The sequence below is a fragment of the Lynx canadensis genome, chromosome A1, assembly GCF_007474595.2.
Source record: "Lynx canadensis isolate LIC74 chromosome A1, mLynCan4.pri.v2, whole genome shotgun sequence".
In the NCBI taxonomy this organism is placed as follows: domain Eukaryota; kingdom Metazoa; phylum Chordata; class Mammalia; order Carnivora; family Felidae; genus Lynx; species Lynx canadensis.
This window is the reverse complement of record NC_044303.2, coordinates 239,737,091-239,861,524: the sequence shown is the minus strand read 5'-3', so window position 1 is coordinate 239,861,524 and position 124,434 is coordinate 239,737,091. Positions and strand designations below refer to the sequence as shown.

General features: G+C 52.9%; 2 protein-coding genes and 1 long non-coding RNA gene across 7 annotated transcripts; 2 read left to right on the top strand and 1 right to left on the bottom strand.

Annotated features, from left to right (window-relative positions):
- The first annotated feature begins 8,387 nt into the window (after nucleotides 1–8,387).
- AHRR (aryl-hydrocarbon receptor repressor) lies at nucleotides 8,388–93,151 on the top strand. The gene is made up of 11 exons (XM_030333368.1): nucleotides 8,388–8,489; nucleotides 18,076–18,148; nucleotides 24,417–24,598; nucleotides 43,054–43,157; nucleotides 70,665–70,754; nucleotides 77,920–78,049; nucleotides 79,994–80,109; nucleotides 84,436–84,635; nucleotides 88,091–88,152; nucleotides 88,331–88,469; nucleotides 89,340–93,151. The coding sequence occupies exons 2-11, from the start codon at nucleotides 18,084–18,086 to the stop codon at nucleotides 90,391–90,393; spliced, it is 2,142 nt and encodes a 713-aa protein (XP_030189228.1). The 5' UTR covers nucleotides 8,388–8,489; nucleotides 18,076–18,083; the 3' UTR covers nucleotides 90,394–93,151.
- A 1,126-nt stretch (nucleotides 93,152–94,277) lies between these two features.
- On the bottom strand, nucleotides 94,278–97,069 carry LOC115508418. Its single transcript, XR_003966994.1, has 3 exons — nucleotides 96,686–97,069; nucleotides 95,445–95,494; nucleotides 94,278–94,596 (listed from the first exon to the last, which is right to left on the bottom strand). It is a non-coding gene; the product is annotated as an uncharacterized LOC115508418 (long non-coding RNA).
- A 159-nt stretch (nucleotides 97,070–97,228) lies between these two features.
- Nucleotides 97,229–121,993, top strand: EXOC3 (exocyst complex component 3). 5 transcript variants are annotated; one of them, XM_030333332.2, is made up of 14 exons: nucleotides 97,229–97,284; nucleotides 98,071–98,127; nucleotides 98,770–98,960; nucleotides 99,838–100,057; nucleotides 108,095–108,776; nucleotides 110,774–110,891; nucleotides 111,731–111,856; nucleotides 112,888–112,988; nucleotides 114,688–114,798; nucleotides 114,891–115,041; nucleotides 116,302–116,424; nucleotides 117,759–117,920; nucleotides 118,340–118,467; nucleotides 119,234–121,993. In XM_030333332.2, exons 3-14 carry the CDS (start codon nucleotides 98,817–98,819, stop codon nucleotides 119,403–119,405), a joined length of 2,238 nt encoding a protein of 745 aa, XP_030189192.1. In that variant the 5' UTR covers nucleotides 97,229–97,284; nucleotides 98,071–98,127; nucleotides 98,770–98,816; the 3' UTR covers nucleotides 119,406–121,993. The 5 variants fall into 5 exon arrangements, with proteins under 5 accessions (XP_030189192.1, XP_030189199.1, XP_030189206.1 ...); XM_030333325.1 differs by lacking the exon at nucleotides 97,229–97,284 and adding an exon at nucleotides 97,310–97,338; XM_030333339.2 differs by lacking the exon at nucleotides 98,071–98,127 and having other exon boundaries at nucleotides 97,232–97,284.
- Nucleotides 121,994–124,434: the final 2,441 nt, after the last annotated feature.

The window sequence follows — 124,434 nt, the reverse complement described above, 5'->3', positions numbered from 1 at the left end:
AAGCAGGTGGGGGTCTGGGGACAGAGGAGGGCCTCCACAGGGTGGGTGAGGATTGAGGCCCCTCCTGGGGAGGGGAGGGGCTGCAGGCGAGCAAATGCGCCCTCCCTCCTGTGTCGCTGAGCAGTCCCCATGGATCCTCCTGTCACCTGAACCCCTCAGGTCCCCCAGGCAGGGGGGCTGTCCTGCTGGGCAGCGTGGGCCCCCCTCATCCCTCACCTTCACATCACCCGACAGGTGGGCCCAGGAGTAACCTGGGGTTCACAGCTTCTCCATAGCATTACTCACGGTTGCACATGTGAGTAGGTGTGTGTAAGTGCGTGTATGTGATTGGCCAGTGTCTGACGCCCACTAGAGTAGAGGCTCCAGGTGTCTGGCCCGTGTCTGCCTCTAAAGCTGGACCATACGTACCTGGTGGGTAAATGGGTAAAGCTGGGGATTCTTCCCTCTTGTGTGTATATGTGTTAAAATATATATAGCAACAAAACTTACATTTTTACAGTTTTAAGAGTACAGTTCAGTGGCATTAAGGACATTCACAGTGCTGTGCAGCCCTCACTCCCATCCGTCTCCAGAACTTCTCTTTCCAAACTGAAACTTTGTCCCCATTAAACCCTAACTCCCAGCCCTGGCACCCACCATGTTACTCCACATCTATGGATTTGACTCCTCTTGGGACCTCATCTCAGTGGCAGTATTTGTCTTTTTGTGCTTGGCTTGTTTAACTGAGCATCATAACTCCGAGGGTCATCCACATCATAGGTGTCAGAATTCCCTTTCTAGGCAGAATAATATTCTAGTGTTATTATGGAAATGGAATGGAAACCCCACATTTTGCGCACCCGTTCATGTGTTGATGGACAGGTTTGTTTCCACGTTTTGGTGGTTGAATTATGAACATTGGTACACAACTCTCTCTTAAGGTCACTGCTTTCAGTTCTTCGTCAGACGTCTGGTTATGTACCCAGAATGGTAGATTACATGGTAATTCTGTGTGGACTTGTCTGAGGAACTTCCATACCATTTTTTATAGCAGCTACCCGTTTCACATTCTTCCCAGTAGTGCACAAGGTTCTCATTTCTCCACGTCCTCGCCAAGAGTTGTTAACTTTTGCTAATAGTCCCCCTAATGGGTGTGAGGTGACATCCCCTCTTGGTTTCCACTTGCATTTCCCTAACGATCAGTGATGTGGAGCATCTTTTCATGTGCTATTGGCTGTTCATTTGTCTTTGGAGAAATGTCAGTGTCATGAGGCTTTTCTCCTGTTTTCTTCTAAATGGTTTCTCGCTTATTTCAAATCTTAGATTGATTTTGAAATAGATGTATGGAGTTAGGTAAGGGTCTAACTTTTTTTTTTTTTTTTTGCATGTGCCTATCCATTTTCCTTACCACCATTTGCTGGCAAGACTGTCCTTCCCCATTTAATGGTCTTTGCACCCTTGTCAAACCTCATTGACCATGTATATGAGGGTTAATTTCTCTGTACTCTATTCTTCCATTTGTCTATACTTATCTCTTCATTGATAAAAATTGGAGACAGAGGGGGCCCATAATTTGGCCAAGGTCACATGATAAGTGGTGGTTAGGCTTCAGTTTGGACAGAGGGCACCCTAGACCATGCTCTTTCATGCATGGACATGGGGAGTGCGGAGGGCACATCTGACCCTGTCCATCCTTCCCACCAGATGACACTACAGGCCAGCCAGACTGGGCTTCACCTTGTTTAAAAAAGGATCATTTCTGCTCACAATTCAGAGGGTTTTAAGATAGCAAAGTTCCTCTTGAAATTGCCTTCAAACAATACAAAGAACCAGAGAGGGAAACAAAGCTTCAGGGTCTGATGGTGCGGGAGACTCCTGGCCCCAAGTTCCAGGGAGAAGCTCCTCGTTCCTACAGAGTGCAGGATGGTACAGGAGGGCAGTGCCAGTGAAGGGGAGTGGGGCGTAGGCAGGGGGACAAGGGAAGGCTTCCTGCAGGGCAAGCCCCTCTGTCCCAGGGCAGGAAGTCAGAGAAACTCACCACTTGAGAACATGTCTAATTAGGGCAGAGCCTCACTCTTGTAGGAAGCAAAGAAAGTTCACTTGACATTTGTAAAAGAAGCAACTCAGGAACCAGAAGAAACATCTTAGAACCCAATTTACAGCCAGTATCTGAGAGATGACCAAAGATACTGCATCCATTTAAAAAAGAACTATAAGCTTGGTTTGCAAACATAATTCGTTCTGGAAACATGCTTGTAATCCAAAACACTTGTATATCAAAGCAAATTTCCTCGTGAGAAATAATGGAAACTCAGATGATTCGTTCCACAACCCCAAAGCATTCATATAAAAATGATCACAATACTGTAATATACAAAATAATAAAGAAAATACAAAACAGAAAAGTAAACTAACACTTTTGAAAATCTTCGTGGCTGGTGTGAGGGAAACGAGAGAGGAGGGTTATTGGGAGGACTACTTCCACTCTCACTAATGGAATCCCTATCTGTTGGCTCAGTGGAATCCTTTTCTTTTTGTGCACCTTTAACAAGGAACCTATCCAATGACACTTGCTTCTGCCTCCTTTTGAGGATTTCGTGGAAATGTGACATTGCATTGTTAAACAGATTCATTGCTCGCACTGCTACAGCCTTGTTCGCGTGGTGCTTTTCCACAAAATTTTGCACCGTTTCCCGCATTTTACACATCTCCTTGATCTCATTTGAAGCGGGGGATTCCTCGGCCTTTTTCTCCTCCTCCCCTGCAGACGAGATCTCCCCCATAACCTCTAGCTCTTGCTCGCGATGCAGATTCTTCAGCTCGTTGGTGGTCGACTCCTGGCCATGCTCCTCCGCCCGTTCCTGAATGTCGTCCTCATTCACCTCCAGTCCCCTGGTCTTCCCCAAGGACACAGTTTCATCGACAACTGGCGGCTGCTATTCATGAGCAAGCCCCTCTAAGTCAGGTCCAAGAACGCACCCAGGCCACGGGTTTCTCCAAGCAGAACTGAGGGTTCTCTCAGTGCCCCCATCCAGGCTTTATCGATGATCTTGAGGCAGTTCACAGTGTGGAAATGATTTTTCCAAAACTCTCGGACGGTGAGGTTTGTTCCTTCGGTCACATGAAGCGTCGCTGAATAGTGCTTTGGTGTAAAGCCTTTTAAAGTTCGAAACGACTTGCTGATCCATGGGCTGGACGACTGGAGTGGTGTTGGGAGGAAGGAACTTGACCTTAATGAACTCGAATTCCTCCAGTAAGTCGTCCTCAAAGCCTGGAGGCTAAGCTGCGGCATTACCCATAACCAGCAAGGCTTTGGGTGGTAGATTCTCTTTTTTTTTTAATTTTATTTTTTATTTTTTAAAATTTACATCCAAATTAGTTAGCATATAGTGCAACAATGACTTCAGGAGTAGATTCCTTAGTGCCCCTTACCCATTTATACCATCCCCCCCACGACCCCTCCAGTAACCCTGTTTGTTCTCCATATTTAGAGTCTCTTATGTTTTGTCCCCCTCCCTGTTTTTATATTATTTTTGTTTCCCTTCTCTTCTGTTCATCTGTTTTTTCTCTTAAAGTCCTCATATGAGGGAAGTCATATGATTTTTGTCTTTCTCTGATTAATTTCACTTAGCCTAATACCCTCCAGTTCCATCCACGTGGTTGCAAATGGCAAGATTTCATTCTTTTTTTTTTAATTTTTTAGTGTTTATTTATTTTTGAAAGAGAGCAAGAGAGAGTGGGGGAGGGGTAGTGAGAGAGGGAGGCACAGAACCTGAAGCAGGCTCCAGGCTCTGAGCTGTCAGCACAGAGCCCAATGCAGGGCTCGAATTCACGAACTGCAAGGTCATGACCTGAGCCAAAGTCGGACGCTCAACCGACTGAGCCACCCAGGCGCCCCAAGATTTCATTCTTTTTGATTGCCAAGCAGTACTCCACTGTGTATATATGCCACATCTTCTTTATCTGTTCATCCATCGATGGACATTTGGGCTCTTTCCATACTTTGGCTATTGTCGATAGTGCTGCTATAAACATGGGGGTGCATGTGTCCCTTCAAAACAGCACACCTGTATCCCGTGGATAAATGCCTAGTAGTGCCATTGCTGGGTCATAGGGTAGTTCTATTTTTAGTTTTTTGAGGGACCTCCATACTTACTGTTTTCCAGAGTGGCTGTACCAGCTTGCATTCCCAGGTAGATTCTTTTCTAAAAGGTATTTCTTCACTGCCGGACCAAAGACCTCGTTGATCCACTCAATGAGCAAGATACGTGTGTCCCAAGCCTTGCTGTTGGACCCACACATGACATTTAACTGGCTCTTCTGCACCTTGCATTTCCTGAAGGCTCGTAGATTCTCGGAATGATACACGAGCGGGGCTTGACTTTGAAATCCCCACTTGCACTAGCACAAAACAAGAGGGTGAGACGGTCTTTCACGGGCCTGTGACCGGGCACTGCATTGTCTTCTTCTGTAATGTACATCCTCTTTGGTATCTCTTTCCAAAACAGCCCCGTCGCATCACAGTTAAAAACTTGCTCCGGCAGGTAACACTCAGAAGCCATGAGCTTCTGGAACTCGGTAGCAAACACCTCCGCTGCCTTAGCATCTGAACTCGTAGCCTCTCTGTGCCCCACAACACTATGGATGCCACTTCTCTTAAAGTTATCAAACCATCCCCTGCTTGCTTTGAAGCCGCCTTCGTTTTCTGTTGACGTACCTGGCAGTTTACTTACGAGGTCGGTGTACAAGGCCTCTGCCTTCTCGCAGATAAAGTTCTCGTTCAGTGTCACCTGCTGGTCGCTTCTCATTTACCCAAACCAGAAGCAACTTTTCTACATCTTCCAGAACATGTGGCCGTGGCTTTGATGTTCTCGTAACTCCTTTTGCTGCATTTGGCTCCCTTATTTGTTCTTTCTTCTTTAGTATCGTGCAAATAGTCAATGTAGACTTCTTACAAAATCTTGCAGTTTCAGCCAATCACATACCTCGTTCATATGTCTCGATTTCCTTCTTCCACTGTAATCATCTCCCACCACCTTTCTTTTCAGCCTTTCCCTGCTTGGGGCCATTGTGTATGTTCACACAGATGTTGACTACAGCATTAATAACCTCCTGTCATAGACTGCATGTAATGGAACTGGCAATGAGGCAGCAGAGGAGAGGGTCCATGTCTGCAGGCGGCCTGACCTAGAATGAAGCAAAGCATTCTTAGGCTCACTCTTGTCTGGAAAAGCAAAGGACTGTCCATGGGTGCTTTGGAGTGACAAAAATACACCAGTGTCGGTTGTGGGCACCTTCCAATGTTCTGAAAAATCACTGATTTCTGCCGAACACTGTGGCCTGAGACTGCACTTGGGAGACAGGCATCCACAATCCCGTTGAGAAAGAGAGGGAACAGTTGGCTCGGCTGTGACGTGATGTGACGTTCGGTGTCACGTACTACTCGTATCTGAAGACTTGTTCGTTTATCAAGTTAAAACTTACTAGATGTTTGTTCTTCTTGCAGAACACTTACAGAATAAGTTACTTGCAATCCAAGGTTTTACTGAAATTCTATAAGAAAGAAAACAAAATGAGAAATCTTAGAGGTTAAAAATAGACTATCTGGAAGGGAAAAGGCTGAAGAACAGGAAAAAAAAAAAAAAACTAGGGAAGAAAATTTCAAAACAAAAATGGGGCCATTTTCCAGAACTAAAGGAGGTAGGGCTACTTTGGAAGGACACTCCAGATGGACAAGGCCATGCTTAAGAGCATCAGAGCCCAGGGACAAGGAGACCCTTACTGTCTCAGAGGAGGACAGGTGACCCTGAGACTTGAAGGGACTGGCCGCGCGGCAGGGACAGCACAAGGGAAGGTTGTGTCCACTTTGAATTCTGCTACTTGCTGTAAAGACAAAGTTTTCAAGACCTTTTCCTCCCGCGTTCCTTTAACTAGGACACTCCTAGAAGACACGTTCCAGGAAGCTGAGTGAACAGACCAAGAGGAAGGGCTGGAATTTGGGAAATAACTGGCATGAGGACAAGTCGAAGGGAGCCAGGATGAGGGGTGATGGCAGAGCTGCCCACGTGGAGTGTGATCCGACTCGCGGACTCTGCGGAAGGCGCATTTTCAGAGCTGCTGAAGGATGTGGAGGACAGTTGCTTCAAAGAAAACCAAGCAAATGAGTCATGTTCAGTTAGGGCTGGGGGGGTTGGGAGTGGGGAGAGGCTGTACAAGAAAGGAAATAAATTACAGTAAATATGTCAGGAAATAAACTGTGGTAAATTGGCCCTCTTCTCCCCTCCCCCGTCCTCTTTTCTGTCCCCATAGTGGGTGGTTCTCAGCTCTGGGGCTGCAGCCAGGTACAAGGTGGATGAGAGTTCCTGCACCTTCCCCCAAATCCCAATGCCAGGTGGTGAGGGACACAGGGGTGGCTTCTGCCTCTAGAGGTAACTTGGCACTGAGGGAAGTGAGGCCAGGCCAGGACGAGCTGGGAAGAGCCTCGCAGCAGAGGGAATAGCACCTGTGAAGGCCGATGGGGGGAGGCCGATGATGGAGGCAAGGTGATGGGCAGAGCCTGGATGGTCTTTGCTGTGGGCTCTTCACAAGTGTGGACTGCTTGGGAGTGGGTGGCTTATGCCCACCAAGGGCAGTCTCCGGGGAGGAGGGGGAGCTGGACACTGGTTTTCCTCTGCACCGGGGGCTGTGCAGCATCACCAGTGCTGGTCCCGTCCTGGGAAGTGGCAGTGAGGTGTTCCTCATGGTGTGGGAACAGCGAGGCTAAAAGGGATCCCCGGGGGTGTGGAGCTGCTGTCTTCCCAGGTGGGGGAGTGCCAGCTCTTACTACAAAGGTCCAAACTGGGAGAGGGTCCCGCAATTGTCCTGGACCCACCTGACTTCTGCCAAGATGTGCCCTCCCCCTCCCCGGAAATCATACACATGTGTGCTTATTGAACAACAACCAAAAAAAAAAAAAAAAAAAAAGTACTACATGCTTCCTGCAAAAATGTTCAGGAATTGTAGAAATTAAAAGAAAATTACAGTTCACCTGTAACCTCAGTTTTTCTCTGTGCACAATGCACGTTACAAATGTTGGATCAAAGTGCAACTACTGCGTTTAGCTACTTAGAAATACGATATATGGCAATAGAGCTGCAAGTTTACCTGTCACCCGCGGTAATTTCAGGTGTGCACCAGGAAAGGAGCAGGGAGAGCAGACGGACAGTGGTGGCCTTGGTATGGAGTGGGTCTTCTGAGGGCACAGGACCAGGCTGCTCCCCTGCGGGTATCTGGAGAAGAGCATTTCTGCGAGGGGACAGCGAAGGCACGGGTTCTGAGGCTCACATTCAGAGCACAGCAGTGAGTCTACGAAGGGAAGGACTTTGGGAGCGTGTGGGGAGTTGGGATTTTGCTCAGAGCCTGGTGGGGCCTAGAGAAATACCTTTGGCTGCAGCTGTGGGGCTGGACGGGGAGCCTCTACTGGACTAGATGTGGCGAAGCCCGGTGGGGCTGGGGTGAGGGGTGGGTCCTGGAGACCACCCAGGGACTAGACTTGGGATGGGGGTGGGGCGATCCCACGGCGGGCCAGGTGAGGACAGTGGCGTCGGAGCGCGCTGGGGTCTCTGGTGTCCCCTCAGACGCTGGGCAGAGACCACAGGATGTGAGGCCGGGCTCCTGGGGGGGTGTGGGGGTGGTGCAAAGTCAGGACGCCTGGTGGAGCAGGGGAGGGGGCCACAGACCTTCAGGGTGGAAGAGAAGGAGCCGCCCGCCGTGGCCCAGGGAGGAGGGGGAGGGGGAGATACGCGCCTGCAGAGTGCGGGTGAGCTGAGCAGGGCCCCAGCCTGGTGGGTTCTGGACTGGGACATCCGCAAACGACCTGGCCGTTCGTTCCTGGAAAGTTCAGGGCGAACGTATTATGTTAATATTTTATAGTTTGTAAAACTTAAAAACAAATGTTTATTGATTTTAAGAGCGAGAGAGAGAGGGAGAGAATCCAATCAGCGTGGAGTCCATGACCGGCTCAAACGCCCCAGCTTTGGGATGGTGACCTGAGCTGAAATCCGGAGTCCCACACTTGCCCCACCGAGCCGCCCAGGCGCCCCTACAGTTCATAAAACTTTTTAGTCCTTTTGATTCTTCGCCATTACCGCAGGACCGAGGCCGCAGGAGGGGGGGGGGGAGGGGAGGGGAGCCTGGGCCCCCCTTCTCTGCAGCGCAGGTGCCGGCTCTGCCTCCGAGGGAGCAGGTGGGTGGGGACGCGTGACTGGGGGCGGTGAGTAGAGTCTGCGGCTCCCGAGGGGAGCACAGGGGCCTCGAAGGGCACAGGGCACCCCTGAGCGGCCGGAGTCCTGGACAGACCTCGGGGACGCGATGCGCGCGCGCGCCCCCTGCCGCCTCCCGGGTCCGCTGGGCCGCGGGGCGGGGCGGGGCGGCTCGCGTGCCGGGGTGGGGCCGTCCTTCCGCAGCCGCGGCCGCTGCGGGTCCCCGAGATGCGAGCGCCGGCAGCCGCGCCACCAGAGCTCCCGGCCCGGGTAAGTGCGCAGGGGCGCGCCCCGCTGGCCCCGCTGGCCCCGCTCTGCCCTCCTGCCGCCCCATCCTCGCCGCCGTGGGCCGTGGGGTCCGACCGGCCACTTCTTAACTGAAAATGGAAACGGGACGTTTGAGGGAAGCCGACCCTCTGCCCCTGCTCGTGGCCCCTGCTCGTGGCCTCTCGGTCCCCCCGCCCCCGCAAGCAGTGGATCGAAGCTCCTGCCTGTGACCCACCGCCTTGGGGCCGGGTGGGGGGCTAATTGCCCTTTGCTCTCGGTCCAGTTTCTTTCAGTAGCTCTTTTGGGCAGATGCTGGCAGGGGGCTTCGCCCTGCCCCCCCCCCCCCAGCCCTCCCCAGGGCGGCGAGTGGAGGAGGCCGGAGGTGGGGGTCCTTGGAGCTGGGGCGGCGCAGCTTGACGCCCTCCTTCCGGGCGGGAGCACCAGCGTTGGTGCTCACACTTGGGAAGAGCGGAAGGGCCCGTGTTCCAGGAATTCGCTCGGTTTCGGTTAGCGGCACCAAGAAAGGTTTTTTCCCCAAAAGTCTTAATTCGAGTGGTCAAAAATCCCAGACTGTGGGCCCAGCACAGACCATCAGGGACCTCCCGACCCTGTTGTTCCCACTGTGACTCCAGTTGGGCAAGGGGCCACCCTCAGGGGCAGGTGACGGGTCAGGGTCGGAGGTCAGAGGCCTTGGGCAGCTCTGTTCTTGGGTCCTCCCTCCTCTGTGTCCAGGGGCTGGGGCTGGAGGCATCTTCCCCCTTTGGAATTGCCCAGTGGGCCTTCAGCTTTGGCTGTCCCAGGTATCTCATGGGGGGTGGGGGGAAGCCCCTACTTACGCGTGGCCTCTGCTTGACCAGCCGTAGCTAGTCCTTGAGGGGCTTGACGCAAAAGGGGGTGCTTAAGTGTGTGCCTGGGACATCTGTCCCCAAGCTCTGGATCCTTGACCGTTGTGTACCCGGCCTTTTCTTGGCCTGGTCAGCAGCCTGACTCACTGAGGGCAGTCTTCAGACAGCCTCTGGTAGAGGCCGGCCCCTAAGCCTGGACAGCCTCCACCCAACATCCGCCATTAGGGATCATGTCTGGCTTCTGCAGGCTCCCGGATGGGAGCCCTGTCATGGTGGCGCTCTTAGCACCCACCATTAAGAGGAGACCCTGTGCTGATGTGCAGGCTGTCTCCACTCCTGGTGGGAGGCTAGCAGGCAGAGCAGCCCGGCATGGGAGGCTGTGTCGTCAGCAGCGGCCCTGCAGCGGCCTGTGGCTGGCACTCACCTCCTTTATGATGAGGACTTTGCTGGTAACTGCTGGAGTTTGGACTCAGACCTCCTGGTGCAGTTCAGCAGCACTGTGTGCCTGTGGAAAGATGGCTGGGGACACACACCCAGACAGGGGTGATGGGGCACCACTGCATGGGGAGGGGTTTTAATTTGGGGACAGCCATTGCTTTTACCATAAGAGAAGAATTCTCATAAAAGCTCAGGTTTCTCCAAAGAAACCCACAGTCAGCTCAGAGCTTAGCAGCGATGGAAGGTCCACAAACCACCGTGTTGGGCCCAGCTCCCACCCGCGGGTTCCCCTGTGGTGCCCAGGCTTCTGGCCACCTCCCACCCCAGCAATGACCATGGTTGCAGAAAAGACCCTGGTCCAGGCCAACCGCAGGCCACAAGGAGCCCAGTGTGGAGGGTCTCCTGCCTTCCCCCTCCCCTGCTGACTGACAAGGCGTCTGTCACCTGCATCTGAGGCAGAGAGACCTGTGTCTTGCCTCAGAGGGGCATTTCTTCAAGGAGTTTGGTCCTATCCCAAGCAGGCTTCATCTTTTTGAGGAGAGGGCACGTATTTAGTAAAATGGAGCAACCTACGGCCATACTATCCACTTCCTATATGTTGGGTTCCTAGGGCAGAAACCTCAGCACAGATGGAACCCCAAACTGTGGTTTTTCCAGCGAGTTCTGTGGGGGGTGGTGTCAATGGGCCGACTCCTTTAATTTCTTCCACACAGACCCCAATGGGGGTGGTGCCTGGAGACTTTTATCTGCCCTTGGTTGTTGCTTTTTGCCGTAACCTGTGTTTTGGGGGTCATTCTGAATGCTGAGATGGAGACATGGAGGGAGAATGTGGCTTTGTGGGGCGGGCAGGCAGTGTGCAAGACGGGGCCTGGATCCTGTCCCAGCTTCTGCTTTGGGGAAGAGGGCTGTGGGTGAAGGATAACTAGGGGGTCAGTGCCACCCCCCATAGGAGTGTCCCTGGCCCCCTCCTCATCTTCTCTGTCATCTCCTCCACCCCCCACACCATCCCTGCTCCTGGCTTGGGGCTCATTTGCGGAATGGTGATGCTGGGGATGGGGTCTCCTTCACCTTTTTAAAAAAAATGTTTTTAATGTTTTTATTTATTTTTTTGAGACAGAGGGAGACAGAGCATGAGCAGGGGAGGGGCAGAGAGAGAGGGAGACACAGAATCGGAAGCAGGCTCCAGGCTCCGAGCCGTCAGCACAGAGCCCGACGCGGGGCTCAAACTCACGGAGTGTGAGATCATGACCTGAGCTGAAGTCGGACACTCAACCGACTGAGCCACCCAGGCGCCCCGGTTCGCCTTCACCTTTGGCTTCACGGGTGGCTGTGTGGGCTGTCGAGTGCTTGGCCCCTCTCCGGGTGCAAGGAAACATCCCTGGCCTTTTGTCCCCCTAAGCTGGGGCCAGGCCTGGGATGATGACCTTGCCCTCTGGCCTCCAGCCACTGAAGGCCCGACCTGGCTTCCCAGAGAAGTGCACGCATGGTGGCCGTGGCACAGGGTGAGGCTGAGAAGGCCAAAGCACCCGTCCATCCGTTTGTATTGAAGCCTGCAGCCGCCAGGCCACATCCCTGCACACGCTCCAGAGCGCTCCTGTACCTGCCCACTTCATCCCTGGCAGCCCAGAAAAGTACATCCGTCCCCCAGGGCCCTGCAGCTCCCACCCATTGTCCGCTCCCTCTGTGCAGAACACCCTCAGACATTTTCAGTGTGCTCTATCCACTTCTCCACTCTGAAAACTCCACCTGTGTTTGCATATAGATTTGTGTTGTGCTTTTCGTTGAGTTAACACTCGCATAACCTAAAAGTAACCATTTAAAAATGTATTGTTCAGTGCATTTATTTAGCATATCACCAAAGTTGGGCACCTACCACCTCTGTCTGCTTCCAAAACATTTTCTTCGCCCCAAGTTAAACTCTGCACCCATTAAACAGTCATTCCCCATTCCTTCCTCCCAGCCCTGGCAACCACTGCCCTACTTTCTGTCTATGGGTTTGCCTGGTGTGGACATTCCTTACACGTGGAACCGATACATGACCCTTTGTGTCTGTCTTCTCTCGTGTATCTTCGTGGCTCATTTGTGTGGCGGTGCGCATCAGAACCCCATTCCTTTATGTGGCTGTGTGCGTAGACCACGCTTCGTTTATCTGTTCATCAGTTGGTGGGCTTTGGGTGGTTTACACTTTTTGGCTATTTGTGAATAATGAAGCTATGAGCGTTTGTGTGCCAGATTTTGTTTAAATGTGTGTTTTCAATTCTCTTGAACTTATACCTAGGAGTGGAGCTTGCTGGGGTGTGTGGTAACTCTGACCCTTCGGGGAACTGCGCGCTAGTTCCCACAGCAGCTGTACCATTTTCCATTGGCAGAAGCAGCCACAGTGTCCCAGTCGCTCCGCGTCCTCACCAACACTTGCCATTTTCCCTTTGTTTTGTTGGTAGCCATCCTAGTGGGGAGTGAAATGCTGTCTCCTTGTGGCTTTGATGACATTTCCCTAGTGACTAATGATGTGGAGCATCTTTTCATGTGTTTGTTGCCATTTGTATATTTTCTTTGGATGTCTGTTCAAGTCCTTTGCCCAATTTTAATTGTACTGTTTGTCTTTTTGTTGTTGTTGAGTTGTAAGAATTCTTTATATGTCCTGAATAGTAGACTTATCAGATGCATAATTTGCAAACGCTTTCTCCCATTCTGTGGGTTGTCTTTTCACTGTGTCCTCTGAAGCACAGGTTTTTAATTTTGATGGAGTCCCATGTATTTTTTTTAACTTTTTTATCTGTGCCTTTGGTGACATATCTAAGAATCTGTTGCCAAATTTAAAGTCATGAAGCTAGAGCCCCATGTTATCCTTGAGGATTTTATAATTTGTGCTCTTACACTTAGCTCTTTAATTTTGCTGGTTTTTCATATGGTGTCAGGCAGGAAGCAACTTCATCCTCTTGCATGTGGGCACTCGGTTTACCCCTTTGCTGAAGACACTCTTCTCTCCCCGTTGAACGGCCTTGGCACCGCAGATTGTCTGCTCCTGTGCCACATTTTGCTTCTTTTTAATGCTTTTTAAAAACCTTTTCTTATGGAGAATTTCAAATCTTTGACGAAAAGGGAGGGAATTTTATGATGAGCCCAACTTATTCATCAACCAGCACAGATGGGCAGCTATCAACGTCGAATCATCCAGTCTCACTTGGACTCCCTGATTACATAGGAACAAATCCCTGACAAGTCATGTTTTTAGTATGTAACTTTTAAAAATCAGCTTTTTGTATTTTTAACTTAACTTCTTGTTTGAACTGAGAGACTTTGAGGAAGAAATGTCTACAACGGTGGAGTGGCTGTAAGGGTGACAAGACGACTCTGAGGGTACTCCAGGGCTGGCAGAGAGAGCATGCTGAAAGCATGCCCTCGGACATGGTCCCTCGGGCCTGGAGAGGGTATAGTTCAGCCCCGTGGATGGTGGAGAAGGTCACTGAGTTTCTCCACCTCTGGTGGTGGTGAACCGGAGCAAAGGAAAATCTAAAACCCTGGGACCAGAAGCCCCTTATTCCTGCAAAGTCCCTCCGGGGCCTCTGCTGGCAGGGGCCATACCGTGCTATATAAAGAAGAAATGCTTGAAGGGTCTGCCATGCGTGCAGAACGAGCAAGGAGGGGTGGATTTGGAGCCTGGAGGCAATAAATGGATACCTGCACAACTTTTGAGGACGAGTGTACCTCCTAGGGAACAACAGCATAGGAGCCTGCCCCAGGGTCCTTCAATCTTCCCCTCCTGGCCCAGGCGCTATAGTTGCTACAGTTGCCCTGACAGCTACATATGTTATAAACCCCACGATACCTTGTTATCATTGCTGTTTAAACAGTTATCTTTTGAAGACATTTAAATAGTAAGAACAAACCTTGGTTTTGTACCCAGCAGTTCCTGTTTTCTGTGCCTCCTGTTCCATTTTGTAGACCCATGTTACCATCTGGTATCATTTTCCTTTGGCCTGAAGACACCCTTTCACATTTCTTATAGTGTGGGTCAGCTGGCAGTGAATTCTTTCAGCTTTTGTATGTCTGAAAAAGTCTCTAGCCTTCAGTTTTGAAAGCTATGTTCAAACGGTGTGGAATTCTAAGTTTCAGGGTTTTTCTCTCCGTGCTTTAAAGACGTAGTCTCTACGCTTTTCTGATGAAGCACCCACTTTCGTTCTTACCTTTGTTTCTCTGTACCTGATGGCCATCTTCTCTGGTGGCTTTTAACATTGTTCTATATATCACTGGTTATGAGCAATTTGATTATGACTGGCCTTGCTGTAATTTTTTTAAATGTTTTTGTGCTTGGAACTTACTGACCTTCTTAAATCCGTAAGTTTATATTATGTTTGGACAAATTGTTACTATTTATTAAATTTCTTTCTGTCGCCTTCTATAACCTCCTACTCTTTAGAGCCCAGTTATACACATAGTGAACTTCTTGAAATACCTAAGTATTTCATTTTTATTTTGGTGCTATTATAAATGGTACTGCTGTTTAAAAATCTGTGTTCTGATTGTTCATTGCTACTCTACAGAAACACACTTGACTTTTGTATCTTGTCCTTTTACCCTTTGACCTTGCTGAACTCAATTATTACAAGACATTTACCTTAGTAAACTTTTTGGAATTTTCTGTATGTATAGTTGTGTTGTCTGGGAATAGAGTTCTGTCTCTCCCTTTCCCAATGTTCTGGCATTGCTTTTTCTCACCTTATTGCCCTGACTAGGACACACATGTGGCACAGGGTAGGAAGGGAAATGAAGGGCTGTGCCTGTGAACTCAGAGGACAAGCTCAGTTTCCCGCTGTGGGTTGTAACGCTGGTGTAGGCATTTCTGTAGATGCCCTTTATTAGAGTAATTAAGTTTTCTTCTATTCCTAGCTTGATGAGAGTTTTTCATTGTTATGAATGGGTTTGGATTTTGTTAAATACCTTTTTTGCATGTGTAAGATGGTCATATGTATTTTTTCTTTAGTTTATTAATGTAGTGAATTACAGTGATCAATTTTTGGATGTTGAAGCAGCCTTGAATTCTTGGATAACCCTCACTTGTGGTGATGTTTTGCCCTGTTTGTTTTGCTGGATTCCATTTGCTAATATCTGATTGAGGATTTTTGTGTCTGTGTTCATGGGAGATATCAGTCTGTAGTTTTCTTGAAATGTCTTTGGTTTTTGTATCAGAGTAATGTTGAACTTATAAATGAGTTTTCAATTTTCAATTTTAATTTCAATATTCTTCCAAAGTTTGCAGAGAATTGGTATTATTACTCTTTTCTTTAACTGGTAGAATTTACGAGTGAAACCATCTGGGCCTAGGTGTTTTTTGGTTGTTATTGTTGTTTGTTTGTTTGTTTGTTTGTTTGTTTGTTTGTTGTTGGAATAGATGTAGGACCAGAGCAAACAGTTTTTTTCTTGAGTGAGTTTTGGTAGATTGTGTTTTTCAAGGAGCTGGTCTGTTTTCTCTAAATTGTTGGATTTGTGGAGATAGTGTTTGTCTTAGTCTGCTTGGGCTGCCATAACAAAATACATAGATTGGGTGACTTAAACCACAGACATTTATTCCTCATAGTTCTGGATGCTGGGAGTCCAAGATCCAGGTGCCTGCTTGGTGGTTTTGCAAACTCCTCGGGAACTTCCTAGGTGTATTCTGAAACTAGCCCCTGTTTATGGAGGGCAAGGAGAGACCAAGAAAGAGGCAGCCACTCCCAGGTCGGTAGGTGGCAGTTTTAATAAGCAAAGAGAACTTACATATGAAAGCTTGTCTCAGATGGCAGAAAGATGAGTAGATCCCATACTCACTGGCTATATCTTAAAAGCTTATAAAGAGGTCGTAACTGGGCTCAGCCATGTATACTTTGCATGTGTTCTCAACAGAACATCCCCGACTCAAGGCTGTGTCCTTGGACCGGCCTCTGGGCGCGGGAAAGTTGAGTGGAACCCACATCCAAGGACAGAGGAGGGGATGAGTACCTTCCTAGTACCTGGGTCCAGCTCACAGTTCAGCTGGCAGTCACGTCTTCTCCATGACCTTCCCAAAGCTTCAGATTTGGTTTCCAGTGAGAGCTCTCTTCTTGGTTTGCAATGACTCTGTACAGATAGTGAAGAGAGACCCCTGGTGTCTCTTCCTCTTCTTATAAGGGCAACAGTTCTAACAGGTCAGGTCTCCACTTTTACGACCTCATTTAACCTTAATCACTTCCTTAAAGGCACCCCTTCCAATGCAGGATTAAGGCTCCAACATATGGAATTGGGGGGATACAAGTAAGTTCCTTGTCATATACTCTAATTTTCTTTCTAATGCCTGTGGGATCTGTAGTGATGACCCCTCTTTCATCCTGATTTTGGTCATTTGTGTCTTCTCTATTTCTTGACCAGTCTGGCTAGAGGTGTATCAATGTTGTTGATCTTTTCAAGGAACCAACTTTTGATTTCATCAATTTTTCTCTTATTCTATTTAAGTTTCATTGATTTTTCTTCTTTATTATTTCTGTCCTTCTGCTTGATTTGGGTTTATTTGCTCTTTTTCTAGTTACTAAATTGGAAGCTCAAAATATTTGAGATCTTTTATTTTTTTCTAATATAAATACTTAATACTGTCAGTTTCCATTAAAGTATTGCTCAGCCGTGTCCCACAAAATCTGGTATGTTGTGTTTTCATTTTAATTAAGTTCAAAATACTTTAAATTTCTTTGACACCTTCTCTTTGACCCACAGTTATTTAGAAGCATGTTGCTTTCAAAATATCTAGGAATTTTCCATATATCTTTCTAGTTTAATCTCATTATTATCACAGAACATACTTTGTATGATTTCTATACTTTTAAATTTGTTCAGGATTGTTCTAAGTCCTGGAATTTGGTCTATGTTGATGAATGCTCCATGTACACAGAATACACACTCTGCTGTCGTTGGGTGGAGAGTTCTGCAGTTCAAGTCTGTTACTGTTTGGGTATTCTAAATCCTTCCCGATTTTCGGTTTACTTATTGTATTGATTACTGAGACAAGAGTGTTGACGTCTCTGACGAATTATCTGTTCAGTTTTATTCATTTTTGCTCCACATATTTTATAGATGCATACACATGTAGGATTGCTATGTCTTCATGCGATATCCGTCCTTGTCCCTGGTTACATCTTGTCTTACTCACATAACTATCCCAGATTCTTCTGATTCCTGTTTGCGTGGCATATCTTTTCCTCTCCACTTACTTTGCCTGCCTATATCTTTATATTCAAAGTGTGTTTCTTATATTTAAAGCACATTTGTTACACATTTCCAATGTTCTCATGGCACTTCACACACAGGGTGAACATTGTGTGTTGGGCCTACCTCTTCTTGAGGCCAGGCAAGGGCTCTTAACCCACTCTCCGACTCTGTTCGCCCAGTGCCTAGCAATGAGTGGTCACTGCACAGGATGTTTATGAGGGTTCAGATAGCCCACTGCATGGAAGAATCAAGATTTTGATGCCCTTCTTGAGGTGATGGGTGAACTGACCAGCCTTGGGACACAGGTCTTGGGCTACTCCTTAAGGACCTACTCTCAGATACAGGCGCCATGTCCAGCACTGCTGGTGGAGGCTGGTGGGTGTGTTCAGCTGGGCTGCAGCCGTGAGTTAGTGGCTGAAGTGGAGTCCAGGGCTATGGAGCTGAGTGCGAGACTTTACATACAAAAGAGGAAGGCTGTTGGCTCAGAAGTGCAAGGCCACAAAGGGGAGGGATGGAAAGAGGAAGAAGACCCACCACAAACTCCACCAAGAGAGGGTGCATTGCGGCTCCTGCCAGGGAAACAGCCCCATGAGAGCCCTGACACAGCAAACTGTTCCTTAGGACCCTGGCTGTGTCTCCTGCTCCTGGATGCCTGTGGAACAGCTTCTGTTTTCTGAGGACAGGCTCAGGATATTTAACTTTCTGAGCCAGGTGCAAGAGTGGAGGGCTATTCTCTGTGTGAGTGTAGTGACTGAGATCCTCAGGTCAGGCTGGGGGACCATGATGCTGCCGGTCAAGGGGAGATGTTATGGTCAGGGCTGTGTGTCCTCGCGTGGCCCTTGAACACCTTCCTGCTGAGTGAGAGGGGGTGTGAGTGGTTCACGTGGGCAGGCTTTGTGCCAGAATCACCTTGGGTCTTGTCCAGTTGGCAAGGAGGAGTGGGACCCCCAGCGTGGGCTCGGTGTTGACTCCTTGATTAGAGACACAGCCGACCTTGGCCGATGCTGCTGCCTTTGGTGGTTTGGGGAGTCATACGGGCACTGGGCTCTCTTCAACATAACAAACTTTATGCTCCCCCCCCCCTTTTTTAGGGCCAGAAATGATGATTCCACCAGGGGAGTGCATGTATGCTGGAAGGAAAAGAAGGAAGCCCATTCAGAAACAGTAAAGTATCACATCTTCTGTTTTTGCTGATTGTTCCTGATGAAGGGGGAACGTATTTGCATTTTCATTGAAAGGAGTGAATTTTAGGAATAAAGTGAATGAGGGAGAGGTTTTGCTGAGTCTTTCTGATGGGTAGAGGGGCTTGCAGAAACAGCATGAGACCCAGCGCCTGGGGCTGGCGGGTGTTTTGTGGGTTCTCTGCGCAGCTGGAAACCCACTGCTGCCTTTCTTAGCGACTTTGGGCTGCTTTCCTAACTTTGATGGCAAGGCAAGACAAGGCAAAGCTGAGTGACACCTTTCAGCTAGAAGTCAACACGGGGGGCCGAGATGTCACCATGGTTTTTGGTGAGCACCAGATCTCCTCCCTGCCCTGGTGAAACCTGTCCTCGCAAGGACACACCCACAGCCCCTGCGAGCGTTGCCGCACATGAAGGACACTGTGGGGCTTGTCCCCCTGCCTGTGGGCCTCCAGGAGGTTTACAGAGTAGAGAAAGGAACCTGTGACCCTCACCTCCTGGACACAACACCAGTGTTCACAGTCCCGCCAGCAGCCCAAAGGTGTTCAGGACAACAAGGTATGAATTTTGCGGCAGGGGTTTGGGACTGCCCTGCTGTGAGGCCAGCAGGTGTGGTTCCCAGAGCCCAGCGGCTGCCTCTGGCTCCTCCAAGGGGGTCCTGCAGTGTGTGCACTGTTGGCTGGGTTTCTGGTGTGTGTGTGTGTGTGTGTGTGTGTGTGTGTGTGTGTAATATAGCTCTGTTTGAGTCAGTGTGAGCATGTATATATAAGGCTCTGTGTTTGGGCCTGTGTTTCTGTGACCCAGGCTGCCCCTCTGGGCCCTGGTGGCTGCAGGGTTCTGTGAGAGGCCCCCGCCCAAGGATAGGCAACAAAGGCTTGAGGGGCGGGGCTTCGGAAAGTGAGTTTGTCACCTGAGCTGGTTGTGTGGCCACCGCGGGCCTCCTGGGCTCTGCAAGTGGAGGGTGAGGCAGGAGGCGGCTGAGTGTTTCCACGACTGGGTCCGGGGCGGGGCAGTGGTGGGGCTGAGTCCTGCTTGTGTGTGCTAGACAGGGTTCATTCTGGTGAGCACACAGTCACGTTGAGTAAGGAACGGCACCACGGCCCCTGGAGGTGTTGGTCACTTGCATCTTTTTCCTTATTGGGCTGTAACTGAAGGCTGTGGCACTGCACGTGGTTAAATGTGCAGTCTGGTCGGGTTGACAGCTGTATGCACCATGGAACACCACCAAAATCAAGGTCACCGACACTCGGATCGTACCCAGAGTGTCCTGTGTGCTTGCGGTCCCTGCCTCCACCTCCATCCAGGCAACCCTGACGTGCTCTGTGCCGTAGCCTGCTTTGCATCTCTGGAGTCTTCTGCGAGTGGAATCAGACACCATTTTGTTGGGCTTCTTCCCTTCAGCCTGATCTTGAGGCCCATCCACACTTCGTGTGCACGGAGCGTGCTCCTGTTTGCTGCCGAGTAGTGCTCCAGGGTCTGGACGCACCGCTTCGTTTACTCACCTGCAGATGGACATTCAGGTGCTTCCCAGGTTTGGGCCGTTGCGGGCAGAGCTGCCACGAATGTTTACACACAAGTCTTTGTGTGGATGGATGTTTTCATTTCTCTGGGGTAAATACCTAGGAGTGGGATTTTGACTCAGCAGATGTGTGTTCACTTTTAGGGAACCACCAAGCTGTTTTCCAGAGCAGCTGCGCCGTCTTGCTTGCCGGCAGCGCGCAGGGGCTCTCGGTCCTCTGCCTTCTACCCAGGTCCCCGATGGGCGGTGGTGCCGCCTCAACACGGCTTGATCTGCCTCGTTCCCCACGGGCGCTGGGCGTCTGTTCATGTGCTTGTGTGCCATCCACATATCTTCTCTGCTGTCTTCTTACTGAGTTTTAAAACTGCCTTACATATTCTGGATACAAGTTCTTGTGGACATTTTCCCCCAATCTATGGCTTACCTTTTCATTTCATTTTCTTTTTTAAAAAAGTAATCTCTAGGGGCGCCTGGGTGGCTCAGTCAGTTGAGCGTCTGACTTCAGCTCAGGCCATAATCTCGTGGTTCGTGAGTTCAAGCCCCACGTTGGGCTCTGTGCTGACAGCTCGGAGTGTGGAGCCCGCTTCAGATTCTGTGCCTCCCTCTTTCTCTGCCCCTGCCCCACTCACACTCTTTCTCTCAAGAGTGAATAAACATTAAAGAAATTGTGGTTTATATACACAATGGAATACTACATGGCAGTGAGAAAGAATGAAATATGGCCTTTTGTAGCAACATGGATGGAACTGGAGAGTGTTATGCTAAGTGAAATAAGTCATACAGGGAAAGACAGATACCATATGTTTTCAGTCTTATGTGGATCCTGAGAAACTTAACAGAGGACCATGGGGGAGGGGAAGGAAAAAAAAAAGTTAGAGAGGGAGGGAGCCAAAACGTAAGAGACTCCTAAAAACTGAGAATAAACTGAGGGTTTATCGGGGGTGGGAGGGAGGGGTGGGTGGGTGATGGGTATTGAGGAGGGCACCTGTTGGGATGAACACTGGGAGTTGTATGGAAACCAATTTGACAATAAATTTCATAAATAAATAAATAAATACATACATACATACATACATACATAAATAAATACTAATCTCTATGCCCAGCATGGGGCTCGAGCTCATGACCCTGAGATCAAGAGTCGCACGCAGCACTGACTGAGCCACCCAGGCTCCCCCCTTTCATTTTCTTAATGGTGATTTTCAAAAGACATTTAAAAGATATTGATGAAGATCAACTTACCCATTTTTTTCTTTTATGAGTTTGAGTGTACGTGTGTATTCTAAGAGTCCTGTGGCTATCCCAAGGTCTCAAAGATCTTATGTATTTTCTTGTAAAGTTTTTTTTTTTTTAACGTTTATTTATTTTTGAGACAGAGAGAGACAGAGCATGAACGGGGGAGGGGCAGAGAGAGAGGGAGACACAGAATCGGAAACAGGCTCCAGGCTCTGAGCCATCAGCACAGAGCCCGACGCGGGGCTCGAACTCACGAACCGCGAGATCATGACCTGAGCCGAAGTCGGACGCTTAACCGACTGAGCCACCCAGGCGCCCCGTAAAGTTTTATAATAGGCTATAGATTTAGGTCTGTGACCCACTTTGAGTTAATTTGGGGGGATTATGTATGGTGACAGTTGGTGTTCACCTGTTTTCATGGGTTTCCAGTTGACCAGCCCCGTTATTGGAAGGACTTCCTTTCCCTTGAACTACCATAGTATCTTCATCAAATGAATTGTCCAAAATCGGTGGGTTTATTTCTAGACTCCTTACTCTGTTCCCTTGTTCTATATTTCTATCTTTTCTGTAATACCAAGCCATCTGGAACATTGTAGATTTATGACAGGCTTAAAGTCAAAAGGATAGGTCCCCCGATTTTGCTATTTCATTGGTTATTGTTGGTCCTTTGCGTTTCCATGTAAGTTTTAGAATCAGTGTGTCAGTTCCTATAAAAAGCATTGTTGGAATTTTAATTTGATTACATTGAATCTACACATCAGTTCAGGGGAGCATTGCCGAATGTACGCCAGGTATTCTATATTTTTGGTGCCAGGGCTCTCTTCCATCTGAGCCTGAACTATCCCTGTGCTAATGGCACTGGTCCTTGTCCCCTGTCACCTGCTGAGTCTCTGCCCGGGGACTTGGAACTTACTCCACATGCCCCTGGGCCTGAGCCTGAAGCCCCTCAACCCCCATTCCCTCTCGTGCCCGTGGGCGTGGGGTGGGGTGGTTCCTGCTCTGGCCCATGGGACTGGGGAATGGGGTGGCGGAGATGCATCACGGGACAGCCAGTATTGTGAGAAACTTTGAAGGGGCTCTTCCAACGCCCATTTCTCCAGCAGGCTAGTGTCCCTCCCACAGGTGCCCCAAGAGGGCAGGGGTAGGAGAAATATCATGGCCCAGCTCATCTTCAGGCACAGGCTGTCTGGGGAGACAGGGGAGCAGCTCCCCCCCCCCAGCCCTGCACAGAGGTGAGGTTTCAGCAGGGGCCACCTGCCGGTCTCCCACCGTCTCCCCTTCTCTGACCCTCACACCTGCCCTGAGTGCTCCTGTGTCTCTGGGGAGGCCTCGGGTGTCTTTCACTGACTGGGGTGGGGGTGGGGGGCTCTGCTCTAGCCAGCAGGTGCCAGCCCACACTGGAGCTGCTGAGTTTATCTCCAGGCCTCCTGCCGGTTTAAATTTTGCCCAGCAGCATGAGTGATTTGGGGGCATATGCCTCATTAAGGAAGAAAAACAGCAGAAAGTGAGAAAAGCAAAGATATAGGAGGAATATTTGTAAATCATGTATCTGATAAAGGGCTTCTGTCAAGAATATAAAGAACTCCTACAACTCAACATTAAAAAGACAACCCAGTTGAAAAATGGGCAAAGGACTTGGGGAGACATTTCTCCAAAGAAGACACACAGACGCCCAACAAGCATGTGAAAGGGTGACCATTACTGGCCGTTAAGGAAAATACCAGTCAGACCGCAGCGAGGCACTCCTTCACGCCTGCGAAAATGGCTGTTCTACAGAAAAAGGAAACTGATGTGTCCATGAGGGTGTGGAGCGCCGAACCCTCACCTGGTGCTGGTGGTGACGTCTTTGGGTGCAGCCGCTAGTCTGGCAGCTCCTCAGAAGGTGAAGTGGAGTGACCACACCGACCCGGCTGTCCACTCCCGGGCGTGCACTGAGAGAACTGAAAATTAGGTGTGAGCAGGGTCTTAGGGTCATACGGCATTGGGTACGATGTCCGTCGAGTGAAAGCTGGCCAGACTTCCATCGAGTTGTGAACAGGTGAGCAAATGTGGTCCATCCACACGACGGAGTGTTATTCACCCAGAAGAAGGAGTGGGGTCCTGATAAACGCTGCACCACAGTTACTTGAAGACATGATGCCAGGTGGAAGAAGCCAGACGTGAAAAGTCTCACACTGTGTGGCTGCACGTGTGTGGAATGTCTAGAACAGGCAGAGCCGTGGAGACAGAAGGCAGCTTGTGGTTGCCAGGGGTGCTGGAGGGAGACCGGGAGAAACTACTGAATGGGTACAGGGTTTCATCTGGAGCCATGAGATGTTTGGGACTTGACAGAGGTGAATGTACATTTTGAAAAGCTAGTGTTGTGTGAATTGTACCTCAAAGCAAACAAAGAAGTGGCCCCTGGGATCGGGGCATCAGGCTTCTCTGTGCTTTTGTGGCCAGGGGCCCTCAGACTCTGCAAAGTAGGTTTGTGCTGCGGGCCCCTCCTGACAGACGGATTGCTGGGTCTCACCACACTTGTAAGTGAACACACAGGGACAAATAGGAACTCCTAGACAAAAGAGACCTCAGCCCCTAAAAACGGGAGCCCTCCAGCCTCCCAGGTGCCATGACCCCAGGGAGGGTTGGCCCTGGGAGCCAGGCAACCTGGGTCCAGCGCCAACAGCCCCTCCCCCTGCCGCCTCTCCACCCAACTCTGGCTGCCACTTTAGGTTCAGATGCTTTGATGTGGGTGATGTTTAGGAAGGGCCTGTATAGAGCTGTTTCTGTGAGGGCGGTTAGGGTCAGAGGAGAGGGACTGTCATCCGGCAGTGGGGGGGGGGGTGGTAAGAGGGTCAGATGAGGGAGGCCAGCTCTGCCCTCTACCAGGATGGTGGACAGGGAAGCCCTGGGCAGGGGGATCCCCCTTGTGGGGGAGAGCAGATCTGTTGTGGGGCAAAGGGAAATGGAACCCAGGCCACCAGCCACCTCACAGAGGCACAGCCCATGACGTCAGGGCTTCAGAAGGGCGGGTGGGACAGCGCCCAGGTGCCCAAGGGTCCTCTGTTACCCCCTCCTCGGACCCGTTCAGCCCTGCTGTGTAGAGGAGAAACTGAGGCCCAGAAGCATCAGTCACACCTGGACTGCAGGTCCTGAAAAGGTCCTGCGTTTAAGAAAAGCCTGGAAGAGGCTGAGCACATGCAGCCTGGGGCCAGGGATCCTCCTCACACTTGGGGAAAAGTTAGCACAGAGAGGTCAGGAAATGTGCTGGAGCCACACAGCTTGCCTGCAGCTGTGTCCAAGGAGACCTGCTCTCTGTCTCTGAGCGCCCTTCCTGGTAATGGATCCCAGCTTCCTCGTATGCACAGTATCAGGAGCCTTTTGTCCTTTTCAGCACCTTTTCTCACTTAGAAGCTGATCCACGCCATAAGGTCACTTCTGGGGACAGGTGTGTGCTCCATGGGGTGACGGCCCCTGGCGGGAAACCCCGAGTCTGATGGCGCTTGCTTCCCTGCAGGAGGCCGGCCACGGGGGCTGAGAAGTCAAACCCGTCCAAGCGGCACCGGGACCGCCTCAACGCCGAGCTGGACCACCTGGCCAGCCTGCTTCCGCTTCCTCCTGACATCGTGTCTAAGCTGGACAAGCTTTCCGTCCTGCGTCTCAGCGTCAGCTACCTCAGGGTGAAGAGCTTCTTTGAAGGTAGGACTCTCTTCTGTCCATCTGTGCTCAGCTGGGTGTCACCTGGGCTCGCTTCGGTCTCACCCGGGCCCACCCCGCTTTACTGGGATGGACCAGTTTGCACCCTGTCTTGGGTAATCATTTAGAGGAGCGGGCACTGAGTGCTGATGACCCAGGGCAGCTCTGTGCAAGGCTCAGGGGCTGGCCCTCCCCCTGCTCAGCTTCCCCACGGCCTCAGGGCTTCAGAGGACCAGGCAGATCCTCTCTGTGGGGAAGCAGGACCAGGGCTGAGCTCAGGAGGCCGTGTTCCCCCATTAGCCCGTGTCACTATTGGGTGGCCATCCTTCCGTGTTGTTGCTTTGTCTGTCCCGGGGATGCTGTGATCCCAGCCAGGCACCAGCCCCTCTGCGCAAGGGGTCCCTGGTGTGTCAGTCCCTTGCAGTAGCTGGGGATGGGTGCTCTCCTATATCTGATGCTCCCAACCAGGCCTCATTCTCCACGTGTCCTGGCTCAGTTCCTGGTAAAGAAATGTGGCTGTCACCACGCTGTTTCAGGGCCCATGACTGCCGTCATCGTCCCGAATTAAGTCTGAACTTCTTACCAAATCGCAACTTACTACATGTCTTTGGGAGTGGGTAAGACAAATGTGTAAAGGGGCGGGTCTGGGCACCAGGGAGTGGTGGGGGCTGTGGCCAACAGCAGAGTCTATACTCTCTACCCAAAGGCTTTGGAGGTCGGTTTTTGCACATCCTCATTTTGCTGCACAAAACACCCTGGGCTGCAGTGAGGACGCTGGCCAGGGCTGAGGTCCTCGGGTGATGTGAACCCAGGTCTGTCCCAGCTCCCACACCTGTGGGGACAGTTTGCCCTGAGATGATCATGGCAAGGCCCGAACGCACCTTAATCAGACACGTCTGAGGTGCGACTCGGCTACTGTGCATTGCTGGCCTTCTGCAGCCCCCCAGGAGAGGGAGGGCGGTTTTCTTGAGGACTTAGCCTACCTTCAATCCCAACTTCCTCCAGAGACCCCACCATGAGGAAACATTAGGGGCCTGCAGGCAGCTCTGCCCAGTGCATACTCCACCTGGGCACCTTGCCGACTGACCCCCCCAAAGGGCCCCACACGCTGGCCTCCATTTTCTCTCATGGAGCAGGAATCCCAGATCCTCTGACCACTACTGGGCTCGGAGAGCCTGCTCTGTGTGTGAGAGCTCTGCATGGAGCTCCCTCCCAACCTCCGTCTGACACCCCAGAACCCTGGGGGCTCACCCATGTGTGTGCCCTCTCTGCTCTGGGGTGTGGAGCCCAGTGGGTAGTCTGGGCTGGTCCTGAGCCACACAGAGATGTCCCATCATGGAAAGGCCGCCTGTCATCATGGGGAGGCCGAGTGCACTGGGCTGGATGGCCACGTGGCCTGCTGAGCCAGGCTTGGTCCTGAGGGCTGGTGGCTGCCACATTGGCCATGCCCAGGACCCCTCTGGGGCATCCCTGTTCCCCTGTTCCCCTGTGCATCCCCGTGCTGCCCCTTCCATCCCTGACGTGGCCCCGTGGGATTCGCAGCCGGGGCTGGAGCTCACCCAGCGCTCAGCCCAGGTCGGTCTTCCTCACTAAACCTCGCACTCTTCCTTTGGGTTAAAAGGGTGCCACCTGGGGGTCCGTCACCCAGACTTCCGTGGCTGGAGCCCAAGCTCACAAAACACTCCCGCTGAAGTATTCTGTAGGGTGACAGAGAATGGTGCGTGGCCCTCAGTGGAGGTCACCAGGAGGGTCTTGTGGGCTGGTGGGCTTCCCACAGGAGGCAAGGGGCAGGCGCTGTCTGCAGGCTGCGCTGAGGCAGCCCCTCACCCCAGTCTGTCCGAGGCTCTGGCCCCTTGCTGCCAAGGTCCTACATCTCGGGACGGGGCAGGGGCGGGGGCTGCTAGTCACTTGTATTCTCCCTGCTGTGGTCTGGGCCCCTTCCCCATGGGACGGAGGGGTTTTGTGTTCCTTCCCCAGCTGCACTGGGGTATCCCCAGGCCCTCGGGTGACAGGACCAGCTGTATGCAGTGCAGTCCTGTCCCCCAACCTCCATAGCTGCAGCTGCTGTGTTTTCTCACTGGCCACGTTCAAAGCCACGTCTGTTGTCTGGATTCTCCTTCCCAGTGTCCACATGTCTGGCTCAGGCCCTCTCTCCTTGAAGTGCTGGAACCTTAGATTTCAGGTTCTTGGTGGCTCTGGGACCTCCGGTGAGGGGCCAAGAAAGGCCCGCAGATGGGAAGACCGGTGTAACTGGGGGTGCTCTTCCGAGCATCTGTGCTCTGAGTAGAAGCTGAGAGCCCCAGGGGCCCCCAGCCCCAGGCCCCAGGGGTTCTATCCCCATGCGCAGGGCCCATCGCTTTGCCCTGGGGCACATCCCCAGGCCCCAGGGGTTCTATCCCCATGCTGGGGGCCTACCTCCTCATGCCCGTGGCTGTCTGGTGGGCACTCTGAGCCCCGATGGTGACAAGATCAGTTCACTGAGGTGACTTGGAACATTTTCGTGCTGTGCGGGACAAGAGTGCTTTTCTAGGAGGTTTGTGATGTGATGAGTAAGTCGACAAAGTCATACAAAATGTGCCGGAGAGCCAGGTGTCCACACCAAGGGCGCGGTCCCCAGACTTGCCTTCGTGAAGCCCCTCTGTCATGGACGGCCACCTCAGCTTCCACGGTGGCCTCTTTAGGCGGCTCGGGGAGGTTTGGGGCTGCCCTGGGTGGGGTTGGTGGTTCGCCTCCTGTTGACACACCCTTGCAGACCTGACCTCCTGGCTGGGTGGTTGGGAGGGAACCAGGTCACTTCTCTGGATGGGTCCAGCTGTTCCCAGCCAGGCCAGGGTTGGTGGTCTCTGAAAGGCTCCCGTCCGCTGTTTCTAGGGCTTCAGGCAGCTGTTCAAGTATCTGCCTGCACGCCTCGCCTCTCTTAACTAGCGGTCGGTGATGTTCCTGACCTGCCACCCCACGCCTCCCGCTGGTGCACGCGGACGCCCTTCAGGTCTGTCCGAGAAGCTAGGGCTGACTCCAGGTCCTGCAGCAGGTGGGCCAGCCCAAAGCTCACAGCTGCCTGGCCACTGTCACAGTCAGGTGTCAGAACAAAACTTGGTTTCTCCACAGCACCGTTTCTGTCAAGGGTTCTGAAGTGTGGGATCCCCTTGAAGCTGCACAGTTTAGAGGAAATCGTAGAAAGTTTCCCGAATTCATTTTCACCGTGGAGTTAGAAAAAAGTCAGGCTGCAAAAAATCGGATCTTAATCTGCACTTCCTGACTCAGAAATAGATGAGTTAATTTCATTAAAGCTTCCATAAAATGTCACCTTTGGGAAGGATGTGACCTGGAAAATTTCAGCTTCAGATGGTAATAAGGCCTGAAAACTTGCCTGTGATGTTTACTTTAGTGCTGGCTTTTGTGGATTTTTGAAAGGCAGCAGATTTTTAATTTTTTTTTTATCTGGTTTTTGCACAGGCAAGGGGCCAGTCAGTGCTTCTGTGTTACCAACCCCTCTGCTCAAATGCAAGACTGGGATTTTCCAGTCTTGTGGATTTCATCGTTCACCCGATAGGAAATTGGGGGCTGAGGAAAAGGGGGAAGTCAGGACAAACAGGACCCTCGAGGTGGGCTCCCCCAGCATGTGGGGCCTGAGAAGCCCCAGCACCTCCTCACTCAAGCCTGGTAGTTGGTTACGGCCACCCTCCCAGGCATTAGCTCTGCAGTGTGGGCTCGTCTGGGACACTTGCTGGCCAGAGGAGCAAAGCTCAGGTGGTGGAGAACCACCACTCACAGGTAACGGACCCAAGGTCCACACGGTGTGTCCATCCCGTGAGTCTTGTGATGGGAGCATCAGCAGGGCTCCTGACTCTGTGGAGAGAAGTGTCAGAGAGGGCAGCAGGGGCGATAAGCAGAATGAAGTGAGAAGGGGGAGGTGGAAAAGCAGTTTCGGCTGTCTGTGGGAACGTCGAGATTCCGACCCTGGGTCAGTGCTGCCCATGGGTCGTGTCTGGGCCTCCCGTCCCTTTGCGTTTTCTCCGCTCAGCCTGTGGGGCTCGATTCTGCACATGCCGAATGGAGCCCTGCAGGGGTGAGTCCTGGCCCCTGCTCACCTGGTGGGCGGGTCCAGAAGCCCACATGTCAGGAGGGTGTGCCCCAGAAGCTTCCCGAGAGGCCTTGCCCGCGCGCAGCATGTCAGGAGGGCAGTTTGCCTTGATGGTCTTAGGACCAGCAACGGAGGCGTGTACAGCTAGCTGAGTGGCACCAGTTTTCAGCTGTCACTAGAGTTACCCTTCTCTCGATGAGCCCTGTGCATCCCTCCAAATGCACACACCAAGGCCCGCACCCCGGTGTGGCTGTGTTTGGAGATGGTGCCTCTGAGGAGTATTAAGGTTAAATGAGGCCCTGCGGAGGACCTGACCCCACAGGATTAGTGTTGGTCTGAGGAAGCCAGGAAAGATTTCACCAGAAACTGAATCTGCTGGTGCCCTGATCTCAGGCCTCAGCCTCTAGAGCTGTGAGGAATACTTACCTGCCGTTTACACGCCTGTGCGTGGTGTCTTGTTACAGGGACCCAGGCTGACTGAGATGGGCCTTCTGGGGGCAAGAGGGTTGGGACCTGCCCCCTCTCCTCTCATGTGGAGCGTCCAGGGGCTTTGTCCCCCAGGCACATGGATACGGGTCACTGCTGCCTCTCACCTCATCTGCTGCTGGAACCACCTTCCTTACCCCTTCCTTCCCAACACTGACACCTTCCAGAATTGGTTCCCTGGGGCATTTCCAGCAAAGACACGCTAGTGCTTGGTCATTCAGGATAGAGTGCCTGTCCTGTCCTACTGTCTGTGGCCACCAGCTTCTGACCCTGCAGGAAGGGCCCCCAGCACTCCTCAGATCACTCTTGATTCTTCTATGCACTGTTTTATTTACCTTACCATATCTTAGCTACTTCCAGGAAGAGGAGCAAGCACTCATTGGTCTGTGCACCGATTCCCTCCCTCCCTTCTGGTACCTGCATCTGCTCAGACCTGATAAGGAGCCAGAACTCAGGGTCAGCACAAAACAGCTTTGATTTTTTTTTTTTTCTCTCCCCGTCCCAGCAAATCTCCTTTCTGGTTGGTTCCTCCACTACCCATGGAAGAACCAGGGCAGCTATGGATGTTTCTGGTCCCTTCCAGGGAATTCAGTGTCCCCTCCCCACCCCTTCACTCCATCATGTTGGCTTCCTATGCAGGCTGAGCTTGGTATTAGTATGATCCGTCTTTCAAGTGTGAGCCTTCTCCCAGCCCTCACCTGGAGCTCCAGCAGGCAGAAGGGCGGGGGCTCAGGCTGGCGCTTCTCCTCTTGGTCCTGCCCCACTGGTAGCTGTGGTTTCCTGCCCTTCTGGTTCAGAGCAGCAGCAGAGAGGAGAGGCGAGGGTTCGTTGAGGTCCTACATGACTGGCATTGTCATGAGCCGGCCGGCAAGGCTCAGTGGGGGACCCAGAGGGGTCTTCTACTGCGGTTGGTAACACTGGCACTCTGTCCTCTCCAGCCGGTCCCTGGCACCTCCTTTCTTAGCCTCAGGTGTCAGAAGGTACCTCTAGCCTCTTCTGTTGTAGTCTCTGCTCATGTCTCCAGGCACCCTCTTGGAGGACTTGAGACATCCCAGGCCAGTGGTTGGGCATTATGACCCTACCTGCTCCCCAGGAAACACTCACCTTAGACCCACTAGGTTGGTAGATGGCACTTCCCACGTGGATGCAGCCCAGGTGCCTACCAGGAGCCTTAGGGCCCACCTTTGTCCTTTGGATTTCTTGAGTGTAGAGAGACGCCAGTCTTCAGGGTACAGGTGGGGGCATGCAACTCACAACACAGACCCTCCAAGGAGACCCTCCTCCCATCCTTGAGCATCTCTTGTTTCTGACACCTCCTTTGTAACCCTGCCTAGGTCACCTGGAATCTCACTTTGGGACTTGGGTATAGTTGGCACTTTGTTGTCTTGGGGCCTCAAGTCTTTCAGACAGAAAGAGTTCCATATTAATAACCTGTTATAAGGCAAGAAAACAGAAGATCCACCATGGTCCCCATCCCCGGGCGTTTAGAGTCTAGTGGGAGAATTCTGCTACCAAATATACGCCTTCTTCCATTTCCAACAATACAACAGGCCAGTAACTAATCGGTCATCTTGCTGCTAACAGCCAAAAATGCAAGATAAAATATCTGAAACCTGTCAAAATATATCAGTGGGCAAGCAGGAGATTAAGGAATACTCAGAGACCAAAAACAAAATGAAGCTGAGAACCCAAAGAGAGTTTTATTAAAGGAAATTTTAAATGTTTATTTATTTATTTTTGAGAAAGTGCATGTACACAAGTGAGGGAGGGGTAGAGAGAGAGAAGGAGAGAGAATCCCATGCAGGTTCCATGCTGTCAGCACAGAGCCTGATGTAGGGCTCGATTCCACAAACCATGAGATCATGACCTGAGCCAAAATCAAGAGTTGGATGCTTAACCAACTGAGCCACCAGGCGCTTCTATTAAAGGAAATTTTGAAGGATGTACTTCATGCAGAAGGAAGGGCATTCCAGGTGGGAGACCTGGAGTGAAGATGAATGGAAGAACAGGAGGGTGGTGACCATGTGGGCAGATTGACACAAACACTGACAGTATAAAACAGTAGTACTACCATGTTGGAAGAACAAGAGAGAGAGAATAAATTCCTAACCATAAAAGTGGAGAGGGAGACTTGAGGCACAGACTTTGGTGGTTCTTGTGTTAATGTCCTATGGAAGCTGGCTAACTAATTCATCATAAACTGTCCATAATAATCATCAGGGTGAAAGAAATGGGGTTTCCCTTAAAACTAGTGGAGAGACAAAGTAGAATAAGTAGATGTAATCAATATTCTTAGACAAGAAAGAAGAAAACAGAGATGTGGAAGGGGGACTAGAAACCACAAAATCCCAAATGTGTCATGAACTACAGTAAATGTGAATAGACTAAACATGACAACTGAAAGATAAGGATTATTAGGGTGGATTACTATGTCTGTTTACAAATGGCATGGAAAGGTTGAAAGAAAAAGGATGGAAAAATGCTAACTGAAAGAAATCTCATGAAGCCATTTTAATGTAAAAAAATTTAGTTTTTGGTTAAAAAACATAACTGGAGATCATGAGAGAGTCACTACATCATGATTTAAAAAATTTATATCAATTAAAGTTTTTTAAATTGAAAACATTTTATCAAGCACTAAAATGGTTTTATTTATTTATTTAAAGTTGATTTATTTGAGAGAGAGAACAAGCAGGGGAAGGGCAGAGAGAGGGAAAGAGAATCCCAAGCTTTGACCTGGGGCTCAAACTCATGAACTGTGAAATCATGACCTGAGCTGAAATCAAGAGTTGGATGCTTAACCAACTGAGCCACCCAGCACTGAAATGATTTTACATTTATGTGCTTCCAGTAACATAACCTTGAAGATATATAACAAATATTGACAGAACTATACAGAAAAATAGATGAATTCATCCCCATGAAAGATTTTAAGTTATTGTCTCAGTGTTTAATAGATCAAATAAATAAAAATCAGTAAAGATTCTAGGAGACTTCACAATGCAAAAAGGGTTAATCTAAAGGACACACATAAAACACTACTCTGAAACTATAGAATTCACATCTTTTCAAGCCCACGTGGAATTTATAAATATACTGAAGACATATTGGCCAATGAAAGCAAGTCTCAATAAATTTCAAAAGACAAAATCATGACAAATGCATGTTATAAGACCTCAATGCACTTGAGCTGGAAATCAGTAATAAAAGATGACTTCAAAACCCTTATATTTGGAAATAAACACACTGGTAAATAACTCATAGATGAAAGAAGAAAACATCATGAAACTTAGAAAATATTTACAAATCAAAATGTGGGGCATGCAGCTAAAGTAATCCTCAGAAATAAATAACCCTATGTGTTTATATATGAAAGAAGAAAGGTGGAAAATTAATGAACTAAGCATTAGGTTCAGTAGTTCTGATAAAGCAAAGCAAAATAAACAAAAAGAGTCCAAGAAAGCAAATAATAAAAGAGAAGATATTGGTGAAACAGAAAAGAAACGTACAATAGAGTTCCTCTAAAATGATAAAATTTGTAAATATCTAGTGAAACTGAATGAGGAAAAAAGAGTAAATAGTATTAGGGACCTAAAGGGAACATGATTCTAGGCACTGCACATATTTGAAAGGTAACTGAAGGCTATTATGAGCAAATTTATGTCAATAAATTGGAAAACAAATGAATACATTACTAGAAATATAGCTCATTAGAAATGACTCAAGAAGAAATGGAAACCCTAGTCATATGACTATTTTGAAAAGTCGAATCAGTAGTTAAAATGTAGACCCAGAGGGTTTTAAAGCAATCTCTACCAAATATTAAAGGAATTAATATTAAAGGAAAAATAATTCCACTCCGTACTGAATCCTGCGATGTTGGATTGGAATTGGAGGTACTGGTGCGAGCTCATCATTTTCAAAATACAAAGATAGCTATAGACATAAATACGTGTGTATAGGTGTGTGTTCTGCCCACTGGCAAGGTCTAAGGTTGCTGTGAGCATAGCTCACACTCAGATCTTGGTTTCTAGATACTGTTCACCATCAAAAGGAACTCAGGCCTCCTTCCAGAGTTGGAGCAAGGAAAGCTTAGAGCATCTCAAGCCAGAAAGTGAGGCAGTGCTCAGAGAGGAATGGAGACATCCCACAGGACACAGCCATCCCAAGGGGGCTCTCACTGGCCAAATCTGGACCATTTCAGCATTAAAATGAAAAAGAATAGTAACAGATCATAACCCAGTGAGTAAAATAGGATTCCATAAGCCCACGCTGATATGTATGCATAGACGAATGAATGAATGAATGAATGAATGATAAGACAAAGTTTTCCGGGGGCACCTGGGTGGCTCAGTTGTTTTAAATGTGTGACTTTGGTTCTTGTCATGATCTCACGCTCGTGGGTTTGAGCCCTGTGTCAGGCTCTGTGCTGACAGCTGAGAGCCTGGAGCCTGCTTTGGATTCTGTGTTTCCCTGTGTCTCTGACCCTCCCCTGCTCCTGTGTGTGCTCTCTCTGTCTCTCTCTGTCTCTGTCTCTCTCTCAAAAATAAACATTAAAAAAAAAGACAAAATTCTCCTTAGGGCAGAGTGCTGAAGAAGAAGCCCGGGCTGTGGAAAGGTGACTGGAGACAGATGTGATGTACAAAGTCATCAGTCATTCACCGTTGTAGCAATAACTCAGGCAAGAAATTTCTGTACTAAAATTAGTGGGTGAAAGTGGGCTCAGAAGTGGAATTTTAATAGTCTTGAGCCGCCTCCCAACAAGTATGAGTTCACACCTAAGGGAAAAACTTAGAGTGGAGAAACCCACCACCTGCCTTAGGCCACCAAATCTGACCCCTCACATGCTGGGCAACAGGAGGCAGAGAACATGTCCTCTTGGGTGATGTTCCTGAGAGGGTGAGCAGACCATGGTCTAAGCTGAGGAAACACTGGACAACCCCCAACTGAGGGGCAGTTTGCAGAGTTGCTGGCAATGATCTTCAGGGTCATTGAAGTCAAGGAGGACAAGGAGACTGTCTGCAAGGAGAGGTAGGACCGACCCAGCTGAAGGGTGTTTGGGGGACACTCAGTGGAGTCTGGGCAAAGCCTTCGGTGCACGTGGTGCTGTTCTTCCCGCTGCTGTTGTGAGAAGAGGGAGGAGGCCCGAGGAGTGGTTCTGGGGTGTGGACCCGGGTGGCTCCGGAGCGGGTGTGAATGGGGGTGGCTCCGGAGCCAGTGAAGAGCACGTGCCTGGGGGAGCTGGTGGGGCCCGGGAGGGCGTGGCACACCCATGTGTTTGTCAGACAAGTCCCATTGGAACCTTCCCGAAGCACTTGGCTCTTGGGGCACCCAGTCCTTGGTAAAAAGCAAGAGAATTGCTAGCACTTTCCGCAGCCACCGTTAGCATCAGCCGTTTTGCAGGGGGGTCTGAGCAGTGCTGGCTGGTCAGGGGGAGCAGGCCAGTGGGCAGCTGTGGGGACTGGGAAACACTGGGGGAGCAGGGTGCCACAGAGCGAGCAGAGGGGTCGCCCCGTGTCTCACTTGGGGGATACTCCCTTGGTAGCTCTGCGCACCTGCTGGGCTCATTTTCTTGCAGCCAGGCCCCCGCGGCGCCTCCGCTCCTCCAGGTGGTTTCTCGTGTCAACCCCAGACAGCGTCCCCAGGAGGTACACCCCCAGGATGGGCTGGCATTGTAGACGCTGAAGAAAGGGGTGCCTGCTTGAGCAAGGGAACGACCACATCCCGCAGAGGCCTGTGCACCTGGACAGCTCTGGGCACCGAGGCCTCCACATCCCTTCAGCCTGTAGCATCCACCACGAGGGAAGCATGGTAGGAAGCGCTTCCTTCACAGTGACGTGTGGTGACGATTCACACAACCACCTTGTCAGGTTATTTGCAAATTTGAGGTTCCGTAACTGGAGGCTTCTTTACAAATACATCATAAGTTCATTCTTTATACATGAATCAGACGTTCTCTGGTAGCTTTGCTTCTCCAGAGCTCAGGACACTGGACCAGTAGGTACAGCCCCAGACTCTTTGCTAGCAAAGAGTCCCCCAGCGTGGCGGCTCAGAGCACCCAAGGGTAGGCCAGGGCTCGCTGACTGTGGGTGTGACCGTGGGTCCTGCACACTGGCTCGTGGGCTGCTTCATGTACCTGCACACCACGCAGTTATTTGTCGAGTAAGTATTGGAGTTTCTCAAAGCACCAGCATGCTGTGTGGGTTATGTTTTGTCGTGTTTCACAAAATGTTCCTTGAACTCTTGGCTTGACGCTGGTGTACTTCTCTCGTGATGCGTTGAAACTTAACAAAAACGCCTAACGAGTGGGCTTGTCCCGGATGTTTCACACCATGAAAAGGATATGGATCCCCAATGTGTGTAAGTTCCCCTCTCTTTTTGTTCCCAAAGAGCTGTTTTTGGTTGTATCTTGCTTTGGGGATTTAAGGAAAGAGTGCACTTTCTCTGCAGGACATGTGACCCAACTTACGCAGAAGTGGTTGGAAATGTGTTCTTTTGACCAGAGAAAGTGGATGGGGTGGCCACTCTGTCTCTCATCACTGGCTCTGAGGAAATGCATTGTCTGTGGTGCCTTTTCAGCCGTACTAAAGTGTGAAATCTCTAAAGCATGCCTGGTACATTTTGGAAAATACGGAAAGTTTTTACAGAAAATCGACAACTTGATGCAACGTACATCTTGGAATGTGCTCTTACTCCCTAAATGCAGAGCTTGCAAGAAACAAGCGTGTTTCTTTATACTCGTGATGTTTTTTCTTGCCTAGGGACCTTGAGGCTTTGAATGGCAGCTTTAACCCTTCCCCCTCACTGGCTGCCACTGCAAGGGTCCTGCAAGGACTCGCACCTGCCAGTCTGCACCTGCTGGGACCCTTGCCCTGGCTGCTGGTTCTCCTCCCCTCTCCACGGGCCACAGACATCTTCGCCTCCTGTCAAAATGTGCCCACGCCACGTGTCAAAAGCAATGTTTCTCCTGCCCTCCCTCGTTGTCTAGGCCCCAACATAGAGCATATACACCCTCGCGCAGGACATGCCGTGTGTACACACACCCTTGGTTACTTCGCTCCATCCGCCCCTCCGGGCCTGTTCTCTTACCTGCTGGGCCCACCTGGTTGGTTGGCATGATGCAGGGAATGAGAGATGTAAATGTCAGTCCCCGTGTGCCCTTGCCTGTGGGGGGCCCCGTGTGTAATCGTGAAATCATTTTGTGATTCATAGGAGGGGGCACTGCCTGGGAAGACCGTGGGGACGTGGCTGGGGTGCACCCCCCACCAGCATGGGGGAGACATCCAGCCTCAAACGAATGAATGGATCACCCGAGAAGGGAAGGCCAGCAGGCTTGCCCTCACCCCGCCCCCATGCTGCCCCTCAGGGGATCTCCTCCGGCCAGGCCTGCAGCCTGGGTGAGGTGGAGTGTCACAGAGAGGGGCCACGGTGAACATCCCTCCAGAAACCCCCATCTGCCTGCAGAGTTGGAGCAGGTCATGGACGAGTGCCCTTTGGAGCGGGCGAGGTCCCTGCAGGGCTGCAGAGGGAACGTGCAGGTTGAGGCAGCACATCTTTTCATGGGAACCTTAAGAGATTCTTGTCTGCACATGCCCCAGGCTTGAGAGGCCTGCCCTCCCAGGGATGGGGCCAGCTCGTCCTCACTCTGGGGGTGCAGGACAGATGGGCCTCTGTGGATGCCCCAGGAAGGGCAGAGCCCCCAGCCACAGGAGCAGCCTGGCCAGCGCTTTGCCCCTCTCAGTTGGTACCACCTGTTTTCTGCGAGGACTGGGGCTTCTCCAGACCCTCATCGTCTTGGCCCCTTCCCAGACACCTCTTCCCACACATGCTTTGCACACAGCTTGCTGCTCTTAGCTGCCAAGGGCCTTCCCAGAGCCACCCTGTGCCACTGGGCCCTCTTCCCTCTCAGCCTGCCACCTACCTGGGCACTCCCCACTTGTCGTCAGGACCGCCCCCCCCACCCACCCTTTGGTGGCTAGATGAGGCTGTGTTTGTCAACAGCCCCCTGCCCAGAGAACCTAAGGGTGGTGTTTCCCTTTGCCCTTCCCTGTGCAGGAGCCGGGCAGACCTCTGCATCTGGGTATGGAGAGCAGCCTGTTTAGAAGGTAAGGGCAAGGCCAGGAGCGACCTCTGTGAATAGCCTGAGGCCGTCAAGAATCACTGCAAACCCTCCCTCCCAGCGTGTATGCTCCATTTCCCTCTGTCAGAAGCAAAACAAGGAGTTAATCTTTTTGTCCTTGAAAAGTAAAGGGAGGGATGGTTTGAAAGCTCGACAATTGTGAGGTGATGGCCCATTAATTTGATGTAGAAACTGATGTAGAACTGCAGGTCTGTAGACCCTGTTGGGGAGCCTGTGCCCTCCCATGGGTGCAGCTCCCCACCCACCATCTCCCCCCTACTCCTAGGAAGCACCTGCTTAGCTCTCTGCCATGGCCTTGGTCTGGTTGGAGAGACTGGGTGTGGGGAGAGGTGAGCCAGGGCTCCCGGAGGCACCCATCCACTCCCAAACACACGTGGGCCCAGAAACCTCATGCTGGCCCTCTAGAAGGGGCCCTGGCGGTGGATGGAACCAAGTCAACACAGCCCACCTTCCCTCGTGGCTGGCCCTCCACGTCCTACACCTGTCAGTCTCCAGGTGGGCAGCCCGGGCCCCCAGGTGGCGTGCCAAGAGCACCTTCCTGGTGTGCTCATGAAGCCTGTCTATGTTGTTGGGCCTGTCTTATAGGAGGGTGAGGCTCCCAGAACTCCCTGCTCTAAGATGTATGCTGTCCTCTGCTAAGCATGTCTCCGAGGGGCTCTGGGACAGAGGTTAGCTTCTGATGAGAATTGGGCAGAGATAGGAGGGCACTCTTGCTCCTCGGGGGTCCCCAGGGTGCTTCAAGCTCACCTGTTTCCCCTCTACCCCTGACCTCTGGGTGTAGCACGAGGAAGAGCAGAGCAGAGCCGTGGTCACGTCATCTGCCTCCATAGGGACATGTAGGGAAGTGTGGAGATCAGCTCTGCCCTGTGAAGGCATGGGGCAGGCCTCTAGCGGGAAGGCCTGCTAGACTGGGGCTGGAGGAGGAGGAGGAGGAGGAAGAGGAGGAGGAGACGTGCCATGGGTGCTACCCAGAGCGTGAAAGTTGGGACACACTGTGCAGGGCCCCAGGGCTCAACTCCGAAATGAAGCCACGTTTTACCAGGCAGGTGTTTGATTCAGCCGGCCAATGGACATAGGCCCGTCCACTCCAGGACCTGCAAATGGCCAGAATCGGGGTTTCAGTCCAGCCACCAGTGGGGCCCCTGGCTTTTAATACTCTGGGTGGCAGGAGTCCTACCCAGCCTCTAGACGGCTCTCACATTCAGTGCACCCTGCACCTGGACCCAGCTGTCCTGCTTACCTGTCCTATCTGCACTGAAAGGAGTTGGCTTCACCTGAGCAGGGAACAAAGTGGCTGCCACTTTCTGAGCATCACAGCACCATCCAGAGGCAGAGATAGGGGAGTCTTCTAGCTTCTCCTCCGCCAAAAACACTTGGCACCTGTCATTGGCCAGACCCAGCCACACGAACTCTAAGCAGCTACTGTGGTGGGACAACAGGCCCCAGTGGCATGTGGTTTGGCCCAGGGTGGCACCTTGCTGAGTCTCCCCTGTGTGAGGGAAATAGAGGTCTCATAGTGGAGAGGTTGGGGTGCGGGGTAGGAGCTGGCAGGGTGCAGGCAGTCCCAGTCAGCCTCAAGGGAAGTGGGGAAGTGGGGAAGTGTCCCCTCCCTTCTGAAGCGTCCCCCCGCCCCGGCTTGCGTGGAGACAGGGATGGCCGCTGTCTCCATGGTTTTTCGGATTCTCTGTGTCCCAAATGAACCTTCTCGAGGGTGTAAGAAGCCAATGAAGTGAGAAGCACCAGTTGTTGGCGAGTCTCATTGTGGCTGGTGCTCTGGGGTCGTTGGGTGACTCAGAGTCGGGGAGGAGCTGGCTTCTTCAGGGTTCAGGCTGAACGGTGAGCCCGAGGGAGTCCGTTTGTTTCTGGGAGTGGGCGGCCTGGCTCATGCCTCCTCTGTCTGCCACATGGCCCCGAGCTCTGTGTGACAGACCGGGTGCGGAAAGCTGGCTTCAGGCCAGTCCCCAGGGCTCTCAGAGGCCCCCAGTTGCCCCTCAGAGTCCAGGCAGGGCAGGAGAACTAGCTGCCCACAGGGCGGGGCCTATGGGACGTGGTCCTGGTGGGAGCCAGCACACTCAGCCCGGCCTCCTTTCTGTGGGCAGGGCAGTGCCAGCGGCTCACGAGGGGTCTGGGCCACTTGTGCGTGGATGGGCCTCTTGAGCCCCTGCTGGTCTGTGGGGGCTCTCATGCCTGGAACTTCCTCTTCGTGGCCTTCTTGACAAGCCGGGCCTTCGGAGGGCCCCCGGCAGACTCTCCCCACACTCTCCCCAGCTCCCCAGAAGGACACCCTGCACCCCCACCTGTTCCCCGAGAGCCTTTCTCCCTGACCTGTTACCATGGGCAGTCAGGTGCAGAGGGGGCGGTGACAGGGGCCAGGTGGTGGGCTTGTCCCTTGTCATGGAGGAGGAGAGGGGGGACCCCCCCCAGGGCAGACCCAGCAGTGGGGCTGAGGTCTGTCTGCAGAGGTTTCCAGGGCCCTGGTGGCCTTGCCCACAGCCCCAGTCCCTGTTGCACTCCCAGCTCAGGCCCTCAGGTGAGACCTGCATTCAAGGGGGACAGAGAACGCAGGACAGGAGAGAAACCCTGAGGTGGGGGAGCGGATCCAGGGCAGAGCTGAGCCAGGAGGGCTGAGGAGGGGGCGCAGCTTACCGGCTGCCTCCTGCCCTCCTTACCGGTCGCCCCCCTCCCCGGGACCCTGCTGCTCTGCCCTGCCTGGCCACCTGCCCGTGGGAGGCACGGTGGGACCCTGGCTGCGACCCCACACCCCACCCGAGTCTGCTGCTCTGTTTCGACTCCCTGAGGGCCCCTGAAGTGGGGGACCTGGGAAGTGAGCGGCAGGCACTGTCAGCTCGCATGGATTTCCGGGAAAGCTGGCCCCCACCCCCGGGCTCCTGCATTCGGTTTCTTTCTGTCTTGCCACAGGCCTGGGGGTGGGGCGCGTCTGCGGCTGTGCTCGCACGCGAGGCCCTGGCTTGGGTCCAGGTGGCTGTCACTGCGGCGCTGATGGCCCCATCGCGTGACAGGAGCCCAGAGGAGGCCCCGCTGGGCGTGCCCCGCCGGGATGTGGCTGCAGAGGAGGGGAAGTGGGGGTGCCCAACTGGGGGGGGGGACACGCGATGCTCGGGGGCCGGTGTCCCACGGTGTCCCCGTGGGTGGGGAGAGAACTTAGAGAGGGTGTCCCCCGCTTCTGCCTCTAGAGGGTACAGGACGGGATGTAGCCCATCAGGTTGGGGGGCAGTGAACACCCCACAGGGCAGTGATGTCACCATGCTGGGATCTTCCCCCACCCCAGCTTCACAGCTGTGGAAGTCATTGCCCCCAACAGGGTCTGCAGGGGCAAGAGAACAGGCAGGCAGGGGCAGTCCAATCCCTGCCTTCCCCTGCCCTCAGTTTGAGGGGTGTGTTGGAGAAGGCTGGGGGCAGGGAGCTGGCTTGAGCTGGGGTGGGGGTGGGAATGACCCCTCCACAATGGAGTTTGCTTTGTGGAGGGCCTTGGTGGCCTGGGTGTTTGGGCAGGCGGCCCAGGATGCACTGAGGTGGTGGGGGGGGTCCTGTCTCTGCCCAGCCAACGGCACTCCTGGCCTTCATCGAGCCCCAAATTCACCACAGGTGCTGCACAGGCCCTGCCCATACCCTGGTGGAGAGCTGTGGCCTCCCTGCTGTGGCAGCAGGATAAGACCCTCTGGCGGGGGAGGGGAGGGGTGGGACAGGGACTCACATGCCAGTGTTTTTCCTCCTTTATCTTTCCGGGCCTCTGAGAGCATGGGGTCCTGTGTGACCCCCGGCAGAGGCCCACCTCAGCCTTCGGGGTGTTCTGAGACCAGAAGGTTCCCTCAGGGGACATGGCATTCGCTTCACCAGGGTCTGTTTTCTGCTTCTGTGTGCTGGGGGTGGGGAGCTGTGTGAGTTTAGTGAATTCAGACCTTTCAGCTTTCTGAACGACAGGGTTGTGTTCCCAAAGGGAGTAAAAATAGGCACCTCTAAATGTCCCTGGCTTTCGACACATCTCAAAGCTTAGTGAGCGGTGGGGCCTTGATTGCTGGTGAGGTTTTCGGTTGGGAGAGGGGCCTGGGCAGTCTGCAGCACCGACCGCCCCTGTACCTTTGCCCGGCAACCCCCAGGTGTGACTGTTCTTGTTTCCTGCTTTCTGGCCAAGGAAATGCGTTCATTTCTGGGAGTATTTAGAGCAGAGAACAGAGTTCCAGTGCTTCTTAGCTGTGGGAGAGAGGTTGATAGAGCAAAGCCCTCTCGGAGAGGGAAGGACGGGGGGGCCAGACAGAGACCAAAGGCCCCAAGGTGACCACCGTCTGTGGGGCCCTCCTGAGGGCCACCTCCCTGCATCCAACCCTTTGCCTCTGTGGACACTCGGCTCAACAGTTTCCCTGCACCTGGCACCAGAGGGCTTGAGTGAAGGGGCCCAGCGTGGCCTCTGGTGGGAGGCAGGAAGCTGCCAGTCCGGCAGTGCAGCTGGTGTGGGGTGAGGGTCCCACCAGGGAGGGCAGTCCGTGCCTGACAAGAGGTGTGGACAGCGTCTCGCCTGGAGTGCAAACATTGGGGCCCTGCAGTCCCTGGGCTCTGGGGACCTGGGGGCCTGAATTTCTATCAAACTCCGTGGCGGAGCAGCTGCTGCCCATAGCTCGCTGATATGGGGGGGAAGGCACAGTGGATGTGGGGCAGACCCTGGCTCTGAGTGCGGCTCAGGGGGGTGTGAAGGTGCTGATGAAGTAAAAACTACCTGGGTAGCACAATCACTACGACCCACGTGCCCTGGAGGAGTTCAGCACAGCTTGGTGGTTTTGGAAGAGAAAATGCAGGAGATTTAAGTGCCCGTGTTTGTATTTTCTCCCAAGACCTGGACAAATGCAAGGGTTCTGCCTGCCCCAGGCAGGGCCCTTTGACCCCCTGTTGCACTGACATCACCTGCAGCTTCAGTTTGGAAACCGACCTGAGGGGCAACTGGGAGGCCCTTCCTGGTCTGCCCAGCCCTCCAAGGAGGCTCCGGGTGGCCCCCTTTCCGCACCCCAGGGGTCCTCCCATAATTCTCCATGTGGATGGGGACCCTGGGCATGCAACTGGGGGTCCACAACAGGTGCCAGTAAACGGGGATGTGGACGGCATGTCTGTATGTTTGAGCTTTCACCCCAAAACGGAGATGGGGCCACACTGGGGTTGGGGCTGGGGGAGGGCCAGGAAGCTGCCACCCTTGGGGGGCACCTGAGTCATGCCAGGGGGGCCTTCCGTGCAGTGTGGGCCGCTCCACACCAGGTTGGGGGTTGGGGAGCAGTTGGGGGAGCTGGGGGCATGATGAGGTCGCGTGGGCACTTCCAGGGTGGTCTGAGTTATGGAGACCAGCAGTGCCGAGTTAGGGCACCTACTGGAGCTTGGGTCTCCAGAGAGGACCCTGGGGACCCCTGGGCGGTGTCCCTGAGGCTGGGCGGGATTCTGAGGGGTTTATAGGAGGGGGCAGAGAGCAGTTTCTGCAGAGCAGAGTAGGGGTGGGGTCCTCGAGGTGAGGCCCAGCCCCGATGGCCTGATCTCCTGAATATCACACTCGGTGCTCCCACCTGGCTGCCCTGGTCGGCCCGGGTCCAGTTCCAGCTGTGCTGCCCCCATGCCACGGAGGAGACCCCAGGTCAGCTTGGGAATGCGGCTTGGGAGGGTGGCGGCCAAGAACTTGGGAAACAGAAGAAGGTAAGCAGGTCTGGGGCCCAGGAAGGGTGCTGACAGACTTGCTTCGTTCTTCTGTGACAGCCGTGCAGAAGTGCCCACGGCAGCCGGCGGCTGGTACCCCCTCACCAGAAGACAGCGGTCTGAACGGAGGGTCCACCGTGCTGGAGGGAAGGCTGCTGCTGGAGGTGAGTCCCCTCGTCCTCCCATCACATGCCTGTCACGCTGCGCGGGGTCTGTCTGCCCGCTGGTCGTCAGGTTGGACCGCTAACAATTCACTGGAAATGTGGCCCTGGGAACACAGATGCCCAGGTGAGGCCCAGCAGGTTGGGACAGGGAACCAGAGGTGGCCTTGGCCCATACACCTCAAGTGTAAAAACCATTTCTCATTCTGCATTCTCTGGTTTTACTTGTCAGTCAATTCAGCAGGGTTTTTCAGAATTATTGTTATTATTAATGACAGAGAATCGCACGAGTTTTGCAGGGTGTGGCAGGTGCAGGCTGGCCCAGCTGTCTATATTACACGCATGGCATCTGGGGCCTGGGTCAGCCTTTTCCCCGAGCCGGGGCCTCTCACCCCTGGTGACTCTGAGGCGCCATGCCCTTCCTGACCCTCTCCCGTGGCCCGCTTCTCGAGGGGCAGGGGCATGCGTGGCTCAGTTCCTCAAGCAAGACAGGACAGCGAGGTGGAGCTTTCGGGGCTGGGTCGAGTCACTGTGTACAGAGCAAGGGGGTCGCTGCCTCCACCGATGGCTGAGAGACCCTGGTTTTCCCACCTCAGGAGGGGCCTGTAACCAGCCGCTGAGGTGCCCCCGAGGCCGTGCTTCCCCTGGCAATCCCAGAGGGGCCGGGCCCCATGTGTCCCCCTGCGTGTCCCCTTTGGGACCCCAACACTGGGTTCCCAGCGCTCAGCCCTGCTTGGTGGCAGTCCCGTCCCCCCAAAGTGAAGTGTCCTCAGCTGCACACACTCGCCCGTCTGTTGGGCTGACGCGCTAAAGGCAGAAATGGTGGCGCGTTGGCTCCTTTTATGCTGATGAAATTGAGTCTGCTTGGAGCCCACCGGCCCCTTCTCGGGGGTCCCTCAGCAGTCTCGCTCAGTGTTCTGTTTGCACCCCAGCTGCCCTGCGGCAGCCAGAGCGGCCTGTCCCAGGCGGGTCCTGAAGGGCAGCCCCGGGTCCTCGCCCACTGGCCGGCCCGTGCGCTGCCTGCTGGCCCAGCCGCTGCCCTGGTGCCTTCACCGCAGGAATGAGCTCAGAGGTTTGTTTGCGAGCCGGCGCCCCTCATGGAGGACAGAGGACAGGGATCTTCTGCCTGGTTCACCCCCGCCCGAGTCTCGCTTCCCACCCTTCAGTCTGCTTCCCCCCCCAGGCGCTTTCCCTGGCCCTCTGGGTGGCTTCCTGCTGTCTGCGTGTGAATTCCTGGGTGCTCAGCTGTTTGGCATGTGGGCTTTGGTGGTGGGGATGTGCCCCTAGGGCACCTCAGCCAAGATGTCCCCACAGTGCCTCACCTAAAGGGTAGGTGGAGGGTGGGGTTCTACCATCTGCTGACTGACAGGTGGGCAGATGGAAAGCATCTGGGCTGGTTGGAGGGGAGCCAGAGATGCTCCTGCCTCGGATCTGGGGGTTCCTATCTGCCACCATGACCCCTGACCCGCCATGGCCCCCCCATGACCCCCATGCCCCCTACGGTCCCCACAGGGACCCCCATGACCCCATGATCCCCCATGACTTCCTACAGTCCCCCGTGACTCCATGGCCTCCCATGGTCCCCACAGGGATCCCCATGACCCCCTGACCTCCAGTGGCCTCCCATGACCCCCCGTGGTCCCCCAGGGACCCTCACAAACCCATGACTTTCCACAACTCGCCATGGTCCCCCATGATCCCCACGACCCCCAGTGGTCCCCCAGGGAACCCCCCATGACCCCGTGGCCTCATGACTCCCTGCAGTCCCCCATGATCCTCCAGGACTTCTGCAATCCCCATAGGAGCCCCCATGACCCCGTAGGCCCCCTGATTCCCCACAGACCCCATGACCCCTCTATGCACCCATGATCCTCACAGGGACACCTACAGTCCCATATACCTTCCACTGCCCTCCAAGGCCTTCACGCCTGCTGAGGCGATGGTTCTCATGAAGATCACAGAATTTATAAATCACTTCCTTTTTAAAAAACAAAAATACAAGCAACCATATACTTGCAGTTTGCTGGGTTACTGTTGGATTTCCATGAAAATTCTGTATGGCGGGCACCTGGGGACCCCGTTCTTAGAGCCCCTGTATCTTTCCGTCCCATCTGGAGCAGAGCAGGGGTCCTAACAGCAGAGTAGCTTTTAGAAATACTGTGGTTTCAGGAGAGGAAATATTTCCATACCTCACTATTTACCATGTTTTTCGGAAGTGAATTCTTAAATATTAATTTTTCCTTTAAAGTTGGATTTTTCCAAGCTGGTGAGCTTGGGGCTGGAAGACATTGTGCCAGCTTGAGTTTTATTCTTGGCAAAATATAACTGGCATGACTCTTTTTATAATTCATGTTAAAAATCAAGATAATAAAATCTTAAACATGAAATCTTTGTTAAACTGTGTTCCGACTATAAATACAGAAGCATGTGCACACCCCCATCTCCTGTGAGAGCCCGGGGGCCTGTTCCACACGTGTCCACACCACTGCCCTCCAGCCCCTCTGCTGGCCCTCGGCGGCCGTCCTGCTCTCTGCTCTCTGAGCAGGACCAGGTTTCCCCCGAGGACCTGGGGACCTCAGGACATGGATGCAGCACGGTAGTCCCAGCACAGCTAGAGACCAGGAAGTGGCCCAGCCTGACCTTCAAGAGCTGACCAGCTCCCTGGGGGCCGGAGGGCGGCACCCAGCCCCATACCTCCTGTTGGCCCAGTGTGTGTGTTCAGAGAACTACCCTCTGGGGTGGGACTCGAGGCTACTGGTCAGCTTGCCGCGGCACAGGGGGCTGTACGGCCGTCCCCTTGCCCCACTCCATCTTGAAGACAGGGCCAACAGCTCCTGAAGCTTCCTTCTGCCACCCCTTGTAACACGTTCTCTGTGACCACAGAAGTTTCTGGAAGTTCCCTTAGATTGGAAGCAGTCTAGATTGTATGGTGAGGGTTCTCCTCACCACATTTCTAGTGTGGCAGTTCTCAAACTTTGTGACTAGAGACTCTTTTTGAAGTTTAAAAATATTCCCTAACAGCAAAATAAACAAATCAAGCAGCAATAACAAGAAAATCCAGCTTTTATTTCTAATCTTCAGTCTGTTAAAGAGAAACTGGAAAAAATGAGAGGTTTATGACAGGCATCATAAATTCATAAAAATGTAGTGCTGGCACAGACTTTAAAGGGCCTGTGGTCTAACGTCCACTATTTTAAGATGAAGAAACCAAGATTTGGAGCGGTTGGGGGTCCAGGATCCCTGTTGGTGTTGGGGCTGGGCCTGGCGTTTCTTTATCCGTGGTGAGTGCTCTTGGGCCCCTGCCTGCCTCAAGAAGCCAGGGTGGGTGGCCAGGGGGGCCGCCAGGTGAGCACCTTGGCCCAGGCGCTAGGCATGGGACAGGTAGGTTCTGGAAACACACACGTTAGATCACAGTTAGCAGCGTCCTGGGCTTCTATTCCCACTTTTAGGGTGGTCTGTAGTGTTTGGTGTGGACAGGGCAGCTGGCTAGCAGGAGCTGTGGACTCGGGCCTAGGAGGGGCCGGGCTACGGGCCACCTGACCCTGACTAGAGATCTGGTGTGCCGTGGGTACATCTTCTCACACTTATTTTTAAGTTCACGCATGCTAAAACGTGTTCTTATTGGCAGTGTGGTGTGGCCACCGTGGCGAAGAAGACAGCGATACCATCATGCCTGAATTCCCCTGGTGCTGCCCGTGTGTGGGGCCCGGCCACCAGAGCCACGTTCTCCCGCCCCTGCGGCCTTCTCCGACCGCTGTTCTCAGGGTGCCTATAGGTGGGCTCCTACAGCGGGGAGCTTGGGTGCCGGCAACACACACCAGACCCAGACACGCGGCTGCCTGGAGCACAGTTGGTTTTGTCCTTGTGTATCTCGGTGTGCTTGTCCACCCGACCCCTAAAGGGCGTTTGAGTTTCCAGGGTTTGTGTATGTGGATAAAGCTCCAAGCAGCCGCGTGCAGGTTTTCTGGGAGCCTCGGCTCTGGTTCTCTTCGGGTGATACCCACGTGTGTGGTTGCTGGGTTGTGCGACAAGAGTGTTTTTGGTGTCGTGGGGACCTGGCGTGCTGTTTCTCCAGGTGGCTGTGCGGTGTCCCCAGTGGCGGAGAACAGGGGTGCCCATGTCCGTGCGCTTGCTGTTGTCCCGTGTTCCCCCTCCTCAAAGCTGTTTTAAGAGAATCTCATCACGGTTTCGGATTGCGCTTCCTTCGTGACCAATGACACAGAGCCTCTTGTCAGGTCGCGGTTGCTCATCGAAGGAGCCCCTTGCGAGCAGCCTGCTCAGACGTTTGCCCGTGAAAACAGGTTGTTTCCTGCCTCGCTTTTGACTTTGGAGCTCTTTGTGTGTTCTGGACACATGATCTTTGTTCTGTGTGTGGTTTGTGAGCATCTGCCTCTAGTCTGGCTTCTCTCCATTCTCTTCAGAGTCTTGCAGAGGACGAAAGTACTTAATTTGGACAAAGCCCAGTTTATCAGTTTTTAAATAGGTCATGATCCGTGTCACATTTGAGAACTCTTTACCTCACCTGGGTTGCAAAGATTTTTATTTTATGCTTGCTCCAAAGTTTTATCGTTTTGTGTTTTACATTCAGGTTTATGGTTCATTTTTAGTTGACTCTGCTACAGGCGAGGGTATGGGCCGAGATAGCCTCGTTCTGCACCTTAAGATCCTGGTGTCTCAGGATCATGTGCCCCTTCTCCGCTGAATTGCCTTTACACCTTGTAAAAAAAGCTTGTGGCCCTGTGTTTGTGAGTCTGTTTCTGGACTGTGTTCTGCCATTGAGAACAAGCACCAGCCGGTTTCAGTGTCTGCAGCTTTACAGCAAGTCTTGAAATCGGAGAGTATGACTCTTCCAATCTTTGTTCCTCTTCAAAATTGTTTTGGCTATTCTCGGTTCTCTGTCTTCCCGAATATATTTTAGAATTCGCTTGTCGCTATCTACAAAACTTCCTGCTGGAATTTGGGTTGGGTTGTGTTACATCAGTAGGTCAGCCTAGGAGAACTGAGACCTACAAGTACTGACCCCTAATGCACGAGCACACCATCTCTCTCCATGTATTAGCTCTTTTCCTGCTCTCATCCATAGTTGTAGTTTGTGGCAGGGAGATCCTGTGTATATTGATAGATTTATACCAAGTATTTCATATTGTCGTTATTGTAAACAGAACGGCGGTTTCATTTCACTTTCTACTACTGTATAGAAATACAATTTATTGTTCTGGGTTGACTTTGTATCTGTGAACTTACTGAATTCATTAGTAATTCTTGGAGCCTTTTTTGTAGATTTCTGTGCGAATTTTACATAGATTATCATGTTGTCTGAGAATAGAGACCGTGTTTATCTACTTTTTCAGTGTATACACTTTTTTTTTCTTGCCGTATTGCCCTTCTGAGGCTTCCTGAGCAACGTAGAGGAAGAGGGGGACAACTCTGTCTTGTTCCTGGTCTCCAGGGGAACCCTATAGTCTTTCAAGGTTAAGTATGTTATTAGCTTGGAGTTATTTTCCGCTTTTTGTTTGGTTTGGTTTTTTTTGTTGTTTTTTTTTTTTGGTAGATGCTTTATATCAGATTAAGAAAATTTTCTCTATTCCTTATTTTCTGGGAGTTCTTATTACAAATGGGTATTAAGTTTTGTCAGGTGCTTTGTCTGCGTCTACTGAGATATGATCATGGCTTTTTTTCTTCAGTCTGTGAATACTATGAATTACCTTGATTCATTTTCAACTGTTGGTCCAAACTTGCTAGTTTGAATAAATCTTACTTATACATTACTGGATTAAATTTGGTTATATTTTGTGGGGGCTTTTGTTTTTATGTTCATGAGAAATATTTTTGTAGTTTTCTTGTAATGTCTTTATTTTTGGTGTCATGCTGATGCAGGCTACATTAAATTAGTTGAGAGTGCTTCCTTCTCTCTTGTTTTCTGGAAGAGACTATATAGAATGGGTGCTATTTTCTCCTAAAAAATGTTTGTTAGACTTCACCAATGAATATAACTGGTCTGGTTTTCTTTGTTAGATTTTAAATTATGAATTCAATTTTTTTAACCAACAGAGGACTACTCAGTTATCTATTCTAGTGTGAATTTTAGTAGTTTGCATCTTTCAAGGAATTGGCCTGTTTCCTCTACTTCATTGAATTTGTGGGTACAGAACTGTTCAAGGTTTCCCCATGTTGTCCTTTTAGTGTCTATGAGAGGTTCTGTAGCTATATATCCTTTCTATTTTCATTGGTAATTTGTGACTTCCATTTTTTTCTTAGTCAGTTGGGCTAGAAGCTTATTCATTTTATTGATTTTTTTCAAAGACACAGCTATTGGCTTCATTGATTATTGCTCTGGACTGAATATTTGTATCCTCCCCCCAATTAATATAATTCAAATTCATATTAGACCGGAAACCCAATGTGAAGGTGTTAGGGGTCAGAGCCTTTGGGAGGTGCTTAGGTCATGAGGGTGGAGCCTCATGCATGGGATTTATGCCTTATAAAAGGGGCCCGAGAGAGCACCCTTGTGCCTTCTGCCCTGTGCAGTTATAGCAAAAAGCCATCCATGAACCAGGAAGTGGGCCCGCACTTGACTGCTGTCACTGGGTGAGGTGTTCTACAAGCATCAGTTACATCAGCTTGGTTGACAGTGTTTAAGTCTTTTATATCCACATTGATTTTCTGTCCGGTCTCAACCTGAGAGACAGTGTTAGCATCTTCTAATTTAACTGTGGACTTTTGTGTTTCTCCTTTCAGTTCTATCAGTTTTTGTTCTATGCGTTTGGGAGTTCTGTTGAGGGGTGCATACACATTTAGGATCATTACGTTTTTTTATGAATTGACCCTTCTATCATTACCATTGTATAACATGCCTCTTTATTCCTGATTTTCCTTGCTCTGAAGTCTACTTTGTTTGATACTAATATAGCCACCTCAGCCTTCTTTTTTCTTTAAAGTTTATTTATTTACTTATTTTGAGAGAGAGAGAGAGAGAGAGAGAGAGAGAGCGCACGCACACGCACTTGCACACATGAGCAGGGAGAAGGGCAGAGAGAGAGGGAGGGGGAGGCTCCCAAGCAGGCTCCACGCTATCAGCACAGAGCCCAACACAGGGCTTGAACTCACGAACTGTAAGATCATGACCCGAGTCGAAATCAAGAGCCAGACGCTTAACTGACTGAGCCACCCAGGCGCCCCAATCCTTCTTTTGATTAATGTTTGCCTGGCATATCTTGTTCCCTCCTTTCACTTTTAACTAGTTTATATTGATATCTTTAAAGTGTGTGGTTTTCAGCCACTAGGTCTGTAGTAATTTGCTGCAGCAGCAAAAGGAACTAATTCAGATTGAGCCCTGGACCTTCCACATGTGTTGGGAGCCTTGGATGTCACAGCCTCAAGGTGGGTGCTTGTCTTCGGTCCTGTGTTGGCAGCGGCCGTGCAGGGGGCAGGTTTGGCCAGCAGGCCCGCTCCTTGAGAGCACGCTGCCCATGCCAGCTTGGCTCTCTGCGCAGGCTCTGCTGGTCTGCCTCTCCGGACGTGCTCCACACACGTACCCCTTGGACTGAGCCGGGACTGCGTCAGCTCGCACACAGAGGTGAGCCCGGGTCCCTTCCCCGCCGTCTCCTCTGCAGGATTTCCTCCACACCTGCTTCCTCCTGGGACCCTCTTCCTGGTCCTCTGACTAGAACTCCTGTGTTTCTCTTAGAGCTCAGCTGCCACTGTCCGGTGGTGATTCTATGCATGAGCACATGGTCAGGGCAGAGAAGGGAGAGAAAATGGGGTACCGAGGACCAGGCTCCTGTTCCTCCCTGGTGGCAGATTTCCCTCGGGCACTTGCATGCACACAGGCATGCTCACCTGCCTTTTGGGCTTGTTGGTCTGAGGAGTGAGGTCTGTCCTCCCAGAGGGCACAGGGCTGGGGCACTGGCCTCCACGTGGGGCTGGGGCACCTCTCCTCCAGCTCCTGAGGACAACAGTGGCCCGAGCAGTGTGTGGTGGTGATGGCAGTTCAAGTTCATGACTGAATGCGGCTCAGACAACAGAAATGTACTCTTCATAGTTGTGGAGGCTGGGAGTCCGAAATCAGTGTCATTGGGCCGAAAGCAAGGTGTGGTGGGCGAGTTCTTTCAGATGCTCTAGGGGAGAGTGTGTCCCATGCCTCTGCTGACAGTCTTCCCTGTGTCTCTGTGTCCCTCTTATAAGGACACCAGTCATATTGGATTTGGGGCCACCCTAACCCAGAGTGACCTCACCTTAATTTATTACAGCTGCGAAGATTCCATTTCCAAATGAGGTTGCTTTGCAGCCCCTGTGTGCCCGTGTCTTTGGGAGCCGCTATTCAGCCCGTACAACCGTCCACTTTGCAGGGGACGTGCTTCAGGCGAGAGCACAGATTGGGGCAGAAACTCAGGCCTCTCCTGACTCCAAGACCCCAGCCCTGAGCCAGGGCTCAGCTCCAACACACCAGGGCCGCTTGGAGCCCTGGGGACTTACTTGATCCTCGACAGGCATACGAGACAGATGCTGTCATTGCCTCCCTTTACAGATGGGGAAACGGAGTAGTTCTGTAAGCTGCCCAGTGTCCCAAAACTAGCAAGGACAGAGCCGGGACTGGCCCCCACTGCGTCCCCTTGAGAGACTCCGTCTGAGCCAGGGTCCTATCCAGGTGGTCCTGTGGCCCTGGCAGGTGAGGGGCTGGTGTCAGAGCCAGAGGCCTGTCTTGCTGTCACCTGCAGAGCACTTTCAGGGCTTTAGTTTCAGGCCTCAGAGCCTTTGGGGATGGCTAGACAGAGTGGTGTGCGTCAGGCTCAGGGACACAGTCACCGAGGCCTTCCGTTCCCACCAGCCAGACCAAAACAGGAACGTGGCAGGAGTGTGCCATGGCCCGTGGGGCTGGGTGCCTGAAGGACGCTGGTTCTCACGGGCAAAACCAGCATCGCAGAGGGTTTCCTCCAAGCGTTTCACACAGAAACCAAAGGGCAGAGGACCCCAAGCATCTGACGCGTCAAAGGGAAGGCTGGCCGGGCCGAACCACAGCCGGGCGTGCACCCAGCCTCACAGTGCACCGAGGGGCTTCTCCGGGAAACCAGCCCTTATGTGAGATCAGAGGCGATGTGCGCACGGGTCCTGGTGAAGCCTAGGTGTGGGGACACAGGACAGCCAGAAGGCAGTGTAGGCTGAGAGGCAGCGTGAGCGGCTGCTTGGGGGAGAAATGGGAATCGACTGCAAACGGGCCTAACTGGGTGAATTTAAAAGGAAAAGCTGTGAACCAGGGAGGCAGTACCTCCTTCGTAATTTTGCAAAGTCCTTGACAACTGAATGAGAGAGATAGCTGTGGAAGTCGTGTGGACAGTGGTGACCAGGCGCTGGACCCTGGACCCATGTCCTCAAGAGGATTCTACAGTTAAAGGCAGGACACAACCAGCACGCCGGCCCCTCTGGTCAAAGAGACTCAGTGCGGGCACGTGGCCTGCAGCCTTCCCACGCTGCACAAGAGGGTCGGGGTCTCCAAGTGTGGAGAGATGGGCGGTGGGGCTGCACACGGGGCACTGACCCTGGCGCAGCCCCTCTGTGGAGCCCAACAGCCTAGAGGAAGGACCCGAAGACACCGATGTTGGGGCTTCCCCACTAGAACTCTGTCGTATGTGTGGACGTCCTGGTGGCTGTCCCACACCTGCTTGTAAACTCCAGCACATGAGGGCCACAGACCCTTGAGACAAGAGGCTCGCTCAGGATCCAGCAGGAAAGGCAGCTCGGGTGACCCAGGGAAATAAACCAGCTGATGTCGGGCTCCTTGGGGAGAAGAGCAAAGACACAGTGTCCGTGAGATGGAAACAGGTGCCAACAAAGGGAATATTCTGAAGTTTGAGAAAGAGCTCAAGAATTACAAGTATGAGAGCAAACGTAGGAGCTGTACGAAGATGGAGAGCTGACGCTGAAGGGTCACTTCAGTTTCTCCAAGAGGGAGAGGAAACTAGGTGGAGAATATAGTCCCCAAGGGCCCCATAGGCTCCAGTTCCAGAAAGATCGGGGGAGGAAGCTGTCAAGGAGGGTTTCCCAGAACCACGGGCTGGGTTTCCGGCCTGAAGGTCCCCCTGCGTGGCCAGCACAGTGGGTGGAAAGGACCAGCGTGTTCCGCCTTTCTGAGATTCCACACCCCAGCACAAGAAAACCCCAAATGCTCCCAGAGAAAAGGAGCAGGTACCAGGAAAAGCACTGAGCCTCAGGAGTCCAGGCCTCACCAGGAGCGCTGGAGCTGGAAAGCCTTGCGGAAGTGTGTGCAGAGGCAGGAGCAAGGTGATGTCCTGCTAGGCCCCACAGGCCTGCCACCTGCCGGGTTTGGAGGGTGAGGCGGAGGAGAGCAGCCTCAGACGGGCTGGGCCTGGAGAGTGGCTTCTCAGAAGGAGGGGCTTCTACTGGAACCAGGGCAGTGTGGAAACACAGGCGTGGAGCCTGGAGCCCAAGGCCCCACCATCAGCAGGGGAAGAGAGGAGACCGGACGGAAAGGCCTCTGCACGAGACAGAGCTGGGTACGTGAGTCAGCGTGGGGATGCACAGCCGCCTGGCTCAGCTCATGGGTTTATGCACAGTTGGGACATGGCCACGCAAGGACAGCAGGGCTCGGAGCGGCTGCTCTGGGGTGGGCCTGGCGGGCCGGTTCTGACACAGGCTCTTAAATCTTGCCCACTCGACTCCTGTCCTTCGTCCCACCAAATTTGTTGTATCAGAAATAAACCTGCTCCTGGCTTCCTTGTGGATCCTTGCTACCGGGCGGATCTTCACCACCCTCTGGTCTCGTTTTAAACGTGCCTCCTGCAGACCTGTGGGGGGGTCCTTTCCCCACACTGTGTCCTGTCGCGGGTGCGTTTAGCCTCTGGGTACTGCAATCACCCTTATTTGGGGCTGCTTTGTGACGTCATATTTTGTCTTTCACACTCAGGGCTGTGGCTCCCTCCTCCCTTTCTCTCCAGGCTTCCATGAGCTTTCTTGTGCTAGTTTAAAAGTTACACATTCTGCCCTGTCTTTATGGGGATCGCCCTTAGAAAAGACCTGTTCAAGTTGGTTTTCTCTGATTCTTGGGCTCACGGCATGCTCTCAGGCCTCTGGTCTCCTGGACACTGCACGTCAACTCTTGTCTTGAAGTTGAATCCTGCCCGGCACGGGTCGTTGTCTTTGACCCTTGTGGCCTGGGTGTGTTTCTCTCTGGAGTGCTTCCCCTGCAGTGCGTCCACTGTGGGCCTCGCTGTGACGTGTCCCTGCGTCCACTGTGGGTCTGGCTGTGACGTGTCCCTGCGTCCACTGTGGGCCTGGCTGTGACGTGTCCCTGCGTCCACTGTGGGCCTGGCTGTGACGTGTCCCTGCGTCCACTGTGGGTCTGGCTGTGACATGTCCCTGCGTCCAGTGTGGGTCTGGCTGTGACATGTCCCTGCGTCCACTATGGGTCATGCTGTGACATGTCCCTGTGCCACTGTGGGTCTGGCTGTGACATGTCCCTGCGTCCACTGTGGGCCTCGCTGTGACATGTCCCTGCGTCCACTATGGGTCATGCTGTGACATGTCCCTGCGTCCACTGTGGGTCTGGCTGTGACATGTCCCTGCGTCTACTGTGGGCCTCGCTGTGACATGTCCCTGTGTCCACTGTGGGCCAGGCTGTGACGTGTCCCTGCATCCACTGTGGGTCTGTCTGTGACGTGACCCTGCGTCCACTGTGGGTCTGGCTGTGACGTGTCCCTGCGTCCACTGTGGGTCTGGCTGTGACATGTCCCTGTGTCCACTGTGGGTCTGGCTGTGACATGTCCCTGCGTCCACTGTGGGTCTGGCTGTGACATGTCCCTGCGTCTACTGTGGGCCTCGCTGTGACATGTCCCTGTGTCCACTGTGGGCCAGGCTGTGACGTGTTCCTGCATCCACTGTGGGTCTGGCTGTGACGTGACCCTGCATCCACTGTGGGTCTGGCTGTGACATGTCCCTGCGTCCACTGTGGGCCTCGCTGTGACATGTCCCTGCGTCCACTGTGGGTCTGGCTGTGATGTGACCCTGCGTCCACTGTGGGTCTGGCTGTGACGTGACCCTGCGTCCACTGTGGGTCTGGCTGTGACGTGTCCCTGGGTCCACTGTGGGCCTGGCTGTGACATGTCCCTGCGTCCACTGTGGGTCTGGCTGTGACATGTCCCTGCGTCCACTGTGGGTCTGGCTGTGACATGACCCTGCGTCCACTGTGGGTCTGGCTGTGACATGTCCCTGTGTCCACTGTGGGCCTGGCTGTGACATGTCCCTGCATCCACTGTGGGTCTGGCTGTGACATGTCCCTGCGTCCCCTGTGGGCCTCACTGTGACATATCCCTGCATCCACTGTGGGTTGTGCTGTGACATGTCCCTGCGTCCACTGTGGGTTGTGCTGTGACATGTCCCTGTGTCTACTGTGGGTCTGGCTGTGACATGTCCCTGCGTCCACTGTGGGTCCGGCTGTGACATGTCCCTGCGTCTACTGTGGGTCTGGCTGTGACGGGACCCTGCGCCCACTGTGGGTCGTGCTGTGACATGTCCCTGTGCCACTGTGGGTCTGGCTGTGACGTGTCCCTGGGTCCACTGTGGGTCTGGCTGTGACATGTCCCTGCGTCTACTGTGGGCCTCGCTGTGCTGGCTCCTTCCATCTGAGGTCTGTGGTCCTCAGTCTGGACATTTTATTTCTGTCTTCATGTCGGATAAAGCTCTTCTCCCCTATTGCTTTCATCTTCTAGAGCTGCTCTTATCCAGATGTTGGTACTTCCACAGCCACCCTCCCATCTGCTGGTTTTTCTTCCACGTTCTGTTTGGTCTCCACCCCCCCCCCCGCCCCCCTCCCGCCCGCTGCCCTTCAGGAGAGGGGGCTCCTCCCGGCCGACTGCCGGGTGCCGTCCATCACACCAGATCCCGGACTGGTTTATTTCTCTGGTTCCAGTTTCATGCCTACTATTTCCATTTGATTTGTTTGTAATGCTTCTTGTTTTATTCTGCTTATGTCTTTTCTTATTTCCCGAAATGTACTTTTTAAATTCACGCTCCTCTCTATCCTGAGCCCCCTGTGTTGCCCTGCATGCCTTGTCCCTGCTCTGCCGGGGAGCTGTGTGCTGGGGCAGGCAAGGCTCAAGGAGGGGAGGGGATGCCGGCCCCCCCTTGGGAGGGAGCCCCCACCTGGGCTGCTTCCTCCAGCTGGCCCTCTCCCTCTCACCCCTGCCTGCCCCACCAGGGGAGGCGGTCCCTGGGCAGTGCGGGGAGGGACCACAGCAGAACAAGATCTCTTCCTTCCACCTTTCTCTGCCTGCCCCCAAGCCCCTGCCCAGGCTGCAGCCCCAGTCGCCTCCTCACCTCCTCATCCCAGCCCTAGATGGCCTTTCTGGGGCTCCTCCTTTTCTCCTCTCCTTTCCTGGGCCTGATTTTGGGGAGGAGGAGTCAGGAAGCCCTGTGTCCATGTTTTATTGAACCAACTGCATGTGGGGATGTGGATGAAAGGGGTTGTGTTTAGGGTACAGAACTGCGGGCTGCAGCATGTCCTCAGGGGAGGGGTCCCAGCAGTTCCCGGGCACTCCCGGGGCCTCGGGATGGTGACTCATGCGGGGTACCGTCTGGGGGCCTGGCGGGAGCTACAGGGAGTGCTGGCATGGCACAGGGACTTCCCACCTCCAGGTCGTGGCTCTTCTAAAGAAAGACCTAGAAACTCACTGTCCCCCACATCGGACCTCAAGAGACACGGGAGCCTATCTCCCTCCGAGGCTCTTCTACTCTGCTGGCCTAGAGACTAGTCCCCAGACACACAGGCTGGGAAGAGCAGGCACAAAACCCCAGCAAACTCATGGCCAGGACTTGGGGTTGCCTGGTGCAGAAAGAAGGGCACAGTAGGAATTGGCTGGGAGGACAGGACAGGGCCTTCAGGCATGGGGGGAGAGCACAGTAGCTGGGGGTCCCAGCCCCGGCCCACCAAGAAGGACTGGGACACAGACAGAGGGGCCCTGGGATTGGGGCCTGACTCCTTGGCCACCTCCCACCTGCTCAGGCCTGGCTCCCTCAAGCCGACAGGCTTAAGAGGGGCGAGTCTGTCTCTGACTTTTGAAGGGTGTAAGTGGGGTTACCAGGGCAGGAGCTGGTGTGATTCCGGGGGCCCATGGCAGGTGATGGAGTGCGGGCTGCCCGGCCCTCGAGAGAGCCTCGCCTGTTTCTGTCTCCCTGTGGAGCAGTCTACAGCACCAGCGGCTATGCCTCCTGGGTGTTCCTTTGGTCTTTCTCCTCCAAGGAATCTGCCTTTGATTATCTTCTGTTGTGGCTGCTGAACCCACTCTTCTGAAGCCCCTTTCAGGTTCTTTCAGGGGCTCACCAGACATGAATAAGCATGGAAAGCAGAGGCCTCATGCCAGGAGGGCAAGCTTGGCTCCCTGCCCCTCTAGTACAGCCCTCCACCTTACCTTCCTTACTTTCTGTGGGCCCGTGCCCCACTGCCAGCCTGACGATATGCATGGGGTGTCCCAGGCTGACCTGAGGACCCTGCCCACAAGCTTGTGTCACTTCTCAACCTTGTCCTGCCCTGGCCCGTGAGGTTGTGCCTTCTGCCCATCCAGTGGCCTTCCTGTGGGGTCAGTGCATGGATCCTGGTCCCATCTCTGAGGATGGATTGGGTGGCTGGGACTTGACTGGGCCTGGCCTTTTTGTGGCTTTTAGGTCATCAGGATTCTCCACTGTGAACCATCCCCCCCCCCACCATCTATTAGCCTGTGACCATCCACCATTTGTTCTCTGACTTTCCACCATGAATCCCCAACTGTCCATCATGAACCCCTGGCCATCTACCATGGACGCTCAACTGTCTACCATAAATCTCCAACTGTCTATCATGAAGTCCTGACTGACCACCCTGAACCCCCAACCATCCACCATGAACCCCTGACCATCCACCATAAATCACCATAAGTCCTGACCATCCACCATGAACCCCTGACCATCCACCATGAACCCCTGACCGTCCACCATGAACCCCTGACTGTCCACCATAAATCCTGACCGTCCACCATGAATCTCTGACTATCCACCATGAACCCTGACCATCCACCAGGAACCCCTGACCATCCTAATGAACCTCTGACTATCCTCAGCCACTGAGTTGGGCTCACTGGGTCCCTCTCACTTAGTGACCATTGTGCTTACTCTGGTCCTGCTTGGTTGTAGGGTCTCCTAGGCTTGGACACATGTGTCCCAGGTCCTGCCCCCACTGAGCTCTGAGTCATTGAGTGGGTCTCCAGCAGGTGATTTCAGCACAAGGTGAGGAGACTGGGCCAGCCTCTGGTAGGGAAGCCCCATGGAAGGAGCATGGGCCATGCTTACTTAAGATGCCACGTGTTTTAACTCTTGTTCACGTTACCATTTCAATGTTTGAATCTGTGGAACACTGAGGAATTGCAGCCCTGAGCCATCATGTGGAGTTTTAATTACTATGGGAGGAGCCAGCATTTGTGAGGACCTTCCAGGCAGCTCTGTGTCATCCTGGCTTCATGCGGCAGCAGCTGAACCTCTGGGAACCTGAGAACCTTCCTGTCACCTGGATGCTGGAGTGCCTGTTCTGTCTCAGAGCATCCCTCCCCGGGCATGCTGGGGGATGGCCCACTGCCGGCTCAGGCTCACACCTGACTCACCCCCTCATGAGGAGGCTGCCAGCACCCTGTGGGTCTACAGGTTACCCTTGTAGCTCTCCCTCCTGCTGGTGGTGTTCTGCCTGGAGGGCTTTATCACCAAGCCACCTCAGGCCCCAGCACCACCCCTCCTTCCTGCTGTTCGGAAGTGGTGGGGGGGCAAAGTGGGGCAAAGCTGGATCAGGCTCTCCTGGGTGTAGAGCTGCCCACGTGTGAAGGAAAGGTCTGGAACTTGTCCAAGGCAGGCTCTGACCCAGAAGGTCTGGAGTGACCCATGGTAGCCAGGCCGAGGCTGGTGGTCTAGAACATACTCGGAGAGTGAGGTCAGAGATTTCAGGGTCAGTGAGTGCAACCCTCCAGCCATCAGGACGCCTGCGAGGACAGGCCTGCTTCCTCCAGATGGACCCTCAGACTCATCAATAGCATTTATTTATTGATTGTCCCTAACTGGGCTGGCTTTTAATCAACCAAACTTCACGTTAAGATGTTTGTACTCAGGAAGTAGATCCCAGTTTTAAAATATAGGCTTTGTTCTCACTTTAGGAAATGATTTCAACACTTCTGGTATCAAATCACATGTCCTGCATTCTAATTATAGTACAGATTCTATGGATTCTAGTACAATATGGATTCTTTGCCCACTCTGTGCTGGGCAGGGCTCATTTAACCCTCATAGGTGGTCACTGCTGTCATTCACATTTTTCAGAGGAGGAGACTGAGGCCCAGAGAGGTTAATTAACTTCGCCAAGGTTGCACAGCTGAAGAGGCAGCACAAGGTTGAAGGGTCCGTGAAGAAGCAGCATGGTCCCAGAGAAGGGAAGACAGTGGGTGCCGGACATGGCAGCCGGCACCTAGTTCTGGGCTCCACCCCCGCTGGGCACGGGGAGGCCGGGACGGCTGCAGAGCGGTGGTTCTTGCTGAGAGCCCTGTCCCGGCACCTCCCCCCTCCCCCTCCGCCCCGGTTTCTGTGGTTCCCGTGGAAAGGAAGGCCCCGGGGAGCCCAGGGCAGCGGGTTACCCAGAGCCGGGCCCGGGTTAGAGCGAGGGAACGCGGGGTCAGCCAACTGCGTCTTTCAAGAACTGTTTTCAAGCACCGTTGCCGCTTCGTGGCAGAAATTCAAGGCTGAGTTTACTGTTTGTGGGATCTATAAACAGCCAGTCATTCCGCTCCCTCGCACGCACGCGGGCCCCATGGAGAGGCCGCGAGTGATCTGCCTCCAGCAAGGCCAGGCAGCTGCCTGGTGCCCGCTCGCTCGCGTGACTGACGCGGGCTGGGCCTTGTGTTGTTGCCCCGTAGCCATGGCCGCGGCTCTCAGGGGAGTGCTTGGCTCCCCACGTCCCTTTATTCTAGGGAGGAGCGATGAGGGGCCGTTAGAATTGTTCCATTTTCCCTCGTTGTGTTCCTCTGCCGTGACCTTGACAGAACGATCTTTGAAGTACTTGCTGGCTGTTTTTTCTGCCGCGGGACTGGACGAGATCAGGATATGCAACGGGTTTGCCAAGGGAAGTCCCGGGCTTTTCGCACGTTTTTGGCTTTATCCCCACAGAGGGGCTGTGGGCGGCAGGGCCAGCAGCGTGGGAGGCGCGGGCACCCGGGGCCCTCACCTGCCGTGACCCCTGCTGCCCCCTAAGTTGCAGGTGCACGTTTCGTGACTTTCAGTAATTGAATAGAGATGTGACTTTTTTGCCCCTTAAAAAAAGCTCAGTCTTAAGTTTGGGACCAAATCCTTTTTTCCACTTGGAAAAGTGACCTCATTTTCCATGTACCATGTTTGAGAAAACACAAAACTCTTGTAGGATTAAAAAGAGACCGGGAGAAAACAAACGTTGGCGATGCATATTTGAAAGATGGTCCCACATGTGTAAAAGTATTTGGCATGATGCTTCTGGACCAGAACGTCAATCCGATATTGAATCCATATGACTCGGCAAACGGCATTTTATGGTCCTTTTTCTTTTTTAAAAAATTTCTGCCTCGTGAGTTAAAATTAAGGTTGTTTTTGGTTGTGACTAATCTTATAAAATCTTTTTTAAGAAGGCGTTTTATATACTCGAGCCTTGAGCCGTCGTTCGGTCTTTGAACCGTTGCTAGCACGACAGGCTCAGTGTGCAGCAGCCTCCCCTCGGGGGAGCCGTTCAGGGAGATGGCCGAGCAGCGGGCGCTCCAGGAGGGGCTGGGGCCGAGGGCCACGCACCCCCCGCCGCCAGACCCCTCTGAGGTCACCGCTGCCAGCGCCACATGGCAGTTGGTCTGACTGCCCGCCCGTTGAGCACGTCACCCGACCTCAGGGTAGTGGCAACAGCAAATAGTCACTCTGATAGTCTATTAGCACGATCGATGGTCTTCCAACCAGCCGTCCGTGGACCCCAGTGTGGCCCCACCTACCTCCGTCCGAGTCCCAGGGGTAGGACGGCAGGGGCTTCGTGGTTGGCTGCTCCCATCCTGCGAGGCTGCGCCAGCACCAGTGGGTGCGATCCGCTGTGGCGGCAGCGCCCTGACTTACCCAAGTGTCCCCCCGTCACTGCACGGGAAGTGGGTGGTACCAGCCCGTTCTCCCTGCCCCGCCACCCTGAAACCCACCAGCCCCCGTGGGCGCCAGCCCCCAGGGCCTCGGCTAAGCGTGGGGCAGGAGGGAGGCCAGGTCACGTCCAGGCAGAAAGGGGCCCGGCTCTTTGGTGGTGAGTGCCAGGTGCCGGGTGCCCTCACTCCTCTTAGCCAGGCCCCCACCCCGTAGGCTGGCAGTGTGTTTAATGTCGTCACATGCCTCCACACTTCTTTTGTCTCAGGCAGTGAAGGCAGGTCTTTTGATAAATGATGTAAACAGACAAATTCCAAATGTTCATAGGTGCCTCCCCCAAAACCCTGTGTGTCCAAGAGCAGAGGCATTGGACAGGGCATTAGGCAGGTGCATACATATATATATATATATTTTTTTAAATTTTTTAGAGAGAGAGAGAGAGCATGGATGGAGGTTGTGGGGAGGGGCACAGGGAGAGAGAAAGAGAGAGAGATCTTAAGCAGGCCCCACATTCAGTGCGGAGCTTGGACATGGGGCTCGATCCCACAACCCTGGGATCATGACCTGAGCCAAAATCAAGAGTTAGACACTCAACTGACTGAGCCCCCCGGGTGCCTGATTTAGGCGTATTTACAAACTCTCAAATAGCCCCCTAGGATGAGAGCCAGGCAGATACTGGACTTTCCATTCACCACTCAAAGGTGTTAGGATATGTGGGACCACACACTTCTGTCTGGAGGTGGACATTTATTCAAATGACAAGTAACGCAGTTTGATTCTTAGAGGTGTTTTGGTGGACACCTATGTTGTATGAGGTCAATTTCCTGTTCCTCAGAAGTACGTTGGGGTTCAGGGGCGGGGGGCTTTGCAAGGACCATTTAAGTCCGTGGCCAAGGCTGCAGGGCTACGTGAGATGGGGATTTCTTGCCCAGAAAATTCAGCACAAAAGCTGAGTCCTTTGCAGAGTCATCGCCCCAGTGTGTGTGCCTCTGCGTCAGAAAATTGTCCAAAACTTTGAAACTTCCAAGTCACAGAGGAGCCAGGCCACTCCAGGGTTGTCTGGAGGGGGTCATTTCGCAGCAGAAATCCTATCCTGACTGCCTGTGGGCACCTAGCTTCTCGGGCGCCTTTGGGGCTGGTTTTGACGTTTTACCGCATCTCTCTCGAAGAGCTCTGACAAGTGTGTTTTACATTTTCCTGAGTGCTGTCACTTCCCTTTTTGAAATACTTTGGCGGCTGGATGTGTGGCTTTGTAGCGGAGCAGGCTCTGTGTGAAGCTGGAAGGCTTGGTCCTTTGCCCTGAGGGTTTTCCTGGGACCTTCATGTGACGTCGTCCCATCACCAGAACACGGCAGAACACACTAGCTCTGGTTGGCAGGTGCACTTTTCCTACACCTCTACCCCCAACACAGAAAACACACATCTGAGGCAAGAGTCACATTGTACCTGAACGAAGTAGGCAGAAAACCTACAACGGTGTTATCTGAAAACAAAGTAGGGAGCAAACAAAAAGACAAGGCATCACCCAGAAGAAGACGCACTCTGTGGACAGGTTCTGCGTGGCTCCACGAGACGGAGGCCTGACTGCAGCGCCATGGAGGATCATGATGTTGGGGGACTCTGGCTGGTTCCATCCTCTGCCGTGCAATAGCTACATTCCTGCAGGAGCAGGAGCGAGGAGCAGGGAGGCTCCCCAGAACCCAGCTTCTGCCCTGTGGCAGCTGGGAGGGAGCTGTTCGTGGGTACATGTGATGTTACTCTGAACAGAATCAGTCACACTGGTGAGAGGGAGTGGAGCTAGGGGTGGGGGTGTCTGATCCACTCGTTTCTACACGCAAGTTTTAGCGAACCTGAATACAGAAAACCAAGTTCCAGAGCACGGAACGGAAGGGGAGAGGGTCGCGGCTAATTCTTTGAGGTCAGAAAACCGTGCACTGAAGCCTGATGGAGGGCACAAAGGAGAAACCAACTCATCTCCTCGAGACACTACATGAAAGAACTCTAAATAAAGCAACAGCGAGTTGACTGTGTCTGCAGCAGAAGGAGCGAGCCATGGTGGCCATGGGAATAAGGTGATTCTCCATGTCGGGAGCCACTGTGAGCTCATCGACCTGGTAACCCTGAAGGGGCAAACACCACCTTGAAGATGATTCTCCAGCCCTGACGGACAGACGGACAAACACAAAGCACCATAACAAAAGCTTCACAAAGCACCATTTATTGAAAAGCTCGTTCTGTCCCAGTGGTTCCGGTGACACCTGCTTCCTATGCCACATTTCCATCTAAGCTGGGGCCTGTTTCTGGACTCGCCATGCAGTCCACTGACCAGTCACTGACACCAGCACCAGCCGTCGTGACGACAGAGGTCGGCCCCACATTTCGGTGTGTGAATGAGACAGCCCTCCCTCCTCACTTTTCCTGTCTTTTGTAGCTATGACTGCACGTTTCCTGCCTGCACGTAGCATCGACTCGCCTGCTCCCAAAACAGAGTGGCAGTCTGTTGGGGGCTTCACTTGGGCAGAACGGGCATTTTTGCAATGCTGAATTGCCTTGTCCCGGAACAAAGGATGTCTTTCCATCAGTTCAAATATAATTTTGTGTCTTGAGAAGTTTTAAAGCTTTCTGCCCCTGTGTTTTACACTTTCTTGTTAAGTTTATTTATCAAGTAATGGATCTTCTTTAATGTGTTTGTAAATGGGGTTTTATCTATCATCAGACCCTCTAATTTGGTTATTTTTCTAGTATGTAAAGATTATTGAATATGGTATCTAATTTTATATACTGCCTCCTTACTGAATTTTTTTAATTTTTTTAATTTTTTAACTTGTTTTATTTTTTAATTTTTTTAAATTTACATCCAAATTAGTTAGCACATAGGGCAACAGTGATTTCAGGAGGAGATTCCTTAGTGCCCCTCCCCCACTTAGCCCATCCCCCTCCCACAACCCTTCCCGTAACCCTGTTTGTTCTCCATATTTATGAGTCTCTTCTGTTTTGTCCCCCTCCCTGTTTTTATATTATTTTTGTTTCCCTTCTCTTATGTTCATCTGTTTTGTCTCTTAAAGCCCTCATATGAGTGAAGTCATATGATTTTTGACTTTCTCTGACTAATTTCACTTAGCCTAATACCCTCCAGTTCCATCCACGTAGTTGCAAAGGGCAAGATTTCATTCTTTTTGATTGCTGAGTAATATTCCATTGTATATATGCCACATCTTCTTTATCCATTCATCCATTGATGGACATTTGAGCTCTTTCCATACTTTGGCTATTGTTGATAGTGCTGCTATAAACATGTGCATGTGTCCCTTCGAAACACCACACCTATATCCCATGGATAAATGCCTAGTAGTGCCATTGCTGGGTCGTAGGTAGTTCTATTTTTAGTTTTTGGAGGAACCTCCATACTGTTTTTCAGAGTGGCTACACCAGCTTTCATTCCCACCAACAATGCAAAAGAGATCCTCTCTCTCTGCATCCTCGCCAACATCTGTTGTTGCCTGAGTTGTTAATGTGAGCCATTCTGACAGGTGTGAGGTGGTATCTCATTGTGGTTTTGATTTGTATTTCCCTGATGTTGAGTGATGTTGAGCATTTTTTCATGTGTCAGTTGGCCATCTGGATGTCTTCTTTGGAGAAGTGTCTATTCATGTCTTTTGCCCATCTTTTTTTTTTTTTTTTTTTTTGAGTTATTTTATCATTGGCTTTCTAGGAGTTTCCAGATATCCAGTGATAGCATCTGTAGACAGAGTCCATTTTACTTTGCCCAGTTCTTATGCCTCCTGTTGGTTTCTCGTCTTGCTATAACAGCTAACACCTCCATCTGATGGTGGTCACTGTAGGATAGGAGTCAGCCAACATTTTCTTAAAAGGCCAGATGCTAAATATTTCCAGCTTTGTGGGTCATACAGTTGCACCCACTCGGCTCCACTGTTACAGTGCAAGAGTGGCCACAAACAATAAGTAATGAATGAGTGTGTCTGTGTTCCAGTAAAATTTTATTCCCAAAACCAAGTGCCAGGCCATAATTGGGACTGTAGTTTGCACACACTGGAATGGGAGATCATGGCTATCTTTGTGTTGCATCCTGGTATTACTGGAAACACCTAGAATATTTCCCCACTAAGTAAGTTGGTGACTTAGAAATAACACGCACCCACATAAACACTATCATGTTAAGAATGTGCCTATAATTCCTATTTTCTTAAGGGTTTTTATAGAGAATAAATGTTGAATTTTGTGGAAAGCTTTTTTACCATCTATGGAGATAATTATAAGACTATCCCCCGTAGATCTATAAATGTGTATTAAGCTAATGGGTTTCCTAATGTTGAGTCAACCTTGCATTCCTGGAATAAGTTCACTTGGTCATGTGTATTGTGTTTCCTTAATGTGAAATTGGAATCTGTTTGCTAATATTTTATTTGTACATTCTCATCAATAACTAAAGGTCTGTAATTTTATTTTTATTGTACTTTTCTTTGATCAGAGTTAAGTGTCAGTGTTACACTTCTGAAAATAAGTGGAAAAATTCCCTGACTTTCTATGCTCTGGGACAATTTATGGGGCATTGATGCGATCAGATCTTTAAGACTTGGTGGTTACATGTTAAAGCCATCTGTGGGCTGGATCCTTGGTAACTTCCTCTGTGTCTTCTAGAGAAATCAGTCAGGTAAGGTTTCTGTCTCTAATGGATACATCGTATTTTCCTAGGGAAACATACACTTATTTAGGGTTTCAAATTTATTTGTGACTTTCTCCTACTTTTGTTTAATGTGGTTCCCTCTGCCACCACCAGGGAACTGCTTTCTGATGTTTATCCCATTGCTTTGTTTGGGCTGCCCCTGGGCTCCCTATAAATAGATGCACAGGCCCCATGGTCAGCAGGGTGCTCTTTTTCTCTGTGTGATAGCCCTCATGTGGGGCTGGTAGCTGCTGGGTTATTTCCAGAGTGTGACTGTTGGGAAGGAGGCCACTATGAACATTCTTGTTAGGGTGTTTTTGTGAGCACACCCATCTCACTTGGATAAGCACTGAGTGGAATTTCTGGTCATGGGGAGAATGCATGTTCATGTTTATGAGGAACCTCAAAACCGTTTCCCAACGTGATTGTCACATTTTACGTTCTTACTGGTGATGGTTCACATCCTCACCAACATTTCGTGTTGTCCGTTTTTTTGACTGTAGCCCTCCCAGTGTTTGTGAAATGGTATCTTAATGTGATGTTTATCTGCATTTCCCTGATGACTAATGATGTGGACACATTTTCATCATAGACAGGCCTTTCTTCCATCTCCCTAGGAAAGTATCTGTTCAAGTCTTTTGCCCATTTAAAAAAATGGGTCGTTCATCTTTTTACTATCCATTTATGAATTTTATATATTCTGAATGAGGTCCTTGGTCAATGTGCTGCGAACGCTGTTTTCGTGCCCTGTGGCTTGTCTCTACATTTTTAAATTGTGTCTTTTAATAAAGTCCAGTTTATCAAGTTTTTCCATGAAGGGCTAGTGTTTTTGTGTCCAAATCTGCCTATTCCAGACTCATGAAGACGTTTTGTTTTCTTCTAGAAACCTTATGATTATGAGGTTTTATCTTTAGGCCTAAGCTATGTCTTGAATTAATTTCTGCGGAATTAGATAGGAGTCCGCGTTCATTTTTTCCATACGGACAACCAGCTGTCCCAGACACGTTAATGCCATGTTGTCCTGGCTACCACAGCTCTATGCTAAGTCATGAAGCCAGTGTAAGTTCTGAAATTTTGTTCTTCTTTAACATCGTTGCTTTGGCAAATATGGGCCCTTTGCACATATAGAATTTAGAATCAGCTTGACAATTTCTGCAAAAGGAAGAAAACCCTCCTGAGATTGGGATTGGGATCACATCACACCATAGACCGATTTTAGAGACTGGGCTCTCTAAACCATGTGGAATCTTCCAGTGCAGGAGCATGGCATATCTCCTGGATTATTCAGGTCTTGTACATCTTTTATTAGATTTATTCCTAGGCATTTTATGGGTTTTTTTGGTTTAAAAAATTTTTCTTAATGTTTATTTATTATTGAGAAATAGAGAGAGACAGAGCATGAGCAAGGGAGGGGCAGAGAGTGGAGGAGACACAGAATCTGAAACAGGCTCCAGGCTCTGAACTGTTAGCACAGAGCCCAACGCGGGGCTTGAACCCACAAACCACTAGATCATGACCTGAGCCGAAGTCAGATGCTTAACCGACTGAGCCACCCAGGTGCCCCATGTTTTGTTTGTTTGTTTGTTCTTTTAATCTAGGTCTGGAGTTTTCTTTGTGGGAAGGTTTGTTGTTGTTGTTGTTGTTGTTGTTGTTGTTAAGTAGGCTCCATGCCCAGTGTGGAGCCCAATGAGGGGCTCAAACTCACAGCCTTGAGATCAAGACCTGAGCTGATGGACGCGTGGGTGGATCAGTTAGCATCCAACCTAGGCTCAGGTCATGATCTCGTGGTTTGTGAGTTCAAGCCCTGCGTCAGGCTCTCTACTCTCAGTGCAGAGCCCACTTCACATCCTCTGTCCCCCTCTCTCTCCGCCCCTCCTCCCTCTCAGAAGTGAATAAACATTAAAAAAAAAAAAAAAGAAATTTGAATTTGTTACAAAAAGAAAAAGACCTGAGCCGAGATCAAGAGTAGGATGCTCAACTGACTGAGCCACTCAGGTGCCTGGCTGTGTCATGATTGTAAATCCCTGGTGTCAGTAACTTGTATTTTTCTTGATAAAATTTGCTAAGGGTATATCAAATTTATTGATCTTTTATTGATCTTTTATCAATCTTTTCGAAGAACCAAATTTGACTTTGTTGATGATGTTCATTATTTGACAATTTTAAACAATATCATTGACTTTTTCACTCTTGTTTTTTTCTTTCTTCCATTTATGTTGGATTTAATTGGCTCTTTTACTCTAGTTTCCTAAGGAGAAACTACACTCTTCTTCCTTTCATAGCTCACTAGGATTTAGTACTGTCTTTTCTGCTAATGTCTCTGCAAGTTACCAGCTCTCTGTGGTCTCATCAGGACAAGGGCATGGATTTGTGTAGTGTCACTTTTCTTGTTGTTTTCCATCATTTATAAGCGAGGGTATTTGGGGTTAGGTGGCTGCTGCTGTCCTCGGATGCCTAGAGATCTTCAATATTAGCAATTTAAAAGCTCTTGGGAATTGATATTTATAAACCCTGATAGAAAAATTAGCCAATGATATGCATGAGCAGTTTGCCAAGCAAGAACTACAGGCTAACAGTGAGTGTGTGGAATCTCATCAATATCAATCCCATTAATAATCAAAGAAATGAAAATTATAGTAAATAGTACAATAATTTATCACTTAACAAATTAGCAAAAATTTAAAAAGAAAAAAGTATCCTACATGATCAAGAATTAAGGGAAATGAGTATTGTGAGATACTGCCAATAACTACAAACTTCATAGAAGTTAAAGTCTCTAAATGTCTGTATTTTAAAGATACAAATTGAAATATTTATGAACTCCACTGCCCGGATGCCCTCCCTCACCTCCAGCTTCTGCACTGGCCGAGTAGAGTTGCAACCTCCTGCTGCATGGAGGTGATGTAGAATTGAATGAGACATTCCATGTAGGGTACCCAATACTCACGTGCACCGTGTGAGCTATCATTTTCTTTTTTTTAATTTTTTTAATGTTTATTTCCTTTTGAGAGAGAGACAGAGACAGAGTGCGAGCCGGGGAGGGGCAGAGAGAGAGGGAGACACAGAATCCGAAGCAGGCTCCAGGCTCTGAGCTGTCAGCACAGAGCCTGATGCAGGGCTCGAACTCAGGAACCATGAGATCATGACCTGAGCCAGTCGGACGCTTCACCGACTGAGCCACCCAGGTGCCCCCAGCTATCATTTTCTTTATCGTAATGATGATGATGGTGAACAGGAAGAAGATAGATAGATAGATAGATAGAGGATAGATGAAATGCTCATCGATCATGTAAATCGGTGGCTGTGTTCTCTTGTGCATCTTCACTACTGGTGATTCTGGGAAATCACTGCAGGGCGGAGCTACAAAGCTTGCTTTTTGAATAAAGATTTGAAGTCAGGCACAGCGTAGCCACATGCCGCACTTTTCTACACACATGCACGCACACCAAATAATTATGGATATAACTGATTTAATAATCATAAAAATATTGTGAATAGCAGACACTAACAAATTTAAAATGAAGAGGAAAATATTTTAAGATGCTCTAATTGATAAAGAAAAAATTAAAAACCTGGATACACTAACAACCATTACATAAACCGACATGGTGCTAAAACCCTCCCCTTTTCACTTGCTGTCTCCCATCATCCTCAAGCTGAATGCTCTTGGAAGTGAAACCAAACTTTCAAGGTGCACGTTATCCTTGCCTTCAATAAGTAGGTCCAGGAAATGGAAAAGAGGGAGAGGGGCCTGACTCGTATCTAGTGATCCTGACACCAAAATCAGGAGGGACGCTCATGGGCCAGCTTTTCCTTAAATACGGATGAGCGTCTCCACAGCAAAGTGAGTTACTTCCAAGAGCATATTAGAAGTGACGCTAAGGCTTATCCTGTAATATGCAAGAATGATTCATCATCAGGGACCTATCATGAAATTCTCCACATCAATAGACTAAAGAAATGTTGGGGCACCTGGGTGGCGCAGTCGGTTAAGCGTCCGACTTCAGCCAGGTCACGATCTCGCGGTCCATGAGTTCGAGCCCCGCGTCAGGCTCTGGGCTGATGGCTCAGAGCCTGGAGCCTGTTTCCGATTCTGTGTCTCCCTCTCTCTCTCTGCCCCTGCCCCGTTCATGCTCTGTCTCTCTCTGTCCAAAAAAATAAATAAACGTTGAAAAAAAAAAGAAATGTTATGTTACTGTTTCAGTAGATGTAGAAATAGCACTTGATGGAGTTCGATATTTATTCATGATAAAAACTCTTAGGAAAACCAGAACATAGTCTGGAAGAAAGTGCGTGAACAGGGACAGTCCATATAGTGAAGTGAGGCTCCTGTTTTGTTTCAGGTACTGCTGGGAGCCTCATCTCTCCATGATGATATTTGTATTTTGTACAAGATGAGTTTTATAATCATTAGAAAAAGAAGAACACAGTGTTGAGGCTTATCAACCATGATGAAGTGCCCCTGTCATCTGCACACTTGGGACCTATTGCAAAACGGCCATAAATAAACAAATAAATAAATCAACAGTGGGTGTTTCTGGAGGTTATAAATACAGACTACGGAACAGGAGAAATGGTCGAAAATGCAGCAGAGACAATGCTTGCGCTTTCTCATTGTGAAGGTTCTGAGAATGTGGGCAGGAGCCAACTCAAATTCTTGTTTCTTCCAGTCTCTCGATGGCTTTGCCCTGGTCGTGAGTGCGGAAGGCATGATATTTTACGCGTCAGCAACGATCGTGGACTATCTGGGCTTCCACCAGGTAAACACAGCTCTTCAGCCTGCGGCGTGGCGGGTCCCACGGTTTGCACACGCTTACTGTCTTCCAGCCTCACACACCTGTAAAACCAGGCTTTTCTTATCACGCAGGTTTTATCAGGTAAGGATTTCCACATCCCAGCTTGGTCTAGGGCTCAAGGTCACAAGAGAGGTGTCCAGGGTGTCACAACTGTATTGGGCACTGACCTCTGCTGGCCGCGACCTTGCCACAGCATCACTGTCTGAAACCCCAGAGATGGGGCACATTCGGGAAATACCGTGTTCTGGAAATGCCCTTACTGATGTCCAGGTAATTCATTTGGTCTGTTGCCGCAGGCCTGCCCAGGCTGAATGATTCCAGACATTGGGGCAAGGCTCTGGGGTTGAGACCCACCAAACACTGGATCCTCCTCCAAGAAAAGAAAAGGTACAATAAAAAAAAAAAAAAAAAAAAAAAAAAAAAAAAAAAAAAAAAAAAACCCACCCATGGCCCAGGGAGGGAAAAGGAAACTTCAGGTCCTGGCCTCTGGGAAGGAAAGGAGGTCGCTCGTGAGAAATCCAAAGTTTGAGCTTCAAGTCCAAATCGAAATTCATACTTAAAAAAAAAAATTTTAATGCTTATTTATATTTGAGAGAGAGAGACAGACAGACAGACAACAGAGCATGAGCAGGGGAGGGGCAGAATCCGAAGCTGGCTCCAGGCTGTGAGCTGTCAGCACAGAGCCCGACGCGGGGCTCGAACTCACAAACCGTGACATCATGACCTGGGGCAAAGTCAGACGCTCAACCAATGGAGCCACCCAGGCGCCCCGAAATTTACACTCTTGTGTAGCTCAGAGCCCCAGGTCAGAGCCAGTGGTGGACAGATGAGAACGTGGGGCACCAGGAAGCAGAAACATGACCTTAGCTGCAGGGCCACAGCCGTCCCCAAAAAGATGTCCCCTCTGAAGAGGGCTTCTTCGTGCAAAATTATAAACACACTCCATGCAATATACAAACAGGCAGATTGGAGAAAGAACAAAATAGAACTTTGAAAAGTGAGGTATACAGTGTATCTGTCTGTCAGGGTCCTACCTGGAGACAGAAACTGTGAAGTGATCTGACTGGCTTAATATAAAGAATTAATGTGAGTTTCGTATAAAGAATCATTAACACAGGATCCTAAGGGGGTACAGCCGTAGACAGAGACACAGCGAGCGGAGGGGCCACAGGGCCCACAGGAGGCTGGGCACCCCAGCAAGGAGCACATTATGGAGACCCCCGGATGGGTGAGGGTGAGGCCATGGCTCCTGGGTGGTGGAGAGGTCACCGAGGTGCCCCAGGCCAGGGCTAGCCAGCAGGAAATGCCCACTGGGATGCTGGCCAGACTCTGGGGGAGGCTACCTGCAGGCGGACCTGGCCTGGGTGTGGTCTCAAAGGACGCAACCTCCCTCCTGCAGTGCCCAGAGCACCTTCGCCAGCGGAGGGGAAATGTGTGCAGGATCCGGGATCAGAGCCAAGTGATGAAAGGAGCTGAGAGGCAGTACATGGAATTAGAAACAAAGATCCCACAGGACGGGCGGAAAAGCAAGGGGATGCCCAGAAGCAAAGGGCGGTGGAAGCCAAGATCTGAGAATGGGGGTCCCTGACACGTGAAAATTCAAGTCTGCCTGAGGCCCCTGAGGCTGCTCGGAGCATTTGATGTAATTTCCATGAAGACTGTCACTTTGAATCATTCCCAAAACTGAAGTGTCCGTCACTGCACAGATGACTCCGAGAAGTGTCTCGTCTTACACACGCCTCTACATTTGCTTTCCTGCCACCTGAACCTGGGACCGGTGGCTGCCACTGACCAGGCCTCTCCCTGCCGCTGGCCCCGGGACAATCTTCGGACAGACAACGCGCACACACCCGCTCTTCCACAGGGCAGCCGCTGGTGACAGCCGACCCTGTGGCCTGGACTGGCCCCTGCAGCACGTGGAGGTGTGGCTCCGGCAAGGACCCCACACACAGGGCCACCGCTTGGCAAGTGGACAAAATGCCGTGGGTGTGATCTCCAGGAGGTGCTTCCGGGGCTTCCCTGCACACCACGGGGACAAGCCTTGGCTCCGCTCTCTCTGAGCCTCCTTTTCTTCTTCCACGTGCAGGGCACGGGGCGTTGGCACCTGGTGACACTCGGCAGGGGGGAGGCGTCCCCACCACCAGCCACGCCTCAGGGAGGTGGCCCGTGGCTCTTCTCCCACTGGCTGCTCCTGGCAGCGGGTGACAACTGGGCTCCATCACTGTGTCCTTGTGTGCACCTCCACCTCCTGAAGACACGCGGGGCAGGTGTTGGGGGATGTGAAGTGGGGGGAATGCATCACCCGCCCCAGACACACGAGCACCTGGATGGCCAGCTGAGGCCCTTCCTCCCCTCTTTAGCCCTCCCACGTGTGCTCTCGAGGTTGCTGTGCTCGCACAGCTCTCTGGCCTCGGGGCCCCCTTGTGCAGCTTGGAGCTCAGGGACCCACAGATGGCCAGCACCAGCTGCGGACACGACGTGATTCCAGCCCCCAAATGGCAAACTCTCTTTGTCTCCTCGATTGCGTGTGCGGGATCTGATTCTAGAAAAACGTGGTCTGGGCTGCCTTTTCCATGCTCAGAACTCACCTTCAGTCCCTATCACTGTCTGCTGAGTTGCCCTGCAAATTCTCCAGACACACCCAGAACTGCCTACCTTTAGCCATAATCCGGGAGGTGGCTTTGGTGATGTGCAAGTGTCCTGAGGCGAGGCTTTGGTCCCAGGTCTGAATGTGCTCACTGGAGTCTGTTTTTTGGAGCTTGGTTATTCTGCAAGTGCTGGATGTAAAATAAAATTTTGCCTTCTATTATAAAGAAATTGTTTCCAAATGCCATTAAATCAGGCATTGCCTCTATTTATGTAAAACATGTTGAGAAAATATCAGAACAGTTTTGTGCTGTCGTGAGCTCCTTGTGCAAAATACTTAACAGAAGTCAGGAACCAATTATTTCAGTATCTTCAGGTTCAGCAGTCATTTTGATGAACAGCTAGGTTTTAGATGCATGTTTTCGTTGCCGTTGACACTTATTGATTCAAGAAGGGGTCCATTCTCCCCCAGGCTGGCAGCTGGGGGAGAGCTGTCCCCGTTTGAACCAGGGCAAGGGCATGGGCACAGTTGGGAATCCCACAGGCTAGGTAACAGGTGCGTGTGCAATTTGCACAAAAGGATGAGGGCTGCGGGGATGGCGCTGTAAAAACTGGTCATGACTTTATTCTTAACTCCAGAAACGGTAGTTTAGAGCTAAAATAAGGCTGGCTTTAGTTGACCAAAGCTGTGTCTGTTTTTCCACATTTTTTTTTTTTTTTTGAGAGAGAGAGAGAGAGCGCATGTACAGAAGCACATGCATGCGTGTGCGGGGGCGGGGGGGGGGGCAGCGGGGCAGAGAGAGAATCCCAGGCAGGCTCTGCACTGTCAGTGTAGAGCCCGATGTGGGGCTTGAACTCAAGAACCACGAGATCGTGACCTGAGCCAAAATCAAGAGTCAGACGCTTAACGGACTGAGCCACCCAGGCGTCCCTGTTTATACATTATTTGAATACTTATTCTACTGATCTCTCCACCACTTGTCACTGACCCCGCTTTGTAGGGAGCAGACTCCGGGAGGTTAAGGGAGACTAAGACCAGTCAGATATGTCACAGTAGTTATTATACCCTTGTTGCCCAACCTAGAAAGTGTCCACATCGGCTATGTCTTTCAATTTGCCTGAGTCGGAAACGTCTCTTCCGGTTTTATCGTGCCCTCGCCATTGGTCTCTCTCTTGTTTTGGTTAAGCCACAGAGCCCCTCTTTCATGTTAATCCCACACATCCTTTCCATCAATTAACTCAGGTGTGGGGAGACGTGAACAGGGCGTCCAAGGACGCAACCTTCTGGGATTCTACAAAGCGTGGGGTCACCCACCAAAGCTCGCGAGAGAATGACCGAAAGACAGTGCCTGTTACAAACTTCCCATGGGAACTACGACTGCCCAGTGCTCGGAGGTCAGCAGTCTTTTCCATTCATCAGACCGTAGAGGGGAAGCTGCCATCCATTTGCAGCAGGAGGAAGAATACAGAATTTGCAGTAATGAGTCAACGAAGTGGTATTTAGTCCCTCACACAGAAAATATAAAACATTATTTACAGAAATTAAAGAACCAGATAAACAGAACGACGTGCCATATCGGTGAATCAGAGGACTCCAATTATCATTATAAAGATGTCAGATCATGTTACAGAGGTAATGACATTATCATGAAAACTAAGCAGCTCTTCTAGGTAGAGATAGACAGCTTTTGGGAATGCAGAAAGTTGGGAGTCTCCAGGGCCAGGGGGCAGGAGTAGTGATTGCTGGGACTTACACACCGGACACAAGACTTCCTGTAGGACCCAGTTGCTAGATGAACAGACCCCAAGACAGAACTGGAAGCTCACAGCAGGCACGCGTGCACCGGTGTGGGATTTACAATGAAGGGGGCGCTGTCCCGTGGTGGGGAAATAGCCATCTTGCCAACAAACAGAGCTGGGTAAACTGGATTTACACAGGAAAGAAATGAATCCTGGGGGCGTTTGGGGGGTCCAGACAGTTAAGCATTTGACTCTTGATTTTGGCTCAGGTCATGATCTCACGGTTCATGAATTTGAGCCCCACATTGGGCTCTGTGCTGTCAGCATGGAGACTGGTTGGGGTTCTCTCTCTCTCTCTCTCTCTCTCTCTCTCTGCCCCTCCTCTGCTTGTGCTTGCTCTCTCTCTCTCTCTCGAATAAATGCATTTTAAAAAACTTAAAGAGAGCTTGATCCTAGCTCTTACCTCATAGCATGCACAATAAATAAATGGCAGAAGTTTCTAGAAGCTTCAGGACCCAGTTAGGAGATGGGTGAGGATGATGAGGGCAAGACCCCACCCATGAGGAGACAGACAGATGAACTGGCCGTGTGAGGTCCACTAAGAGAGCAGAAAGGCAGGCCAGGGAGTAGTGGCTCTGCCATCACAGCCCTCACAGTAGAGGACCCATGTCCAGAGCAGATGAGGAAGCCACAAATCAGCAAGACAGCTCAATGGAAATTTGAGAGAAGGACACAAACAGGCGACACGCACACTCCCACATGACACGCGTACATGTGTTCACACGCACACCTCAAGACCAAAAACGTGAGAAGATGCACAATTTCATCGGCTCACGACGCACCGGTGAACACCACGGTGCGGAACCGTGGCAGCCGCCACAGCGGCTCGGATGAAGAGGGCTGGGGACGCCTCGCGTCGGCCGCAATGTCAAGCGACTGCGCTGGCACGCACCGCCACAGTGGCGTGTGGATCTGCGCCCTCACTCTGGAAGGGCGCTTGGTGCCATCCGCTAATGCTGGCCCTCTGCCACCCCTGACCCAGGAACCCCACCCCTGGGCGTGACTCGCTCAGACACAGCAGCGGCGTGTGGAATCAGGTGGAGACACTCACCCCACGGACGCGAGAAACTGGCGCCACACACGCGGCGTGGGAGAACGTTACAACTGTGATGTGCAACCACAGAGGACGGACACTAAGAACAGCATTCCGTTTACGAACATAACCGGCCTACGGTGTGGGCAGTCTGTGCCATGACCGCCCTGGCGGAGGGGGTGGAGGGACGGGGCTCTGGGAAGCTGTTGTGTCCTGTTTCCTGATCTGGGAACTCACGCATCCACTGTATGCATATGATGTGGGCACTTTTCAGCCAAGTGTTATGCTGAATCACACTTTATTAGGAAGGCATCCTATGGGAAGGGCACGCGCGATCACAGGGCCACCAGATGAGGTGGGAGCTGGCAGGTGAGTGGAAGCCATCAGGTCTTGAGCTGGAGGGAAAGCCTGGTGCCCTCGCCTCCACCAGGAGTTGGTCTCTGCCTGTTGGCCTGACGTTCACACCCAGAGCCTCTGACGTGGCCAACCATAACCAGGGACAGCAAGCATTCTGTCCTGTGAGCACTTGTTTGTCTGAAGACATCTCTTTGGACGAAGGAGTGTGCAGGTAATTGTAGTGCAGCCTTCGAGTTACGGTCGTGTTCCTTTTCTGCCTTCCTGAGGTTGTTTGACCCGTAGGGATCCAGTGAGCCTTAGCCACGCAGCTATGGGCAAGAGTAGGGCCCCTTGAACAGACAGCGGGTCTCATCCATCTGGGTGAGTATGCTGGTTACTTTCTGAAAAAGCAGCCTCATTTCTGGACTTGATTCTTCAGGGACTTTCCCTCCATCTAGTTTTCGTAATGATCCTGTTGAGAAATGACGCAAACTTAGAAACGGCTCTTTCCAAAGAGGCCAAGGGCACCTGCCAGGTTATTCAGGTGTTGTTGGGCCAGGCTCTCCGTGCGGATAATGAGTGAGGGAAGGTTAAGGGAAGGTCGCGGGGAGATGTGCATGGCCTTCATCATTTATCAACACACTCTGAATACGTCTGCTAACGGTCAAAATAGTCACGTTCCTGGGAAGCCCGTCTTCGTAGCCCACAGTTGTGGCCGCTGTGCCCTGAAATGCAGCTTCCAAGTGTGGACCCGGTGCCTTCGAGGGCCAGCCTCTGTGTTCAGGGCTCAGGTAGGTGGGAGGACAGAGGAGCAGAAAGAGGGCTAGGGACCTGCAGGTCCTCGTGGTACCATGGATGGGAGCAGCGGCCAGGCACAGAGGAGCCAGGATGAAGGAAGTCCCTGGCCAGGAGGCCCGGCCGGGCTCTCGTGCGCTCTGATGGCTCCCAGTTCACCTGGCAGCTCCTGTCTCACCTTATGGCTCTGGTCTCACCTGGCGGTTCCCACCTCACTTCTTAAGGACACTTTCCTAATAAACTTTTGTGATATGACACAAAGTGTCCCCATGATAGACACACAGCTTGATGAGTTCTCCAGTCCTGGAGAAGAGTGGCTACCCTGGGCCCAGGTGTTTGATCTCTGAGCCTCCTGCTCTGCCCTCAAGGGCACTGCCTGGTGGATGAGTGGGGGGCTGCGGGCGGGTGGGGGGCCTGGCATTCCAGGCTGGACACCTATGTCCTCCCAGGGAGGAAGTGTCCTCCAGCCAAAGGCCTGCCTTTCCTGTGAGACTTCTCTTCACAGCTGTGGCTGAGACAGCTCTTCAATGACTAATCACTGGAATAAAGCAGGTTGGAACCGTTGTTGCAATATTGCAGACGGACGTGATGCACCAGAACATCTATGACTATATCCACGTGGACGACCGCCAGGACTTCTGCCGGCAGCTGCACTGGGCCATGGACCCTCCCCAGGCGGTGTTTGGGCAGCCCCTGCACTCAGACACAGGTGGGTCTTCGGGTCCCCAGTGAGCCTGAGACTTGGGGCCGTTCCTGGAAAGGCGTGGGCGCCTCCGGAGAACTGACCACCATCCGTTCTCGTCCTGCTTCGCCTTCCTTGGGAGACCCCCCCCACTCCGAATCCTCCTCCCCTCTCCAGCCCCCCCCCACACCCTCCTCCCCTCTCCAGGCCACCCAGCACCCTCATCCTCTCTCCGCACCCCCTCCCACACCCTCCTCCCCTCTCCAGGCCACCCAGCACCCTCATCCTCTCTCCGCACCCCCTCCCACACCCTCCTCCCCTCTCCAGCTCCCCCTCCCACACCCTCCTCCCCTCTCCAGGCCACCCAGCACTCTCCTCCTCTCTCCGCAACCCCCTCCCACACCCTCCTCCCCTCTCCAGGGCTCCCCCTCCGGCACCCTCCTACCCTCTCCAGGCCCCCTCCTGCACCCTCCTCTCCCCTCCAGGCCACCCCGCACCCTCCTCCCCTCTCCAGTCCCCCTTCCTGCACCCTCCTCCTCTCTCCGCACCCCCTCCCACACCCTCCTCCCCTCTCCAGCTCCCCCTCCCACACCCTCCTCCCCTCTCCAGTCCCCCTTCCTGCACCCTCCTCCTCTCTCCGCACCCCCTCCCACACCCTCCTCCCCTCTCCAGCTCCCCCTCCCGCACCCTCCTCCCCTCTCCAGGCCACCCAGCACCCTCCTCCTCTCTCCGCACCCCCCTCCCACACCCTCCTCCCCTCTCCAGGGCTCCCCCTCCGGCACCCTCCTCCCCTCTCCAGCCCCCCCTCCGGCACCCTCCTCTCCTCTCCAGGCCCCCTCCCGCACCCTCCTCTCCCCTCCAGGCCACCCCGCACCCTCCTCCCCTCTCCAGTCCCCCTTCCTGCACCCTCCTCCCCTCTCCAGCCCCCCCTCCTGCACTCTCCTCCCCTCTGCAGGCCCCCCCTGCATCATCATCCCCTGACCAGCCCCCCCATCCCGAACCCTCCTCCCCTCTCCAGGGCCACCCCTCCCGCATCCTCCACACCTGAGGAAATGAGGCAGTGCTTGTCTGTCACCTGGCAAGCTCCCCTCTGGAAATCCTAGGCCCAAGTCAGATTTACCTGTAAAAAATCCTGTTCAGAGACACTGCCCCTTGTGGGCAAGTGTTTCCTCCTGACCGTGGCCCCTGACCCATCACGACCGGGCCAGCTCCCCTAGAGGTCGTGGAGCAGACAGGAGGCCAGGGGAAGGGGTGGCGTCCACGGGGGTCGCCGCTCTTCCACACACGGCCCCAGAAGTTGTAAACGACTCAAGAGAAGCTTCCACCACAACCTCAGGCAACAGCAAGATTTACCCCACAAAGTTGAGTGAAAACAAAAACCCCAGGTGCCAACACAGTATCATTTTATAAAGCTCAAAACACACGACAGCTGACCCGCGACAGCTGACCCCCAGTCACCCCTGCAGTCGTACTGAAGGGATGTTTCTAGGGACAAAGGACCAGGAAGGCCAGCTCGGTCAGAGTGGCTGTGTCTGTGAGGACGAGGGTGGGGAGACAGCGGGATGCCAGTGGTGCTCAGGGGAGCACCCGTGCACCTGCGTGTGCTTGCAAGGGGGTGGGGGGTGGGGCGGTGTGTGTAGAGGTGGGCATTTGTGTGGACGGGGTGGGCGTGTGGGGACGCGTGGCGGGCAGGTGTGTGTGTGTGTGAGTGTATGTGTGGCGAGATGTGTGAGCCGGGGTGTGGGTGTAGGAGGCAGGCTGCGGGTGTGTAAGCTGAGCTGTGAGTGTGAAGCAGGGTGTGTGCGCGCACACGGCAAGGTGGGCAGGCGTGTGTGTGTGCGCGTGTGTGCGTGTGCGCGCGTGCAGGGGGGAGCGCGTGTGCACACGGCGGTGCTGTCAGTCTGTGTTTACGGCCTCTCGGTCTCTCTCCTCCTCCCCCCACCCCTCACCCCCGCACCGGTGCCCGCGCAGAGGACGCGGTGCTGGGGCGGCTGCTCCGGGCGCAGGAGGCGGACTTCTCGGCCTTCCTGACGCGCTGCTTCGTGTGCCGCGTGCGCTGCCTGCTGGACAGCACCTCGGGCTTCCTGGTGAGTCGCGCCCCCTGGCGCCCTGCGGCGCACGTGCGGGGTGGAGGAAGCGGAGGGGGCGGGCGGGCACGCGGGTCCGGGGGTGGGGGCGGCGGGGGGTGCATGCGGACCCCGGGGGAGGGGGGTGGCGAGCGGCGCACGAGGACCGGGGCGGGACCGGCGGCGGCCGGGAGGAAGCCTCCAGACTCCGCTCTGGGCTTTACTGGCTTGGTCGCGCCTTCCCTGAAACCCCCTTAGCAGCATGTGTCGTCAGCACACCCCGCAGCCTGGCGCGACCCCCCCACTTCGGCCCGGGCTTGCCGTTTTCGCCTCTTCTCTTTCAAGTAGGGGCTTGGGGTGTCCGTTTCCGTTGCTCTTCGGGCTCCTCGGCCAAGGGCTGAGAGGGGGGCCGCGGACGTCCTCCTTGGGGCTGGCACAGCGGACCCTCGCCCACCCAGACCTCTGCCCACCCCGCACCCCCGCAGCTGTGCTCCACAGAGCGTCTCCCCCGCCCCCGCTGCTGCACCTCCCAGCCGGCTCTACGCAGCCTCCTGGGGTTCGCGCTCCCAGCAGTCCCAGCGTCCCCACCCCCCCGCAGCAGCTCAACACCATGACCTCTGACCCCAGGACCCCCTCCCCCTCCAGCTCCCCCCACTCCCGTGTCCTTCGGCCATCAGCGCCCTGGGCAGGGCCCTCGGATGTGTGCGGAGCTGCCCGCACCCGCATGACGGCGTGCCCTCCTCCCCAGCCTCCACCCTCGGACTGTGGGCCCCTGGGGTTCTATCTCCCCCCCCCCCCGGGCCGTGGTCCCCAGGAGAGATGCGCCTCCAGTGCTCCGCAGGGCTGGGCTGGGGGTTTCCAGAGGGGCTCAGCCTGTGTTGGAGGCAAGGCGAGCAGAGGACAGTGGGCGTTCCTCCGGATTGGGTTCCAAATGGCTCTGAAAAGGGGGAGCCCTGGAGAGGCACCCACAGACCAGCGGGAGCCCACACCGGCCGTCAGCGGTCAACAGCAGCTCTTGGGTGTCCTGCCTGCTGGCTTGTCCCACCTCGCGTGGGCTCCTCTCCATTGTGTTCACACCGGCCGTGTGCACCACCGTGCAGACCGCCAGCGCCCGAGGTTCCTCGCTGCTTTCTGAGGGGCCCCCGGCAGATGCACGCCCTAGCGGTTCTGCATCTGAGTGGTCTGTGGGTGCCGGGCTGAGGAGCAGACTCCTGAGATCAGAGACCCACTGACTGCATAGCCCCACCACAGGCTGGGCTCAGCTGGGGAGACAGTATTTTCCATTAACCCTCTCCTCTTGGCTGGTCTTTATGCATTAACAATTTTTTTTTTAAATAAAAACATTGCTCGTACATGACACAGATTTAATCATTTCAGAAGAGCAGAGGAAATAAAAATGTCCCTCCCTTGCACACCCAGGCCCCTTCCCAGATGTCAGCACCCCAATAATGTCCTTCCTGAAGCTCTTCTTGCCCAGCCTCCCCAACTTTCTGCTCCGCCCTGACCAGCGAGAGTGAGTTGAACTTGGGGTGGTCTTGGGGACTCTCCCCAAGACTCAGGACCCCCTCTGCCTTCACATGTGCTTCTCCGGGAGCCTCACCTGGCTGACCCCTCTCCAGGTTGGAGGCCTCACCCAAGATGCTGCCCTCCCAGGGTCCCACATCACCCATTCTGGGAACCCAACCTGCCAGGTGGTTGTGCATTTACCCAGAGGGATGACAGCTGAGGGAATCACTCCATCCAGGCTGCCTCCCAGTGGCCATGTGTCATTTGTGGCAATATTTTGGCCTCGGTCATCCGCTACTGCGATGGCGGCTTCACGCTCCCTGGGCTTATTTCCCTGATCCAAGGGGATAGTGAAGAAGGTTGCTGGTGGGTGACAGTGGGAATGTTTCTGGAACCAGCTCTGAGGACCCAGGACAGGCCCAGCCCTACGGCAGATGCATCCCACACGACTGCACATTTCTGCAGGCCTTTTCACCCCACCGGGACCTTCACAAGAGAAGCAGCTTTTTATTTGCAACATGGTCCCAAGTCTGCTGCTACCAGGCGTACACATAATTGCTTATCTTTTATTTAGGTGATTGGTTGAGCATGAAGTCTTTTATTTTGATAATATTTTGTTCTATCTATTGGCTGATAAGGAATGTTCACTTTTTAAAATTGGATAACCAATTCCTGGTAAATTGGAAATTCTTATTTCCAGATGACATAACACTGGAGGTATTTTACTAGACAATCATGCATAAATTAAAATATAGATTAAAAAAGAGGGCGCCTGGGTGGCTCAGTCAGTTAAGCCTTTGACTTCGGCTTAGGTCATGATCTCGTGGTTTATGGGTTAAAGCCCTGCATCAGGCTCTGTGCTGACAGCTCAGCCTGCTTCAGATTCTGTGTCTCCCTCTCTCTCTGCCCCTCCTCCTTCATGGTCTGTCTCTCTCTCCTTCAAAAATAAATAAACATCAAAAAAAATTTTTTAATAAAATAAAATATAGGTTAAAATGAAACTGTAAAATGATGCACTGAATAGAGGAAACAACCCAAAGACACTTATCTGAAAAAAGTTCCATTATATTAATTTGTGAAACTCATTTCTGCACATACTGGAAACGCCTCAGGCATTTACAAGGAATGCACTGAGAACAGGGGAGCGGGCATGACTTAGGGCTCTTCCCGGCACTCCCTTGTGACTCTCTGGAAGCCACTCTGTTTCCACTGGCTAAGGCTGCCCGTGAGAACCCAGTGTTACAACATCAGAAATTTGGAGGTCTAGTTGATATTTAGTTGGTAGCTTGAAATCAGCCGTGATGGGAATATTTCTACCAAAGAAATTGGCAAACATAACAAATCAGGGCTTTTTTTTTTTCCCTCTGGTGGGCTGGATGTTGAACACAACTGCCTTGAATCCTCCACACCAAGCACATGACTAGCAAGCAGTGGGTGCTTTGCAAATGTTTGTTCATTTAGTGAATCCATAGATGGATGGAAGATGGGAAGATGGGGGGATGGATGGTGAAAATGGATTGATGGAGGGATAGAGGGGTGGATGGATGGATGAATGGATGGTGGATGATGGACGGATGGGCGAATGGATGGTGGATGGATGAATGGATGGCAGATGGATGGATGGATGAATTGATGGTAGATGGATGGATGGTGGAGGGATGGAGGGATGGAGGGATGGAGGGATGGATGGTGGATGGATGGATGGATGGATGGTGGACGGATGGATGGTGGATGGATGGATGAATGGTGGATGGATGGATGGTGGATGGTGGATGGATGGATGGTGGATGGATGGATGGTGGATGGTGGATGGATGGATGGTGGATGGATGGATGGATGGATGGTGGATGGATGGATGGTGGATGGATGGATGAATGGACGGTGGATGGATGATGGATGAATGGATGGTAGATGGATGGATGGTGGATGATGGATGGATGGATGAGGGGGTGGATGAGGGGAGGGATGAGGAGAGGGTGGAAGGACAGGGGAGAAAAGGACACATTGTGGGGTTGTTTTAATGTTTATTTACTTTGAAAGAGGGAGAGAATGATCAGGGGAGGGACAGAGGTAGAAGGAAAGAGAGAGAATCCCAAACAGGCTCCACACTCTACACAGAGCCTGACCCAGGGCTCGATCTCACAAACTGAGATCATGACCTGAGCCTAAATCAACAGTTGGACACTCAACCAATGGACTGAGCCACCCACGTGCCCTGTGGGGTCATTCCATCAGGAATGCCCTGAAGTCACTTAGTAATTTAGATTAGCTTTTCCACTGTAGAAGGATCTTTTATTTTCTTTTATCACAAACTCCTAAATTACTTGTTGGCTGTTTAACTCACGTCATATACTCTGGATGAAATGAACTTGTCCCCAAGCTTTATCATCATGAGTGAAGGAATGACAATTCTGAAATGGAGAGTCAAATCTGGAACAGCCCTCAGAGACTACCTCCTCCAGCAAATCTGCCAGGGGTGGCTGGCGGCTCTGCGATGGGCCAGTGGCATCTCACGCTGATGCACACGAGCGCCCAGAGTGTGAGGCTCAGCTCCCACACCCACACCCCCACATACACATAAATGTGCACACGAGAACATGCTTTTCGGTTAAAGGAGATTATGGAGACTCCAGAGAAACTGTGACTTGTCCTGGAGGCCCGGGGATAGTCCACATCCCCAGGAGGCCAAGTGTGGAAGAACTGTTGGTTTGTGTCTCCTAAGTGGCTCAGGATAAGATTTTTCTCCACATTTCTATTCCTGAGAATGTAAGTTCTGCATCTCTGATGGTGTTGCTAATGTGCTCTGTGACCACACCTCCGTTTCTGTCTTTAACACACCAGACAATGCAGTTTCAAGGAAAACTAAAATTCCTGTTTGGACAGAAGAGGAAGACTCCATCAGGGACAGTCCTGCCCCCTCGGCTGTCACTGTTCTGCATCGTGGTGCCCGTCCTCCTTCCTTCCGTGGCGGAGATGAAAATGAAGAGTGCGTTTCTGAGAGTGAAGCACAGGGTGGACGTCTCAGGCTCAGTGGACACGAAGTGAGTGAAAGTCCCTTAAAACACAGCCACGCTCACTGCTGCTGGCGGTTAAAACAAGAGCCTTGGCACTTAGAATCTTCTATTCTTTCTTCATTTCCAGCGAGCAATAACTTGAGAAGTTTGGTGGTTTTAAAGCTAGTACGTTATGTAGGAAAGAATGTGCAGAGGAAGTGCTTTCACACTAATATTTGCGAGTGGTGGTACCACATAGCGCCTGCACCACTGTGTCCCTGATCCCCCAGTTACGGCCTCGAAGCAAGTGCCCTGAGCGCTGGTCATCATGGGGTGGGAGGTGGGGGGCCACAGCCTTCTTTCCTCTGTGCGGTCCCTCCGTCCACGCACAGGGCTTAGTGCAGGGACCGATGCAGGAGGCACCGGTGCCCAGGCAGTGGGGACACGGCTGCCGCTTCTGCCCAGCCGAGTTTTCTCGGCTTTTCAGTGCTAGAAAACACTCCACATCGAGTTTTCTAGGCGATTCACACCTAAACTTTGTGGAACAGACTAGGCCTGTGTTTTGTGGGTCAGTGTCCTGAGAGTGATTCAAAATGTGCATCTGTGAATTGTGTTTTCCACACAGTATGAGTAAGACCAAGGGAGGGGGGTGGGGAGGCAGGGTGTCTGAGATCTGACTGTACCTGCTACAGATGCAATATGTCAGACCTCTGAGTCCCCAACCCACTTCTTTATCCCTCAGTGGCTGTCCCTAGAGTGGGGCTCAGCCTAGCCAGCAGCTCCCCGCTGCAGGGCTGCATCGACTAAGACCCACCAGGGCTTAGACCCAATCGCTTGGAGGAGGGCCGGGCTCTCAGGTTGAGTTACATCAAAGTAGTATAGCTTTCCAGCTGCAAAGACCCCTCTGCCAGGGTCACAGGGCACTCACCCCAGGAGGGAGGCTTGCTCAGCACCCTCCTCGCCAGCATGCTGTCACTGTGTGTTTTGCATCCTGCCTGTGACGCTGTGCGTACTGGCCAGACCTCATCTCCTCCTCCAGGAAGCCCCTGTCCCCCTTCCTGTCTCCCACCAACAGGGAGAGCCTCAGCCTCAGATCCTGTCCCTTAACCCCGTTGGGCCCTTTTAGGAGGTAGGTGCACAGCCTACGTCTTCTCTCTTCCCTTGCCCAAGAGTGTCTGGCTTCCTAGGTCCTGGTGCCTCCCCAGGGAAGGTATCGGTCCCTTAAACCACTGCCTGATGGGGATGGGCCTGAGTGCAGAAGGGGGCTGGTCCAAACCCCTCAGCTCTCAGGTCTGTGATGGCCGATGAGGTTTAGTTCTGTGACAGCAGCATCTGACACGTTTGCTTGCCTCCCTCCGTGGGTCACTTTGGGTGCGGTGTGTGTGCCTCTGTCCTGGAAGCCACATCACCGGTGGGAACACTGCCTCCACCAGGATCCCCTTCTTAGCCCTGAGTCCTGTGGTCCTACTTACACGTCTGCTGACGTCCGGAAGAAGAGTCTTTGGCCAAGCGTCTCCCCCACAACCGGGTCCCCTCCAGAAGAGTCCCAGGGCTCTGTGGCCTGTCTAGGGGATTCCTGCTTGCCTGCCCACGCAGCGCCAGGATGGCAGGTAGTGCCCAGGGGTCTTCTCTTTGTGACTCTCCCTCTTGTGGGTGTGAGGGTCCGTCCCTCTTCAGTGTCCACAAATAACCTTTGACTAATTCCAGTTGACCTTTAGATGGTGAGAAAATCTGATAGCAGCTGCAGTGGAAGGAGGGCCCCCATTCCGGGGAGGGGGGCTCAGAAGGCTCTCCCTTCTGCCCGTGTGGCATGGTCTGCCTTGGTCTGCAGGTCACGAGCCCCCACCTCCCTGCTGCTGGTCTCAGGTGCAGGGCCAGGGGGTGGCTTCCAGGAACAGAGCCACCCTGAGCAGTGGCCATGCCAGCATGCTGAGACGGCAATTACTGGAACGTTTAAAAATAAACATATATGCTCTCTGAAAGATGCACCGTGTCCTAAACATGCCCTACCCAAGGGAGAAGACTAAAAGCAGGCGAGGGAGGAAGCAAGCTGACTCTCCAAGGTGCCAAACCCCAGAGGGTGCCGCCTGAGACGAGCCGGGCCCGCAAGCAGAGGCCACCAGTCTCCACACCTGCTTTCTCCCTGTCCCTCCCCTCCCCTGCCAGCCCCTCACTCTGAAATACTCCCACCTTCATTTACCGTCCCAGAGCTTTCTGTTTTTAACCTTTTTTTGGTTTTTCTGTGGGTTTTTTTGGCTTGCCATAATTGAAACCCACACTGAGCTTCCTCTTTCCCATTTTTCCAGCCCTGAAACCAAGTAGACGGAAATCTTACCCTCCCTTGGCTTTTCGCTCCTGGGGGCATGCAAGGAGGACTCCTACTGCCCCCTGGCGCCCGCGCCGGAAAGTGCAGGCTGATTAGGCCAGAGCCCCTGCGGCGGGGAATGGGGGGGGGGGGGCCTGTGGCTCACAAGTCACCCAGCGCTCCCGCAGCTGGCATCAATTCACGAACTCACTAAAGTATTTGTCCTCCAAAGTCCTATTCAAGGGATTTAGCACTCATTTGTGAACATGCAGTGTGCCAAAGAATTTGTCACCAGATGCTCGTTTGCAGATGAGGATGACAATGTAGTCCCTGTCACTGCTCCCCTGTCTCTGGTTCCTCGTCTCTGCTCCCGGTCTCTGCTCCCCCATCTCTGCTCCCCTGTCTCTGGTTCCCCCCCACCCGTCTCTGGTTCCCCCATCTCTGCTCCCCCCTCTGTGCTCCCCGGTGTCTGCTCCCCCATTTCTGGTTCCCCCATCTCTGCTCCCCCCTCTGTGCTCCCCGGTGTCTGCTCCCCCATTTCTGGTTCCTCATCTCTGCTCCCCACCTCTGCTGCCCTGTCTCTGGTCCTTACAGCTATGGCCAGAGGATGGACAGGGACCAGCATATAGGATAGGGATCTGTGGTTCTGAGGCCCATTGGCCTGGACTTGAGTCCAAGGCTGACATCTGCCAGAGAGGTGGCCTCAAGGAAGTCACTTTACACTTCTGAGGCTTGTTTTGTTCTTTTGAAAATAATGAAATAGTGTCTATGAGGCTGAGTTTGCTTAGAATCTAAGACCAGGAGCTCTGTGATTTGTGTGAGTGAGTGTGTGCTCACTGCCCTAGGAAAGACGGTTCCATAGTCACTGAGCGTGCGTGGTGAGTTAATGGAACACAATTAGTGGAAATCACAAAAATTGACTGTGTTTTCATTCTGGTCCTGCGGAGAAAAACAAAAGCGCATTTTATGTGTAAGTCTATTTTCTGAAGCAATTTCTTTAGCCCTTTATTGGCTTGATGAGTGATGTGAATTGGAATCCGTAGCCACGGAGAGACTTCACAGTCTAGAAAGAGCCGGAAAGTGTGAGTTATGACTGCGCCCCCTCCCAGGCGTGACAGCAGCACCGGGCACGGTGTTAGTTCCTTCCGGCAGCAAAAACGCCATCTCCACGTATGTTGCTATTATCTGTTCTTCGCAGAGCAAAAGCCGCCTCGAGTCTGTGTGACCCAGCATCGCATGGAAAACCCCACTGCCTGGCAGGTACTTTCACGAACGCACCGTGTCACTGTTTTAAACGGGTGAAATGTGTCTGTGCCCCTCGGGGGCTCTCGCTGCCTCCTGCTGCTGGGGTGCATTCCCGGGAGACGCCCCGGAGGGTGTGGGTGTCTGTGCTGAGCCACTCGTGGTGACTGCCGTCCCCCCGTCTAAACCCTGACAGGGAGGGGCATTGGAGAAAACATCTCAGCGCTCAAGGCACAAGCGGATGCAGGCTGCTGGGCCCGGGTTCCAGCCAGAGCCCCATGTCCCTGCCTCAGGAGCAGCCCGGACCTCGTTTCTGACCCCGAGGGGGCCGCCGGGTAAGTGGTGCTGTGGCCCAGCTGTGCGTGAAGGGAGCAAAGAGCCGCCGTCTGCTGGTCTGGTGGCTTTGTTCATGACAGGCGAGCCTCGCCGTGAGGGAGTGCGGCGCACAGGGGACACACCTGGGAGCTGTCCTCACACGTCTGAGGTGTGGCAGGGGACAGCAGGTGCTTCAGCCGGGGCTGTCACGACCTGTGCGCTCACCCTCAACCTGAAGCCGGGACCGTGGGTGACCACCCTGTCCTCTGCCCTCACCTTCACTCAGAAACCGTCTTCACTCCCTCCTCCCATGGGCCCCCGCCCCAGCCCCCACCCCGACCAGGGGGTCTCCTCTTGGAGGACTGGCCTGGCTGTGTGGCTGCAGGGCTCCACCTGCTCCTCTGGGGCACCGTCTCCCCTGTCACAGCAGGTGCCAGCCCTGACACCGCAAGGCGTGGTGAGGTGGAGGCCTGCGTGCCAGCAGCAGGGTCTGGCTCACAGAAGCCGCTGGAGAGAGGGCATCTGTCTGCCTTACAGTTCGACGGGGCCCTCTGCGTCTGGGCTGGGTGTGTCTGACCCTTGACACAAGGCGTACGCCTCATCGAGGTGCCTCCCTAGGGCGGGGTGAGTGGCACACGCCCTCCCTGCTCCTGCCCGGCACCCCAGGTCATCCAAGAGGCCAGGGGAGGCTCATTACGGGAGGATGCCGGTGCCAGGGTCATAGGGCTGCTGGGTGGGCCGAAAGCAGGGGTGTGGCTGGGCCCCAGCACACTGCAGCCCTCGCACGTTCAGCCAGTATCATGCCAATTCAGTGCCTTCCCTTGGAGACCCCACCCAAGTCGGTGCGATGATCCTCATTCCTGCTCTGATGGGTCCTCTCCTCTCTGCAGGGACAGGGGAGGAGAGGAGCACGGGGGGGTGTCTGGCAGCACTCCCGGAGCCAGGGGGCGGAGGGAAAGACCTGCGTATAGTTGCTGCTTTGAGGCGCCTGGACCCGTGAGGCACCTGAACTGGATGACAGGGAAACATGGTCCAGATGGTGGCACCAACGTGAAGCTGGGACCCAGTAAGAGTGACCCATTCTCCACACACACCGTGTCCCGTGGCTCCTGCGTGTCCTGCCCCGGTGTTCAGGGCACTGTCCATAGCAGTGGGGTTACTGCTTTCCGGAATTCACCCGGCTGTCACCCAGGAAGCCACTCTCCCAGTGCCTATGCCAGCCGCACGAGCAGAGCCTTGCAGGACGGCTGCAAGGGGCCCCCTCTGCCCAGCTGCCCCTTTCCCCAGGGGAGCCTGGACAGTGGGCTCCCTCCGCCCGGAGGGCAGCGTCTCGCAGCGGGGGGCTATTCCACCGAGGACGCCAAGTTTCGAGGGGGGCCGGTGCCCGCGGGAGCCCCGTGCAACCCCGTGCTGTCACTTGATGTGCCCGTCAAGCTGGAGAACGACTCTGGGTCTGAGGACGCGGCGGACGGCTACCTCGTGTCCCCAGGCCAGGTGTGGCCGGGAGCCGGTGGTGTGGCCAAGAGACAGCTGGTCACTTTCCCTACCAGGATACACCTGAAGACAGAGTCAGACTCCAGACCCCACCTGTATGCTCCGCACCTGGGGCACAGCATGCTGGGGGCTCACCTGAGCGGCAGGGCTCCACTCAGACCCGGCGAGGAGCCGGCGCCCTCCCGCCCCGCACACTGTGCCTGCCTGCAGCATGTGCATGGCCTTCCCGAGCCAGATCCTCCCCGCCACCTCCGTGCACACGGTCACCAGCCCCCTACGCTGGGCCGTGACTGCAGAGCTCCCGGCACCACACCCGTTGTCAAGCGCGAGCCCCTGGACTCACCCCCATGGGCAAGCCACAGCCAGGGTGGGGTGCCCGGCATGTTCCCCAGAAGTGCCTTGCCGACACTGATGCCCCCCAAAGCCCCCGAGTGTGCCTTCCTGCCGTAGGGCGGGTGTTTCTAAGAGCTAGCCTCTTCCGCACGCCCAGACTTACCCTCAGCTGCGATGGCAGGTGGGGGGTCGGAGCCGTTCTGCAAAGCTGCACGAGTCCAGGCCTCCTTAGGTGTGGGCAGCGTGTGCAATAGCATGTTGCGTACTTTGTAAAATGTCACGCAAGTCCTTCAATGCCAAGTGGTGTTAAGTCTGCTCACAATTTTCCAGAAAGGGGCCAGAGTGAGACGTGTCAGCCTGGCAGGGCACACCCCTCTCTCCAGGACGCAGTGGGCACCTGGCCAGTCACGCGGTGTGGTCTCCCGCGATCCCCATGCTCACCTCCCAGCTCCGCCTGCGCCGTGGAGGCGGGCCAACGCCTCCACGGAGTGGACTGAAGAGAGCAGCCACACCCTGGGTACAAATTAGGGATATAATCTTTTGAGCCACAAGTGACCATGCCCCCATTCACGGAAGGAATCTGGAAGGTTCCAGGCAAAAGAGCCTGTCTGCACCAGGTCCTGCCCTCACTACTACACACAGCACGTGCTCCTCGACCTCACGGTGGAGGTTGAGGCCACACCCAGAGTGGAAATTGACAGGATGATATCCTGTTCCTTCTGGAAGTCTCTGGGATTTTTAATGGGCCTCTGAAGATGGTTTATGCTAATCTGTCTCCAGTACATTGTGTAATCTCGAGTTTACAGAGTCTGGGTTTGGAAGCAGAGAGAAGGACGAAACGTAGAGAAAAGAGGTAAAAAAAAGTCAAGTTGCCCATGGAGGCTGTGTTGCTGGCTGTATACAGGTTTTCAAATGGGGATTCCAACCACCACCTCAGGAAGAATCATTAGAGACAAGACAGAAATTGTTTTCTAGAACTGTACACCCACACATCCCAACTGTAGGATCCCCAGACACAACGTTGTGAATCAGAAAGTGGAGTCCCAGGCACCCCACGGTCACCACCAGAGATGGGCCCCCTCCGCGCCCCGCCGGTGCCATCAGCGAGGGGTGTGCCATCAGGGTATGAAGGTCTCCACCGAGCCTGCTTGTACTGTGGTGGACACACACCTGCTCCTCAGGGACAAGGGCATCTGTTCCTAAAGTCACCCCCATCTGGGAGCCTCAGGAGGTGGCGGGAGCCTCCAGGCAGGGACTTGCCGCTCCGCCATCGGTACGTTCTACCCTTCAGTGGGAGGCCTTCTTCTCCATCACCTAGGGCTTTGGGGTATCAATGTTCAGCTGGGCTAATGCTGAAGCCTTGTTAGAACTCGGGGTTTAGCTGGCAGGACCCTTAGACACACCCTGGGGCACCGGCGCGCCTGTTGCCAGCTTTGTGGAGGGTCCCCCATGCGGGATGCTGGGAGCTGAGGGCTTCTTCCTGGGGCTGACACGGGAGGCCACCCACTGGAGCCCAGGGTGTGGAGTGGTCAACGCGTGGCCCTCTGGGACACACAAGGCCAGCCCAGCAGCCTCTCCTCACCCACTGAGGCCTTGCAAAGGGTGACGCTGGTGCTGTGCTGTCTTCACTTCTGCTGCCAGAGTCTCCCCTGACCATTACGATGGTGGCACAACCACCCAGGGACACCTGGGGACCTCTGGCTGGCCCCAGACCCTCCTCACCCGGTTCTGCTGCAGGGCACAAACGCCTGTGCTCTCTGGGCGTCTGGAGACTTACTCCCTGAGACCTGGGGTGGAGTTGCAGAATCTTCTTCCTTCTTTCCTAGTCAAACCCAGAGCCCAGGTCCTGGCCCTCTGTCAGATGTGACTGTGCACCTGTCTGGGGTCCCCATCTGTGAGGTCACTGACCCTCTCACTTCATCAATGGAGAGGTCACACCCCAGGCCCAGGCTGGCTGCCTGGGGCCATGCCCTGCGATGCACTAGGGCTCCCCCATGTCAGGATGCAGTAGACACACATGTAGCAGGTACCTCAGAAAACACAGGACTGAAAAGGTGGAATTCAGAGACATCATGGCATGCTTGCACATTGTAGCCAGGCCCCAGCATAACCAAAGAGGAGCGGCAGGTGAGAGCCTCAGGCGAGACGCCGCCCTGAAGCAAGTCACGCCTGTCCCCGAGGGCCATGGCACTCACGCCACCCCCTCCCCACAAGCGGTCAGTTCGCAGGTGGACAGGTCCTGCTTTGTTGACAGAGAGTCTGGCCCCTGGAAGTTAGCTCTGCAGGTCTTGTGTTCTGGAGATGCCCATCCTACACCCGGGGCCTTGAACTCAACGGGCCCAGGTCCCCTCCTGAGATGCCCCTCATACACCCGGGGCCCTTGAACGCTCTGGGCCCAGGTCCCCTCCTCTCCTGGGTCAACACCAGCAGAACGACCCTGAGTCAGCACTTTCGTTACTTCACAGCCACACCCTTCCTGAAACATCATGTGGGAAGATGATGGCATGTAGGAGGTGCAGATGTGGTCACTTCCTCTTTAAATGTCATTACCAGTACCAATTACAGGGTTAGGGTTTTCTGTGTCTTGTAGCTTTTGCTTATTAGCTGAAAACATATGAAAATCAAATGTAACATGAGAATGGATGGACAGGAGGAGATGAACACAAATTGTATATTTTTATAGTTTCTACTGGAGGAGAAAAGTTTTTAATATCTAGACTGACTTGCTGAATTTTTTAAAATGGAAATATTATAATGTAACTTTTTATACTGTTTTCTCAGTGCCTTTAGAAACAGCTTTCAAATATATTCCTGATAGTATGGTTTGTATTCAATATGCAATATTGATATAAAATAAATCACGTTAGTTCATGTTTACCACAAACAGAAATGTCTACTTGATTTTCCAGATGAAGTAACTATTTCCTTCGGTGTGTTGATTCATTTCATTCTAAGACAGTCCTTTACCGCTGGATAAAAGGCAAAAATAAAATGCTGGGGCCCAAAGATGCAGGCAGGAGGCTGAGCGCTCGGCCCCGCGTGCTGTGGCCTCAGCAGAGCTCCCTCCCTCCACCCACCAGCCCCCTCTTACCCATCGTTGAGGGGTGGGGGACCCTCCCAGGTGCCTTTAGGGTCCCCCAGACTTGACCTGTCCTGAGGGAGCAGACACCTGGCCCCCGTGAGTGTGTGCATGTGTGTGCGTGTGCAGGTTTGTGATTAGGATGCTGCAGGCCCGGTGAAGGGCCATAAAGTCACTGCACTCACGTGGAGAAAGGGGCTGGGGAGCTCTGTGCAGCCTCTTTGTTCGGGGCACTGGTCCCGTCCCCATGGCCCAGCAGAGCAGGTCTCGAGTATGAAGTCTGAGGGACATCAGTCCACAAGCCCCCACCAGCCCCCACCAGGCCTCTTGTCGCTGCGACACTTGGCATCACTGGGCACACTGGTTTTGTCCACCTGGGGGCAGAATGGTAGGTAGTTGGTTTTTGTGGGTTGTTTTTTTTTTTAAATGTTTGTATTTATTTTTGAGACAGAGAGAGAGCATGAACAGGGGAGGAGCAGAGAAAGAGGGAGACCCAGAATCCCAAGCAGTCTCCAGGCTCTGAGCTGTCAGCACAGAGCCCGACGTGGGGCTTGAACTCGTCAACGGTGAGGTCATGACCTGAGCCGAAGTCGGATGCTTAACTGGCTGAGCCACCCAGGCGCCCTGGTTGGTAGTTGTTTTATGTCCACCAGCGGTGCTGTTGAGGTTCTGCTGAGTGCCAGGCCTGTGACAGTGCCGGGGACACAGCAAGGAAAGAAAGAGGTCGGTGTTGTGCTAGAGCTGACATCCCTGAGTGTGCACAGGGACAGGGTGCTGACACGTGACCACAGAACCAAGTTCTGCAAGGCAGAGGGACACGGGCACTGCACAGACTGGGGCAGGGTAGCCCAGGTGACCAAGGCCACACTGAGAGTCACAAGAACAGCAGCCTGCAGGGCTGGGGCCAGCCTGGGAGCCAGAGGGCAAGGAGTGGGTGGGACAAGGTCACAGAGGCCTGGGCGAGAGGGGACACAGCAGGGCCCATGTGGGAAGCACCCTGGGCTGCAGTCTGAGGCTCATGCGGGCTGCAGGGCATGAGGGGGCCCCAAGGCCTTCCTAAGGATACAGGGAGGCACCACTGGTCTGGCCTCCAGCCGGGAGTGCTGCTCGGGCCCCTTCCAGTCTCTCCTGCACTCGTGTGCCCATCTGGTTGGTCTCTGCACGTTCTCGTTATGTCAGGATAGCAGCGTCTCCTCAGTTACAGATTTTCTCTGTGGCTTGTCTTTTCGTTTAGAGATTCTCTAAAATAGCATACAAGAGGTTAAAATTTTAAATGTCTTTTTCTTTATGGCTTATGCATTTAGCATCTTAAGACATAACTGAGTGCCTCTGACATAAAGCCTACTTAGTCTGATATTATCTTGCCCCATCAACTTTCTATGGCCCTGACTACACGTCAAACCCCTGCACACTGGCCATCCCGTTCCTTCCATGTTTGGCTGTTTTACAGTCCATTTACTTGTGCTCTGATAATTGGTATATTTGCATGTGTTTCTACTTCTTGTGTCTCTAGTTACACAGGCCCTCTGGTATTTCTGGCCTTTCCTATGTCCCTAGGGGATTGCCTGTGTTTCCTGTGTTCCTTCCCCCGATTTGTCTGGAAGTTACAACTCTGCTTCGGTGGCTATCGTTGACATGTGCTCTTAACGAGGTGTAAGTTAGAGCGAATCAAGGTCCCTGTTCTCCCAGAACAGACAAGGACCAGCTGCTGCACCCCACTCTGCACTCCTGCCGAGGCCGGGGTCTTTCCTACAAGCATCCTTGGGGCTGCTACTGCCAAAAGGTTTCAGTGAGAGCTTCCAGGATGAGGAGGGGTCACTCCCAAGTGAAACGCAGGCCCGCAGCTATGAGCTCCTGGGTGGGGAGCTTCCCTGACTCAGGGTTCCCAGTACCTGGGAGAAACTGTTCTGGGGCTTTGTTGTTTGTTTGCCCCATCCACTCTTACACTGAGGCTGCACCCTTTGTCCAGACCCCACCTGTCCCACGTGGATGTGAAAGCCCACCCTGGGCATCAGGTCCCTCCCACCCCCACCTGTCCTTGCCCTAGGACAGTCGCCCATCATGCTTTCCTGAGCTTTCTTGGGCTCACCTGTGCATTTCAAAGGGGCTCGCTATTTCCATCCAACATTTTACAGGAGGCTGTTCGGTCCGCCAAAAAGAGAAGTCAAAAAAATTTTTAATCAAGATTTTGGTTTTTTAGTTTTAAGGAGGAAAAAGCTTAAAGCCCTTTAACAACCATCTCATTTCTACCCATCTTGGCTGAGGAAGTTATCAGGGAGCCCTATCTCTAAACACAGATGTCCACAGCACAAAGCTCCAGGTGGTATGTTAAATGTTGCCAAATTTGAAATAAGTCCTAAAAGCTTTGATAAATTTGGCAAATTTTTTATTCATTAGTTTCAAAGTACCTTTGCATTCACAATTTCAAACAGAATTTCAACTTTTTGTGTACATCCATTGTTCAACTTAGTAATATATTTTCATAAATTACTAGGTACAGATGAAACCACAAAGGGGTCACCTCTCGGAGTTAGTATCGTGCCACAGTACTGCCCCTCCTCAGCCGTTCAGCTGATGGCAAGTTGCGGTTTGTACGACCACAGCAATGGGGGGGGGGGGGCTCACACACCTGCATCCCCCTCCCCCACCCTCCTTGTGTCCAGGTGTGTGCACACGCTCGTGCGCCCCACCCCTGCATCGCTGCCCTCACTCTCCTCCCTGCTGGCTCCCATGCCTGCCATGTTCCGGTCTCCTTCCTGTTTGACTGATCTCGGCAGGATTTCAGGAGGTGCCCATCTGTACGGTCTAGTAACCGTAACGTAGCGAAAGGATTTGTTTTCCGTCGGTATAAGGCAAATAGCGCTTCTTACCACAACAGGCAAACCCTGAAATCTGAGTGGCTTAACACATGTTCTCGCTCATTCTGGAAGTTAGTTCTGGCCAGTGGGCCTCTCCTCACACAGTAACTCAGGGACCTGCTTCCTCCTCTTCTTTCCAGCTAGTGCAGCCCCCCCTACCTCCCGCCCCTGCACCTCTGCCCAGTGACACTCCTCATCCCCAAGACCCACCCCCCACCCCCCACCCCCCACCCCCCAGCTTGGCCTCCACCCTCTTAGCATTTTGTGACAACAAGTCCTACTGTGGGTTGTTCCCAGGTGGGCTTCTGTTTTGTTTGTACTCATTACAAGGGGTGATCTTGAGATGTGCTGATCCTGAGGGGCTGGGCTCATTTTTGATTCCAAGGTGTAACAACAGCTAAGAAGCTGCGAAGTAACAAGCTGGGTGTTGATCTAGACAGTCAGATGTGACTGATTGCCAACCGTTACCCACCTTGTTCATTAATTTACTGAATGTCTGCCCTATGCCAGTCACGGGTCTGGGGAGGAGCTGGGGCACGGCGAAGGCCACAAAACCCCTGCCACATCGTAACAGGAAAGACAGATGTGGACAAATAAATACACAGAGCCCCAGTAATGGAAACCAGGGCGAAAAATACTCAAGATGAGGCGGAGCGATGGAGGGGCACAGTGGCTCCCTCACTGAAGGAGGTCACAGAGGGTTACAGAAAGGACACACGGGGAAAGAGACCATAGTGAAGAAGAGTACGGAGAGCGGTGCCCAAGGAGAGGCACTGGCAGGTGCACAGAACAGCCGGCCTGGGGCCGCGGAGGGGAGAGGACAGGAAGGGCTGGAATAAGAGGGGCTGAGTGAGGAAGGGACCCTCCTCACTCCACCCCGGTGGGAGCGACCTGGGCCGCGACCCGGTCCTGAAGGCTACCTCGCCCGGTGGGAGGAGACAGCCACCCCACAGGTCTGACAGCTCAGGCCCCGCCTTTCCGGCGCGCGGCCGGAAGCGGAAGTGTCTGTGGGCGGCTTACTTCCGGGCCCAGAGCCGGGCGGCGGCGGCGGCGGCGGCGGTGGTGGAGGCGGTGAGTCGTAGACGGCGGCGGAGGAGCGCGAGCTCCTGGGCGGTGGTCGGCGCGGTGCGAGGACGGAGGGGACGGAGGGGGGAATGGGAGGGGTCGGGCGGGGAAACGGGCAGCACAGCCGGGCTCTCGACTGTCGCGGCCCGGTCGCTCTGTGGCCGGGAAGGCTTGGTTGAGGCCGCGATGTCGCCCCTCACCCCGGTGGGTAGGGGCCTGTCGACTCCGAGAGCGCCGCTCGCTGGGGAGCTTTCGGGGGGGCACCGAGCCAGCCGCAGGGGGCCGTCCGAGGCCTGCTGTGCGCACCTGCGACCGGCTGGAGGCCCGCTTCTGCGGTTACCGTCCCGCCCCATGCGGAAAACCGTGCAGGTGTGCGGCCGGTGGAAGCGCGGGTTACCTCTGCAGTGAGTGTCGGCCGAGGAGGAAACGCCTGCCTTCGGGTGGTGGAATTTAAGGCTGGTTGCCTTTGGCATCTGCGCATTTTTCTGTCCCGTTAGATTCTCGGCATTGGTGGGCATTGGTGGGAAGGACTGGTTGCAGCGTAGTGCCTTTCGAAAGAGGAGCAGAAAGGCGCATCCTGCACCCAGTGATTACCTGATACAGAGCCCATGGCGGAGATAGTCGGTGCAGTTCTGGGTTTTTCTGAAAGCTGTGGGAATGAGGAGTAAAGTATTAAGGGAGAGGATGGCCCTTCCGCTTTAAGAAGCTGTATACAGAAAACATGCGCAGAAGTAGGAGTTTAATAGCTGAGGTCAGGGGATCCCGTGTGTATGAAACCCTCTCACTTGGCAGGCCTCACCAGATACCCCTGTTGGTGCCAGGAGTAGAGCTCTGGAGCTGGGTTGGAAGGTAGGTTTGCCCGGCAGGCAAGCGTCCGTGCTCTGCACGTTGTACCTGAGCACAGGTGCCTTCTGCCCCCTCATCTTTGGTTATTGGGCTGTTGAGTGCAGGCAGCAGAATGCTGGGTATTACAGACGGCAGTGAGTTTTGAGGGGAACCCTAGGGCGTGGGCCGGGACTGGAGCAGGGGAGGGGCGAGGCATGTTGAGGTGTGTGCTGTCCCTGTGCCTCCGCGTCCTCACCGAGGCCTCTGGGCACAGCCGCCCCACCGATGTGGCCAAAGGGTTCTGTGAAGGCTCCAGAAATTGGCCTTGTCTAGGGAAGAGAAGTCCCTTGGAGACCGACACCTGATAGGATGAGGGGTCTGAATTCCCCATGGACACGTTCTCTGTTCAGAGATCAGAGTTCGTACCTGTGAGTGCCTCTGCTCCACTTAGGGGTAGAACTGTCTTCATATCAGAGTTCTGAAGGTTTGCATTTCGTATTAAGGAGCTCGTAATCCCGGTTCAGCTTTCGGGTTTAAGGGGTTAATGATCTCAAATGCTGTCTTTCCAGCTCCATTGTGAACAGCTGACTGTTAGGGGAATGAGTTCTGTACCTGATATTTCTTCCTTCCCTGACCTCCTCCCGCGCTCTCCCCCCGCCCTCACAGGACACCTCTAGCATGACAGGTGCAGACATCCCACCTGCTTTGTAATCATGAAGGAAACAGACCGGGAGGCTGTTGCGACAGCGGTCCAGAGGGTTGCTGGGATGCTTCAGCGCCCGGACCAGCTGGATAAAGTCGAGCAGTATCGCAGAAGAGAGGCCCGGAAAAAGGCCTCTGTGGAGGCCAGATTGAAGGTACGAGACCAGAGAGGCCATGGGCGTCGGCTTTACTCCCAATCAGGACAGATCTCTTTCTTTTGAGTTCTGGGTTTCTGCACAACATCTTCATTGTAGTTTTGCTAAATTAAATTGGATTTTGTGACGATCTGGAAAGAGGCAGAATGGAACATCACCTTTCCTTAACACATTCCTTCCAACCCTGTATTACCAAGCAGTAGATTCACAAAGGAGATTGTGGGAATATTGGAAGTCCCAAAGGAACACCCTTAAGAGAATGAGGCTGCAGGGTCACCTCTTCAGCTGGAAACGCTTTTAGCATCCAGGCAATGGCAGGCTTGATGAGACAGGTGAGGGTCATTCATTTGTCCCAAAATGAAGCATCTGAAGGCCGGTTAGACTTACTTAAAATGGTAGTTTTCCTTTCATTTAAAAAATAGTTTGGACCCGCTACATTTGTAGTCAGAATTTTTATCTGTTCCAGAAACTTGTGGGATTAACAGATGATTATCACTGGTGACTTAGGAACCTTGTGCAGTCTGTTACCATCGTCTTAATGATTTCTACCTGCAGTTTGTGACTCCTGGGTCAGGTGTGTTCCTGGCTTTGATTGTGCCACCTGGTCTTTCCCTTCCCTGTCCCCTCCACCTGCTGCCATTCCTTCATGCCCCCTGCCTTCTGGCTGTACAGCTTGCTCGTGGCCACTCGGCATCACTGGTGGAGGGAGTCTGAATCTCAGATGTACCAGTTCTGCACAGTGGCTCTGACCATCATGAGACATGAGCCAGAGAGAGGGCCGGGGGGTGGGAGGGGGGGGAGACAGAGAGAGAGAGAATATCTTAGGCTCCAGGCCCGGTGCAGAGCCCGACGCATCTCCCCTGGGTGTCTCCCCTAGGCTGCGATCCAGTCCCAGTTGGATGGTGTGCGTACGGGCCTGAGCCAGCTCCACAGCGCGCTGAGCGACGTCACAGACATCCAGCGGTCCCTGGCCGATGTCAGCAGAGACTGGAGGCAGAGCATCAACACCGTTGAGAGCCTCAAGGATGTGAAGGACGCTGTCGTGCGGCACAGCCAGCTTGCTGCCGCCGTGGAAAACCTCAAGAACATCTTCTCAGGTGGCCGGGGGGACAGCTGAGGAGGGCGGGTGCCTTGGGCGTCAGGGGCAGCGTCCTGTCTGTGCTCTTCCCCACAGCTCTGTGGGTGATGCGGGGGTGGACCCAGCTTTCGTGCAGGGTGTTTTGTAGACCTGCCTCTGCACGGATAGTGGGTTTGATTCCCGCCTAAGCAGTTGACTACTTGTTTGGACTAAGGACGAAGGGACCAGTTGCAAAGACCAGGAGAATGCTTGTCGTTCTGTTTGCCAGGACAGAGGCACAGAAACGGGTTAGTCAAATAAGCGCTATGGGAGCTTCGCTCCCCTGGCCACAGTATGGCTGTTAGACCAGGGGGCCCTGACAGGCCAAGGAGAAGATGCATCCTGGCGAACAAGACAGAGGGTCCAGTTCCCAGAGAGAGGTGACGCAGGAGAGTAGCGTTTTCTAGGTGGAAGAGAGTGCTCACAGGCCAAGGGTGGGGAGGGCAGAGGAGGGACTGCTCTGCGGCGTCAGGCAGCTCAGCGCTGGGGACCTTGGGACCTGGTGGGGGTCTGGGGGCTGGCGGAGTGGCGCAGGGAAAGGGAGTATGGAGTGGCCCTTTCGGAGCCGTGTCCCGACACCTCGTTGCTGAGAAGAAGTACACTCCACAGCCTTGTGGAACAGTGTCAGTCCCCTGGGCGGGGCTCTCTGTCCACTCTGCACAGTCCAGAGTCTGTCTCCCGCCACCCTCATCCCCTCCCCTTTATCAGGGTCACCAGCATCCCGGCCAGAGGCCTTGGGATAGTCTGATGCCGAACCTTCCTTTATCCCATGTCTGGTGTCCGTGGATTCTTTGTGTCCTTCCCTAAACTCTGCTTGACCCCTGAACGTCACAAGGCCGCGTGTCTCCCACCACTGGGGCACTGCAAAGCACCTTGGCAGCTTGCGTCCTCAGGCTCTGACTCCTCCGCCCTCTCGCGCCTGGTCTGACCCCTCGCTCTGCACTCAGCCTCCCGAGGTCTGATACCTTGGGCCACCTTCCAAGTTGCTTCCCACATAGCTACGCGAACGGCACAGCTGTTGCCGGCCCTGCAGCGGGTGCTAAGGAGGCAGCTCCTCTTGGTGGCTGTCCCCAGGACTAGCATGGAGTCCCCACGCCCGACTCTCCTTTGTGACACCCAGCTGGCACCTTGCTAGTTAATCTCTCTCCTTATGATTTCCTTCCAGTCTTGTAAAACTAACGCCAGATGACCAGAACGTGACTTTACTGGAAGCAGTCCATCCACAGGGGTTGAAAATAATTTCCTTCCCTTGAGGAATGAATGAGGCTGTGTTACGTATGTATTTTTGTTAGGAGTAGATCTTACTGGGAAGATGTGCTGGTGTTTTGTTTTTGTTTTTCTTTTTCTTTTTATAATTTTTTTAATATGAAATTTATTGTCCAGTTGGTTTCCATACAACATCCAGTGCTCATCCCAAAAGGTGCCCTCCTCAATACCCATCACCCATCCCCCTCTCCCTCCCACCCCCCCCCATCAACCCTTAGTTCTCAGTTTTTAAGAGTTTCTTATGCTTTGGCTCTCTCTCTCTCTAACCTCTTTTTTTTTTTCTTCCCCTCCCCCATGGACTTCTGTTAAGTATCTCAGGATCCACATAAGAGTGAAAACATATGGTATCTGTCTTTCTCTGTGTGACTTATTTCACTTAACATAACACTCTCCAGTTCCATCCGTGTTGCTACAAAGGGCCATGTTTCATTCTTTCTCATTGCCACATAGTATTCCCATTGTGTATATAAACCACAATTTCTTTATCCATTCGTCAGTTGATGGACATTTAGGCTCTTTCCATAATTTGGCTATTGTTGAGAGTGCTGCTATAAACATTGGGGTACAAGTGCCCCTATGCATCAGCACTCCTGTATCCCTTGGGTAAATTCCTAGCAGTGCTATTGCTGGGTCATAGGGTAGATCTATTTTTAATTTTTTGAGGAAATTCCACACTGTTTTCCAGAGAGGCTACACCAGTTTGCATTCCCACCAACAGTGCAAGAGGGTTCCCGTTTCTCCACATCCTCTCCAGCATCTGTGGTCTCCTGATTTGTTCATTTTAGCCACTCTGACTGGCGTGAGGTGATATCTGAGTGTGGTTTTGATTTGTATTCCCCTGATGAGGAGCGACGTTGAGCATCTTTTCACGTGCCTGTTGGCCATCTGGATGTCTTCTTTAGAGAAGTGTCTATTCATGTTTTCTGCCCATTTCTTCACTGGATTATTTGTTTTTCGGGTGTGGAGTTTGGTGAGCCCTTCATAGATTTTGGATACTAGCCCTTTGTCCGATATGTCATTTGCAAATATCTTTTCCCATTCTGTTGGTTGCCTTTTAGTTTTGTTGATTGTTTCCTTTGCTCTGCAGAAGCTTTTTATCTTCATGAGGTCTCAGTAGTTCATTTTTGCTTTTAATTACCTTGCCCTTGGGGATGTGTCAAGTAAGAAATTGCTGCGGCTGAGGTCAGAGAGGTTTTTTCCTGCTTTCTCCTCTAGGGTTTTGATGGTTTCCTGTCTCACATCAGGTCCTTTATCCATTTTGAGTTTGTTTTTGTGAATGGTGTAAGAAAGTGGTCTAGTTTCATCCTTCTGCATGTTGCTGTCCAGTTCTCCCAGCACCATTTGTTAAAGAGACTGTCTTTTTTCCATTGGATATTCTTTCCTGCTTTGTCAAAGATTAGTTGGCCATACGTTTGTGGGTCTAGTTCTGGGGTTTCTATTCTGTTCCATTGGTCTGTGTGTCTGTTTTTGTGCCAATACCATGCTGTCTTGATGATTACAGCTTTGTAGTAGAGGCTAAAGTCTGGGATTGTGATGGCTCCTGCTTTGCTCTTCTTCTTCAATATTACTTTGGCTATTCGGGGTCTTTTGTGGTTCCATACACATTTTAGGATTGCTTGTTCTAGCTTCGAGAAGAATGCTGGTGCAATTTTGATTGGGATTGCACTGAATGTGTAGATAGCTTTGGGTAGTATTGACATTTTAACAATATTTATTCTTCCGATCCATGAGCACGGAATGTTTTTCCATTTCTTTATATCTTCTTCAATTTCCTTCATAAGCTTTCTATAGTTTTCAGCATACAGATCTTTTACATCTTTGGTTAGGTTTATTCCCAGGTATTTTATGCTTCTTGGTGCAGTTGTGAATGGGATCTGTTTCTTTGTCTTTCTGTTGCTTCATTATTAGTGTATAAGAATGCAGCTGATTTCTGTACATTGATTTTGTATCCTGTGACTTGGCTGAATTCATGTATCAGTTCTACAGGCTTTTGGTGGAGTCTGTTGGATTTTCTGTGTATAATATGTCATCTGCAAAAAGTGAAAGCTTAACTTCATCTTTGCCAATTTTGATGCCTTTGATTTCGTTTTGTTGTCTGATTGCTGATGCTAGAACTTCCAACACTATGTTAAACAACAGCAGTGAGAGTGGACATCCCTGTCGTGTTCCTGATCTCAGGGAGAAAGCTCTCAGTTTTTCCCCATTGAGGATGATATTAGCTGTGGGCTTTTCATAAATGGCTTTTATGTTTAAGTATGTTTCTTCTATCCTGACTTTCTTGAGGGTTTTTATTAAGAAAGGATACTGAAAAAAAAAAAAAGAAAAGAAAGCATACTGAATTTTGTCAAATGCTTTTTCTGCATGGATGGACAGGATCATATGGTTCTTATCTTTTCTTTTATTAATGTGATGCATCGCGTTGATTGATTTGCGGATGTTGAACCAGCCCTGCTCCCAGGAATGAATCCCACTTGATCATGGTGAATAATTCTTTTTATATGCTGTTGAATTCGATTTGCTAGTATCTTATTGAGAATTTTTGCATCCATATTCATCAGGGTTATTGGCCTGTAGTTCTCTTTTTTTACTGGGTCTCTGTCTGGTTTAGGAATCAAAGTAATACTGGCTTCATAGAATGAGTCTGGAAGTTTTCCTTCCTTTTCTATTTTTTGGAATAGCTTGAGAAGGATAGGTATGATTTCTGCTTTAAATGTCTGGTAGAATTCCCCTGGGAAGCCAAGATGTGCTGGTTTGACGGCCTTCAGGCTTTTCTCGTTACCTGTAATTCAGGAGTACTGTGCACACAGCCTTCCCCCCCCCCCCCACTTTATTTTAATGTAAGATACACAGGGTGAAAAGTTTATCAGCCTGATTGTTTGCGTGTACAGTTCTGTGGTGTCAAGTGCTTTCATGTTGTTGTGCAGCTGTCATGACCACCCACCCCCGGACTCCTCTCGTGAAACAGGCATGGGACAGTGTTGCATGCCCGTCACATGCTAGTAAAACTGAAAGAAAAAACAAATTTTACACCCGTTAAATGTTAGCTCCCACTTCCCCTCCCTTTACTAGTTATGGGTCTGTTTAGATTTTCCGTTTCTTCAGGGGCGCCTGGGAGGCTCAGTCGGTTAAGGGTCCCGCTTTTGGTTTCGGCTCAGGTCATGATCTCACGATTACGAGATTGCGCTGACATCGGGGAGCGTGCTTGGGATTCTCTCCCTCCCTCTCTCTCTGCCCTCGCCTGCTCACACTTGCTCCCAAGATAAATAAACTTAAAAAAAAAAAAAAAGATTTCCTGTTCTTCAGGGTCAGTCTGGGTGGGTTTGTGCCCCTTGTCTAGGTCGTGGTACAGTTTCCAGGACTCTTGTGGTCGTATTTCTGCAGGATCGGCAGCCATGTCCCCACTTTCATTTCTGATTTTAGTATTTGAGTCTTCTCTCTCTTTTTAAGACCATTTAGCCAAAGGTTTGTCAACTGTTGATCTTTTCAAAGAACCACCTTTTGGTTTTGTCGATTTTCTGTGTTCTTTTCCTGTTGTCTGTTTTGTTTCTCTCTGCTTTCCTCTTTACTGCCTTCCTTCTGCTGACCTTAGGGTCACCCTGCTCTTCTCCTGGTTCCCTAAATTATAAAGTTCAGTTGTTGACTTGACATTTTTCCTTTTCTTTGATGTAAGCATTTAGAGTTCATACACTTCTCCTTTAAACTGCTTTCCTTGGTCCCATGAGTTTTGGTGTGCTGTGTTTTCATAGGTGTTTTCTAATTTCTTTTGTGATTTTTTTTCTTTGATCCAGTGATTGAATATGTTTAGTGTCCACAGATTTGTGCATTTTTCTAATGTTACAGATTTCTAACTTCATCTATCATGGTTGGAGAAGGTATTTTGTATAATATCTGTCTTTTAAAATCTACTGAGATTTAATTCGTGGTGTAAGATGTGGTCTGTCCTGGAAAACGTGCTCTTGGAGGAACAGGTGTGCCACTGCTGGGTGGAGTGTCCCCTGGGTGTCTGTTAGAGGTCGGTGCTTGTGTGGTTCAGGTCCTCTATGTCCTTCTCTCTTGACTGCTTGTCCTGTCCGTTACTGTGAGTGACATCGAAGTCTCCCAACTATGATCACGGGACTGTCTATTCCCCAATCTTGCGGATTTCTGCTTCGTGTAATTCGGTGGTCTCTCATTGAGTGCGTAAATGTTTGTAAGATTCTGGCTGTAAAGAGCTTCTTATTAACATATGATGCCTTCTTTGTGTCTTGTAAACTTGTTGATTTGGGGTCTGTTTTGCCTGATATTGGTAGGGCCGCCTGCTCTAATCTGGTCACTGTTCACATGGAGTGTTCCCTCCGGCCTCTCATTTCACACGCTTTGTATCTGTGGATCTCGAGTGAGTCTCTTGTAGATGCCAGGTGGCTGCATCTTGTGTTTTTGTCCCTTTTGCGGTCTTGGTCTTCTGATTGGAGAGTTTAATCCACTTACATGTAGAGTAATCCCTGATAGTGGGTGCCTTACTTCCGTCATTTCCCCATTTGATTTCTGTGTGCCTTACAGCCTTTGTGTCTACCGTTTCTGCATTATTGTCTTGTTTTGTGTTTAGTTGATTTTTTTGTAGTGAAATGTTTGAATTACTCCTCATTTCCTTTTTTTATATATCCAATAGCTGTTTTCTTTGTGGTTACCATGGGGATCACATTTAAAAAATAAAGTTAAAATACTCTGAATTTATCCTGGCTTAACTTCAATAACAGATGAAAACCCTCCTCGTACATGATGCCGTCCTTACCCCTTTACAGTTGTCGATGTCACAAACTTACATCTTTATATGTTGTCCAAAAACAGACTCACTGGTTGTTGTTTTTTATGTATTAGTCTCAAATCATGTGGAATTATAAACCAGTTATAGTAATATTATCTTTGAACAAGTAATTTTTTTCCTAGCTGTATTAGTCTTTTAAATTACTTAGAACAAAAAGTAAAGGTACAAACCAAAGTTACGATAACACTGGCTTCTCCAGCTACCCATATATTTCCCTTACCGAAATCTGTACTTCTCGACCCAGCTTTGCATTACTGTCCCGCATCCTTTCCTGTCACCTGCAGGGCTCCCAGGAGGTCTCCGGGCAGGTTTTGGGGTCACGAGCTCCCTCGGCTTGTGTGTGTCTGGCAGTGTCTTCATATCTCCTTCATTTTGAAGCATAGTTTTGCTGGGTATGGGACTCAGGTGACAGTGGTTTCCTTTCAGTCTTCGACTGTCCCAGCCCCCTGCTGTCAGGCCTCCACGGTGAACAACCTTCTTGTCTTACTGAGGTTCCCTCATAGGCAGCCAGCTGCTTCCCCCTCACGGCTTTCAAGGTTCTCCCTTTGTCTTTGGTTTTCAGCAGTGTGTTTGTAACATGTCTTGTTCTAGATCCTCTGAGTTTTTTCTTCTTGGAGTTTAGTGAGTTTTCAGATGTTCATAGACCTGTCTTTGATCAAGTTAAATGCAAGTTTGACCACTAGTCAGATCATTTCTCTGCCCCCTTTTCTCTCTTTCCCTCTTCTGGGACGCCCACAGTGTGCGTGCCGGTCACCTGATGGTGGCCCACAGACCCCCGAGGCTCTGGTCACTCTCCTTTAGTCCTTTTTCCTTCTGGTCCTCTCACCTGGTAATGTCCATTGTCCCATTTTGGTCCGCAGTCTTCCTTCTGACCATCAGACCCGCCTTTGTACACTTGAGATAAATGTTTTCATTTTCAGGGTGGTTTTTGGTTTCCTTTTAGGGTTCCTGGCTCTTCATTGATGTTTGCATTTTGTTCCTGTATCATTTTCTGGACTTTCTGCACCTCTTTCTTTAGTCTCTGGAGCACATTTAAGACTTGCTTTAAAGTCTTTGTCTGGTAGACCAACCACCTAGTGTTTCTCACGGATGGTTTGTGTTGGGTAATTTTTTCCCCTGAATCTCCATACTTTCCTGTATCTTTTGATGCCTTGTGATTTTTTTTTTTCGTTGGACATTGGGCATTTGAATCTGGTAACCTGAGAACTCTGAAATCAGGTGCTCCTCTTCCCCAGGGGGTGATTTTGTTTATTACTTGTGTTTTGGTTATTGGAGGCTGTCCCTGTGCTGCAGATCAGACCAAGAAGTATTGAAGGTCTTCTCAGGTCTGCTGAGCCTGGATCTATGTCTGGAGGGAGACGGGAATAAAAACAGAGGGGGAAAGAGGCACTGGCTCTTTAAATCCCCCAGAAGTCACCTGGTAGAAGAGAGAAGGGTTACAACATTGGTGGTGGGCCTGTAGTAACAGTGGGCTCCACCTCCGTGTCCGCATCTCCCTGATCAGCCAACAGTGGGGACACAGATCCTTAGTATTGGAGGACGTGGTCCTTTCTGCTCACCCAGGTTCTCTCGGGCTGTGTGCGAGCTGCTTCAAGAGCATGTGGCGGGCTGGGCCGGGCCTGGGGAGCTGCTCCTGTGCTCAGAGCTGCGACGGACCGAAATTAACCTCAGTTTACCACCAAGCCTTCTTTGGGAAGTTGCTGGCCTTCCGCAGACTCCACAGTCCAAGTAGTTACCCAGCTTCTGCCAGTGCAGTTGTCTGGGTGGCAAGACAGGTCCCCATGCTGTGTCCTCTGTGTCCTTCCCAGCCTCCCACACAGACAGGTGCCCGTGCTCCTCCTTCCCAGCATCCCGCACAGACAGGTCCCCATCCTCTGCCTCCTTCCCAGCGTCCCGCACAGCCTTTTGTGTGGTTTTCACAGTGCCATCTTGTGCCTTTTTCCCTAGTGCCCGAGATTGTGAGGGAGACCCAGGACCTCATAGAACAGGGGGCACTCCTGCAGGCCCACCGGAAGCTGATGGACCTGGAGTGCTCCCGGGACGGGCTGATGTACGAGCAGTACCGCATGGACAGTGGGAACACTCGTGACATGACCCTCATCCACGGCTACTTCGGGAGCACACAGGGGCTTTCGGACGAGCTGGCCAAGCAGCTGTGGATGGTGCTGCAGAGGTCACTGGTCACTGTTCGCCGTGACCCCACCTTGCTGGTCTCAGTTGTTAGAATCATAGAAAGGGAAGAAAAAATTGACAGGCGCATACTTGACCGAAAAAAGCAAACTGGTTTTGTTCCTCCCGGGAGGCCCAAGAACTGGAAGGAGAAAATGTTTGCCATCTTGGACAGAACTGTGACCACTAGAATTGAGGGCACACAGGCAGACACCAGGGAGTCGGACAAGATGTGGCTCGTCCGCCACCTGGAAATTATACGGAAGTACGTGCTAGATGACCTCATTGTTGCCAAAAACCTGATGGTTCAGTGTTTCCCCCCGCATTATGAAATCTTCAGAAACCTCCTGAGCATGTACCACCAGGCCCTGAGCACGCGGATGCAGGAGCTCGCGTCCGAAGACCTGGAAGCCAATGAGATCGTGAGCCTGTTGACTTGGGTCTTGAACACCTACACAAGGTAACTCCAGGTTCACTCTTGCATTTCGTTCACGTAGAGTTGAGTTGTTTTGCTCTGGTGTGTGCTCGGCACCCTCAGACTTTGTTTTCTTGCCGACGAAAGTCTCCTCTCTGGCCTGTTTGTGGGCTTCCCCTGAGGTCAGGGCCCAGACTCTGGTTGTGTGAACGCCCTTGTGTTTAGGTGGTGCCCTTGATGCCCAGGCCCTATTGAGCGGCTCTGTGTTGCGCTTTTCTATGATACTGAGCCCGCTGTGCACTAACCCATTCCCTCCTTGCGGTGGTACCCCGAGTGTGTGATTTCACCCCGTTGGACAGGTGGGGACGCGTGGGCACAGGAGGTCCCGGGACCTGCATAGTCACATGGCTGGGAAGGAGGCACCACTCCGTCCTCCTGGCTTCCGGTGCCCCCAGTCTGGTTTACTCTCACCAGTAGCCGAGAAAAGTCTGTTCTCTTTGCATTCCAGCCTTGTGATTTTATCACTTCACAAAAGGAATGAGCGATTTTGTGCTTGATTGGTTTGAGGTTGATCTAAGAATCTCGGGTGAGGGGTGCCTTGGGGGCTCAGTCGGTTAAGCCTCTGACTTCGGCTCAGATCATGATCTCACGGTTTGTGAGTTCGATCCCCACATCTGGCTCTGTGCTCACAGCTCAGAGCCTGGAGCCTGCTTTGGATTCTGTCTCCCTCTTCTCTGCCCCTCCCCACTTGTGCTCTGTCTCTCCCTGTCTCAAAAATAAATTAAACATTAAAAAAAAATTTTTTTTTTAAAAAGATTCCCTGGGGGGCGCCTGGGTGGCGCAGTCGGTTAAGCGTCCGACTTCAGCCGGGTCACGATCTCGCGGTCCGTGAGTTCGAGCCCCGCGTCGGGCTCTGGGCTGACGGCTCGGAGCCCGGAGCCTGTTTCCGATTCTGTGTCTCCCTCTCTCTCTCTGCCCCTCCCCCGTTCATGCTCTGTCTCTCTCTGTCCCAAAAATAAATAAACGTTGAAAAAAAAAATTAAAAAAAAAAAATAAATAAAATAAAAAAATAAAAAGATTCCCTGGGTGTAAATCTAGGATGAAAAGTCTTTTAATAGTCACAGAATTTTCTGAAGTTCACTGAGGAAGACCTTGTATTTCTTTCTTTTTTTTTTTTTTCTTTTAACATTTATTTATTTTTGAGACAGAGAGAGACAGAGCATGAACGGGGGAGGGTCAGAGAGAGGGAGACACAGAATCCGAAACGGGCTCCAGGCTCCGAGCTGTCCGCACAGAGCCCGACGCGGGGCTCGAACTCACGGGCCGTGAGATCATGACCTGAGCTGAAGTCGGCCGCTTAACCGACTGAGCCTCCCAGGCGCCCCAGACCTTGTATTTCTTACACATAGTGGACTAGCTGTTAGTACTCAGCGTTTTCATTGTAAATACACGTTTAGGGAACACGGCATAAGGTGTGTGAGTTTTCTGAACATTTAAACCTCGGACTTTTGAGGACTAGCCACACGTAGATACTAACTTCTTTATGGAAACTTTTTTCTGGAACTCAGTTCCCATCCGTGTCTTCTTAAGCACAGTCGCCTGGACGTATTGACACTTTTTGCTGACTCACGTTAGGTTATGAACCGCATAGATTAGCAACACTAACTTCAGGGTCTGGTTTCTAAATTATTGTACTTGGGTGTTACTCCCTTGTTTGATAGAACCTGTCTACTGAGCACCTTGTATTTGCCAGGCCCTGGCCTTCCCCATGGGGAGGTGCTATGGGTAGAAAAAACAGTTCTTCCTCTCACAGGGTTTCTTTCCTGAGTGATGTGGGTGCAGCCGTCTGAGGCCAGGGAATGAGCCGCCTCATGTGGCCCCTTCTCGCCCAGCACTCTCCCCAAGCCCTGCCTCCCCTCCCCGGCGTGGCATTGTGGGCGGGGGGGGGGGGTCCTTCGTGTATGACAAGACCCAGGAGCACTTACCTGAGTGTTTTCTGTCTTCCTAGTAATTATTCTTTCTCGTACCTGGTTTTGCCATAGTGCAGAGATGATGGGGAACGCGGAGCTGGCCCCAGAAGTGGATGTCAGCACCCTGGAGCCTTTGCTTTCTCCAGATGTGGTCTCTGAGCTGCTTGACACATACATGTCGACTCTCACTGTGAGTAGGTGCTGTGTGGTCCCGAGCCAGGCTGTGTCCCTCACGTAGACCACGACGTGGGCTCTCTGGGTCGAGCTGCCGTCACCGAAGCCAGCGGGCAAGAGAAGGCAGGGGAGAGACCTGTTTTGATGTTGGTTTCCTCAGGATGTGCAGGCTCTGTTTCTGAGAAGTTGGGTCTTGAAGTGCACGTGGCCAGTTAGATGAGGAGGGCGGCTTGTCCTCTGGCCACTGGGTCTGGAGGTTGAGGTACGTGTTTGAACCTCCTCCGGCTGGAGTGAGGAGTGAGCCTGTCCTACCCCTGGAGGCTTTGGGAGGCCCCTGGATGTCCTGCTGACGGGCAGTGGTGCCAGCCAGCCTCTTAGAGCTGAGCCCAGGAGTGGGAGGGTGGTGGCAGTTGGGGACCAGATGCCGCCCAAGACCCCCAGGTGGCCTGTGGTGACAGGAGGAGGTCAGTCAGGGTCTGCTTCCTTGGACAAGGTGAGCCCGAGTAGCAGATAGCATTCTGACTGAGGTGCTGAGCAGGGTGGGGTCCGTGTCCTGAAGCGACAGTGCTGGTGTGCGGTCTTCGTGGACGGGTCTGCTGGGAGCATGGCAGCCTTTGTGCTTCTGTGTACTTCTGACCCGCCTGGCCTGGCCTGCAGTGAGGTTCTCGCCCGGAAGGTTGTCTGTGGAGGCCCCACCTGCCATGGTGGCGGCTTGTGGCACGGCTCGTGTGGGAACGGGGACTCCCGGGACCCTGAGTTTGGTTTCTGCTGCTGCACCCCTGAAGAGAGGACATTGCCTTGCTTCAGAGGGACCTGTTCTTCTCTTCTTTCTCTGCGATGCTGGACTTCTTTTAGTCAAACATAATTGCCTGGCTGCGGAAAGCACTAGAAACAGACAAGAAAGACTGGCTGAAAGAGACGGAGCCCGAAGCCGACCAAGACGGGTACTACCAGACGACACTCCCTGCCATCGTCTTCCAGGTACTGTCGCACCATCGAGGGTCATTCCTGGGCTGTCCGTGGGCTCTGTGGGCGCTGCAGATCAGCAGGAAGCCGCCCCTGTAGTAAAGACAGAGGGAGCCCCACCTCGTACTTCAGGCCCTTCTCCGTCTGAAGCAGTTGTGCCCACCGTTGCTTTAGTTTCCGTGAGGTGTTCGGATTTGAACTAGAACCTGATTACGTGTTATTTGCGTATGGTGCTCAGATAGGAGTTTGCTTTTTGACGTTTCCTCATGTTGGAAATGTCCAAGATTTGTCTTCATAAATGCCGCCTGATTGAACATCGCCTGATGGATTTGGGAAGGGGTCCTTTATGTTTTGGCCGTAATCATGCCTTCTTATGATTCCTTTTTGATGCCTGGCACTTGCTGGCGCCCTCCGGCTTTCCTGTCGGGTTTCTCCCTGGAGGAAGCTTTCTGGCAGGAGGGGGCGGAGCCGTGTTCTGATACTTGTGTGGGACCGTTTCAGTGGCATGTGCTTGGGCACCAGCTGGGCACGAGGAAGCGATGCGGGCGTCTGTCTCTGGGTGACGCCGTCAGCATCCGGTGGGGCCCCACCCTTTCCCTTATTTTGGAAACTGGTGTCCTGACAGGCCTCGTGTGCCACGGGCCTGGAGTTGGCCTGGCCGTCTGGCCTTTCCCTGTCTCTGTACACCTGCCTCCCCTCAGTCCAGTGTACGCCCTCCTAACTCTTCGTAAGGAATCCCCGTGGCAAGTCGTAGCCCAGCCCCCGGCACCCATGTGACCCCAGCCACACCCAGCCTCCCTGTCTGGGGAGCATATACTCTTCCCTCTTTGTGGAGACCAGCCTGTTTGCAGGTAATTAGGAAGTGATTCACTTGGTTTTTTTCTATCTAGTGAGAAAGTTGTTTGACTGACTTTGTTATTTTTCAAGCGGTTTCATTTTTTTTTTCCTGAATGTGGACTGTAACTACCAATTGGCAGATAGGGGTTTTATGTAATGGGAAACTCTCGTGAGTTTATACGACAGTTGATAAGTTCTCCAATTTTTAGATGTTTGAACAGAATCTCCAAGTTGCTGCTCAGATAAGTGAAGACCTGAAAACAAAGGTACTAGTTCTGTGTCTTCAGCAAATGAATTCTTTCCTGAGCAGGTATGTATTTTTGCCAGCGTGCTGATTTAGAAAGTGTATGTTTTCAAAACTTAAAAGCAAAATTTTGATCCCGATACGCCTGGTGTTAAAAAATGCTTGAAGCCCGGATTTGCTATAGTGACCTTTGTTATTTTGAAACAAGCTTTTTCTTACTGTCTTCCTTTGGAATGGACTGTGCCATTTTCCTGAGAGTCTGGACGGGTCCGCTGGGCAGTGAGGTCTCCTGGGCAGTGAGGTCAGGGCCGCCGTCATTAGAGTCTCCTCCAGATGCGTCCTTCCTGTTGTCTGAACTGCCCCTGGCCCAGGAGGGGGAGACTCCTTCGGTGGTGGCTCCACGTTCCATCACTGGGAGTCGGCCCTCCAGGGCGTCTCGGGGTGTGTTTCCAGGACCCCTCCCTCCCTCTGTATTGTTCGCAAAGGAGATTTTCAAACCTCTACAGAAGTAGAAAGGTGTAAAAACCTCAACCCGTCATCCGTCTTCAAAAGCCGTCCCTTTAAAGCCCCCTTCACCTCATCTGTACACCCCGAGGACTTTAAAGCAAATCCCAGACATCCAGGCACCTCATTTCCTGCGTTCTTATCTCACTGTAGGGCCATCAACCCACGTACACATGAGCATCCTTTCTTGGGATCATCTGACACCAAATTTGTATTTGGGTCCCCCCGTCCCCCTGTTGATCCAGGAAAACCTCTTTCAAGTTACATATTCAGATGGGGTAGCGGCAGGGTCTGCATTGCGAGGTCTCGGGTCCTCGAGTGCGGCCTTGCCCCTCTTTCAGCCACTGGCCTGTGGACACGTGTCAGATAATCTCACAGTGCCTAACCCTGACTGCCATCCACCTGCCAACCACGTGTTGGCTCTAAAGGCTGTGGGTTTCATCTTTGTCACCTTGCCCTTTGGCAAGAAGCCCGCACAGGCAGTGTGTACACGAGGAGATGCACGTCCCTGTGTCCTCTGCTGGCTCAGGCGCCGACAGCTGGGCCCCTCACTGAGAGTCCCCGTCAGTCACCCACCTGCACATCGTGGCCTTGTTTAGTCCTGTCGTTAGCAGAAAGAGGAAACTTTCCTCATCAGCCTCAGAAGCTTGATTACCTGAACCACATGTCGGACAGAAAGGCAGAATAAATGCTTAATTATTTCTCTGTAATTGGCAGTTTTCAGTTTGCTTCTTTCTTAAGGTCTTTTAAACATACATACGGTACGTTGTGCTATTCTACTCCTGTACGTGTTTGGGAATCTAACAAATTCAGAAATAAAGCGTGTAGTGATCTCACTTGCTTGTTTTCTTGACCTCAAATGAGTTATTTATTTTTGAGTAATTTATTGGTTCTTCTTCAGAAAGTGAAATTTTATCTAATACTTGATAATGTTCTCAACACTATTGTATGCATTTCTAGGCAAGTTGTATGTCCGATGAAATAATAATTTCCCATTTACTCACAAATATTTCTAAATATTTGTGTAATGAGAATCCTGAACCATATTTTAAAGCCCGATAGAAGATTTATCTTCAAGAGTCCGTTTAAAGTGATCAGCTTCCCTGGTCTTACAGATCATCCCAAAACTCACCTTATCCGTAAAGACTTGCCTGCTCAGGTGTCAGCGGTGCCAGATGTATTTATGAGGTGTGATGTCAGCGTGGCGCCCGGCACACCCACCTGCCCCTCGACTGATGTTTACTGGGGCTGTGTGTTCCAGATACAAGGACGAAACCCAGTCGTACAAAGAACAACACCTGAGGGACCGGCAGCACCCGCACTGCTACGTGCAGTATGTGATCGCCATCATCAACAACTGCCAGACCTTTAAGTAAGTGACCGTGGACAGGGCGGCCCAGAAACAACAGCGGAGCGGGTAAGGGCGCTCGGCCACTTCACGGAGCCGTAACTGTTGCCTCGTAGAGAATCCATAGTCAGTTTAAAGAGGAAGTACTTGAAAAGTGACACGGAAGCAGGCGTGTCCCTGAGCCAGCCAAGCATGGACGGGATTCTGGACGCCATTGCGAAGGAAGGCTGTGGCAGCCTGCTGGAGGAGGTCTTCCTGGACCTGGAGGTGGGAGCCACTTCTTTGCCGTTTCGTTTCTAGGCTGAAAACGGGGCTACCGTCCTGTGTGCCCTCGGGGACACGCACCCGGCTGACACTCGACTTCACCTCTCTCACTGTCAAAGGGCTTTTTCCGTCTCTGTGACGTACGCCTGTACGACAGAGGCCCAGGTTTGGGGCCCTTCCAATGTACAGCTGAGCAGAGACCCCGTGAACTGTGAGGAGACCCAGTGGGGGCAAGTGTGCAGACGGATTACGTTCATTAGCGAGTTCTCGAAACCAGAACCAAATTGAGAATATGTGCACACTGCACACGCATCACGTAGACCAGTCTCAGCTTTGAGTGAAAACACAAAACAAGCCATTAACAAAGTGCGTTTCGCATCACATCTGAGGGATAATACACTGAGAACAGCAAGTCAGGTTAGATGGCTTAGCATTATCTAGATATGTTCGCAGAAACCAGAATATATTGAACAAACTAAAACTGTGATCGATCTCAGGTCCTGCTGGGAAGGAAGTAGCTGGAAAGGAGCTTTTGGGGTGATTGGTGGGATCGTTTTGTGAGGTCTGTAACTTTCTTGAAAATGGCGTAGAGAACAGATGAAATGTATACGTTTGAAATCATTTCAAAATAAAGTAACAACTCTAAGAGAAAAGTAAAGGATGACCAAGTTTCACAGAAAAGGGTTTTTACAAGTGTCCTAAATACAAAACAAAATTGCCTATCTCCCTGACCTTCAGGATATGCAAATTCAAGCCAAGTGGTATCTGTTGCTTAGCGGGACAGCAAGGGTTAAACACGGCAGTACCTGTCCGTGTTGTCGCCAGCCTGGGGACTGCTTTCTGGAGGGCTACTGACGCTTCACTTTGCACACTTGTGGACTGAGTTACGCTCTTGGGGTTTCACCTGCGGAAACACAAATTCGTCGCAGCCTTCTTTGTAATTGCCAAGTGTGAAAAACTGTAAGTGTCCGTCAGGCTGGGGTAAATGAGTTGCAGAGTATCAAGCAATAAATGCTCGTGAATGTTAAAGGCAGCACGTGTACTGCAGGCGTGCGTAGAGGACGCAGCCCAGCACGACGGTCACGTGCGGCGTCCACCTCCCGCAGCTAAGGTACGCGTTCGCGGATCGCGGGCCAGTGGGGTTTCCCGTGAGTGTGCCTGCTGTCACAGAACGGCACCAAGGCTCTGCAGCACCTTTCTCCCGATACACGTGACTTGGGGACAGCGTCCAAGTGACGTTTTTCTCTGTCCTTCACTTTTCAGCAACATCTCAGTGAGCTGATGACGAGGAAGTGGCTGTTGGGGTCCAACGCCGTGGACACCATTTGTGTTACCGTGGAAGACTATTTCAATGACTTTGCCAAAATTAAAAAGCCGTATAAAAAGGTAAGGGCGCGGGCACAGCCACTTGGTGTTGGCGTGTGCTCACCTGCATGTTGGAGCCCACGTGGCATCTCGTGTGGAACTCAGTGTCCAGTTCTTCTGTGACTGGGTGTTCACAGGTGGTTTCAGTAACCTGAGGCAGGGAGGACACGTCAGCGTCTAAAGGGGTTTGTGTTGTTCCTTTACCCTTACTGCCTCCTGGCACCCCACCAAACCGTCTTTGGCACAAGGCCACACACGCAGGCAGTGCTCGTGATGGGGACCCCTGGCAGGGAGGGTGGAGGCAGTGGCTGTGGACCAGGGTGAAGCAGCCGTTCCCTCTCCGGATCCCCGTCCCGGGCACAGGCAGCCTGGCTGTGTTTCCACTCCGGCAGAGGCCCAAGGGTTCTTCCCCGTGCGGCCAGGCCCTGCGAGGACCTGGGAGCCCTGCTGCAGATGGGCGAAGGAAGGAGCCGTGTGCCCGAGCCCCCGTGTCCCTCGGCCGTCTGCATGAAGTCCTCCTGCAGGGCCCGGGCGTCTCTCCTCACTCCCTCCTTGCGTGTCCTGTCAGGGCGTTGGGCCGTGCTTGTGTACCGTAAAAAGTGATATATTTTAAGAAGTTTGCTTCTGGCTTATGGAAGTGGTTTTAATACACTGACCTCACGTTCAGATATTGTAAAACTTTGTGAGTGTTTCTAGGATTTGTCTCTGGACGCTTTCAGACCTGTACGTACGTGGTTGTGTCATTTTAACAGAGACACTGTTTTCGTTTCTGGTCCTCGCACCTTTCGTGTCTTCCTGTCCTGCTGCGTTGGCTGGGACCCAGTATAGCCCTTGTCTAAGGACTAATTTTACAGGGAATTCTCGTGACTCAGCCACTAAAAGTGATACCTGTAGGGAGGCCCGGTGGTTGGAACCCCCGACTGACCGGTCCCCTCGCCTGCCAGGAAGCCTCTGGCCGGTCTGAGGTCGGCGTGCAGCCCTCTCGTCCGTTGCTCGCACAGTTTTTGGTTCCACTGTTTACTTCCGTAAACATCTGTTGTGTCGATTGAATGCCGGTGTCTGGCAAGTGCTGTGTGCAGGCCTCCGGATGGTAGACGGGTCTTGTCTGGATGGCTCCTCTCGGGCACCTGGCGGGCGCGTGTCTCGTGAGAGAACCTTGTTTCCAGTTTCCTTTCACCACTTAGTGGAAAGCACCGTAGCGAATGGGGTTGTGGTTCAGCGAGGTGATGCAGTGGAAACCTCGGATGTGCACCTGCTGGAGGGTTCTGCCGGCGATTGGCGAGGGCTCGCCCGCCCGGGTCTCCACCGAGGGTGGACCTCCGCAGGGACCTCGCTGACCCTGTGTCTGCCCGCAGAGGATGACGGCAGAGGCGCAGCGGCGCGTGGTGCTGGAGTACCTGCGGGCCGTCATGCAGAAGCGCATCTCCTTCCGCAGCGCAGAGGAGCGCAAGGAGGGCGCAGAGAGGATGGTCCGGGAGGCCGCGCAGCTCCGCCACCTGTTCCGGAAGCTGGCCTCCGTGAGTGCCGCCTGGGCCCCGAGGCTTTCTCATCGTCCCCACCCCCAGGGCCATAGGCCAGTTGGTCGGGGACCGGGAGACCTGTCGGTCTCTATTGTGTGAACGGGAAGGTCTGGTGGACCCTGTGGCTGAGGCTTCCTGCATTGGGGCGTGGCTTCTAGACCCTTGGGGGGGGCAGCGCTAGCCAGACGCTAGCCTGACCCTCATGGGCAGTCCTGGGCTCACTCCCTGTCGACTGTCCCCGCCCTCCTGCCGGTAGCACCGCCATTGAGTGCTTGGTGAGGGCTTCACTGTGGACCCTGAGCTGGACCCAGAGCCACCTACGTAGGAGGTGGGGAGCCAGCCAAAGTGAGGGCTTGACAGAGACTCGTCAGGGGTCCCCCTTTGTGGCCCTCAGCCGCTGGCGCCCTGTCTTCCAGGGTTTTGGGGAGGATGCGGACGGGTACTGTGACACCATCACTGCCGTCGCAGAAGTTATTAAGCTGACAGACCCGTCTCTTCTCTATCTGGAAGTCTCCACGCTGGTCAGCAAATACCCAGACATCAGGTAAGGGCCAGTGTGCCTTCCTGTTCCAGCTAGAATTCATGGCACAGAGCAGCAGGCTCATTCCTAGGGTCACTGGGAAGATGGGAGAGCCTGGCTGTCAGGTGTGAGCGCCACTGGGGGGGCGGGGAGGGGGGTCTGGGCTCCTGTGGGGACAGGCTGGGGGGGCGACCGCCAGGAGTAGAGTGGACTGCAGAGAACAGCAATGTCTCTGTGCCTCCCCTGGCCCTCCACAGGCCCTGGAGCCCACAGGCCCCCAACATGGGACGCGTCTCCTGGGGTCAGCACCAGTGAACAGGTGGGGCGTCGGTCACGCTCTGTTTGCTGGGGAAGGTGCACAGCAAGGTGGCTTCAGGAAGCTCCTCTTGTGCTCCTGGGTTCAGAGAAGAGGGGACACGTGCCACACTCGACCAAGACACTCAGCCAGTGTCTTCCCTTTCTGCCAGTGTTCTGGGCTTCAAGCAGGAGGGCCTGGTGGTCCTGTCCTCCCCAGGGTCCTCCTGCTGTAAGCAGGCAATCCATTAAAAATTTAGGAGAACAGAGTCTAGAAAGCTTTGTGCTTGTAGCTTGAAGAAAAGGCCACAGTGAGAGGAGAACTCTGGTTTCTCTGCTGTTGTTACGAGTGGTCTGCAGCTGTCCAGCCCCCTCTGGGGCCTTGGGGTTGGCTGAGCCAGGCGTGGGGAGAGCACTGGGGGAGTTTGAGTCGGGCCTGGGGGCCAGTGGCTGTGCGTGCACCCCTGACGCAGCCCTGGTGTCCCCGCATCCACAGGGATGACCACATCGGTGCACTGCTGGCCATGCGGGGGGACACCAGCCGGGACATGAAGCAGACCATCATCGAGACGCTGGAGCAGGGCCCGACGCAGGCAAACCCGAACTACGTGCCCATCTTCAAGGAGATCGTGGTCCCCAGTCTGAACGTGGCGAAGCTCCTCAAGTAGCCCGTGGGCCCCAGCCTCGCTGTGGCGCTGTGCCCGTCCCCCACCCGTGGCCCCGGCCTTGTGACGCTGTGCCTGTCTCCCACCCTTGGAAATGCGTGGCGGCCAGAGGGACATGAGACGCCCAGGTCCCGCATGCCTGCCTCTGGTGGGACCGCGCTCGTGGCTTCTTGATGAGTGAGCTCTCTGATGGTCATGGCTCTTCTGGTTTTCTCCTCTCTTGTCGTCTGAGGGGGCCTCATGGTGCCTGTCCCCCTTAACCCCTGGGTCTCCCCTCATTTCTGCACGGTGTAAACACCTCCAAAACTCTGCCGCTCAATAAAAGAGTCTAAACTCTTGCAGGAAAATGAAGACTTCCTGGTTGTGAAGGGTTTCTTCCTCGGGGTGACCTGGTAAGGTTCCAGGGCCCGGAAGCTAGTTTCTGGTTGACAGGTGTGCAGCCCAGGGACGTGCGTGAGCCCGGACCAGGGGGCCTGTGTTCCGCAGCTCTGCATGGAGCCCCCTCGTGCTGAGAGTCCTACCGGGTGAGGTTGGACAGGCGCCCCTCTGGTCCGCCCTCCCGTAGGAACAAGCCTGGCACCCGTGGGTATGGCCGGGCAGGTCCTCGCTGGAGACGTCGTGAGCGTCAGGTCTGACAGACTCGAAGTGAACGTGAACGTTTATCTGGTGCGCGCTTAACACCTGACACGGGATCCCGTAGACCCCCGTTGTGTAACCATCTCCACGGCAACTGCTTCAGCAGTGGCTTTGTTTGCACATTAGTCTTTAATCTCATGACAAATTAACAAAGAAGCCACGCCAGAGTGAACGGTAGGGACTTGTATGTGGGGTTTGAAGGGTCCTGACCCTTCCCCACGCTGCCATTTGCCAAGGGGGTTCCTCAGATGCGCCGTGCGGTGCCGGCCACGATGAGGGACGGGGTGTTGCCCTGCTCCCCCACCCTCGCTTCAGGGGCCCAGGGACTGCAGACCCCTCGTGAGTGCAGCGGGGGCCACTCTGAGCAGCCGAGTCTGAGTCTCTGGGACGTGGGCTTCCCTTCCTCTCCAGCCACGTTCAAGGTGCAAAGCTGGTAACCACCTTTATTTCCTCTTCGCGAGATAAAAAAAAATTCACACGTAGGACTTTTTCTGGAAGGAATCCACGCCTAAACGGGATGAAATAACTAAACATGGGATGCAGTTCCTAGAACCGTTACTGGTTCAGGAGAGGCGTAACTTTTCGACAAATGCGTAGTAACGCCCTGTCTCTTCGTGTACATGCTAAGTATGACGTCTTCATGCCTGCGTGGAGCAAGTGCCCAATGCTTTTTGAGCGCATGCAGCGAAGAGTTAACGACTGTTAGTTATTGTCCCTATAATAATAAAAATACATCTATTTTTCCCCCAGCTGAGAGAATTTTCACTCCATGTTACTTTGGAGCAAACATCCGGGGTGAATCTTCACACAATGACAGCAGACCCCAGTGGTGCACATGGTTCTGGCCGGTCCCCTTGCCCTGATCGTGTGATGGTCACTCCGGTGTCCGCGGTCCCTGCTCACACCTGCTTCCGGGATGCCTGCGGCGATGGTGGGCTGAGCACTGGCTGCCTGAAGTGAATGCCAGATGCCGGCGCGTCCCAGACCCTGGGGACTCGTGGTTTTGAAGGCAGCACTTTGGCCAGGATGCGGTGGGAGTGGTGGGGACAGCAGAGGGCCGCGTCCTGGTGGTTGGGTGACACCCGGGGGAGGGTCACCTCCAGGCCAGTTGGTGCCAAGCGTCCATTGGGGAAAGTGGGCTTAACGGGACAGCAGCCTCCAGCCAGTACCAGAAACAGGTTCGCGTCGGGCCACTGCAGACTCGCTGAGTCTCGGGGCCACTCTCTTGCTGTTCAGTTGGAAGAAGATGCGTCCAGGGAGGAAATTTCCTTGACTCTTAAGTTTCATTGACAGGGCTCCTGGTTTGTCTGTCTGACTGGGGTGCAGTCTTGCGAGCTGATGCTCACCGGGGGTGCTGTCCCTCTCGAGTCCACCCCTGTACAGCCCAAACAGCTGTGACCCCAAAACACGGAGCCTGGAAGCACAGACACTTCTTTCTGTCCAGAGGAAATCTTCCAGGGAGGGTGGGCCACGTGGAGGCTTCTGGCTGCCCCGCCCTCCCTTCTGCGTGGGGCGCCCGTCAGCCAGGCATACCACGGGGACACCAGTGCCACCTGGGAAGAGACGCGGGACTCGGTGAGGAGAAGCCCGGAGATGGGCTCCCTGGACAGCAGGTCTGGGAGAGTGCAGGTGGGGCCCTGACGGACATGGGTGGGGTCAGGTGGCGTCCCTCCCAGCCCCGGAGCACCGGACGCTGCAGAGGCCAGAGGACTCCCCTATGGGACTGGACGAGCGAGGCCCTGCCCACACCTGGATTTCTTGGTCATAAGGCAACACGTCTGTAGTATTACGGCGGTCCTAGAACCCACACTCCTTGAGACCATCCTATCAGGTTTGAAACAGCTGTAAATTTACAATAAGAGGTTAGATTCTTCTTATAAAAAAAGTATCTATGGACTCAGCATTGGTGTGCCATTTTCTTTTATAATAAACATCTAAAATTTTAACTATTAAAAGATGTGTTTGTGCCACAAGACTTCAAGGATGACCAGGGGGTGTGAGATCCACCTGGGGTGGGGGGCTCCACCTGGTGGGGGCAGGAGGCAGGAGCCACCTGGGAGGGGCTCCACCTGGTGGGGGGCAAGGCAGGGGCCACCTGGGGGGGTGAGATCCACCTGGGAGGGGTTCTACCTGGTGGGGGTGAGGTAGGATCCACCTGGGGGGGGGTGAGATCCACCTGGGAGGGCCTCCACCTGGTGGGGGGCAAGGCAGGAGCCACCTGGGTGGGTGAGATCCACCTGGGAGGGGCTCCCCCTGGTGGAGGGGGAGGCAAGAGCCACCTGGGAGGGGCCCCACCTGGTGGGGGGAGGCAGGAGCCACCTGGGTGGGTGAGATCCACCTGGGAGGGGCTGCACCTGGTGGGGGGCGAGGCAGGGGCCACCTGGGTGGGTGAGATCCACCTGGGAGGGGTTCTACCTGGTGGGGGTGAGGTAGGATCCACCTGGGGGGTGAGATCCACCTGGGAGGGCCTCCACCTAGTGGAGGGGGAGGCAGGATCTGCCTGGGAGGGGTTCCACCTGGTGGAGGGAGGGGCAGGATCCACCTGAGGGGGGTGAGATCCACCTGGCAGGGGGGCTCTACCTGGTGGGGGGGAAGAGGCAGGAGCCACCTGGGAGGGGCTCCACCTGGTTGGGGGCGAGGCAGGAGCCACCTGGGGGGGTGAGATCCACCTGGGAGGGCCTCCACCTAGTGGAGGGGGAGGCAGGATCTGCCTGGGAGGGGCTCAACCTGGTGGTGGTGGGAGGCAGGATCCACCTGGGGGGGGGGGGTTAGATCCACCTGGGAGGGGCTCCACCTAGTGGAGGGGAAGGCAGGAGCCACCAGGGGCAGTGAGATCCACGTGGGCGGGACTCCCCCTGGTGGAGGGGGAGGCAAGAGCTATCTGGGAGGGGCCCCACCTGGTGGGGGGAGGCAGGGGCCACCTGGGTGGGTGAGATCCACCTGGGAGGGGCTCCACCTGGTGGGGGGCGAGGTAGGATCCACCTGGGGGGGTGAGATCCACCTGGGAGGGCCTCCACCTAGTGGAGGGGGAGGCAGGATCTGCCTGGGAGGGGTTCCACCTGGTGGAGGGGGAGGCAGGATCCACCTGGGGGGGGTGAGATCCACCTGGGAGGGGCTCCACCTGGTGGGGGCAGGAGGCAGAATCCACCTGGGGGAGGTGAGATCCACCTGGGAGGGGCTCCATCCACCTGGTGGGGGGGGGGAAGAGGCAGGAGCCACCTGGGGGGGTGAGATCCACCTGGGAGGGGCTCCACCTAGTGGAGGGGGAGGCAGGAGCCACCAGGGGCAGTGAGATCCACCTGGGAGGGGGGGCTCCACCTGGTGGGGGGCGAGGCAGGAGCCACCTTGGGGGGCTTCACCTGGTAGGAGGGGGAGGCAAGAGCCACCTGGGAGGGGCTCCACCTGGTGGGGGGAGGCAGGAGCCACCTGGGTGGGTGAGATCCACCTGGGAGGGGCTCCACCTGGTGGGGGGCGAGGCAGGAGCCACCTGGGGGGGTGAGATCCACCTGGGAGGGGCTCTACCTGGTGGGGGTGAGGTAGGATCCACCTGGGGGGGGTGAGATCCACCTGGGAGGGCCTCCACCTGGTGGGGGGCAAGGCAGGAGCCACCTGGGTGGGTGAGATCCACCTGGGAGGGGCTCCATCCACCTGGTGGGGGGGAAGAGGCAGGAGCCACCTGGGAGGGGCTCCACCTGGTTGGGGGCGAGGCAGGAGCCACCTGGGGGGGGTGAGATCCACCTGGGAGGGGCTCCACCTGGTGGGGGTGAGGTAGGATCCACCTGGGGGGGTGAGATCCACCTGGGAGGGCCTCCACCTAGTGGAGGGGGGGCAGGAACCACCAGGGGCAGTGAGATCCACCTGGGAGGGGGGCTCCACCTGGTGGAGGGGGAGGCAAGAGCCATCTGGGAGGGGCTCCACCTGGTGGGTGGAGGCAGGAGCCACCTGGGTGGGTAAGATCCACCTGGGAGGGGCTCCCCCTGGTGGAGGGGGAGGCAAGAGCCACCTGGGAGGGGCCCCACCTGGTGGGGGGAGGCAGGAGCCACCTGAGAGGGTGAGATCCACCTGGGGGGGCGGGGACAGGATTCCCCAGGACATTCAGGGACAGGTGCACAGCTCCATCTCATGGGTCTCCCTGCACTTCTGCCGCCGCCATCAGCCTCATGATGACCCTTCAGAGACCCTCCTTGCCGCCAGGCTCTGGACCCTGCTGTCCCTGCTCACCTCTTTTCAGCCCTGGGCCACCCCTCTTCTTTAATGTCTCAGGTGCTTCCTCCCCCGACTCTGGCTGGGTGGGTACTGTTCTGCCCTTTCTGGGCACCTGCCCCGTGTGCAGTGACGAGTTTGAGTAAGCAAGTGAGCGGTGGTGTCTCCTTGTCTCTGGGAAGAACCAGTTCTC

Coding starts and splice junctions, on each gene's coding strand:
- AHRR (XM_030333368.1), top strand. CDS start 18,084: ATGATGATTCCACCAGGGGAGTGCATGTATGCTGGAAGGAAAAGAAGG. Junction 70,755..77,919: donor ACTATCTGGGCTTCCACCAG/GTAAACACAGCT, acceptor GCAATATTGCAG/ACGGACGTGATGCACCAGAA. Junction 78,050..79,993: donor GCCCCTGCACTCAGACACAG/GTGGGTCTTCGG, acceptor GTGCCCGCGCAG/AGGACGCGGTGCTGGGGCGG.
- EXOC3 (XM_030333332.2), top strand. CDS start 98,817: ATGAAGGAAACAGACCGGGAGGCTGTTGCGACAGCGGTCCAGAGGGTT. Junction 100,058..108,094: donor CCTCAAGAACATCTTCTCAG/GTGGCCGGGGGG, acceptor CTTTTTCCCTAG/TGCCCGAGATTGTGAGGGAG. Junction 116,425..117,758: donor TTAAAAAGCCGTATAAAAAG/GTAAGGGCGCGG, acceptor GTCTGCCCGCAG/AGGATGACGGCAGAGGCGCA.